The sequence below is a fragment of the Carcharodon carcharias genome, chromosome 3 (assembly GCF_017639515.1).
Source record: "Carcharodon carcharias isolate sCarCar2 chromosome 3, sCarCar2.pri, whole genome shotgun sequence".
NCBI lineage: Eukaryota > Metazoa > Chordata > Chondrichthyes > Lamniformes > Lamnidae > Carcharodon > Carcharodon carcharias.
In genome coordinates, this window is record NC_054469.1 from 233,052,832 (window position 1) to 233,185,468 (window position 132,637).

Genomic DNA, 132,637 nt, shown 5'->3' on the forward strand with positions numbered 1-132,637 from the left:
GTGTATATTTAGTTTCTCTGTGTATTTTTGTTTATATTTAGTTTCTCTGTGTGTATTTTTGTGTATATTTAGTTTCTGTGTGTGTACTTTTGTGTATATTTAGTTTCTGTGTGTATTTTTGTGTATATTTAGTTTCTCTGTGTGTATTTTTGTGTATATTTAGTTTCTGTGTGTATTTTTGTTTATATTTAGTTTCTGTGTGTGTAATTTTGTGTATATTTAGTTTCTGTGTGTATTTTTGTTTATATTTAGTTTCTCTGTGTGTATTTTTGTGTATATTTAGTTTCTCTGTGTGTATTTTTGTGTATATTTAGTTTCTGTGTGTGTATCTTTGTGTATATTTAGTTTCTGTGTGTATTTTTGTTTATATTTAGTTTCTCTGTGTGTATTTTTGTGTATATTTAGTTTCTCTGTGTATTTTTGTGTATATTTAGTTTCTCTGTGTGTTTTTGTGTATATTTAGTTTCTCTGTGTGTATTTTTGTGTATATTTAGTTTCTCTGTGTGTTTTTGTGTATATTTAGTTTCTCTGTGTGTATTTTTGTGTATATTTACTTTCTCTGTGTGTTTTTGTGTATATTTAGTTTCTCTGTGTGTGTTTTTGTGTATATTTAGTTTCTCTGTGTGTGTTTTTGTGTATATTTAGTTTCTCTGTGTGTTTTTGTGCATATTTAGTTTCTCTGTGTGTATTTTTGTGTATATTTAGTTTCTGTGTGTGTATTTTTGTGTATATTTAGTTTCTCTGTGTGTATTATTGTGTATATTTAGTTTCTCTGTGTGTATTTTTGTGTATATTTAGTTTCTGTGTGTATTTCTGTTTATATTTAGTTTCTCTGTGTGTATTTTTGTGTATATTTAGTTTCTCTGTGTGTATTTTTGTGTATATTTAGTTTCTCTGTGTGTATTTTTGTGTATATTTAGTTTCTCTGTGTGTATTTCTGTGTATATTTAGTTTCTCTGTGTGTATTTTTGTGTATATTTAGTTTCTCTGTGTGTATTTTTGTGTATATTTAGTTTCTCTGTGTGTATTTTTGTGTATATTTAGTTTCTCTGTGTGTACTTTTGTGTATATTTAGTTTCTCTGTGTGTATTTTTGTGTATATTTAGTTTCTGTGTGTATTTTTGTGTATATTTAGTTTCTGTGTGTGTACTTTTGTGTATATTTAGTTTCTGTGTGTATTTTTGTGTATATTTAGTTTCTGTGTGTGTATTCTTGTGTATATTTAGTTTCTGTGTGTATTTTTGTTTATATTTAGTTTCTGTGTGTGTAATTTTGTGTATATCTTGTTTCTGTGTGTCTTTTTGTTTATATTTAGTTTCTCTGTGTGTATTTTTGTGTATATTTAGTTTCTCTGTGTGTATTTTTGTGTATATTTAGTTTCTCTGTGTGTATTTTTGTTTATATTTAGTTTCTCTGTGTCTATTTTTGTTTATATTTAGTTTCTCTGTGTGTATTTTTGTGTATATTTAGTTTCTCTGTGTATTTTTGTGTATATTTAGTTTCTCTGTGTATTTTTGTGTATATTTAGTTTCTCTGTGTGTGTTTTTGTGTATATTTAGTTTCTGTGTGTATTTTTGTTTATATTTAGTTTCTCTGTGTGTATTTTTGTGTATATTTAGTTTCTCTGTGTATTTTTGTGTATATTTAGTTTCTCTGTGTATTTTTGTGTATATTTAGTTTCTCTGTGTGTGTTGTTGTGTATATTTAGTTTCTCTGTGTGTTTTTGTGTATATTTAGTTTCTCTGTGTGTATTTTTGTGTATATTTAGTTTCTCTGTGTGTATTTTTGTTTATATTTAGTTTCTCTGTGTGTATTTTTGTTTATATTTAGTTTCTCTGTGTGTATTTTTGTGTATATTTAGTTTCTCTGTGTGTTTTTGTGTATATTTAGTTTCTCTGTGTATTTTTGTTTATATTTAGTTTCTCTGTGTATATTTTTGTGTATATTTAGTTTCTCTGTGTGTATTTTTGTGTATATTTAGTTTCTCTGTGTGTTTTTGTGTATATTTAGTTTCTCTGTGTCTGTTTTTGTGTATATTTAGTTTCTCTGTGTGTATTTTTGTGTATATTTAGTTTCTCTGTGTGTATTTTTGTGTATATTTAGTTTCTCTGTGTGTATTTTTGTGTATATTTAGTTTCTGTGTGTATTTTTGTGTATATTTAGTTTCTCTGTGTGTATTTTTGTGTATATTTAGTTTCTCTGTGTGTATTTTTGTGTATATTTAGTTTCTGTGTGTGTAATTTTGTTTATATTTAGTTTCTCTGTGTGTATTTTTGTGTATATTTAGTTTCTCTGTGTGTATTTTTGTGTATATTTAGTTTCTCTGTGTGTATTTTTGTGTATATTTAGTTTCTCTGTGTGTATTTTTGTGTATATTTAGTTTCTCTGTGTGTATTTCTGTGTATATTTAGTTTCTCTGTGTGTATTTTTGTGTATATTTAGTTTCTGTGTGTATTTTTGTGCATATTTAGTTTCTCTGTGTGTATTTTTGTGTATATTTAGTTTCTCTGTGTGTAGTTTTGTGTATATTTAGTTTCTGTGTGTGTAATTTTGTTTATATTTAGTTTCTCTGTGTGTATTTTTGTGTATATTTAGTTTCTCTGTGTGTATTTTTGTGTATATTTAGTTTCTCTGCGTGTATTTTTGTGTATATTTAGTTTCTCTGTGTGTATTTTTGTGTATATTTAGTTTCTCTGTGTGTATTTTTGTGTATATTTAGTTTCTCTGTGTGTATTTCTGTGTATATTTAGTTTCTGTGTGTGTATTTTTGTGTATATTTAGTTTCTGTGTGTATTTTTGTTTATATTTAGTTTCTCTGTGTGTATTTTTGTGTATATTTAGTTTCTCTGTGTATTTTTGTGTATATTTAGTTTCTCTGTGTGTTTTTGTGTATATTTAGTTTCTCTGTGTGTATTTTTGTGTATATTTAGTTTCTCTGTGTGTATTTTTGTGTATATTTACTTTCTCTGTGTGTTTTTGTGTATATTTAGTTTCTCTGTGTGTTTTTGTGTATATTTAGTTTCTCTGTGTGTATTTTTGTGTATATTTAGTTTCTCTGTGTGTGTTTTTGTGTATATTTAGTTTCTCTGTGTGTATTTTTGTGTATATTTAGTTTCTCTGTGTGTTTTTGTGTATATTTAGTTTCTCTGTGTGTATTTTTGTGTATATTTAGTTTCTCTGTGTGTGTTTTTGTGTATATTTAGTTTCGCTGTGTGTATTTTTGTGTATATTTAGTTTCTCTGTGTGTGTTTTTGTGTATATTTAGTTTCTCTGTGTGTATTTTTGTGTATATTTAGTTTCTCTGTGTGTTTTTGTGTATATTTAGTTTCTCTGTGTGTATTTTCGTGTATATTTAGTTTCTCTGTGTGTATTTTTGTGTATATTTAGTTTCTGTGTGTGTATTTTTGCGTATATTTAGTTTCTCTGTGTATTTTTGTGTATATTTAGTTTCTCTGTGTGTATTTTTGTGTATATTTAGTTTCTCTGTGCGTTTTTGTGTATATTTAGTTTCTCTGTGTGTATTTTTGTGTATATTCAGTTTCTCTGTGTGTATTTTTGTGTATATTTAGTTTCTCTGTGTGTTTTTGTGTATATTTAGTTTCTCTGTGTGTTTTTGTGTATATTTAGTTTCTCTGTGTGTATTTTTGTGTATATTTAGTTTCTCTGTGTGTTTTTGTGTATATTTAGTTTCTCTGTGTGTGTTTTTGTGTATATTTAGTTTCTCTGTGTGTAGTTTTGTGTATATTTAGTTTCTCTGTGTGTATTTTTGTGTATATTTAGTTTCTCTGTGTGTTTTTGTGTATATTTAGTTTCTCTGTGTGTTTTTGTGTATATTTAGTTTCTCTGTGTGTAGTTTTGTGTATATTTAGTTTCTCTGTGTGTGTTTTTGTGTATATTTAGTTTCTCTGTGTGTATTTTTGTGTATATTTAGTTTCTCTGTGTGTTTTTGTGTATATTTAGTTTCTCTGTGTGTATTTGTGTGTATATTTAGTTTCTCTGTGTGTATTTTTGTGTATATTTCGTTTCTTTGTGTGTATTTTTGTGTATATTTAGTTTCTCTGTGTGTATTTTTGTGTATATTTAGTTTCTCTGTGTGTATTTTTGTTTATATTTAGTTTCTCTGTGTGTATGTTTGTGTATATTTAGTTTCTCTGTGTGTATTGTTGTGTATATTTAGTTTCTCTGTGTGTATTTTTGTGTATATTTAGTTTCTCTGTGTGTATTTTTGTGTATATTTAGTTTCTGTGTGTGTATTTTTGTGTATATTTAGTTTCTGTGTGTATTTTTGTTTATATTTAGTTTCTCTGTGTGTATTTTTGTGTATATTTAGTTTCTCTGTGTATTTTTGTGTATATTTAGTTTCTCTGTGTGTTTTTGTGTATATTTAGTTTCTCTGTGTGTATTTTTGTGTATATTTAGTTTCTCTGTGTGTATTTTTGTGTATATTTAGTTTCTCTGTGTCTTTTCGTGTATATTTAGTTTCTCTGTGTGTTTTTGTGAATATTTAGTTTCTCTGTGTGTATTTTTGTGTATATTTACTTTCTCTGTGTGTTTTTGTGTATATTTAGTTTCTCTCTGTGTATTTTTGTGTATATTTAGTTTCTCTGTGTGTATTTTTGTGTATATTTAGTTTCTCTGTGTGTTTTTGTGTATATTTAGTTTCTCTGTGTGTATTTTTGTGTATATTTAGTTTCTCTGTGTGTGTTTTTGTGTATATTTAGTTTCTCTGTGTGTACTTTTGTGTATGTTTAGTTTCTCTGTGTGTTTTTGTGTATATTTAGTTTCTCTGTGTATGTTTTTGTGTATATTTAGTTTCTCTGTGTGTATTTTTGTGTATATTTAGTTTCTCTGTGTGTATTTATGTGTATATTTAGTTTCTCTGTGTGTATTTTTGTGTATATTTAGTTTCTCTGTGTATTTTTGTGTATATTTAGTTTCTCTGTGTGTTTTTGTGTATATTTAGTTTCTCTGTGTGTATTTTTGTGTATATTTAGTTTCTCTGTGTGTATTTTTGTGTATATTTAGTTTCTCTGTGTGTATTTTTGTGTATATTTAGTTTCTCTGTGTGTTTTTGTGTATATTTAGTTTCTCTGTGTGTTTTTGTGTATATTTAGTTTATCTGTGTGTATTTTTGTGTATATTTAGTTTCTCTGTGTGTGTTTTTGTGTATATTTAGTTTCTCTGTGTGTATTTTTGTGTATATTTAGTTTCTCTGTGTGTTTTTGTGTATATTTAGTTTCTCTGTGTGTATTTTTGTGTATATTTAGTTTCTCTGTGTGTGTTTTTGTGTATATTTAGTTTCTCTGTGTGTATTTTTGTGTATATTTAGTTTCTCTGTGTGTTTTTGTGTATATTTAGTTTCTCTGTGTGTATTTTTGTGTATATTTAGTTTCTCTGTGTGTATTTTTGTGTATATTTAGTTTCTGTGTGTGTATTTTTGCATATATTTAGTTTCTCTGTGTATTTTTGCGTATATTTAGTTTCTCTGTGTGTATTTTTGTGTATATTTAGTTTCTCTGTGTGTTTTTGTGTATATTTAGTTTCTCTGTGTGTATTTGTCTGTATATTCAGTTTCTCTGTGTGTATTTTTGTGTATATTTAGTTTCTCTGTGTGTTTTTGTCTATATTTAGTTTCTCTGTGTGTTTTTGTGTATATTTAGTTTCTCTGTGTGTGTTTTTGTGTATATTTAGTTTCTCTGTGTGTTTTTGTGTATATTTAGTTTCTCTGTGTGTGTTTTTGTGTATATTTAGTTTCTCTGTGTGTAGTTTTGTGTATATTTAGTTTCTCTGTGTGTATTTTTGTGTATATTTAGTTTCTCTGTGTGTTTTTGTGTATATTTAGTTTCTCTGTGTGTTTTTGTATATATTTAGTTTCTCTGTGTGTATTTTTGTGTATATTTAGTTTCTCTGTGTGTGTTTTTGTGTGTATTTAGTTTCTCTGTGTGTATTTTTGTGTATATTTAGTTTCTCTGTGTGTTTTTGTGTATATTTAGTTTCTCTGTGTGTATTTGTGTGTATATTTAGTTTCTCTGTGTGTATTTCTGTGTATATTTCATTTCTCTGTGTGTATTTTTGTGTATATTTAGTTTCTCTGTGTGTATTTTTGTGTATATTTAGTTTCTCTGTGTGTATTTTTGTGTATATTTAGTTTCTGTGTTTATTTTTGTGTATATTTAGTTTCTCTGTGTGTATTTTTGTGTATATTTAGTTTCTCTGTGTGTATTTTTGTGTATATTTAGTTTCTGTGTGTATTTTTGTTTATATTTAGTTTCTCTGTGTGTATGTTTGTGTATATTTAGTTTCTCTGTGTGTATTTTTGTGTATATTTAGTTTCTCTGTGTGTATTTTTGTGTATATTTAGTTTCTCTGTGTGTATTTTTGTGTATATTTAGTTTCTGTGTGTGTATTTTTGTGTATATTTAGTTTCTGTGTGTATTTTTGTTTATATTTAGTTTCTCTGTGTGTATTTTTGTGTATATTTAGTTTCTCTGTGTATTTTTGTGTATATTTAGTTTATCTGTGTGTTTTTGTGTATATTTAGTTTCTCTGTGTGTATTTTTGTGTATATTTAGTTTCTCTGTGTGTATTTTTGTGTATATTTAGTTTCTCTGTGTCTTTTTGTGTATATTTAGTTTCTCTGTGTGTTTTTGTGAATATTTAGTTTCTCTGTGTGTATTTTTGTGTATATTTACTTTCTCTGTGTGTTTTTGTGTATATTTAGTTTCTCTGTGTATATTTTTGTGTATATTTAGTTTCTCTGTGTGTATTTTTGTGTATATTTAGTTTCTCTGTGTGTAGTTTTGTGTATATTTAGTTTCTCTGTGTGTGTTTTTGTGTATATTTAGTTTCTCTGTGTGTATTTTTGTGTATATTTAGTTTCTCTGTGTGTTTTTGTGTATATTTAGTTCCTCTGTGTGTATTTGTGTGTATATTTAGTTTCTCTGTGTGTATTTTTGTGTATATTTAGTTTCTCTGTGTGTACTTTTGTGTATATTTAGTTTCTCTGTGTGTTTTTGTGTATATTTAGTTTCTCTGTGTATGTTTTTGTGTATATTTAGTTTCTCTGTGTGTATTTTTGTGTATATTTAGTTTCTCTGTGTGTATTTTTGTGTATATTTAGTTTCTCTGTGTGTATTTATGTGTATATTTAGTTTCTCTGTGTGTATTTTTGTGTATATTTAGTTTCTGTGTGTATTTTTGTGTATATTTAGTTTCTCTGTGTGTATTTTTGTGTATATTTAGTTTCTCTGTGTGTATTTTTGTGTATATTTAGTTTCTCTGTGTGTATTTTTGTGTATATTTAGTTTCTCTGTGTCTTTTTGTGTATATTTAGTTTCTCTGTGTGTTTTTTGTGATATTTAGTTTCTCTGTGTGTATTTTTGTGTATATTTAGTTTCTCTGTGTGTTTTTGTGTATATTTAGTTTCTCTGTGTGTATTTTTGTGTATATTTAGTTTCTCTGTGTGTATTTTTGTGTATATTTAGTTTCTCTGTGTGTTTTTGTGTATATTTAGTTTCTCTGTGTGTATTTTTGTGTATATTTAGTTTCTCTGTGTGTATTTTTGTGTATATTTAGTTTCTCTGTGTGTTTTTTGTGTATATTTAGTTTCTCTGTGTGTATTTTTGTGTATATTTAGTTTCTCTGTGTGTGTTTTTTGTGTATATTTAGTTTCTCTGTGTGTACTTTTGTGTATATTTAGTTTCTCTGTGTGTATTTTTGTGTATATTTAGTTTCTCTGTGTGTTTTTGTGTATATTTAGTTTCTCTGTGTGTGTTTTTGTGTATATTTAGTTTCTCTGTGTGTAGTTTTGTGTATATTTAGTTTCTCTGTGTGTATTTTTGTGTATATTTAGTTTCTCTGTGTGTATTTCTGTGTATATTTAGTTTCTCTGTGTGTATTTTGTGTATATTTAGTTTCTCTGTGTGTATTTTTGTGTATATTTAGTTTCTCTGTGTGTATTTTTGTGTATATTTAGTTTCTCTGTGTGTATTTTTGTGTATATTTAGTTTCTCTGTGTGTTTTTTGTGTATATTTAGTTTCTCTGTGTGTATTTTTGTGTATATTTAGTTTCTCTGTGTGTGTTTTTGTGTATATTTAGTTTCTCTGTGTGTACTTTTGTGTATATTTAGTTTCTCTGTGTGTGTTTTGTGTATATTTAGTTTCTCTGTGTATGTTTTTGTGTATATTTAGTTTCTCTGTGTGTATTTTTGTGTATATTTAGTTTCTCTGTGTGTATTTTTGTGTATATTTAGTTTCTCTGTATGTATTTATGTGTATATTTAGTTTCTCTGTGTGTATTTTTGTGTATATTTAGTTTCTCTGTGTGTATTTATGTGTATATTTAGTTTCTCTGTGTGTATTTTTGTGTATATTTAGTTTCTCTGTGTATTTTTGTGTATATTTAGTTTCTCTGTGTGTTTTTGTGTATATTTAGTTTCTCTGTGTGTATTTTTGTGTATATTTAGTTTCTCTGTGTGTATTTTTGTGTATATTTAGTTTCTCTGTGTGTATTTTTGTGTATATTTAGTTTCTCTGTGTGTATTTTTGTGTATATTTAGTTTCTCTGTGTGTTTTTGTGTATATTTAGTTTATCTGTGTGTATTTTTGTGTATATTTAGTTTCTCTGTGTGTGTTTTTGTGTATATTTAGTTTCTCTGTGTGTATTTTTGTGTATATTTAGTTTCTCTGTGTGTTTTTGTGTATATTTAGTTTCTCTGTGTGTATTTTTGTGTATATTTAGTTTCTCTGTGTGTGTTTTGTGTATATTTAGTTTCTCTGTGTGTATTTTTGTGTATATTTAGTTTCTCTGTGTGTTTTTGTGTATATTTAGTTTCTCTGTGTGTATTTTTGTGTATATTTAGTTTCTCTGTGTGTATTTTTGTGTATATTTAGTTTCTGTGTGTGTATTTTTGCATATATTTAGTTTCTCTGTGTATTTTTGCGTATATTTAGTTTCTCTGTGTGTATTTTTGTGTATATTTAGTTTCTCTGTGTGTTTTTGTGTATATTTAGTTTCTCTGTGTGTATTTGTCTGTATATTCAGTTTCTCTGTGTGTATTTTTGTGTATATTTAGTTTCTCTGTGTGTTTTTGTCTATATTTAGTTTCTCTGTGTGTTTTTGTGTATATTTAGTTTCTCTGTGTGTGTTTTTGTGTATATTTAGTTTCTCTGTGTGTTTTTTGTGTATATTTAGTTTCTCTGTGTGTGTTTTTGTGTATATTTAGTTTCTCTGTGTGTAGTTTTGTGTATATTTAGTTTCTCTGTGTGTATTTTTGTGTATATTTAGTTTCTCTGTGTGTTTTTGTGTATATTTAGTTTCTCTGTGTGTTTTTGTATATATTTAGTTTCTCTGTGTGTATTTTTGTGTATATTTAGTTTCTCTGTGTGTGTTTTTGTGTGTATTTAGTTTCTCTGTGTGTATTTTTGTGTATATTTAGCTTCTCTGTGTGTTTTTGTGTATATTTAGTTTCTCTGTGTGTATTTGTGTGTATATTTAGTTTCTCTGTGTGTATTTTTGTGTATATTTCATTTCTCTGTGTGTATTTTTGTGTATATTTAGTTTCTCTGTGTGTATTTTTGTGTATATTTAGTTTCTCTGTGTGTATTTTTGTGTATATTTAGTTTCTGTGTTTATTTTTGTGTATATTTAGTTTCTCTGTGTGTATTTTTGTGTATATTTAGTTTCTCTGTGTGTATTTTTGTGTATATTTAGTTTCTGTGTGTATTTTTGTTTATATTTAGTTTCTCTGTGTGTATGTTTGTGTATATTTAGTTTCTCTGTGTGTATTTTTGTGTATATTTAGTTTCTCTGTGTGTATTTTTGTGTATATTTAGTTTCTCTGTGTGTATTTTTGTGTATATTTAGTTTCTGTGTGTGTATTTTTGTGTATATTTAGTTTCTGTGTGTAGTTTTTGTTTATATTTAGTTTCTCTGTGTGTATTTTTGTGTATATTTAGTTTCTCTGTGTATTTTTGTGTATATTTAGTTTCTCTGTGTGTTTTTGTGTATATTTAGTTTCTCTGTGTGTATTTTTGTGTATATTTAGTTTCTCTGTGTGTATTTTTGTGTATATTTAGTTTCTCTGTGTTTTTTGTGTATATTTAGTTTCTCTGTGTGTTTTTGTGAATATTTAGTTTCTCTGTGTGTATTTTTTGTGGTATATTTACTTTCTCTGTGGTGTTTTTGTGTATATTTAGTTTCTCTGTGTGTATTTTTGTGTATATTTAGTTTCTCTGTGTGTATTTTTGTGTATATTTAGTTTCTCTGTGTGTAGTTTTGTGTATATTTAGTTTCTCTGTGTGTTTTTTGCGTATATTTAGTTTCTCTGTGTGTATTTTTGTGTATATTTAGTTTCTCTGTGTGTTTTTTGTGTATATTTAGTTTCTCTGTGTGTATTTGTGTGTATATTTAGTTTCTCTGTGTGTATTTTTGTGTATATTTAGTTTCTCTGTGTGTACTTTTGTGTATATTTAGTTTCTCTGTGTGTTTTTTGTGTATATTTAGTTTCTCTGTGTATGTTTTTGTGTATATTTAGTTTCTCTGTGTGTATTTTTGTGTATATTTAGTTTCTCTGTGTGTATTTTGTGTATATTTTAGTTTCTCTGTGTGTATTTTTGTGTATATTTAGTTTCTCTGTGTGTATTTTTGTGTATATTTAGTTTCTCTGTGTGTATTTTTGTGTATATTTAGTTTCTCTGTGTGTATTTTTGTGTATATTTAGTTTCTCTGTGTGTGTTTTTGTGTATATTTAGTTTCTCTGTGTGTATTTTTGTGTATATTTAGTTTCTCTGTGTGTATTTTTGTGTATATTTAGTTTCTCTGTGTGTTTTTGTGTATATTTAGTTTCTCTGTGTGTGTTTTTGTGTATATTTAGTTTCTCTGTGTGTATTTTGTGTATATTTAGTTTCTCTGTGTGTATTTTTGTGTATATTTAGTTTCTCTGTGTGTATTTTTGTGTATATTTAGTTTCTCTGTGTGTTTTTGTGTATATTTAGTTTCTCTGTGTGTTTTTGTGTATATTTAGTTTCTCTGTGTGTAGTTTTGTGTATATTTAGTTTCTCTGTGTGTATTTTTGTGTATATTTAGTTTCTCTGTGTGTTTTTGTGTATATTTAGTTTCTCTGTGTGTATTTTTGTGTATATTTAGTTTCTCTGTGTGTATTTTTGTGTATATTTAGTTTCTCTGTGTGTTTTTTGTGTATATTAGTTTCTCTGTGTGTATTTTGTGTATATTTAGTTTCTCTGTGTGTATTTTTGTGTATATTTAGTTTCTCTGTGTGTATTTTTGTGTATATTTAGTTTCTCTGTGTGTATTTTTGTGTATATTTAGTTTCTCTGTGTGTATTTTTGTGTATATTTAGTTTCTGTGTGTATTTTTGTGTATATTTAGTTTCTCTGTGTGTATTTTTGTGTATATTTAGTTTCTCTGTGTGTATTTTTGTGTATATTTAGTTTCTCTGTGTGTATTTTTGTGTATATTTAGTTTCTCTGTGTGTATTTTTGTGTATATTTAGTTTCTCTGTGTGTATTTTTGTGTATATTTAGGTTCTCTGTGTGTTTTTTGTGTATATTTAGTTTTCTCTGTGTGTATTTTTGTGTATATTTAGTTTCTCTGTGTGAGTTTTTGTGTATATTTTAGTTTCTCTGTGTGGTTTTTGTGTATATTTAGTTTCTCTGTGTGTAGTTTTGTGTATATCTTAGTTTCTCTGTGTGTATTTTTGTGTATATTTAGTTTCTCTGTGTGTCTTTTTGTGTATATTTAGCTTTCTCTGTGTGTATTTTTGTGTATATTTAGTTTCTCTGTGTGTATTTTGTGTATATTTAGCTTTCTCTGTGTGTATTTTGGTGTATATTAGTTTCTCTGTGTGTATTTTTGTGTATATTTAGTTCTCTGTGTGTTTTGTGTATATTTAGTTCTCTGTGTGTATTTGTTGTATATTAGTTTTCTCGTGTGTATTTTTGTGTATATTTAGTTTCTCTGTGTGTATTTTTGTGTAATATTAGTTTCTCTGGTGTGTTTTTGTGTCTATTTAGTTTCCTCTGTGTGTATTTTGTGTATATTTAGTTTCTCTGTGTGTATTTTTGTGTATATTTAGTTTCTCTGTGGTAGTTTTTGTGTATATTTAGTTTCTCTGTGTGTACTTTTGTGTATATTTAGTTTCTCTGTGTGTTTTTGTGTATATTTAGTTTCTCTGTGATGTTTTGTGTATATTTAGTTTCTCTGTGTGTTTTTTTGTGTATATTTAGTTTCTCTGTGTGTTTTTTTGTGTATATTTAGTTTCTCTGTGTGTTTTTGTGTATATTTAGTTTCTCTGTGTGTTTTTGTGTATATTTAGTTTCTCTGTGTGTATTTTTGTGTATATTTAGTTTCTCTGTGTGTTTTTGTGTATATTTAGTTTCTCTGTGTGTGTTTTTGTGTATATTTAGTTTCTCTGTGTGTATTTTTGTGTATATTTAGTTTCTCTGTGTGTATTTTTGTGTATATTTAGTTTCTCTGTGTGTATTTCTGTGTATATTTACTTTCTCTGTGTGTTTTTGTGTATATTTAGTTTCTCTGTGTGTATTTTTGTGTATATTTAGTTTCTCTGTGTGTATTTTTGTGTATATTTAGTTTCTCTGTGTGTATTTTTGTGTATATTTAGTTTCTCTGTGTGTTTTTGTGTATATTTAGTTTCTCTGTGTGTATTTTTGTGTATATTTAGTTTCTCTGTGTGTGTTTTTGTGTATATTTAGTTTCTCTGTGTGTACTTTTGTGTATATTTAGTTTTCTCTGTGTGTTTTTGTGTATATTTAGTTTCTCTGTGTATGTTTTTGTGTATATTTAGTTTCTCTGTGTGTATTTTTGTGTATATTTAGTTTCTCTGTGTGTATTTTTGTGTATATTTAGTTTCTCTGTGTGTATTTATGTGTATATTTAGTTTCTCTGTGTGTATTTTTGTGTATATTTAGTTCTGTGTGTATTTATGTTTATATTTAGTTTCTCTGTGTGTTTTTTGTGTATATTTAGTTTCTCTGTGTGTATTTTTGTGTATATTTAGTTTCTCTGTGTGTCTTTTTGTGTATATTTAGTTTCTCTGTGTTATTTTTGTGTATATTTAGTTTCTCTGTGTGTATTTTTGTGTATATTTAGTTTCTCTGTGTGTTTTTGTGTATATTTAGTTTCTCTGTGTGTATTTTTGTGTATATTTAGTTTTCTCTGTGTGTGTTTTTGTGTATATTTAGTTTCTCTGTGTGTTTTTGTGTATATTTAGTTTCTCTGTGTGTTTTTTGTGTATATTTAGTTTCTCTGTGTGTATTTTTTTGTGTATATTTAGTTTTCTCTGTGTGTTTTTTGTGTATATTTAGTTTCTCTGTGTGTATTTTGTGTATATTTAGTTTCTCTGTGTGTTTTTGTGTATATTTAGTTTCTCTGTGTGTATTTTTGTGTATATTTAGTTTCTCTGTGTGTATTTTTGTGTATATTTAGTTTCTCTGTGTGTATTTTTGTGTATATTTAGTTTCTCTGTGTATTTTTGTGTATATTTAGTTTCTCTGTGTGTATTTTGTGTATATTTAGTTTCTCTGTGTGTTTTTTGTGTATATTTAGTTTCTCTGTGTGTATTTTTGTGTATATTAGTTTCTCTGTGTGTATTTTGTGTATATTTAGTTTCTCTGTGTGTTTTTGTGTATATTTAGTTTCTTCGTGTGTATTTTTGTGTATATTTAGTTTCTCTGTGTGTATTTTTGTGTATATTTAGTTTCTGTGTAGTTTTTGTGTTATTTAGTTTCTCTGGTTGTATTTGTGTATATTTAGTTTCTCTGGTGGTGTTTTTGTGTATATTTAGTTTCTTCTCTGTGTATTTTTGTGTGTATATTTAGTTTTCTCTGTGTGTTTTTTGTGTATATTTAGTTTCTCTGTGTGTTTTTGGTATATTAGTGTCTCTGTGTGTATTTTTGTGTATATTTAGTTTCTCTGTGTGTTTTTGTGTATATTTAGTTTCTCTGTGTGTATTTTTGTGTATATTTAGTTTCTCTGTGTGTGTTTTTGTGTATATTTAGTTTCTCTGTGTGTATTTTTGTGTATATTTAGTTTCTCTGTGTGTAGTTTTGTGTATATTTAGTTTCTCTGTGTGTATTTTGTGTATATTTAGTTTTCTCTGTGTGTATTTTTGTTTATATTTAGTTTCTCTGTGTGTATTTTTTGTGTATATTTAGTTTCTCTGTGTGTATTTTTGTGTATATTTAGTTTCTCTGTGTGTATTTTTGTGTATATTTAGTTTCTCTGTGTGTATTTTTGTGTATATTTTAGTTTCTCTGTGTGTATTTTTTGTGTATATTAGTTTCTCTGTGTGTATTTTTGTGTATATTTAGTTTCTCTGTGTGTATTTTTGTGTATATTTAGTTTCTCTGTGTGTATTTTGTGTATATTTAGTTTCTCTGTGTGTATTTTTGTGTATATTTAGTTTCTCTGTGTGTTGATTCTTTGTGTTTATTTAGTTTCTCTGTGTGTATTTTTGTGTATATTTAGTTTCTCTGTGTGTAGTTTTGTGTATATTTAGTTTCTCTGTGTGTATTTTTGTGTATATTTAGTTTCTCTGTGTGTTTTTTGTGTATATTTTAGTTTCTCTGTGTGGTATTTTTGTGTATATTTAGTTTCTCTGTGTGTATTTTTGTGTATATTTAGTTTCTCTGTGTGTATTTTTGTGTATATTTAGTTTCTCTGTGTGTATTTTGTGTATATTTAGTTTCTCTGTGTGTATTTTTGTGTATATTTAGTTTCTCTGTGTGTATTTTTGTGTATATTTAGTTTCTCTGTGTGTATTTTTGTGTATATTTAGTTTCTCTGTGTGTTTTTGTGTATATTTAGTTTCTCTGTGTATTTTTGTGTATATTTAGTTTCTCTGTGTGTATTTTTGTGTATATTTAGTTTCTCTGTGTGTATTTTTGTGTATATTTAGTTTCTCTGTGTGTTTTTGTGTATATTTAGTTTCTCTGTGTGTATTTTTGTGTATATTTAGTTTCTCTGTGTATTTTTGTGTATATTTAGTTTCTCTGTGTGTTTTTGTGTATATTTAGTTTCTCTGTGTGTATTTTTGTGTATATTTAGTTTCTCTGTGTGTATTTTTGTGTATATTTAGTTTCTCTGTGTGTATTTTTGTGTATATTTAGCTTTCTCTGTGTGTATTTTTGTGTATATTTAAGTTTCTCTGTGTGGTTTTTGTGTATATTTAGTTTCTTCTGTGTGATTTTTGTGTATATTTAGTTTCTCTGTGGTGTTTTGTTGTATATTTTAGTTTCTCTGTGTGTATTTTTGTGTATATTTAGTTTCTCTGTTTTTGTGGATATTAGTTTCTGTGTGTATTTTTGAGTATATTAGTTTTCTCTGTGTGTATTTTTGTGTATATTTAGTTTCTCTGTGTGTATTTTTTGTGTATATTTAGTTTCTCTGTGTGTTTTTGTGTATATTTAGTTTCTCTGTGTGTATTTTGTGTTATATTTAGTTTCTCTCTGTTGTGTATGTTTTGTGTAGGTATTTATTTTCTCTGTGTGTATTTTTGGTATATTAGTTTCTCTGTGGTATTTTTGTGTATATTAGTTTCTCTGTGTGTATTTTGTGTATATTTAGTTTCTGCTGTGTGTTTTTGTGTATATTTAGTTTTTCCTCTGTGTGTAGGTTGTGTGTATATTAGTTTCTCTGTGTGTATTTTGTGTATATTTAGTTTTCTCTGTGTGTTTTTGTGTATATTTAGTTTCTCTGTGTGTTTTTGGTGTATATTTAGTTTCTCTGTGTGTATTTTTGTGTATATTTAGTTTCTCCTGTGTGTATTTTTGTGTATATTTCGTTTCTCTGTGTGTATTTTTGTGTATATTTAGTTTCTCTGTGTGTTTTTGTGTATATTTAGTTTCTCTGTGTGTATTTTTGTGTATATTTAGTTTCTCTGTGTGTGTTTTTGTGTATATTTAGTTTCTCTGTGTATTTTTGTGTATATTTAGTTTCTCTGCTGTGTTTTGTGTATATTTAGTTTCTCTTTGTGTATTTTTTGTGTATATTTAGTTTCTCTGTGTGTATGTTTTGTGTATATTTAGTTTCTCTGTGTGTATTTTGTGTATATTTAGTTTCTCTGCTGGTATTTATGTGTATATTTAGTTTCTCTCGTGTGTATTTTTGTGTATATTAGTTTCTCTGTGTGTATTTTTTGTGTATATTAGTTTCTATGTGTGTATTTTTGTGTATATTTAGTTTCTCTGTGTGTATTTTGTGTATATTTATTTCTCTGTGTGTTTTTGTGTATATTTAGTTTCTCTGTGTGTTTTTTGTGTATATTTAGTTTCTCTGTGTGTATTTTGGTGTATATTAATTTCTCTGTGTGTTTTTGTGTATACTTTAGTTCTCTGTGTGGTTTTTTGTGTATATTTAGTTTCTCTGTGTGTATTTTTTGTGTATATTTAGTTTCTCTGTGGTGTTTTTTGTGTATATTTAGTTTCTCTGTGTGTAGTTTTGTGTATATTTAGTTTCTCTGTGTGTATTTTTGTGTATATTTAGTTTCTCTGTGTGTATTTGTGTGTATATTTAGTTTCTCTGTGTGTATTTTTGTGTATATTTCGTTTCTCTGTGTGTATTTTTGTGTATATTTAGTTTCTCTGTGTATTTTTGTGTATATTTAGTTTCTCTGTGTGTATTTTGTGTATATTTAGTTTCTCTGTGTGTATTTTTGTGTATATTTAGTTTCTCTGTGTGTATTTTTGTGTATATTTAGTTTCTCTGTGTGTATTTTTGTGTATATTTAGTTTCTCTGTGTGTATTTTGTGTATATTTAGTTTCTGTGTGTATTTTTGTGTATATTTAGTTTCTCTGTGTGTATTTTTGTGTATATTTAGTTTCTCTGTGTATTTTGTGTATATTTAGTTTCTCTGTGTGTTTTTGTGTATATTTAGTTTCTCTGTGTGTATTTTTGTGTATATTTAGTTTCTCTGTGTGTATTTTTGTGTATATTTAGTTTCTCTGTGTGTATTTTGTGTATATTTAGTTTCTCTGTGTGTATTTTTGTGTATATTTAGTTTCTCTGTGTGTATTTTTGTGTATATTTACTTTCTCTGTGTGTTTTTGTGTATATTTAGTTTCTCTGTGTGTATTTTTGTGTATATTTAGTTTCTCTGTGTGTATTTCTGTGTATATTTAGTTTCTCTGTGTGTAGTTTTGTGTATATTTAGTTTCTCTGTGTGTGTTTTTGTGTATATTTAGTTTCTCTGTGTGTATTTTTGTGTATATTTAGTTTCTCTGTGTATGTTTTTGTGTATATTTAGTTTCTCTGTGTGTATTTTTGTGTATATTTAGTTTCTCTGTGTGTATTTTTGTGTATATTTAGTTTCTCTGTGTGTATTTTTGTGTATATTTAGTTTCTCTGTGTGTATTTTTGTGTATATTTAGTTTCTCTGTGTGTATTTTTGTGTATATTTAGTTTCTCTGTGTGTATTTTTGTGTATATTTAGTTTCTCTGTGTGTATTTCTGTGTATATTTAGTTTCTCTGTGTGTATTTTTGTGTATATTTAGTTTCTCTGTGTGTATTTTTGTGTATATTTAGTTTCTCTGTGTGTATTTTGTGTATATTTAGTTTCTCTGTGTGTATTTTTGTGTATATTTAGTTTCTCTGTGTGTATTTTTGTGTATATTTAGTTTCTCTGTGTGTATTTTTGTGTATATTTAGTTTCTCTGTGTGTATTTTTGTGTATATTTAGTTTCTCTGTGTGTATTTTGTGTATCATTTAGTTTCTCTGTGTGTATTTTTGTGTATATTTAGTTTCTCTGTGTGTATTTTTGTGTATATTTAGTTTCTCTGTGTGTATTTTTGTGTATATTTAGTTTCTCTGTGTGTATTTTTGTGTTATATTTAGTTTCTCTGTGTGTATTTTGTGTATATTAGTTTCTCTGTGTGTATTTTTGTGTATATTTAGTTTCTCTGTGTGTATTTTTGTGTATATTTAGTTTCTCTGTGTGTATTTTGTGTATATTTAGTTTCTCTGTGTGTATTTTGTGTATATTTAGTTTCTCTGTGTGTATTTTTGTGTATATTTAGTTTCTCTGTGTGTATTTTGTGTATATTTAGTTTCTCTGTGTGTATTTTGTGTATATTTAGTTTCTCTGTGTATTTTGTGTATATTTAGTTTCTCTGTGTGTTTTTGTGTATATTTAGTTTCTCTGTGTGTATTTTGTGTATATTTAGTTTCTCTGTGTGTTTTTGTGTATATTTAGTTTCTCTGTGTGTATTTTGTGTATATTTAGTTTCTCTGTGTGTATTTTTGTGTATATTTAGTTTTCTCTGTGTGATTTTTGTGTATATTTAGTTTCTCTGTGTGTTTTTTGTGTATATTTAGTTTCTCTGTGTGTATTTTTGTGTATATTCAGATTCTCTGTGTGTATTTCTGTGTATATTTAGTTTCTCTGTGTGTTTTTGTGTATATTTAGTTTCTCTGTGTGTTTTTGTGTATATTTAGTTTCTCTGTGTGTTTTTTTGTGTATATTTAGTTTCTCTGTGTGTTTTTTTGTGTATATTTAGTTTCTCTGTGTGTATTTTTGTGTATATTTAGTTTCTCTGTGGTGTTTTTTGTGTATATTTAGTTTCTCTGTGTGTATTTTGTGTATATTAAGTTTCTCTGTGTGTATTTTTGTGTATATTTAGTTTCTCTGTGTGTATTTTTGTGTATATTTAGTTTCTCTGTGTGTATTTTTGTGTATATTAGTTTCTCTGTGTGTATTTTTGTGTATATTAGTTTCTCTGTGTGTATTTTGTGTATATTTAGTTTCTCTGTGTGTATTTTTTGTGTATATTTAGTTTCTCTGTGTGTTTTTGTGTATATTTAGTTTCTCTGTGTGATTTTTGTGTATATTTAGTTTCTCTGTGTGTTTTTGTGTATATTTAGTTTCTCTGTGTGTATTTTTGTGTATATTTAGTTTCTCTGTGTGTATTTTGTGTATATTTAGTTTCTCTGTGTGTATTTTTGTGTATATTTAGTTTCTCTGTGTGTAGTTTTGTGTATATTTAGTTTCTCTGTGTGTGTTTTTTGGTGTATATTTAAGTTTCTCTGTGTGTATTTTTGTGTATATTTAGTTTCTCTCTGTGTGTGTTTTGTGTATATTTAGTTTCTCTGTGTGTATTTTTGTGTATATTAGTTTCTCTGTGTGATTTTTGTGTATATTTAGTTTCTGTGTGTGTATTTTTGTGTATATTTAGTTTCTTCTGTGTGTATTTTTGTGTATATTTAGTTTCTCTGTGTGTATTTTTGTGTATATTTAGTTTTCTTCTGTTGTGTAGTTTTGTGTATATTTAGTTTCTCTGTGTGTATTTTTGTGTATATTTAGTTTCTCTGTGTGTATTTTTGTGTATATTTAGTTTCCTCTGTGTGTATTTTTGTGTATATTTAGTTTCTCTGTGTGTATTTTTGTGTATATTTAGTTTCTCTGTGTGTATTTTTGTGTATAATTTAGTTTCTCTGTGTGTTTTTGTGTATATTTAGTTTCTCTGTGTGTATTTTTGTGTATTATTTAGGTTTCTCTGTGTGTATTTTTGTGTATATTTAGTTTCTCTGATGTGTATTTTTTGTGTATATTTAGTTTCTCTGTGTGTATTTTTGTGTATATTTAGTTTCTCTGTGTGTATTTTTGTGTATATTTAGTTTCTCTGTGTGTTTTTGTGTATATTTAGTTTCTCTGTGTATTTTTTGTGTATATTTAGTTTCTCTCTGTGTGATTTTTTGTGTATATTTAGTTTCTCTGTGTGTATTTTTGTGTATATTTAGTTTCTCTGTGTGTATTTTGTGTATATTTAGTTTCTCTGTGTGTATTTTTGTGTATATTTAGTTTCTCTGTGTGTTTTTTGTGTATATTTAGTTTCTCTGTGTGTATTTTGTGTATATTTAGTTTCTCTGTGTGATTTTTGTGTATATTAGTTTCTCTGTGTGTATTTTTGTGTATATTTAGTTTTCTCTGTGTGTATTTTTGTGTATATTTAGTTTCTGTGTGTATTTTTGTGTATATTTAGTTTCTCTGTGTGTTTTTGTGTATATTTAGTTTCTCTGTGTGTATTTTTGTGTATATTTAGTTTCTCTGTGGTTTTTGTGTATATTTAGTTTCTCTGTGTGTATTTTTGTGTATATTAGTTTCTCTGTGTGTATTTTTGTGTATATTTAGTTTCTCTGTGTGTATTTTGTGTATATTTAGTTTCTCTGTGTGTTTTTTGTGTATATTTAGTTTCTCTGTGTGTATTTTTGTGTATATTAGTTTCTCTGTGTGTATTTTGTGTATATTTAGTTTCTCTGTGTGTATTTTGTGTATATTTAGTTTCTCTGTGTGTATTTTTGTGTATATTTAGTTTCTCTGTGTGTATTTTTGTGTATATTTAGTTTCTCTGTGTGTATTTTTGTGTATATTTAGTTTCTCTGTGTGTTTTTGTGTATATTTAGTTTCTCTGTGTGTATTTTTGTGTATATTTAGTTTCTCTGTGTGTGTTTTTGTGTATATTTAGTTTCTCTGTGTGTATTTTTGTGTATATTTAGTTTCTCTGTGTGTTTTTGTGTATATTTAGTTTCTCTGTGTGTATTTGTGTGTATATTTAGTTTCTCTGTGTGTATTTTTGTGTATATTTCGTTTCTCTGTGTGTATTTTTGTGTATATTTAGTTTCTCTGTGTGTATTTTTGTGTATATTTAGTTTCTCTGTGTGTATTTTTGTGTATATTTAGTTTCTGTGTGTATTTTTGTGTATATTTAGTTTCTCTGTGTGTATTTTTGTGTATATTTAGTTTCTCTGTGTGTATTTTTGTGTATATTTAGTTTCTGTGTGTATTTTTGTTTATATTTAGTTTCTCTGTGTGTATGTTTGTGTATATTTAGTTTCTCTGTGTGTATTTTTGTGTATATTTAGTTTCTCTGTGTGTATTTTTGTGTATATTTAGTTTCTCTGTGTGTATTTTTGTGTATATTTAGTTTCTGTGTGTGTATTTTTGTGTATATTTAGTTTCTGTGTGTATTTTTGTTTATATTTAGTTTCTCTGTGTGTATTTTTGTGTATATTTAGTTTCTCTGTGTATTTTTGTGTATATTTAGTTTCTCTGTGTGTTTTTGTGTATATTTAGTTTCTCTGTGTGTATTTTTGTGTATATTTAGTTTCTCTGTGTGTATTTTTGTGTATATTTAGTTTCTCTGTGTGTATTTTTGTGTATATTTAGTTTTTCTGTGTGTTTTTGTGAATATTTAGTTTCTCTGTGTGTATTTTTGTGTATATTTACTTTCTCTGTGTGTTTTTGTGTATATTTAGTTTCTCTGTGTGTATTTCTGTGTATATTTAGTTTCTCTGTGTGTATTTTTGTGTATATTTAGTTTCTCTGTGTGTAGTTTTGTGTATATTTAGTTTCTCTGTGTGTGTTTTTGTGTATATTTAGTTTCTCTGTGTGTATTTTTGTGTATATTTAGTTTCTCTGTGTGTTTTTGTGTATATTTAGTTTCTCTGTGTGTATTTGTGTGTATATTTAGTTTCTCTGTGTGTATTTTTGTGTATATTTAGTTTCTCTGTGTGTACTTTTGTGTATATTTAGTTTCTCTGTGTGTTTTTGTGTATATTTAGTTTCTCTGTGTATGTTTTTGTGTATATTTAGTTTCTCTGTGTGTATTTTTGTGTATATTTAGTTTCTCTGTGTGTATTTTTGTGTATATTTAGTTTCTCTGTGTGTATTTTTGTGTATATTTAGTTTCTGTGTGTGTATTTTTGTGTATATTTAGTTTCTGTGTGTATTTTTGTGTATATTTAGTTTCTCTGTGTGTATTTTTGTGTATATTTAGTTTCTCTGTGTGTATTTTTGTGTATATTTAGTTTCTGTGTGTATTTTTGTTTATATTTAGTTTCTCTGTGTGTATTTTTGTGTATATTTAGTTTCTCTGTGTGTATTTTTGTGTATATTTAGTTTCTCTGTGTGTATTTTTGTGTATATTTAGTTTCTCTGTGTGTATTTTTGTGTATATTTAGTTTCTCTGTGTGTATTTTTGTGTATATTTAGTTTCTCTGTGTGTATTTTTCTGTATATTTAGTTTCTGTGTGTGTATTTTTGTGTATATTTAGTTTCTGTGTGTATTTTTGTTTATATTTAGTTTCTCTGTGTGTATTTTTGTGTATATTTAGTTTCTCTGTGTATTTTTGTGTATATTTAGTTTCTCTGTGTGTATTTTTGTGTATATTTAGTTTCTCTGTGTGTATTTTTGTGTATATTTAGTTTCTGTGTGTGTATTTTTGTGTATATTTAGTTTCTGTGTGTATTTTTGTGTATATTTAGTTTCTCTGTGTGTATTTTTGTGTATATTTAGTTTCTCTGTGTGTATTTTTGTGTATATTTAGTTTCTGTGTGTGTATTTTTGTGTATATTTAGTTTCTGTGTGTGTATTTTTGTGTATATTTAGTTTCTGTGTGTATTTTTGTTTATATTTAGTTTCTGTGTGTGTATTTTTGTGTATATTTAGTTTCTGTGTGTATTTTTGTTTATATTTAGTTTCTCTGTGTGTATTTTTGTGTATATTTAGTTTCTCTGTGTGTATTTTTGTGTATATTTAGTTTCTCTGTGTGTATTTTTGTGTATATTTAGTTTCTGTGTGTATTTTTGTTTATATTTAGTTTCTCTGTGTGTATTTTTGTGTATACTTACTTTCTCTGTGTGTATTTTTGTGTATATTTAGTTGCTCTGTGTGTATTTTTGTGTATATTTAGTTTCTCTGTGTGTATTTTTGTGTATATTTAGTTTCTCTGTGTGTATTTTTGTGTATATTTAGTTGCTCTGTGTGTACTTTTGTGTATATTTAGTTTCTCTGTCTGTATTTGTGTGTATATTTAGTTTCTCTGTGTGTATTTTCGTGTATATTTAGTTTCTCTGTGTGTATTTTTGTGTATATTTAGTTTCTCTGTGTGTATGTTTGTGTATATTTAGTTTCTCTGTGTGTATTTTTGTGTATATTTAGTTTCTCTGTGTATTTTTGTGTATAATTAGTTTCTCTGTGTGTATTTTTGTGTATATTTAGTTTCTCTGTGTGTATTTTTCTGTATATTTAGTTTCTCTGTGTGTATTTTTGTGTATATTTAGTTTCTCTGTGTGTATTTTTGTGTATATTTAGTTTCTCTGTGTGTATTTTTGTGTATATTTCGTTTCTCTGTGTGTATTTTTGTGTATATTTAGTTTCTCTGTGTGTATTTTTGTGTATATTTAGTTTCTCTGTGTGTATTTTTGTGTATATTTAGTTTCTGTGTGTATTTTTGTGTATATTATTAAATAAAAGTGGGAAATATGGCATCAATGAAACCCCAGGTTCCCCCTTTGACGGGAACCGCATATGCTTATTTGTATGTCCATTACGTTCCCGAAATTGTCCATTATGTTTCTGATTGGCTTCAATGGACTCAAGGTAAAGGAGAGAGCTTCTCACCAGATGGAACTTTTAATGGGGACAGAATTGAGCGCTTTTAATATGTTTTAAGGGAGCTAGATTGTCCGCTACTGAATTTTCTGTAACCTAAAAAAAATGAATTGATCTAAGTTACAAGATCTGTTTGTGCTGAAGAGCGAGAGAGAGAGAGAAAGGGTACCCCTCGGGGGTTAATAAGCAATTGACAAGCAGCAGCAGAGAAAATGTGAGTTTTCGTCAGTTTGAAGGTCCCTATAGGTGGAGCCTTCAAGATCCCTTTATTCTCCCCCTGCTACTCGAAGATTCGTTTAGAGTTAAGTTCAATATTATAGGAGTATCGGTACAGACCTTTATCTATGTGTTTGTTTGTGTGCAATGAAGCATTTGTATGTGAGCTTTAATGTGTTTTCTTCTCTGAATTGTCTTTTGTGTGTAGTTCAGCACTTTAGAGTTGTAAGCCCTGTATTAGATTAAAGGAAAAGCTTATTCAAACATTCCCAAGTTTTGAGTATAAGGTTTGAGTTGAGATTTCTGGCAAAAATCGTAATTTGAAGGTAGTGTAAAGATAAAACAGGGCTTGCCTTTGTTTGGGATGAACCAACCCTTGTACCACCCCCTTGCAGACTACTAGGGAATAACCCTCATCATCAACTTCCAAGCTGATTGGGATTAATACATACGAGTTAGTATTCTAAAATTCTGAGGAAAAAAAATCACTTGAAATTCAGAAAGATTCTAGGTAAACCAGAAGACATAAAGACAAGGTCTAGGTGGTTCCAATGGATAAAAAGGGGTTTCTTATGAAGAGATGAATTAAATATTAAAGGAAATCTGCTTTCCAAAAGCACTGGATTTTGATTTGGGGACAATCTTGAGATGTAAAGTGCAGTGTAATTTAACAGGTTAATTTTGAATCACTAGGATGCTATCTAAGATAAAGAATGTGTCGATAAACATGCGGAAATTATAACTTGGATACAAATTTTGTCAAGGTCTTGAGCTTAGCTTCATATTTTGGGAACAGACTTGCAAACACAAAAGCTTGCAACATTTGAATTAGTGCCAATTGTCATCAAACCTTTTAAAATGAAAATTCCCTTTTGAGAAATTATCAGGAACCAAACCTCAAATTTTTAATTTTGATAGTGTAAATTACAGTTCTTACAAAGTTTAAAAATTTGAGGTTTGGTTCCTGATAATTTCTCAAAAGGGAATTTTCATTTTAAAAGGTTTGATGACAATTGGCACTAATTCAAATGTTGCAAGCTTTTGTGTTTGCAAGTCTGTTCCCAAAATATGAAGCTAAGCTCAAGACCTTGAAAAAGTTTGGCCGAAATCCAATTTTTGGCCGAGTTAATGAATCTGGGATAATTCTTAAAGAAATGGGTCAGACACAATTTAGTGGGATACATTTGAGACAATAAAATGTTTGTGAAGATAAGGAAGGAAAACTTGTCAATACCTGAGATAAAAGCAAAAAACTGCGGATGCTGGAAATCCAAAACAAAAACAGAAACAGAAATACCTGGAAAAACTCAGCAGGTCTGGCAGCATCGGTGTTGAAGGGTCATGAGGACTCGAAACGTCAACTCTTTCCTTCTCCACCAATGCTGCCGGACCTGCTGAGTTTTTCCAGGTATTTCTGTTTCTGTTTTTGTGATGTCAATACCTGATTTCTGTTTTTAAAACGGTTATAAGAATATTTTATTTATTTTAAAGTCTCTCCAGGCAACCTGAACAAGATAAGATGTTAGCTGTTGCATGTGTAAAATGGTATGAGACAGCAGCAGGAGAGAGTAAACTGGAAGGAGTGGGGCTGCCTACCCAGATGGATTCAGATCAGGGAACTCATTTCACAGGGAGAGTCATTAAAGAAGTGTGTAATTTTATGGAGATTAAATCTAAATTCCATACTCCTTACCACCCCAGAGTCCAGGGATGGTGGAAAGGATGAACTGAACTTTAAAAAAAACATCAGTTAGGAGACAGGGAACAGCCCAGTATTCTAATGTGCCGTGGGCTACTCCAAGCAGGACCGCCAGGTTCACCCCATTTGAAATGATAACAGGTAAGGGCCATGCAATTACCTGAAGGCATTATAGTAGGAGGTGTAGGGCCACTGAAAGGAAAATTACGGACTATGTAAGGGAATTAAGTAGGCAATTACATGAGTTAAGAAAGGAAGTTAGAGACTGACGGATGATTAAGGATATGGAACCAGGCAAATCCAAAGAGCAACAACTGACCCCCCCAAGTGGGGAATAAGGTGATGGTCAGGGTGAGCTCGGAGTGAACAGGCATCGACCATACGAGGTAATTATGACAGGTGATACATGCGTACTTGTAGATATGAGAACGGGAGCCGATGTTAATGTCTCCACAGATCTACGATCCTGGTCATGGACGTATCAGTACTGGCAACAAGGTCGGGAATCATCACTGCTCATCCCACATCGCAGGAGGAACTTTGGTACAGCATGGACGGTGCCGAATGTGACACGCAAAGAGGAATGATAAATGTAACAGTAGGAGAACAAGTGCTTTCAAATTGTAGTAAGGGTTTGCTTCAGGGTGGGTGTGGGAGGTCTGCCACTACCCAGCCACCTCCCACCTCTACTTTCACAGTCTGAGTAGAGATAATTGAAGCCCCTCAAACCACACTGACTGATCCATCTTGTCCCACTATGCATCCAGGACTGGTGAATGGTTTGGTACTGGTTAATCAGAAGTTTTGTATGATAATGTACAGCATGAGCTGGTACCCGTAGTCTTGAATGTATCCGGTGTCGTCCTACCCCAGTGGTACTCAACTCATACCCAAGCACTCTATACGGCTCTGACGCGCCAATTGATGACTGAAGCAGTTCAGTTCAATGGCAAGATGCGATCAGGCTTGGGAAGGAACTGCTTTAAGCGCAGCCTGATAAATGATGCTGCTACGATATTCAATGTAGGGATATCATTGGTTATTCCAAAGCCTGGCTACTGTGCTTGAAAGTCATGCGGAGACTATCAATAAATTAATTGAAATAGGGAAAAATATTTCAGACGAAGTGAGCAGAAATGATGTATGGATCTTGGGCACTGGAACAAGCCCGAGAAAATTTAAGACAGATTAATGAGGGCAATAACCCCTTTATGGATAACTAATGAGCATTTATTGAATCTCTCAAGAATCATGGCTTGACTGGTTGCCAGCTCAGAGGTTTAACACCTGTATATAGAATGAATGTTGAATGTATAGTGAATAGTAATATGCTAATAGGCATTGTATTAGTAATACCTGTCATACCTACGTCAATGACATAACCCAGGCAAGATGCCCACACTGACTGCTGGTACGGGACCCCAGCTATGGGGCCCGTTTATACACCTACAAATGGACTTTATACAAATGCCTAAATGTATGGGATATAATTATGTTTTAGTTCTAGTATGTTTGTTCTCGCGATGGGTGGAGGCGTATCCCACCCGACTGAATGATACTATTATTGTTGTAAAATTGTTGTTGCGTGAATACATACCCAGATTTGGGATACCAGAGATTTTATCGAGTGATAATGGACCTCATTTTACCGCTAAAGTGATAAAGGTACTGTTGAGGGCCTGACAATGCAACCCTCACCTTTCCTGCCCATTCCACCCCCAGTCTACTGGGGCGGTGGAAAGACAAAATGGTATTCTGAAAAACAAACTAGCTAAATTATGTGAAGAAACTGGTTTGAAATGGCCTGAAGCTCTACCCTTGGCGCTCATGACTCTGCGCTGTCACCCTAACCATACCACCTCCCTCTCTCCTTATGAAGTTGTAATGGGACATCCAATGCGCTTCCCAATGGCCCCACCTTTGTCTGCTAGGGGAATAGACATCCACACTATGGATGAGAGAGTGATTACATACTGTCTAGCTCTCACTAATTCTCTCAAAAGCTTGCAAATATACGTAGTAGAAGCTCAGAAAAAGCCCACCATTGAGGATTGCCATCAATACGAGCCCGTGGACCTAGTCCTGGAAAAGACCTTCAGAAGAAAGAACTGTTTGGGACCTCGATGGAGGGCCTCTCTGAGTCCTACTCACCACCCATACGGCCGTGAATGTTGAAGGACGTCCCTTGTGGATCCATGCATCGCACGTCAAGCGGACGCTGATCTTGGATGGAAGTGCTTGTGTAGGAACTTTAGCTGAGCTGTCAGAATGCTGACTCTGATTTGGATCCTGTCCTGCAAGGTCCTTGCGGGGGCTTGGACTACCAATTCTGTGGTTCAACAAATGCAGGCCGTAGCCTTGCAAGTTAATCGGACTGAATGTTGGATTTGTTCTCATTTTCCTGTTAACTCCTCCTCAGAGAGATGCATTTCTTGGCTTTTCCCTCAGATTCTACATGGTCCCTAGGTAATACATTCATCGAGCGTCCATTTGGAGAGGGAGCCCACGTTTGTGGTCGTTAATGGGGAGGCCTGGCTATGCGTCAGGAGAAATTATACCAAGGGTAGCCCTCGGGTAGGCGAGCCGCCATTGGGTTCCTGTGCCTACCTTGCTGCTTCAAGCCAGCTATCTATTCCCTCCCTCTCCTCAGGGATCAAGACCCCTCTGAGGATGAAGCCCGGCGGCTAGGATACAGAGAACTTGGCTAAGGGTGGTGGATTGTCCTTGTAGGACAAAAGGGGGGAAGTGTGGTGGCCTAGACAATATAGGGAACCCACTTAGTACTAAAAGGGTTAATGGAGAAATTGAATTAAATGCCTAGGCCTAAGAGAAAAATACTGCAACCTCGAAGAACAATACCATCTTGTCTGACTATTATTGTAGGATGAGCCCTGAGACATTCCATGTTGTTCTTTCTCAGGCCAAATGTAATTAAAGTTGTGATAAGCATTTGCGTAACCACAATGTCTGTTGTGATGGGAATGGAAATTTACTGGAACATGGATTGGTCAGTAAACTTATACAAATAAGCGGATTAAGTTGTGCAAAATTTATTGATTGGCTGTAAAATGCTTTCAAGCAAGTGTTTGTGTATTCTGCTTTGAGACAGTACAATAACTCTCGCTATATTGTTCTCCCTTGAGCACAAGTAATAAATGGGGTTTCTACGTATGAAATGATGCCTTGGTGTGATTAATTTCTGACAACTGTATCAATTGCAAACACTATCGAGGCATCTCCCAGCTGAGCATCATGGGAAAATTGCCCATATTGCCTTTGTCAGACTGCAGATCCTGACTGAGTGCATCTACCCCAGATACTAATGCGGTTTCAGAACTGGAAGATCTACGATTGATATCTTCTCAGCCTGGCAGCTGTAAGAGAAATACTGTAAACAAAGGAGACCACTGTATATTGCCTTCATCAATCTCGCTAAGGCATTCAACCATGTGAGCAGAGGCAGTCTATTTAAACTGCTGGAGAAAATTGGCTGTCCACTGAAGCTACTGAATGTGCTGTCCTCTTTCCATAACAACATGATGGGGAAGGTCAGCTATGGTGGGGCAACATTGGACCCTTTGGGATCCGTAGTGAGGTCAAAAAAGGTTGTATTCAGGCATTGACACTCTGGCATATTCTTTTCTTTGCTGTGTCATATGCCTTCAGACGATGTCTACTTGCACATCAGAACTGACGGAAAGCTGCTTAGCTTTGCTCGCCTGAGATCTAAGACAAAAGTGCACCAAGGCTTCATCGGAGGGTTGCTCCACACTGGCGATGCTGTTCTGGCATTCCATACCAAAGAACACCTTCAGTAGGAAATCGATAGGCTCTTTCACACCTGTAAAGAACTTGGTTTGACCATCAACATCAGGAAGATGAATGTCAGAGTCCAGGAGGTTGCCATACTACCATCTATCAGCATTGACAATGTGACCCTGGAGGTTGTCGAAAACTTCACCTTTCTAGGCTCTAAAATCACCAGCAATCCACATCTGTATTGCACAAACTGTACCTGTTATGGGTAAGAGAGTGTGGAGCTATAGTAACCTGACTGAGAGCACCAAACTGCATCTTCAGCACACACCTCCACCGTGTGAGACCTGTGCATCAGATGCTAGCAGGAGAAGAAGCTGAACAGTGTCTACCTTCGCTGTCTCAGCACCTCTTGGCAGGACAAGGTCACCAACTCAGATGTCCTGGAGCACGTTATTCTATCAGCATACACTCATTGCTAAACTGACAACGCCTGCGCTGGCTTGGCCATGTTCATCAGATGGATGACACCCAAAGACCTTCTGTCCAATAAACTGGCCACTGGGTCATGACCTCCTGGGGTTGTCAATACCTCCACGACAAGGACGCCTGCAAGTGAGATATGAAGATGGCAGACATTGACACTAACAACAGTTGCTGGTGGCCATGACCTCTGAAGGCTGACTATTTGGAAGGGCGCTGGAAGAGGCAAGCAGAAATGAAAAGCTCAGCTGGCTGAGAGAAGGTTCCAGAGAAAACATAGGCCGGTGAGTAGTGCACTTCTCAGCCGACTGTCTTCCTGTGCAGCACAGGCGACAGGGGCTGCCACGTCAGAGTGGGGCTCCTGAACCACACCAGGAAATGCTTAACGCAAAGTTGACCACCACAGCGCAAACCATCATCTTTCAAGACAGAAGGCTGTCACAGACCATGGATTGGTGGCTTCCTAATAACCCTTGAGGTTAACAATTAAAGCAGCATATCTACCATAACATGAATTACTATTGAGGTCAACTGCAAAGCAAAGCACAACCATAGATACCAAGATCCAAGTAGCAGGTGCTTTCAGAGCCCAGCACAATTGCAACAGCTTCAGACAGGAAGCAGCTTCAGGCTCCATAGGCAAGGCAAGGCAAGGCAGGTGACTCCAGGTTGCAGGCTCAGCAATCAATGTGTTTCAGCAAGGTAAAAGCAAAATACTGCGGATGCTGGAAAATTGAAATAAAAACAGAAAATGCTGGAAAAACTCAGCAGGTCTGGCAGCATCTGTGGAGAGAGAAACAGAGTTAACATTTTGAGTCTGTATGACCTTTCTTCAGAGCTGAAGCAGAGTCATATGGGCTCAAAACGTTAACTCTGCTTCTCTCTTCACAGATGCTGTCAGACCTGCTGAGTTTTTTCAGCATTTTCTGTTTTTGTTTTAGGAGGAATGAGTTACAGTTTCCTTTGCAGTTGACTCTCCAGAATCTTGGCACGACAGATATAGTGTGCTTGCAGGGGAGGACAGATAGGCCTTGCAAGTAATCACTCGAGAAGTGCCTTTGTACACAGTTGCCTGTTGTGTACTCTGGCTTTCCATGGTCATGTGACTTCTGGTGTCATTCTTTTGTGAGTAAAAGATTGGGAGAGAAGAGAAGCATTTTACCCATCACATAGAACATTGTCTCAGGAGTGTGTCGCTTTTTGTTAGCTATAAGATGGTTAGCAGCAGAAACAGCAGAGAATAGCTAAAACATCAGTCTGTAACTTTGTACAGGACATTGACCATTGTGGGGATCAGTATGGCTTTGAATATTCCAGTACCAGCTCCTATGGAAGAAAGGCAGATTTGAAAATGGACTGGAATTTCTTTCAGTCTCAATGGCAGAAAAATGAAATTGCCACAGAGTAAGACAAGAAATCTGAATGAATAAGAGCAGCAACTCTATTACCAGTGCTTGGAAAGAGTGCTACAAGCTGTATTACATCCTAGACCTCACTGAAGAGTAGGAAACCAGTCTTGTGAAATTTTGAAGGCACTGAAGACCCACTTTGAACCCCCTACTGATGTTATTTATGAACACTGTGTGTTAAACAACAGAGCTCATGGAAGGTAGGGAGAATATTGATCAGTATGTGGCCGTACTGAAACGTCTAGCTGAATCTTGTGTGTTTGAACAACTGAAGGGTGGTCTGATCTGCAGAGGTATAGCATCAAGTTAATGTGAAGTGTCAGCTCGACACTAGTGCTACATGTAACACCACTGACCTGTGTGAGGTTGCTCAAGAGGGTGACCTGAAAATGAAGCCATCGAAGATAAAGTTGAGGCTATGTGATGGAACGATAAGGACAAACTAAACTGAGAGGACAATGCAATGGGAAGAAAGAATATCTGCTTGTGGTTCCAGGTGGTAGACATGAAGCAAAATCTACTTATCTCAGCTGAAACAAGTCAAAAGCTTGGAGTGATAATTTTCGCTGTACAAGAGGAGATTTGCAACGTTTTGCATGGCACCAAGCCATTGACCGCCGAACAGACCCAGACAAATTACAAAGATGTTTCACAGGTCTTGGATGTCTTCCTGGTGAATATCATCTTGAAGTAAATGAGAGTTTGAGACCAACTTAATATCTTCAAGGAGAGTTCCAGCTGCTCTCAAGTCCAGCCTGAAAAACAACATAGAGGATCTTGAAAAGAAGTGAGTAATCAAGAAAGTGAAAACTCCTACAGACTGGATTAGCAGCATGGTAGCAGTGACACAACCCAGAAAGCTGAGAGTGTGTACAGATTTCAAGGACCTCAGTAAAGCTTTGAAGAAATCTCATGACCCTTTGCCAACCATTGAAGAAATTTTGCCACAACTTGCCAAGGCAAAGATTGTTACTGATCTCAGTGTGAAGAATGGACACTAGCTTGTGAAGTTGGAGGGAAGCAGCAGTTTTCTGACTACATCCTGGATGCCATTTTGGAGGTACAGATCGTTGTGCATGCCTTTTTGAATTTCTATTGCTCTGGAAGAGTATCAAATCAGACAGCATGAGATCTTCCAGGAATGGAAGTGATTGTGGATGATCTTCTAGTGTATGGATGTGAAGATATGATGGAAGAAGCTATCACAGACCATGACCAGAAACCAGTGAGAATGCGAGACAGAGGTCACCAAATGAACCTGAAGCTGAACAAAAGATAGTGTAAATGACGATGACTGACATCAAGTACAGTCCAGCTCACTGCAAAGGATATTCAACGGTATGGGGCATAGAACAAGAAGAAGCGTTCACTTGCATCAAGCAACTAGTGATGCTGAGGTACTATTATGTCATGACAAGAAGGGACAGAGAGTATAGACAGTACAAATCTAAGAGTAAATCAACAGATAAGGCTGGAGGTTACAAAAATAATAAGGACAAAACTCTTTCTGAATGCATTTAGCATTGGAAACAAAACAGAGATAAATTAGTACAATATCCTGCAACTGCTTTTTCTCTTCAGGTGCTTATCCAATTTCCTTCTGGAAGCCCCGACTGTATCTGCTTCCTTGTTTGCCTGGAATTAGGCGTGCCTCGCCACTCATCAATTGTCAAAGTATGTGAACGATAAGAGCAAAGTACTACGGATGCTGGAGATCTGAAATGAAAACAGAAAATGCTGCAAATATTCAACAGGTCAGGCAGCATCTGAGGAGAGAGAAAAAGAATTAATGCTTTAGGTCTTCAGTTCTGATGAAGCATCATCCATCTAAAACTTGGGCTGGATTTTACATTTTTTGGCGAGACGAGGGAGGCAGAACAGAAACTGAGTGGTCCACTCACTCAATCCTGCCCTCACTGTCTCAGTTCATCCAATGAAGCAACGTCACTTGGCCAATTAGTGGCCATCTGGCAGGAGGGAGGCCAATGAGAGGAGCAAATGGGAGGCTCCGGGCCCAATCAGCACTGCAGGCTGGGATGTCATGTGGTAGAAGGTGCAAAAAAGCTCAAAACTGATTTTAAAAACTGTGCCATGTTATTGCTGCAGGAAAACATTCTGAAACCTTTTCACATCTGGCGCCCCAAAAAATGCAGCAATGAACAGTTTCAGATGATTGGTTCATTCGTAAGCTCAGTAGCTTGTTAATTAGTAATTTCAAACTGGCTGGCGAGCTGCTGATTGCTGTGTTCGCTCGCCTTCAATAATTTGGGAGAATGGCTTCATAACATTGTATTGCTGGCCCGATGTAATCATGCCCTTTTTCACCTTCACGTGGTAAGGGGATGGGTGGCATGAATATCAATCAGCGAATATCATTGCTGCAGGAGTTCCTGAGGGTAGTCACCTAGGCCTGAACATCTTCAGCTACTTCATCAATAACCTTCCCTTCATCATAAGGTCAGAAGTGGGGATGTTCGCTGATGATTGCACAATGTTCAACATCATTCGTGATTCCTCAGATACTGAAGCAGTCTATGTCCATATGCAGCAAGACCTGGACAATATCCAAACTTGGGCTGACAAGTGGCAAGGGACATTTGCGCCACACAAGTGCCAGGCAATGACCATCTCCAACAAGAGAGAGCCTAATCATCTCCTCCAGACATTCAATGGCATTACCATCACTGAATCCCCCACTATCAACATCCTGGGCATCACCATTGACCAGAAACTGAACTGGGCCAGCCCTATAAATACTGTGGCTACAAGAGCAGGTCAGAGACTGTAGAATTCTGTAGAGAGTAGCCCACCTCCTGACTCCCCAAAGCCTGTCAATCATCTACAAGGTACAAGTCAGGAGTGTGATGGAATACTCCCCACTTTCCTGGATGCGTGCAGCTCCGACAACACTCAAGAAGTTTAACACCATCCAGGATGATGCAGCCCACTTGATTGGCACCATATCCAGCTCCTTATACATTCATTCCCTCTGTTTTGTGTTCAAAGACAGCAAAGCTTCTTCGTGCCTTTCTCAGTATAAGGCCTTTTTTGAACTGATGTAAAATGTCTGCTTACAGAGAGAGTGCCTCATGGCAGAGGTCACATGACTATGACAAGCCAGATAGGACATGTAGTATTGTTGCATTTCAAAACCCAAACATTCCCTTTTCCACAATGAATAAAATACACAAAAATCCCACCTTTCCCTAGGAACGAAAGACAAATTTGCATGCACAATCATGTGTAACTGTGAGATACTCAAGTTACCCACTGTACACCCACTGTTCTCATGCATTAACGACTGTTTGTTCTACTAGTCAGTGTGCATAAATAGTCTTTAAATTGTGCAAACCTCTTAATGGTATGCACATGCGTTGTCATTGGTTGTTCATCTGGGTGATGTTCCTTTTCCAGACAGTGTCATTCCCATGCCACTTGTTGCCATGGTAACTGTTGTTGTTCCATTGCCGTTGTTGGGACCCCTGGACCTCTGGGATTGATGGTAGTTCTATACTCTGTACAGCTGATGAGATCCCATTTTCCTGACCGGCAGACTGCAGTGAAGGAATAGCTTCTCTTGATGTCCATATATGCCTGCGGTTGCGCCAGTATATTTGATCGTTCACTTCCACTCCTGCATACTGTCGACATTACAACTTCTCAATACATGTCCCAAGTTGCCAAGTGGCCTGACTCCTGTTGAGAGCACTGAAGGTTTGCACCCTGACTGGCTCTCCAATGCTGAGCTCTAGCAAAGGTTTGGTAGTCTTGTCAAAATTAAATTTATCTTTCTGCCGTTTCACCTTGATTTTTTCACTCAAGCCTGTTACTACTTCTGGTTTCAGTAGCTTTTTTGTTATTGGAAGATCAGTTTGTGTGTGGCATGACATTAGTCTTTGGACTGGACTATCTTCCATGCCTTCAGTCAGTGTGTTTCTTTGCTCGAGAATTGCCATGTTTACATTTGTGCGAGATTTGTTCGACTTCCTGATGATTCCTTTGCAATTTTCACTGCTGCATCAGCCTTTCCATTCAACTAGGAAAAATGCTGAAATGATGTATAGTGTTGAATTTCCTAATCCTTTGTGAAGCGGTTGAATTCTTCACTATTGAACTGAGGACCATTGTCACTCATCACAATGTCTGGAATGCCATACTGACTAAAGTGTGCTTTCAGGTGTTCTACTGTTTCTCCTGTCATCGTTGAAGTCAACTGGTCTAACTCCCAGTAGTAAGAATAGTAACATAATCAGTTCCTGCTTTATCCATGGTCTGCCTGAGATGTCATGCATCACCAACATCTCTCTACCTTGATTAGCTTGGTACATGTCACACACATTGCGCTGGCCAACATGGTCTTTAATTTCATTGCTCATGTTTGGCCAATAGGGCACTTGTCTTGAAGTTCTGATGAAGAGTCAAGTGGACTCAAAACATTAACTCTGTCTTCCTCTCCACAGATACTGTCAGACCTGCCGAGTTTTTCCAGCTATTTTTGGTTTTGTTTCAGGCCACTTCTCTTGCCTTTCTCAGACTCGATTCAATTCCTTGATGGCTTGCATGGATGCACTTCAGCATCTCTCCTCTCTTCTCAGAGATAACGACTCTATTTCCTTTGCACAAGATGTCATCTTGGGCTGTCAATTCATCTTGGTGTGCCCAATATGTTCTTGTGAGCACAGGTGTGTCCTTGATTCTCTCAGGCATCCTTTCATCACTACTTCATGTAGCTGTTGGAGAGTTGCATTCTGTTGGGTAGTTCGCTTGGTTTGAGCGAGGCGCTTGTCTGTCAGATTCAATGTCTCTGCTGGAGTGATGACTTCCAGATCATGTTGAGCTGCTGCTTTGCATTGAATCTGGAAGCTTTTACATTCTGTTGTAGCATCCTCAACCTCCTTCATGGGGAGTGCTGCTCTTGACAGCATGTCTGCAATGTACATCTTTTTGCCTTGCTTGTATGTCATGCCCAGATGATATCTTTGTAAACAAAGTAACATTCTTTACAGATGCTTTGGAGCAGATAGTATTGGTTTGAGAAAAATGCTTTGAAGAGGCTTGTGGTCAGACTCCACTGTACCTTTGTCTCTCTCAAGCAAGTATTGATGAAAATGCTCCCAAGTAAAAACAATAGCCAGGCACTCTTTCTCGATCTGAGCATAGCGTCATTCCATTTGCATTAGTGCCCTGGATGCAAATGCAACCGGTTGTCCTGCTGCATTAGAGTTTCTCCCAGACCCATCTCACTGGTGTCACACTGCAAGGTGAGTTCATCATTGATGTCATAATGCTTCAGCACTGGCATTGTCATCACTAGTTGTTTGATTTTAGTGAACGCTACTCCATGTTCTGTGCCCCTGTACCACTGCAACCCTTTGGCAGTGATCTTGCATAATGGTTCACACTCAGATGATAAATTGGGCAAAGATTTTGCTAAATATTTCACAAATCCAATGAATCGTTACACTGCTTTCACATCTGTTGGTCGCTGTGTTGCTGCTACAGTGTTCACCTTGTCAGGATCTGGGCAAAGACCTGTTGCTGTCAATACATGACCTACGTATTTCAGGCATCTTCAATTGCAATTTTTTTCTTGTTCAGCTTCAGGTTCGTTGGGCAAGCTGTCTCCAGCAGTCGTATTAAATTCTCATCATGGTCAGCTATAGCTTCTTCCGTCGTGTCTCCACATCTATAGACTGGTAGGTCATCCACGATGGCTTCCACTCTAGGAGGATCACTGACTATCTCATGCTGTCTGTGTTGATAGTTTTCTGGATCCATGGAAATGCCAAATGGCATGTGCAACCAACTGTATCTCCCAAACAGCATCTAGAATGTAGTTAGAAAGCTGCTGCTTTCATCCAGCCTCACTTACCACTAACCATCCTTCACATCTAGTGTATAAAGAGCTTTGCCTTGGCAAGTTGCGGCAAGGTTCCTTTGATGGTTGGCATGGGGGAGTGAGATCTCTTCAGCACTTTATTTAGATCCTTTGGGTCTAAGCATACCCGCAGCTTTCCAGGTTGTGTCACTGCTGCCTGCTGTTAATCCAGTCTGTAGGAGTTGTCACTTTCTTCATTACTCCCCTCTTTTCCAGCTCTTCTATCTTGTCTTTTAGACTTGACTTGAGGGCAGCTGGAACTCTTCTTGGAAGATGCTGAATTGGTCTTACACTCTCATCGACTTCTAGATGATATTCTCCTGGTGGACATCCCAACCCTGTAAACAAATCTTTGTACTCCTCTTGGATCTTTTCGGCAGTCAATGGTTTTGTGTGCTGTGACACGTTGAAAATTCTGTTGGCATGTTTGTGGTTACCAGTCCCACATTTAGACTTGCTCCAGCTGAGATGAGTCCCAACTATGATCTGGAACACCAGATCTTCCTTCTTCCCATTGCATTGGGCTCTCAGATTAATTTGTCCTCTCAGTATGAATATTGTGCCATCATATATCCTCAATCTTATTTTCGAGGGCTTCATTTTTGGATCACCATGTTAAGCTACTTTGCACAGGTCTGTGAAGGTCATGATGTTGCATGATGCACCAATGTCCATCTGACACTTGTTTGCTTGATACTCTCCTTCTGTGGTCATTATTGCCACAGTTCACAATCCATTTATCATCTATAGACTTGATGGAACCACCCTGTTGTATCGTGTATCCCACTCCTGTGTTCAAAGACAGCAGTGCTTCTTAGTGTCTTTCTCAGTGTGACATCTTTATTGAACAGATGTAAAATGTCTGCTTACAGAGAGAGTGCTTCATGGTAGAGGTCACATGACTATGGCAAGCCAGATAGGACATGTAGCTCTGTTGCATTTCAAAACTCAAACACCCTCCACCACCGACACACACAGGCAGCAGTGTGTGTACCATTTACAAGATGCACTGCAGGAACTCACCAGGGCTCCTTCCACAGCACCTTCCAAACCCGTGACTTCTACTACCTAGAAGGACAAGTGCAGCAGATGCATGGGAACACTATCACCTGCAAGTTCCACTCCAAGACATACACCATCTTGACTTGAAAATATTTCACCATTCCTTTAATGTTGCTGGGTCAAAATCCAGGAACTCCCTTCCTGTCAGCATTGTGGGTGTATCTACACCGCAGGGATTCAAAAGTCAGCTCCACCAAGGGCAACTAGGGATGGGCAATAAATATTGGCCCAGCCATGCAGCAAATCCTTTGAATGAATAAAAAAAACTCTCCTCTAGCACACTGTTTCTCAGTAACTGTGTCTGGCCTCATCTGAAAAAATGCCCAACTACTCTCAATATGGACATGACAGAAGGTTCACAGTTACACTTTAGTTTCCTTTGGCCACTTCTACTTCAATTCTCCTTTAGGTTATTGCAGACTTTTTAAGTCCCCTTGCCTTCAGATTAGGCAGTTTGAAAGATTGGTATTCAATCCATTCCATCCTTTTAATGTTGCTGAATTTGTATATTAGGGCTGTGTTCTGAGATAGTGGACTCTAGAGGTGGTACTTAGTTACCGGACAGAATCTAGTCATACACTGGTATCTGGTTAACTCTTGTTTACTAGTATTACATCTAAACAGGTAACTGAGTAGACACATTTCTCCTGGGCATGGTGTTCCAACTTCTCTCTCAAGAGTCTAACAAATTGAAATGTGCTAATGGTGACATTAAGGGTAGAAAGCAGGACGAGCAAGGTACAGATAGCCCTAGTGGGGGTGGGGTGGTGGTGGTGGGGGGGGTGGGGGGGTGGGGGGTGGGGGGTGGGAAATCGAAATAGGCTAAAGGAGACAAAACAATGGATGGAAATACATTTAAAAATAATGGAAATAAGTGGGAAAAGAAAAATCTATATAAATTATTGGGAAAAGGGGGATCGGAAAGGGGGTGGGGATGGAGGAGAGAGTTCATGATCTAAAATTGTTGAACTCAATATTCAGTCCGGAAGGCTGTAAAGTGCCTAGTCGGAAGATGAGGTGCTGTTCCTCCAGTATGTGTTGAGCTTTACTGGAACAATGCAGCAGGCCAAGGACGGACATGTGGGCAAGAGAGCAGGGTGGAGTGTTGAAATGGCAAGCGACAGGGAGATCTAGGTAATGCTTGTAGACAGACCGAAGGTGTTCCGCAAAGCGGTCACCCGGTCTGTGTTTGGTCTCTCCAATGTAGAGGAAACTGCATTGGGAGCAGTGAATGCAGTAGACTAAATTGAGGGAAGTGCAAGTGAGATGCTGCTTAACTTGAAAGGAGTGTTTGGGCCCTTGGATGGTGAGGAGGGGGGAGGTAAAGGGGCAGGTGTTGCATCTTCTGCGGTTGCATGGGAAGGTGCCGTGGGAGGGGTTGAGGTGTAGGGGATGATGGAGGAGTGGACCAGGGTGTCCCGGAGGGAATGATCCCTGCGAAATGTCGCCAGGATGGTGAAGGGAAGATGTGCTTGGTGGTGGCATCATGCTGGAGTTGGCGGAAATGCTGGAGGATGATCCTTTGAATGCGGAGGCTGGTGGGGTGATAAGTGAGGACAAGGGGGACCCTATCATGTTTCTGGGAGGGAGGAGAAGGTGTGAGGGCGGATGCGCGGGAGATGGGCTGGACACGGTTGATGGCCCTGTCAACCACCGTGGGTGGAAAACATCGGTTAAGGAAGAAGGAGGACATGTCAGAGGAACTGTTTTTGAAGGTAGCATCATCAGAACAGATGCGACGGAGGCGAAGGAACTGAGAGAATGGGATGAAGTCCTTACAGGAAGCGGGGTGTGAGGAGTTGTAGTCGAGGTAGCTGTGGGAGTCGGTAGGTCAATATTCATTACAAGCCTACCGACTCCCACGGCTACCTTGACAACAGCATCCGCAGTATTTTGCTTTTATCTAAGTTCTTCTTGTCGACTGGTTGCTTTGCAATTAATTGGAATTTAAAAATAAATATTTTTGTTCTAACTGGTTTAAAATTATTGTGCCTCATTGAGTTCAGGACAGAATCAACCCAATAATCAATTTAGAAGAAATTTCTTTATCCAGAGAATTGTAAGAATGTGGAACTTTCGAATGCAAAGAATAGTTGAGCTGAATAACACAGATACGTTTAAAGGGAAGCTAGATAAATGAATGAGGGAAAATGGAATTGAAGCATAGGCTGATAAACTTAGATGATGAAGAGTGGGAGGAGGCTGGTGTGGAGCATAAACACAGGCAGAAACCAGTTGAGCTGAATGATCTATTTCTCTGCTGTACATATGTGATTCTTCATACTGGTTATTGGATTTGGCATCATTTTGATACATTTTAAAGCACACGGAGATAATTTTAATTAGACCTAATCCAATGTGGGACAGAGAGGATTGGATTGTCTCCCTGTTTTATATTTGCCCGATTTTACTTTCCATTAACTGTAAACATCTCAAGGTGCTGTGAAAGACTGTGAAGATTCAGAACACAAAAGTGACCATTTTAACCCTATCTATGTGATAGAAACCAGATGAGAGGACAGTTGATGTCAGTCAAGTGATTAACTCACTGATGTCTTGCCTAGGTTCTGCCGTCTTCCATTTTAACCTGATCTTTTCAACAGGCAAAGTCCTTCTTTAACTATACAGATTGAGGTCCAGTTTTAACTCTGGCCTGAATGGGGAAACTTCTGCTTTCTCACCAGGTGAAGGCAGCCAGAAGATGCTCCAGGACAATAAGACGTCATTAACGCTAGGTTTTGTGCAATCCTCTTGAATCCATCCCCTCCCTGTGACACCTTCTTGCTGGTGTACTTTCCTTGAATGACAGTTAACTATGGCCCAGTAAACAAAAACTCTCACTCACTGACCAGCTGCCCATTTCCACCTATTTGTCCAGGTCACCTGCTGCCAAGGTTGGATGTGCTTAGCACTTAGCCCACTTCCTGCCAACCCTGTCATTCCTCGCGCATCACTCCCAGTTAAAATCCCTCTTAAAGAGTTAATAACATTCAGTTGGATGACACCCAGCAACCATTTCTATTTCTATAATATAGAAACTGACATGTAGCTCTAGTGGTTGCAAAAAATCAGAAGTGAATCTATAGGTGATATCTGTATAGAAAGGAGAAAGTTTTCATTTAAATGTTTTTGCAGATCTCCTCAAGAGAAGACAGTCCAAGGGGTTATTCGGAGTGATTTCAATTAATGATTGAAAACCCATTTATTGGACATTTTCCAGATGAGTGCTTTCTGATTACAATCAGAATAAGGTTTGCAAATGTTTGTTCTTGCCTTGCTTAAAATTGCAGGTGTTTGTTGGAATGAGACAGATGACAATTTGACTTTCTTTATTACTGATTGCATCAGTTGCTGAACAGTCTGTAGAGTATAAACTAGTTTCTCAGCATTGACATAAAGTTTTATTGCCCACAGCCCAGGTTAGAAATACAGTAAAAGCTGATCAGATTTGTTGTGATCTCTAAAACTGTTGGCTGAACATCAGTGTTACGGATGGATGCAGATTTGTTGACTGATCAGTTTTGTGCTGCCAAATATTAAGAAAATACATGGCATTTAAAACTTATTTTCCTTGTGGCTGTAACATTTAAATTATGGCAAATGTTTTCACATGTTGTTTGAAGAGTATCAAGTCAGACAGGTTCTGTATTTTCAATGGTATCGTCACTGACTGTTTCTTGTTATTAACTGAGCTATCCAGAAAAAACCTAATTGGTCCATACTTATTGATATATCCCTTTGCAGTAGATGAGTTTGTTGACTGTGGCATAATGGGGAAACTATTTCTCAAATAGAACAATTGTAACCCTATCTACTTGGAAGAAACCGGGTTAAACCAGGATGGATAAATATTGGTATTTTCCCTATTTTGGTAGCTCATTTTCTCCAGCTGACTGAGATCCCATTCCTTGAGCCTGTGGACCATGTGTTGACACAATCAAGATAACTACATGGCTTCTTCTCAGCTCGTTGTCTTGCATTCCCTATTAGGAGTTGCAGGAAAAGCATAACTTCTTCCTGCTCAGGAAAGCTTTGCAGTTCCAGACATTCCAAAGACATTCAATGCCATGGTACAAGAATGGAGCGTGTGCCTGTAACAATGTCTGTACTGTGTTCTGCTCTGCATTTTTTAATTGCTTCTGGCTTGATGTTATTGTTATTTTGAGAGTTGGCCATAGGTGGTAGCTGCTTTCCCAATATGCAAATCGAGCTCTGCATCAAGAGACAGGTTGTCACTGTGGATCTAAGATAGCAGAATTTGCCAACCACTTCCAGCGGGGTGTTATTTAGTGCACCCAGGGGCAGTTATGACACAGCAGAGGGTAAATGCTGAGCTGCTCAAGTCCCAGAGGAAAACTTGAAACAACTGTCACAACTAATTTTCAATTTGTATGTTTCGAGATGCGGGCTTTGAATTGAGTAATAAAACCACTGATCTTAAGAGGTTTTAATAAAACTAAATTAAACCTTTATTAATAAGAGAAATTATTCTAAATACATACATAGATCTCCAAATTACCAATATGATAACTTCCAAATCCCCTAATCAATCTAACTCTCAGTTAAAAACAAAAACAGAATTACTTGGAAAAACTCAGCAGGTCTGGCAGCATCGGCGGAGAAGAAAAGAGTTGATGTTTCGAGTCCTCATGACCCTTTGACAGAACTTGAGTGAATCCAAGAAAGGGGTAAAATATAAGCTGGTTTAAGGTATGTTGGGGGGGTCGGGGGGGGGGGGGGGTTGTTGGGTGGGGGGAGAGAAGTGGAGGGGGTTGGTGTGGTTGTAGGGACAAACAAGCAGTGATAGAAGCAGATCATCAAAAGATGTCACAGACAATAGAACAAAAGAACACATAGGTGTTAAAGTTAAAGTTGGTGATATTATCTAAACGAATGTGCTAATTAAGAATGGATGGTAGGGCACTCTAGGCATAGCTCTAGTGGGGATGGGGGGAGCATAAAAGATTTAAAAATATTTAAAAATAATGGAAATAGGTGGGAAAAGAAAAATCTATATAATTTATTGGAAAAAACAAAAGGAAGGGGGAAACAGAAAGGGGGTGGGGATGGAGGAGGGAGGTCAAGACCTAAAGTTGTTGAATTCAATATTCAGTCCGGAAGGCTGTAAAGTCCCTAGTCGGAAGATGAGGTGTTGTTCCTCCAGTTTGCGTTGGGCTTCACTGGAACAACGCAGCAAGCCAAGGACAGACATGTGGGCAAGAGAGCAGGGTGGAGTGTTAAAATGGCAAATGACAGGGAGGTTTGGGTCATTCTTGCGGACAGACCGCAGGTGTTCTGCAAAGTGGTCGCCCAGTTTACGTTTGGTCTCTCCAATGTAGAGGAGACCACATTGGGAGCAACGAATGCAGTAGACTAAGTTGGGGGAAATGCAAGTGAAATGCTGCTTCACTTGAAAGGAGTGTTTGGGCCCTTGGACGGTGAGGAGAGAGGAAGTGAAGGGGCAGGTGTTGCATCTTTTGCGTGGGCATGGGGTGGTGCCATAGGAGGGGGTTGAGGAGTAGGGGGTGATGGAGGAGTGGACCAGGGTGTCCCGGAGGGAATGATCCCTACGGAATGCCGATAGGGGGGGTGAAGGGAAGATGTGTTTGGTGGTGGCATCATGCTGGAGTTGGCGGAAATGTTGGAGGATGATCCTTTGAATGCGGAGGCTGGAGGGGTGATAAGTGAGGACAAGGGGGACCCTATCATGTTTCTGGGAGGGAGGAGAAGGTGTGAGGGCGGATGCGCGGGAGATGGGCCGGACACGGTTGAGGGCCCTGTCAACGACCGTGGGTGGAAAACCTCGGTTAAGGAAGAAGGAGGACATGTCCTGATGCTACCTTCAAAAACAGTTCCTCTGACATGTCCTCCTTCTTCCTTAACCGAGGTTTTCCACCCACGGTCGTTGACAGGGCCCTCAACCGTGTCCGGCCCATCTCCCGCGCATCCGCCCTCACGCCTTCTCCTCCCTCCCAGAAACATGATAGGGTCCCCCTTGTCCTCACTTATCACCCCTCCAGCCTCCGCATTCAAAGGATCATCCTCCAACATTTCCGCCAACTCCAGCATGATGCCACCACCAAACACATCTTCCCTTCACCCCCCCTATCGGCATTCCGTAGGAATCATTCCCTCCGGGACACTCTGGTCCACTCCTCCATCACCCCCTACTCCTCAACCCCCTCCTATGGCACCACCCCATGCCCACGCAAAAGATGTAACACCTGCCCCTTCACTTCCTCTCTCCTCACCGTCCAAGGGCCCAAACACTCCTTTCAAGTGAAGCAGCATTTCACTTGCATTTCCCCCAACTTAGTCTATTGCATTCGTTGCTCCCAATGTGGTCTCCTCTACATTGGAGAGACCAAACGTAAACTGGGCGACCACTTTGCAGAACACCTGCGGTCTGTCCGCAAGAATGACCCAAACCTCCCTGTCATTTGCCATTTTAACACTCCACCCTGCTCTCTTGCCCACATGTCTGTCCTTGGCCTGCTGCATTGTTCCAGTGAAGCCCAACGCAAACTGGAGGAACAACACCTCATCTTCCGACTAGGCACTTTACAGCCCTCCGGACTGAATATTGAATTCAACAACTTTAGGTCTTGACCTCCCTCCTCCATCCCCACCCCCTTTCTGCTTCCCCCTTCCTTTTGTTTTTTCCAATAAATTATATAGATTTTTCTTTTCCCACCTATTTCCATTATTTTTAAATATTTTTAAATCTTTTATGCTCCCCCCACCCCCACTAGAGCTATACCTAGAGTGCCCTACCATCCATTCTTAATTAGCACATTCGTTTAGATAATATCACCAACTTTAACACCTATGTGTTCTTTTGTTCTGTTGTCTGTACATCTTTTGATGATCTGCTCCTATCACTGCTTGTTTGTCCCTACAACCACACCAACCCCCTCCACTTCTCTCCCCCCACCCAACACCCACCCCCCCCGACTCCCCCCCCGCCCCCCCCCCCCCCCCCCCCCCCCACCACCCCCACACACACATTAAACCAGCTTATATTTTACCCCTTTCTTGGATTCACTCAAGTTCTGTCGAAGGGTCATGAGGACTCGAAACGTCAACTCTTTTCTTCTCCGTCGATGCTGCCAGACCTGCTGAGTTTTTCCAGGTAATTCTGTTTTCATTTTGGATTTCCAGCATCCACAGTTTTTTTGTTTTTAACTCTCAGTTACACCTCCGTTAAGGTAACAGTAAGTCAAATAGATTTCAAAAGACCCAGGCAAAGTAAACGATACCTTAAACAGTCTGATTCAAAGTGAGATCTCTTCATTTCAGTCCCTGGGGGCTGCAGTTCGGTACATACAGGCTGCAGGCTTTTTCACACTTGTTGGATCTTAACCCACCTTTGGATCTTAAACTGCTTCCCTTACAAAGTTTTCTCTCCTTTATACATATTTTCCCCTTTGAATGCAAATTTCCATTGTTTCACTATGTCTTTTGAACTTTATCTCTCTACTAATAAAAAATCTACCATAGTACCAATTTCACCAGTAATCTTTGGGGAAAATAAATAAACACACTATTTCTTACTACTTCTGCTGGCTATGTATACATTACACCCCCTCCTTTGAATTCAAGCCACTGCAGCTTGTTTAAAAATGCAAATGTTCCCTTTACATTTCACATTCTCAAACTTCCCATGTTTACCGAATTAACATTTCAAACCTAAATCTCTCTCATTACATCAAAGCTCCCAGGCTAGCTGCCTCTAATTCAATGAAGTCTCACACGCACAGTCACACACATAGACACATCCCACTTTTACTCCATTTTACAATAAATTTCACTAACATAATGGAAATTATTATATCTTCCTAACAGGGACAGTGATTTGACAGCCTGCTCATAACCAGGGTTTTCTGGATGCTTATAGTAAGGGAAATGTCTAATGTGTCTTCATGTAAATAGCTTATAATATTTGACCATGTGGGATGCCACAGCCCAACTCAGTCACATCGCATCACTCAGGAGTCTCTTTTCTTCCTCTTTACTTAGGGATATTGAAATTAAATGCAACATTTCAGATGCTAACAATTTAGACAGTAGCATTTAGATGGGAGAGAGAGAGAGAGGCCCCAAACTCGCAGTGCTGTTAGATCTGAAGTTTGAGGTTACAGGATGGAAAAATATTGCAGTAGGAAACAAGCAGCTGGGTTCCCCTTCATAAATAATTAATGAAAATTATATCATTTAAGCCTTTTGGGCCAACTTGCAATTTTTCATTTAGACACATTTCTCCTTCCCCTCCTGAAGTACTATCTGTGAATCATTTTCTATTTGTCTAACCAGATACCCACTCAGTGCTGAGTTAATTAATCTTACATGGTAGCATCTGGAGTGCTGCATTTAATATCAGTGTCCTAAGAAAATCAAAATCTTTCTAGCTGGCTTTTCTGAGATGTTTATTCAGCTTTCCAGTTAGTAAATGTCTTTTCTTATTGAGTAGTCTTTTCCACAGTTATCCTTGTTCTTGTTAGTTTGCTGCACCTGCCATCTGCAGATAATATGCTGCCTGAATAATTGAATTCTTGCACCTGTTCTAGTTCACCTCTTTTATGAGTATATGAATATTTCTTGGTAATTTTGAGATATGTATCCTCTTGGTTTTGTTCATGTTCACTTTCATTCCAAAGTTCATGCCTGCTGTTACTCGCCTATCCATTAGTTCTTGTAATCCTTCTCCTGTGCTTGTTACAAGTGCTTTGTCATCTGTAAATGAAACTGATGTTACAGCACCCTACCACCACCACACCCCCCCCGAATATTAACACCAGATCCGTGTCTTTAACCGCTTCTTTGATTGTTACTTCTACATAGACATTGAAGAGGACTGGAGATAAACAACACCCTTGTCAAACTCCTCTTCCAATTACACAGGGCTCCGACTCCCCTTTGGTTACTCTCACTGTTGCTGTTTGACACACCTACAGTTTTCTTATGAGCCGTCTATCTCTCCAGCCTACCTGAATGTCTTTCAGCACTGTCCAGAGATTAATCCAGTCAACTCGATCAAATATATTTCAAAATCAACAAAACAAGTACATAATTTGTGTCAAAATTCTAAACTGCATTCACTTTTTGATCTTATAATGCCAATTGCTTCTCTTGACCTCCTTGCTCCCTGGAATCCAAAGTGGTCATCGTCGATGCAGTTCTATGCCTTCCCACCCACTCTCTTTGTGCTTCCTATCAGGTGCAAGAATTCAGGAAGCATAATATTTGCAGCTTGAAGATACAACAAAGAAGTAAGAACAAGGATAGCAATGTGAAAGGTTGTATTTGGTACGAAGAGATGGTTACTAACTGGAAAGGTGAATAAATAACTCAAGATGTGGCTTATAAAGAGCTTGATTTGGAGTGTTGTTTTGTATGGATGCAGGATGTAGACTTTCTGGAGGGAGGAGATCAACTTGCTAAATAGCTTTGAAATTTGGGTTTGGAGGAGAATAGAAAGGTAACACGTTATGAAGTGCTGAGGAGAGTGAATGAACGAAGAAATTTGTTGAACATAATTTGGAAAAGTCAGAGTGACTGGGCAGGACATGTTTTAAGAGGAAATGGACATGTAGGAGATGTTATGGAGGAAGATTTCAAAGAGGAAAAGGAAGGAAGAGAATATCAATGTTGGATGGCTTGAAAATTGAAGGAAGTTATTGCCAAATGAAAAGAATGGCACACAATGGAGAGGTATGGAAATTCTACTATGAGCCAAGGAACTGTCTTTGGGAAGAGCACTCATGATGACAATGATGATCCCAAGCAAGTAAAAGGGAAGAAAGGAAACTCCTGAGGGATAGACAGGTAGCATAATAGGTTAATAGTTATGGCAATGAGCTAGTGATATCATAACGTAACAGTGACATCAGCAGTTATGTGCTAGAGATTCTGTAGAAAGATGGAATAGTCTGTACATAAGAGAGATGTGCTTACCTAGAAGCTTATCATGTACATAGTGTAAATAAAGTAGTTTTGAAACCTGAGTCGGACCTAATTCACTGAATGAGTAAGAGAGGGAAATCTTCCCAATATAGATTAGGCCACAAGTTAGCTGAAGAGAGGTCCAAATACTATTCTCTGTGGAAACCAAAACACAAAACATGGTGGCAGCGATGCTGATGCCAATCTAACAATGATTTTGTGCCATCGACAGAACACCCTTGGGGAGAAATCAGAAGAAGACTCCTTCAAAGGAAGAATCTGAAGACTTACCTTGATGAGAAGCGCACTGAGAATCAGTAGCAATGTCAGCACCAGTCGGACAGTCACTGGCCCTTCTGCAGCCATTCGAAAACCTTGAAGGGCCACATAGATGCCAGTGTTGGGAGTTGTAGAAAAAACCCTGCCTGAGATATCAAGCAGCATCAGGTTTACATGCCAAAGAGCAGAAGAACCAGGTTAGTTCATTCTTCTATGCAGATGCCTGTTGCCAATGATGTCCTCCTGAGACAGGGGTAGAAGGGATCTCTGCAGATTTCAAAACCATCCTAAAAGCAGTCAATGCATCTTTCAGCCCAAAATGGAGTCTCATAGTTGAGTGGGCACAACCCAATCGCTGATCCCAAAGAGCAGGGGAATCTGCTGAATTGTCTCTTACAGACCTGGATAGGCTAACCACTTGTTGTGGGTATGGTGCTTTGAAAGATGAACTTACGCATGATCGCATTGTTGTTGGAGTCTGTGATGAAAAGCTGTCAGATTTTTTACAAACAAGAGACAACCTAACTCTCAAACGGTTCAAAACACTTGTTATGATCCCTAGCTGAGGTTAATCCTGGACAAGCCTGATCCTAGAGTGAAACGCCAGCTTGATAGATCCTAACTTTTATTTGCTTGTTTTGATACGTGGAGAGGGGCTACTGAACAGAGCCACAGGAGTCAGCTAATGAACTTTTAACAAAAGCATAAAATGTTTATTAAACAAGAAAAGATGAATTATATTACAATACCCCTTCACCTACAGCTATACCTTTACAGATATATACAGATTTGAAAGAATAACCCATAGACTCATAGATGTTTACAGCACAGAAGGAGGCCATTTGGCCCATCATCTCTGCGCCGGTCAACAATGATCTGCCTATATTAGTTCCATTTTCCACCACTTGGCCCATAGCTCTGGAGGCTATGACAACACAAGTGAATATCTAAATACTTTTTAAATGTTACAAGAGTTTCTGATTCAACCCTTTCAAGCAGTGAGTTCCAGAATCCCACCACCCTTTGTGTTAAAAGAATTCTCAACTGTCTTCTTAGCTTAAATCTATGCCCCTGGTTATTGACCTCTCTGCTAATGGAAAAAGTGCCTACCTATCCACCCTATCTATGCCCCTCATAATCTTACTCACCTCTATCAGGTCCGCACTCAACCTTCGCTGCTCCAAGGAAAACAACCCCAGCCTATCCAATCTTTCACAAGCTACATAAGCTATCTTATACTCTAAAGTCCACAGTAAGTACACAGTCCATGTAACCAATAGGCAACCCATGGTCAGACACACCACACTCTGAAACCAAGTGACAGATGCCACCTCAACCAGATGCTATGGATCTCTCCTTAACTCCCCTCAGATGCTTGTCGCACCATGAGCCAACCACTCTCGCTGAATTCTGTCTTTCACACGAGAGTTTCCAATCTCCACTCTCCAAGAACTTACTTTGGAATCTTCTCCCAAACTGATACTTTTTCTCAGACCCTTCCGCAAGGGTTTTGAACTCTCTTTCTGATGTTCCTTTTCCCTGGGTCACCATATATATTCAAACTATCTTCCATGCACTCTCTCTCACTGATTCAGCTGTCAACAGTACATTACTGCTTTACATGCCGATAGCAAAGAGTTACATGCCTTCAGTTGTCCCTTTGGACATTCTTGCCTCTTTCAAACTTTTCTCACCTTAAATCAGCTCTCTGCAGCTTTTGTCTCTTCAAACCTGAAGCTTGGAGCCTTTCACTCTGCACTCACTCTCAACTTTTCTTAACAGTCCCTTTTCCCAGGTTCCTGTCTTTCCTTTGACTAGAAGCTCTATTTGGGACTTTCTCCTGTTCAACTCCCTGGATTTTGGGGTCTTTAGCTTGGGACTTGCTATCTGTCCCCTTTGCTCCAGTCTGTCTCTGCCAGCTACTTGCAATCAGTTTTAGCTTGGGACTTGCTATCTGTCCCCTTTGCTCCAGTCTGTCTCTGCCAGCTACTTGCAATCAGTTTTAGCTTGGGACTTGCTATCTGTCCCTTTTAGGTGGCTTCTGTTTGGCCGCTATCTTCAAACTGAGCACAAAACTGCTGTTTCTTTAATTTTTCTGTGTGTGTCTGGGGGGTAGTGGGGAGGGGGACCTACCTATCCAGACCCCTGTTGCTGGACAACAGCCTAGTTTCTCGACTCTTGTTTGTTTAACTTAGCTTCCAGAGTCATACACCTCTCATTAGAAATACAGGCACCTTTTAAAGTGAGACTAAAGCTCAATTTGGCCTTTTCTTAACACACAGATCAAGAAATACAAATTAAACTTAAACATTAAAGCTAAAACTCGTTCCTAACACTCAAAAAATGCAAATATAACTTACTTAACCAACTCTATTTGCTAACATGCTTGGCCGGCTGAACTTAGGGAGTAAAATCAGGCTATAATCTGACCGAGATTTCGGATTAGCCTGTTAGTTGGGCAGGCCCTAAGGTGGCAGCCATGCCTACTGCAAAGACTGCCAAAACAGATGAAAGAGTGGGAAACCCTCCAGCAGCCATCTTGAGGTGTCTACACTGCGGGGCTAAAAAGCAGCACAGAAGGCAAGATCGCCTAGCTGGGGCTGCAAAGTGTTTCCAATGCAGAAAGACAGGACACTTCAAGTAGTCCTGTAAATCCAAAAAAAATTAAAAGAAGAAAGCAATAGAATGTTTATGATATGCAGATAATTCGGGAAATTGGGAATAAGGAAAGAACTGAGATTACAGATTTCCTAGGAAAAGTAAAGGATCAAGAACAAGGATTTTGGTCAGTTACTTTGGAAGTTAAAGGCTTTAAAAGTGACTTGAAACTTGATACTGGCGCTGGGTGTTACAATACTGGCTCAAAGCAATGGACATCCAGCATTAAATTGCAAGGTCCAGGCAGTACAGATCTTCAAGTAAAGGGCCAGATAACTGGCACCCTTCACCAAAAGGGGTGACATATTACAGAGACCTCTATATCATGCACAATTAAATCTCCAATCTTTCCTGAGTGGAAATGCATGTATACAACTGAGCATTCTGGAAAGAGTAGGCAAAGTCATACAACACGACAGCTGAGTACCATTCATGCAGGAATTTTCAAAGTCAGGTACAGAATCAATGCATTTCAATTCAGCAGCAGCTGATGAGGTCTATTCATTGACAAAGACACCATCCACTGGATCCCAGGAGGACATTGAGAATTTTTTTTATATTTGCTTATGGGATGGGGATGGAGATGTCACTAGTTAGGGCGGCATTTATTGTCTTTGAGAATTGAATGGCTTGCCAGGCCATTTCCGAGTCAACCTACTTTATGGGCCTGGAGTCACATGCAGGCCAGACTAGGTAAGGAAGGCAGATTTCCTTCCCTAAAGGAAATTAGTGAACCAGATGGGTTTTTGCAACAATTGACAATGGTTTCATGGTCATCAGTGGACTTTTAATTCTGTTTTTTAAAATTCAAATGTCACCATCTGCTGACGTGGGATTTGAACCCTGGTACCCCAAAACATTACCCTAGGCCACTGCTCCAGTGACAATACCACTATACCACCAGTCAGAAGGTATGGGAACTGAAGGCACTGCAGCAGATGGTAACCATGTGCAACAGGGCATTCTGGACCTAGAATGGCTCTTTCCTGAAGGAGGTTAGGAGAAAAAAACCATTGCAGCAATGAGTGATCTGTGCAAAAATGAGGCACTAGAGATTGGTGCGCTCTTTGAGTATACCACTGCCGAAGCTTATGAAGCCTCTATGATATTTTTTGAGGAGACAGCTGTGTTTGAGAGCAGGACTCATAAAGCATTCCACTGAACCCACTAATGATTGCATGATCTTAGCGTGCTGTCCAGGAAGAACAAAACATTTGATTCCATGGTGGATTACACTGCCAGAGTGGCTGTGGAGCTTATTATTTTGGGTGAAAGTAAGTTGACTTCCACACTTCAATCTCATCAGAAAGTCATCCTTCTACTAAAGTTGTCCTTGAGCGCAGAAGCAGAGGCCAAAACTACATGATCTTCTACAGTTGAAGAGTCCTATGCAGAAATCTTGTCTAGATTTCATTCTGGAGATTCATTCTATTGTTGAATACCTTCTTACGTTAGCACAGTCATCCCATTACCTACAGTGGAGCTGAAGCAATTGTAGCAATGTTAGCGCAATCTACAGAAAGTGAAAGTTATTTGTAAAGTGTAGCGGGTAAATCATATTTTCTTCATATCCTGCCATACTTGCAGAATTTTTGTCATACTTCTTCTCGTCTTCCAGATTTGCACAATCCTCAAATGTTGAATACCATTTTTGTCCTCAATGCAGCAGTGATTGGTACAGCTGTGCAATTCTTCGTCAAAGTTGAAGATACTTCATCTCCTTAAGCCTTTCTCCGGTGTGCTAAGAGGGAGCAGAGGCTTCCTGAACAAGTGTTAGTTTGTCCTCTTCCTGTTCAAGACAGTGCGATTGTCTGTGTCCTGAAGCCTCCTCTCTTGGATCTGTCTTTCATTGAAAAGGTTTCATGACCCTGACAGTTCAATCATCTTGGAGATCACAGCCCGGTTCCAAGCAGCCTTCGAAAGCTGCTGACCCACTGCACTGATGTTGTGGTCTTCCAGGGAACAGAAGATCAACCACATGCATCTACAATGCCCTCCCGGAGAGCCAAGAACACTGTGAGAGATTGATGCCCTTTCTAACAGTGACTTGGTGGGGGGGAGTGGTGGAGAAGAATTTTTAACAGTAAAGGAGGTGACAGAGATTTGAAAATATAATGTAAATAGTTAAGAATATAGTTTAAGATTGTTATTACAAAGATTATACGTGGGGGGAGATGTAGCACAATGGGTTCTTCATTCTGGTAATGAGATAGTGATGTGCATCATGATGCAACAGTGACATTAGCAGGTCAAGTGCAAGAGGCTCTGCCAAAAGATGGAATAGCCTGAGCACAAGAGAGAGGTACTTATCTAGAAGAGTGCCACATATATAGTGTAAATAAAGTAGTTTTGAAGAAACCTAACTAAGTCAGTCTGAAGTTACTCATGAGTAGAGGGAAGCCTTTCCGGTATTGATTAGACCACAAGTTACCCAACGAGAGATCCAAATACTATTCAATGTGGAAACCAAACCACTAAACAGTACGATTGTGCAGATGTGATTGGGTTGGGCTATGGCATCCTTCATGGTCAAATATCCTAGGCTTGTTACATGAAGTAATGTTATGATATTTCCCTTACTGTAAGCATCAAGGAAACCATGATTATGGGACGGGCTGTCACATCTCTGCCCCTGATCACAGTAAGTAACACCCCATTGGAAGTATTTAGCAAATTCTGCTACCGTGGGTCCACAGTGACAGGCAATCTGTCTTTTGATACAGAACTCAATACACACACAGGAAAAGCAGCTACCACCTTCGGCACCTTATTGTATTTTTGTGAAACATAGACAATTTTCAGCTATCAAGAAAGGAAGTTCAACTACTTTCATCTTCATTGTTTGTCGTGCATTATGGGCATTTCATAGAAGGACAAAAGCAAGAATGTGACAACTTAGCTGGCTTGGGCACAATCACAGGATGGAAAATGGATGGTTACCCAAGGATTTTCTCTATGGAAAGGAAGCTGGAGCCAAAAGACCTGTAAGACATTCAAAGTTCTGCTTGAAGGATGCTTATAAGCATGACATAAAGGCCCTAAATATTGATTTTCACACTTGGGAGACACTAGCCAATGACAGAGGGAAATGGTGACATCACCTGGGGGTAGCCTGCGTCATCATGACAATCAGTGGCTGCAGCGGTTTGACAACAGGTGCCAGCACCATAAACAGCAACTCATAACAACATGTGATAACCACCCCACATGTGGCACTTCTGGTAGAAGCTGCCTCTCACAGATTGGTCTCCATCCATGAGCAAAAATGCTTCATATTCCTTCCCTAGTGGAATTGATTTATTGCATGTCCATCATGTTACGTAGGGGAAAGATGCTGTTAGACATGACGAATAATTGCTTGAGTAAGATTCCAACTGGCTGCTGGTGCCCAGGGAATCAATGCCAATGAAAGTCAAAGAAAGAAAGATTTACATTTATGTCACGCCATTCACAACTTTACAGCCAATGAAGGACTTTAAAGTGTAGTCATCATTGTAATGTGAGAAACGAAGCAACTAATTTGCACACAGCAAACTTCCACAAGCTGCAATGTCATAATGATCCGATCCTTTTTTTGTGATGTTGATTGAGGGATAAATATTAGTCAGGACGCCAAGGATAAATCTCCAACTGTTCTAGTGCCTGGCAATCTTTTATATCCACCTGAGAGGTATGGTTGAATATTCAAAGTAAGCATTTATTTGGCTAGGGTTAAGGAGAAGAATGGAAGTTGTTATTCTGCTGGCTGTACACTATAGACCAGCAAATAATGGGAACAGATGGAGAGGCAAATCTGACAGGGTCTCAGTTTAAGATCTCATCCGAAAGATAGCGCATCTGATAGTGCAGCACTCCCTGAGCACTGCACTGTAGTCTCAGCTTCTACTTTTGTGCTCAAGCTTCTGGATTGGAACTTGACCACACAGCCCTCTGGCACCGAGATGAGCATTGCTGCCCAACTGACCACAGCCAGCGCCTTCATGAGGAAAGGGCAAGCGGCAGGAAAATAGGAGAGTGCCTTTTTGTGGTTCTGTACATGGGGAGCTTCATTGTAGAGACAGATGAAGAGTGCTTTAAGCTTATACTTGTTCCATGACATATCAATTTAGGATTAATCAGCAGCCTGTATTTATGTAGCACCTTTAATGTGGGAAAAATGCCCTTAAATGTTTCACAGACGTATAATTAAAAAGGGGTACTGAGCCAGAGAAGGAGCTATTAGATGGGGTGGGGTGGGGGAGGGGTGACTAAATGCTTGGTCAAAAAGGGGGATTTTAAGGAGGGCCTTAAAGGAGAATAGGGATATGGAAAGATAAAGGGTTTTGGGGGGTGGGAATTCCAAAGAATAGGCCTTTGCAGCTGAAAGAATGACAGCAATGATGATGAAGGAAATGAGGAGCATAGTTAGAGGACTGGGAAGATTGTGAGGGCATTGAAGGAGTTTGGAGCGATAGGGGATGGCAAGGAATTGATGGGTTTTATATTGATGAGAGCTGGCTTAATCAGGGGCAGGAAGAGGAACTTAACATTCCCTGGCTCCAATACATTCAAGAGATATATATTAGGAAGAAAAGAGGGCGAGGAACATCAGTATTGATCAAAAATGGTATTACAGCGCTGGGAAACAATGGTGTACTTGAGGATTCAAAGTAAGCATTTATTTGGCTAGGGTTAAAGAGAAGAATGGGAATTGTTATCCTGCTGGCTATACACCAGCAAATAATGGGAAGAGATAGAAAGGCAAATCTTCAAAGATATCTCAGAAAAATGTAAAAGCAGTAGCATAGTGATAATGGGGGATTTCAATTCTCCCAATATCACCTAGGAAACAAATTAATGTAAATGGAAAGAACGGGGAAGAATTTCTGAAATGTGTATGGCAGAAATTTTTTGATCATTATGTTTACATCCAAATGAGGAAGGAAGCAATACTGGATCTTGTTTGGGAGAATGAATTTGAGCAGGCTTTGAGAGGGGAGCAATATCATTAGACTTAGAGTCATTATGGAAAGAGACGGGAGAGAGACAAGAAACAAAAGATTAAGATACTCAACTGGAAGAGGGTTAATTGCGGTAAGATGAAAAGGGATCTGGCCCAGGTGCATTGGTGTCAAAGTTTTGCATGTAAAACAGTAAATGAGCAACAGGAGGTCTTCAAAGAGGACATTGTTCAGGTTCATGCTGGGCACGTTACCATGAGGAGGAAGGAAGGACATCCAAATCTGGAGCTCGCTGATGACTAAAGAGCTAGAGATTAAAATGAAACAGAAAACAAAGGCTTATGATAAATGACAGGTTTTTAACACAGTTGCGAATCAAGCAGAACATAGAAAGTGCAGAAGGGGTACTGAAAAGGGAATTGAGGCAGAAAGAGAGTGTATTAGAAAAGTTTAGTTATTATAAAAGGGAACACTGAATTACTTTATAAACATATAAATAGTTAAAGGATAGTCAAAGGAAGATTGGCTTAATTAAGGAGCAAAAGAAGATCTTCTTGTTAAGATGAAGGGTATGACTGAGGTATTAAATGAATACTTGACATCCATTTCCTCAAGCGACGAGAATGTTGCCAATGTCACAGTAAAGGAGGAGGTGAAAGAGAAGTTGGATATGATAAAAATAGATAATAAGAAATACTGGCAGTACCCAGTCCAGATGGAATACATTTTTGATTGCTGAAGGAAATAAAAGTGAAAATAACAAAGGCTCTGTCCACAATGACCCCAATGGTTACGGGGAGGCAGTGGTGTGGGGGGAGGGTGCAGTTTTGCAGTCGGAAAACCCAAAACATGTTGCCTTTAGGTTTTGCTCAATTTAACAACAGGACCTGATTACCATTACTGAAAATAGTTTCCCTGACACAGACAGCCAGACTGAGAGGCTTGGCTAGCCATTGGGAGATAGGCCTATGATACCAGGCTGCAACCAGGGAACATAGATGACATAGGAAGAGATTGGAGAAAGAGGGGAGGAGGAGATTGTGGGGAGAGGGGTCCATGGAAGGATATGGTGTGTTGGGAGGATATTTCAGGGCATGGAGGATATCAGGAGGGCATCAGACTGCATTGGAGGCGTTCAGATCACTGCTGCAGATCAACAGTATTGCTTGGGGATCAGTGGGGGTTGGGGGAAGGGGATGCTGGGGAAATGTTCCTTCTGGTCCACAAGCAGTGCTGGAAAAGCACTTACCTGCTCCATGCAGCAGTCTTCAGCTCCCTGTAGCTGCCCGGTGTTTCGTGTTGCTCTGGTATTCCCTGTCGGCCAGTATTGAAGCTGGATATCGAAATAAATCTGAGCCATGCTACATAATTAAAACATTTAAATGAAGGAATCACGCCCTGGCAGTGGGTTGGTCACTGACATTAAAACAATAAGTGATATGGTTTGAGGTGGGCTGGCTTCGAGATAGAAAGCAGGCAAGTAGTGATGAATGGTTGTTTTCCAGCTGGGAAAGTATTAGACAGTGCTGCCCTCTCCCCCCAACCCCAGGAGCTATATATATATGATATATATATGTGCTTTATTAAACACACACATACACAACACACACACATATATATATATATATATATATAAATATATAAATATATATGGCATAATTTCACAGTTTGCAGATGACCAGAAACTCAGAAATGCATTAAACAGTGAGGAGGATAAAAGTAGATCTCAGATGAAACAGACTGATGAAATGGACATAAACATCAAATACAGAGACGTGTGAAGTGATACATTTTAGAAGGAAGAATGAGGAGAAGCAACATAAACTAAATGATACAATCGTAAGAGGGGTTCAGGAGTAGAGAAACCTTTGGGGGGGGTGGGCAGGTGGGTGGTGGTGGTGGAATTAGCTACACAAATCTGTGATTGTGGCACAACAAGTCAGTCACGTTGTTAAAAAAAGCTTTATAAACTGAGTCACAGGGTACCAAAGCAAGGATATGTTACATTTCATAAATCATAGGTCAGTCCTCAGCTGGAGTTTCATTCTGGTCCCTGTACTTTAGGAAGGTTTTCAAGGTTTTGGGGAGGGTGTGGGCTTCCGTTCTATAGAGAGACTGAAGAAGCTGGGCTTATTCTCCTTGGAGTGGAGAAATTCAAGAGGCAATTTGATAGACATTCAACTCAATAAAGAAAAAGATATTCTCACAGAGTTCCCTGGAGGTGATGTTGACACATATAAGGACAAAGTAGGCAATAATATCTTTCGATACCTTGTTCAACATCCTGTTTGTGACTCTGTGACTCTGTTTATAAAGCTTTTTTTAATAACCTGACTGACTTGTTCTGCCACTTTGGATAGTAGATATGGAGAAACTATTTCCACTTGCAACAGGCTTGGTAACCAGGGGATACTAGGTAATTGTCAAGACAAACAAGAGTGGATGAAGAGAATTCTTTTCTATGCAATATTGTTATGATCTTTTTCACTCTGCCTGAAAGGATGGTAGAATCAAATTCAATGGAAACTTTCAAAAGGGAAATGCATCAATACTTGAAAGGGAAATAATTGTATCGCTATGAGGAAAGAGCAGGGAAGTGGAACTAATTGGATATTTCTTACTCAGAGGAGGCATAGGAATGAAGGACTGAATGGCCCCTTCTGAGGTGTATGATTGTATAAATCATTGCATGGATAGAGCAAGAACACAGTGAGAAGAGAGTGGCAGAAAGTGGACCTGGAGAAGGAGTGGCTGTGGTGGCCAATATCTCAGGATTCCCACAGTGTTCCCTAGAGATGACATATAAGGGCTAGGAGGGCAAGAACATCTTCTGATACCTTGGTAGCATTCAATTTTGATTTAATTCCTTGCCTTTTTTTACATACATTCATATTCTTTGCAAAGGAATTGGTCACTCACAGTAAGTACCTAGGTGGAAGGAGGGCAACCATCAAATCCTTAAATGGGAATTTTGGAAGTATTGCCATCGCTTTTGGGCAGATATGCCAGGTGGTAGATGCAGGAGAGCTGTCAGGTTCAGATCGGCAATGAGGTGGCTCACCTGTAATTCTGTGAGTGCTTACTGTGAGTATTTTGAGCACATGAAAGGCTCGTTAACTTTTTCTGAATCACAAGTGAGAGTGCATCTTTCTGAAATGAAAGACCTCTGTGTCCCTCATAAACACTGGACACAAAGGAAAACTTAACAAGCAGACTGGCAGTTTTGTACAGCACTAATTCCTGCCTCTGACACTCTGACTCCATGTTAGCAATTTACTTAATTCAAGTATCAGCCTAGATGCATCCATTTGCGCGAATATAACTGGTGTGGCATAGGGTATGACACAGTTTGATGTACAAAGCACCAGTGAGATGAAAGGGCTGGGGAGTGACAATGAGAAGCGAGGGTGCAAGCCATGGCTTAACTGAAGAGATTCTGATCTTCGGCCATAATCTTCAATGACAGCACAATGGATTGGCTCAAAGATGAGTTGCAGCTGGCAAAGGGGTCCTTTGTGTAACCTAATCATCTTGCTACACTTGCACATCTTCCTCTTACTTTGCTCTTCCTGATTCACATAGTGGAAAAGTTGTGTAGTTTGTAGCAAGCTACCACAGTCCTTGGACACCCTGGCTTGGACTACACTGCAGGTTAACCCCAGCTCTATCAGGACACTTGAAGTATGCTTTCAGAAGGCTTGTCAGCTGCTCCATAAATGGTTTTGGTGGTTCCATGAACATCATTATATCAGTACTGAACTGGAATCTTAGAAGAATGAAACAAGGTCAACAGCCACAGCTCCAGAGAATATCTTGGGTTTCCAAAAAGCCACACAGACAGTGGTGGGTGCATGAAGCAGCTTTCTGGATATCAAGTATTCATATGCATTGATAGGTATCTCTGGTCACTATAGCAACATGAATATCCATCGGATGAAACCCTTCCCTGTTACAGTGTCCCACACTAAATGGTTGACTCATATTGAGCAACTAGTGTTCAGCAATAAATGTAAATTTGCCAGTTTGGCAAAGGTTGCCATGCTCCCTTGTCCATATACGAAATTTAATTTGATTTTTAGCCAATTGGCAGGCTAGTATGTTTACTTTCTTGTCAGCCAGTGTCCTGTCTGTTTGGGGGATGACGAAATTTCTGAATGAGGAGTTCCTACCTCTTGACATTGCCTTTTCTCCATTAGCTGGCCTTGTTTCTGGTAATGAAAATCTTCATACTTAATCAAGGCAGATAAAGGAAATTGTTCAGAGAGGTTGGCACCTGGTATAGACGGACCCTGGCTTGATTTGCAGTCTCTTCTCCGCTGTGCTGTGCTGGGAGGGCAACAGATTATGACCCTGCAATTATTTAATGTTCTGTCATACAATGGATGGACCACAGACAGAAATCTGATGCTTGACATCATGACAGCATTTAAATTCAATTAACAGACAGCCGCCAGTATTTTGGTAACAGCTTCCATTTGTAGGATTGGAGCAGCGGGATTGTTAATTACCACCCAATCTCCCTCTTGCAACTGCTCTGAGACCACCTAAAATTATATGGGAAAACAGAGGAAATAAAGTACATCAGCTCAATGTGAAATAATTATGTTCAGATCTGCACTAGATAGGTGTAGATAATTTATTCTAATGGTCATATTCCCTTTAGTTACATGGCTAATTAATATGTTTGAATCCTTTCCCTACAGATTTTATGTTTCCCTCCATCTAATTAAAAGGATTCCACTGTGCTTAGGTATGTAAACCATTATTTTAAAACCATATTTTGTGTTTTGTTGAACAGTTAAGTAATTTTGGATAAATGTTAAATGTTTATGTCATCAATACAATTGGATAAATTCTGAAGCAAAGGAGAGCACTGATGTCACATAGCTGCACTCCTGCTGCAGAACTTCAGGTGACGAGACTGTGGATCGAAGAAATGCCACAAAGCTCACCTAATTCATACTGCTCCTTCTTTCCCAGTGATCAGAATCCCAAATGGCCACATCCTCTGTTAAATTCTGCAAAAAGAAAAACTTCCCCGATGTTGCTGTTGTAAGTACAGTTACACCTGCAGCACATTCTGAGAGATGGTTCAAAGTGCCTGCACATAAGTTCTGTTGCTCATTAAAATCCTCCCCTTTGGTGTGTGATCCATGAAATCTGAAATCCTAGCTCTGCAGTCAAGAGTAACTGGCTTTGCAGCTTTTGTTGAAGTACCATCAAGCCCTCCCCCGCTCTCCACTCCTGTCAATCCCTCTTCCTCATCTCAAGTATCACCCCATCCCGGTCGAACTCTTTAAGCTGGTGTGTGGGAAAGGATTAGAAGGTTTGAAAGAACCTTGAGGACAGAGGCCAGTCTCCTCATCATTCTCCTTTCTCTTTTCCTCACTATCTGCCTGCTTGACTGTGAATAATCTTCAGAAGAAAAGTTAGTGAGCTCAGAATGGAAGTGCCAGATCTAGAGAGAGTGACAAGATAAAGTGACAAGATGCTCTGAACCTGGTGGCAACTGTGTTCACGAAGGTACTATTGTAGTTGGATGCACTAATTTGTACATACTCAGCTACACATAGTACAGGACCAGTGACCTCTCCATCACTAATAGCTAAAGCAGAACTAATACCTAGTCCTCCTACTGAATCTGCTGCCTTATGTCCAGGATTTTGCAGCTGGTAGCCTGCCTTTGCCGGGCCTTCTGTGCTAGTTTTTCCTCAAACAAAATTAACAGTATTAGGTAAGGAGTATAAAAACAAGTTCTGTCGAAGGGTCATGAGGACTCGAAATGTCAACTCTTTTCTTCTCCGCCGATGCTGCCAGACCTGCTGAGTTTTTCCAGGTAATTCTGTTTTTGTTTTGGATTTCCAGCATCCGCAGTTTTTTTGTTTTTATCTCTGTGTTTAATTGACTGCCACTGCTCTTCAAGAAATGCCTACCTCCTTGAAGAAGTTCTGTTCGTCTCTGCGACAAGATTACCGTATCTCTCTTTTGCCTTGCTCACCTTCATTGCTTTCCATTTCCCTCCTGGTGTTTGACAAGGTGTTTACTAAAACCCGCTTTCACAGCCATATCTCCTTTCTCAGTGACTGTCTCCGTCTCCGACTTACCCCACATGGATTTCAACTGAAATTCCACCCCTCATGTTTCGAACCCACCCAGGATTACAGGTATCTCCGGGACATAAAACGTTTCTCGGACTGCTGTTCCCGTCGCATCCTGAGATCCACACTCAGTGCCATGCACCGCCATATGAACACACTCGACCTCTCCCTCCAGCAGCACCGCCGTACCCTTTTTCAAAGCTGCGCGTGCCCCCAGTTTCATTTTATCCTTCGGCTCATCCGACGCCTCAACAAGAAACTTTTTCTCTTTCTCTCAAGTGCTAAGGAACGCAAGCTGCAACAACTCATCGACACCAACACCCATCTAGGACCCTCCACCCCTGCCTGTCCCTCCGTCCCCACCCCATCTTCCAATCCCAGCCCCAGCCGTTTATTCACTATACCCCCTGACCTTCCCCTCTCCGATGCTGAACGTTCAGTGCTCAGCAAAGGACTTAGTTTCATACCCCTACGCCCTCAAATCAATGAATTTCGGGCTCGGCATGATGCTGAACTCTTCTTCCGCCGTCTTCGTCTCCGGGCTCACTTCTTTGGGCAGGAGTCCTCTCCCAGTTCAACGGATCCTTTTACCCATCTTCAATATTCTCCCTCCACCTGGACCCCTCCCTCTGGATTCTTACCTTCTCTTGATCTTTTCATTGAGAACTGTCGGCGCGACATTAGTCGTCTCAATTTCTCTGCTCCTCTCACCCATTCTAACCTGTCTTTCTCTGAACTTACTGCACTCCATTCTCTCAGGTCCAATCCTGACATTGTCAACAAACCCGCTGACAAGGGTGGTGCTGTTGTTGTCTGGCGCACTGACCTCTACCTCGTGGAGGCTGAGCGTCAACTCGCAGACACTTTCTCCTACCTCTCCCTGGACCATGACACCACCACTGAACATCAAGCCATTGTTTCCAGGACTGTCACTGACCTCATCTCCTCTGGGGATCTTCCTCTCACAGCTGCCAACCTCGGATAGTTGTCCAACCTCGGACGGTCCGCTTCTAGCTCCTACCCAAAAAAATTTTGTGTTCTGTCGAAGGGTCATGAGGACTCGAAACGTCAACTCTTTTCTTTTCCGCCGATGCTGCCAGACCTGCTCAGTTTTTCCAGGTAATTCTGTTTTTGTTTAGGTAAGGAGTGTTGAATGTTAATGAAAAGTTGCCTTTGAATGTTATTTTCCAGCTGCCAGCAGACAGTTGATGCTCCAGATCCAGGGCCAATTCTAGAAGGATTCTACAACATAAAAGATCGGAGTTGTAAGGAGATGCAAATTTCTGTAACGCCCACCGCTGCCACCATGTTGTATGGTGTTGGTCACAATTCGGTAGGTCTTGAAGAAGTCCTCATAGTCATATGCAGGTTAAATGTAAGCCTTTATTGACTGTTAGAACTATTTACATATATATAGTAAAGGGTACAAGCTAGGAGCTGTCTCCATGCTTGCTGGTCTCCGTGCCTCTGTCCAACACTAGACTGTCCCCTAGGTGCAGGTCATGTGCTCTCTTACATCACTGTGTGGACAGTACTGTACTCAGTGCCGCATTAACCCGATAGGTGCCTGACCCTTATACTGCACAGACAAGGTTCTAACTAGAGTTAATGACCATTGAGCCATTGTATGTTGTGTATAATGACTTGTAATTTACTTTAAGAAATTAGGATGTGTCTTGGCTCTCCTCCCGTTCTTTTATCCTGTGTCTCCGCTGCTCTCCTCGTGCTCTTTTATCCTGTGTCTCCACTCTCCTTGTGCTTTTTTTCCTGTCTCTCCGCCGCTCTCCTCGTGCTCTTTTATCCTGTGTCTCCGCCGCTCTCCTCGCGCTCTTTTAGCCTGTGTCTCCACTCTCCTCGTGCTCTTTTATCCTGTGTCTCCACTCTCCTCATGCTCTTTTCTGCTGTGTCTCCATTCTCCTCGCGTTATCTTATCCTGTGTCTCCGTTCTCCTGGCACTCTTTTATCCTACGTCTCCATCGCTCTCCTCGAGCTCTTTTATCGTGTGTCTCCACAACTCTCCTCATGCTTTTTATTTCTGTGTCTCCACCACTCTCCTCGCACTTTTTTTTCCTGTGTCTCCACTCTCCTCGTGCTCTTTTATTCTGTGTCTCTGCTCTCCTTGCGCTCTTTTACCCTCTGTCTCCGCTCTCCTCGCGCTCTTTTATCCTGTGTCTCCACTCTCCTCATGCTCTTTTATCCCGTGTCTCCACTCTCCTCGTGCTCTTTTATCCTGTGCTCCACCGCTCTCCTCGCACTCTTTTATCCTGTGTCTCCGCTCTCCTCATGCTCTTTTATCCCGTGTCTCCACTCTCCTCGTGCTCTTTTATCCTGTGTCTCTGGTCTCCTCGCGGTCTATTATCTTGGGTCTCCACTCTCCTCGTGCTCTTTTATCCTGTGGCTCTGTTCTCCACGCGCTCTTTTACCCTATGTCTCTGCTCTCATCGTGCTCTTTTACCCTGTTTCTCCACTCTCCTCATGGTCTTTTATCCTGTGTTTCCATTCACCTCGCCCTCTTTTATCCCGTGTCTCCACTCTTCTCGCGCTCTTTTATCCTGTGTCTCTGCCGCTCTCCTCGTGCTCTTTTATTCTGTGTCTCCACCACTCTCCTCGGGCTCTTTTATCCTGTGTCTCCACTATCCTCACGCTCTTTTATCCTGTGTATCTGCCACTCTCCTCGCGCTCTTTTATCCTGTGTCTCCGCGCTCCTCACGCTCTTTTATCCTGTTTATCTGCCGCTCTCCTCGCGCTGTTTTATCCTGTGTCTCCGCTTTCCTCACGCTCTTTTATCCCGTGTCTCCACTCTCCTTGTGCTCTTTTATCCTGTGTCTCCGCTCTCCTCACGCTCTTTTATCCCGTGTCTCCGCACTCCTCATGCTCTTTTATCGTGTGTCCCCCTCTCCTCGCGCTCTTTTATCCTGTGTCTCGGCTCTCCTCGTGCTCTTTTATCCTGTGTCTGCACTGCTCTCCTCCTGTTCTTTTGTCCTGTGTCTCTGGCGCTCTCCTCATACTCTTTTACCCTGTGTCTCCACTCTCCTCCTGCTTTTTTATCCTGTGTCTCTGCTCTCCTCGTGCTCTTTTATCCTGTGTCACCGCTCTCCTCGCGCTCTTTTATCCTGTGTCTCCATTCTCCTCACATTCTTTTATCCTGTGTCTCCGTTCTCCTCGCGATCTTTTATCCTGTGTCTCCGCACTACTCGTGCTCTTTTATCCTGTGTCTCCACCACTCTCCTCGCACTCTTTTATTTTGTGTCTCCACTCTCATCATGCTCTTTGTTCCTGTGTCCCCACCGCTCTTCTTGCCCTCTTTTATCCTGTGTCTCCACTCTCCTCGCGCTCTTTTATTCTGTGTCTCCACTCTCCTCATGCTCTTTTATGCTGTGTCACCACACTCCTCGCGCTCTTTTATCCTGTGTCTCCACTCTCCTCATGCTCTTTTATCCTGTGTCTCCACCACTCTCCTCGCACTCTTTTATCCTGTGTCCTCACTCTCGTCATGCTCTTTTATGCTGTGTCTCCACACTCCTCGCGCTCTTTTATCCTGTGTCTCCACTCTCCTCATGCTCTTTTATCCTGTGTCTCCGCCACTCTCCTCATGCTATTTTTTCCTGTGTCTCCAAAACTCTCCTCGCACTCTTTTATCCTGTTTCTCCGCTCTCCTCGTGCACTTCTTTCCTGTGTCTCCGCCACTCTCCTCGTGCTCTTTTATTTTGTGTCTCCGCTCTCCTCGCAATCTTTTATCCCGTGTCTCCACTCTTCTCACGCTCTTTTATCCTGTGTCTCCGCCGCTCTCCTCGTGCTCTTTTATTCTGTGTCTCCACCACTCTCCTCGTGCTCTTTTATCCTGTGTCTCCACTATCCTCACACTCTTTTATCCTCTGTATCTGCCGCTCACCTCGCGCTCTTTTATTCTGTGTCTCCGCTCTCCTCACGCTCTTTTATCCCGTGTCTCCATTCTCCTTGTGCTCTTTTATCCTGTATGTCCGCTCTCCTCACGCCCTTTTTTCCTGTGCCTCCACCGCTCTCCTTGCACTCTTTTATCATGTGTCTCCGCTCTCCTCACGCTCTTTTTTCCTGTGTCTCCACCCCTCTGCTTGTGCTCTTTCATCCTGTGTCTCGGCTCTCCTCGCGCTCTTTTATCTTGTGTCTCCACTGCTCTCCTTGTGCTCTTTTATCCTGTGTCTCCGCCGCTCTCCTCGTGCTCTTTTATCCTGTGTCTCCGCCGCTCTCCTTTGCACTCTTTTATCCTGTGTGTCCACTCTCCTCGTGCTCTTTTATCCTGTGTCTTGGCTCTCCTCGCGCTCTATTATCCTGTGTTTCCACTCTCCTCGGGCTCTTTTTTCCTGTGCGTCCACCGCTCTCCTCGCGCTCTTGTCTCCGGTGTCTCCACTGCTGTCCTCGTGCTCTTTTTTCCTGTGACTCCGCCGATCTCCTCGTGCTCTTTTATCGTGTGTCTCTGCTCTCCTCATGTTCTTTTTTCTGTGTCTCCACCACTCTCCTCGTGCTCTTTTATCCTGTGTCTCCGCTCTCCTCATGTTCTTTTTTCTGTGTCTCCACCACTCTCCTCGTGCTCTTTTATCCTGTGTCTCCGCTCTCCTCGCGCTCTTTTATCCTGTGTCTCCGCTCTCCTCGCGCTCTTTTATCCTGTGTGTCCACCACTCTCCTCGTGCTCTTTTATCCTGTGTCTCTGCTCTCCTCGCGCTCTTTTATCCTGTGTGTCCACCACTCTCTTCGTGCTCTTTTATCCTGTGTCGCCACTCTCCTCATGTTTTTTTTTCCTGTGTCTCCACCACTCTCCTCGTGCTCTTTTATCCTGTGTCTCCACTCTCCTCGCGCTCTTTTATCCTGTGTCTCCACCACTCTCCTCACGTTTGTTTTTCCTGTGTCTCCACCACTCTCCTCGTACTCTTTTATCCTGTTTCTCCGCTCTCCTCGCGCACTTTATTCCTGTGTCTCCACCACTCTTCTCGCACTCTTTTATCCTGTGTCTCCACTCTCTTCACTCTCCTTTATCCTGTGTCCCTGCCACTCTCTTCGTGCTCTTTTATTCTGTGTCTCCGTTCTCCTAGCACTCCTTAATCCTGTGTCTCCGCGGCTCGCCTCGAGCTCTTTTATCCTGTGTCTCTGCTCTCCTCAAGCTCTTTTTTTCTGTGTCTCCACCGCTATCCTTGCGCACTTTTATTCTGTGTGTCCACCGCTCTCCTCACTCTCTTTTATTCTGCGCCTCCACCACTCGCCTCGTGCTCTTTTATCCTGTGTCTCCACTCTCCTTGTGCTCTTTTATCCTGTGTCTCGGCTCTCCACTTGCACCTTTATGCTGTGTCTCCAATCTCCTTGTGCTCTCTTATCCTGTGTCTCCGCTGCTCTCCTCCTGCTCTTTATTCATGTGTCTCCGCCACTCTCCTCATGCTCTTTTATCCCGTGTCTCCGCTCTCCTCACGTTCTTTTATCCTGTGTCTCCATTCTCCTCGCGATCTTTTATTCTGTGTCACCGCACTGCTCGCGTTATTTTATCCTGTGTCTCCACCACTCTCATCGTGCTCTTTTATCCAGTGTCTCCGCCGCTCTCTTCGTGCTCTTTTATCCTGTGTCTCCGCACTACTCCTGCTCTTTTATCCTGTGTCTCCAAGACTCTCCTCATGCTCTTTTTCCCTCTGTCTTCACCACTCTCTTTGCACTCTTTAATCCTGTGTCGCAAGTCTCCTCACGTTCTTTTATCCTGTGTCTCCGCTGCTCTCCTCGTGCTCTTTTATTTTGTGTCTCCGCTCTCCTCACACTCTTTTATCCTGTGTCTCCACTCTTCTCGTGCTCTTTTTTCCTGTATCTCTACAACTCTCCTTGGGCTCTTTTATCCTGTGTCTCCACTCTCCCCCGCTCTTTTATCCTGTGTCACCACCATTCTCCTCGCGCTCTTTTATCCTGTGTCTCTAGTCTCCTCGCCCTCTTTTATCATGTGTCTCCACTCTCCTCACGCTCTTTTTTCCTGTGTCTCCTCTCTCCTTGCGCTCTTTTATCCTGTGTCTCCATTCTCCTCATGTTCTTTTATCCTGTGTCTCCGTTCTCCTCGCGCACTTTTATCCTGTGTCTGCACCACTCTCCTCATGCTCTTTTTTCCTTTGTCTCCACCACTCTCCTCGCACTCTTTTATCCTGTGTCTCAACTCTCCTCACGCTCTTTTATCCTGTGTCTCCGCTGCTCTCCTCATGCTCTTTTATTCTGTGTCTCCGCTCTCCTCATGCTCTTTTATTCTGTGTCTCCGCTCTCCTCATGCTCTTTTATCCCTTGTCGCCACTCTCCTTGCGCTCTTTTATCCTGTGTCTCCAGCACTCTCCTCATGCTCTTTTCTGCTGTGTCTCCACTCTCCTCGTGCTCTCTTTTCCTGTGTCTCTGCTGCTGTCCTCCTGCTCCTTTTCCCTCTGTCACCGCGACTCTCCTCATGCTCTTTTATCCTGTGTCTCCACTCTCCTCATGCTCTTTTATCCTGTGTCTCCACTATGCTCGTGCTCTCTTATCCTGTGTTTCCACCGCTCTCCTTGTGCTCTTTTATCCTGTGTCTCCGCACTCCTCGTGCTCTTTTATCCTGTGTCTCTGCGCTCCTCATGCTCTTTTATCCTGTCTCCACTCTCCTCATGCTCTTTTATCCTGTGTCTCCGCCGCTCTCCTCATGCTCTTTTATCCTGTGTCTCCGCACTACTCGCGCTCTTTTATCCTGTGTCTCCACTCTCCTCACGCTCTTTTATTCTGTATCTCCGCCACTATCCTCGCACTCTTTTATCCTGTGTCTCTGCTCTCCTCACCCTCTTTTATCCTGTGTCTCTGCTCTCCTTGCGCTCTTTTATCCTGTGTCTCCGCACTCCTCTTGCTCTTTTATCCTTGTCTTTGCTGTCCCCGTGCCCTTCTATCCTGTGTCTCCGCTCGCCTCGCGCTCTTTTATCCTGTGTCTCTGTTCTCCTCACCACCTTTTATGCTATGTCTCTGCTCTCATTGTGCTCTTTTTTCCTGTGTATCCACCACTCTCCTCGGGCTCTTTTATCCTGTGTCTCCACACTCCTCATGCTCTTTTCTCCTGTGTATCCACCACTCTCCTCGCACTCTTTTATCCTGTGTCTCCACTCTCCTCGTGCTCTTTTATCCTGTGTCTCCCTTCTCCTCACGTTCTTTTATCCTGTGTCTCTGTTCTCCCCGCGATCTTGTATCCTGTGTCACCACACTCCTCGCACTCTTTTATCCTGTGTCTCCACCACTCTCATCGTGCTCTTTTATCCTGTGTCTACCGCCGCTCTCCTCCACTCTTTTATCCTGTGTCTTCAACCCTCTCCTTTTACTCTTTTTTCCTCTGTCTCCACCACTCTCCTCGCACTCTTTTATACTGTGTCACCACCATTCTCCTTGCCCTCTTTTGTCATGTGTCTCCACTCTCCTCACGCTCTTTTTTCCTGTGTCTCCTCTCTCCTCGCGCTCTTTTATCCTGTGTCTCCGTTCTCCTCACGATCTTTTATCCTGTGTCACCGCACTCCTCGCGCTCTTTTATCCTGTGTCACCACCACTCTCATCGTGCTCTTTTATCCTGTGTCTCCGCTCTCCTCACCCTCTTTTATTCTGTGTCTCCGCTCTCCTCATGCTCTTTTATCCCCTGTCTCCACTCTCCTTGCGCTCTTTTATCCTGTGTCTCCGCCGCTCTCCTCGTACTCTTTTATCCTGTGTCTCCGCTCTCCTCGCGCTCTTTTATCCTGTGTCTCCGTTCTCCTCGCGCTCTTTTATCCTGTGTCTCCTCTCTGCTCATGCTCTTTTATCCTGTGTGTCCATTCTCCTCGCGTTCTTTTATCCTGTGTCACTTCACTCCTCGCACTCTTTTATCCTTTTTCTCCACCGCTCTCCTCGTGCTCTTTTTTCCTGTGTGTCCACCACTCTCCTCGTGCTCTTTTATCCTGTGTCGCCACTCTCCTCATGTTTTTTTTTCCTGTGTCTCCACCACTCTCCTCGTGCTCTTTTATCCTGTTTCTCCGCTCTCCTCGCGCACTTTATTCCTGTGTCTCCACCACTCTTCTCGCACTCCTTCATCCTGTGTCCCTGCCACTCTCTTGGTGCTCTTTTATTCTGTGTCTCCATTCTCCTAGCACTCCTTAATCCTGTGTCTCCGCGGCTCTCCTCATGCTCTTTTATCCTGTGTCTCCGTTCACCTCCCCATCTTTTATATTGTGTCTCGGCTCTCCTCGAGCTCTTTTATCCTGTGTCTCCGCTCTCCTTGCGCTCTTTTATCCTGTTTCTCCGCACTCCTCGTGCTCTTTTATCCTGTGTCTCTGCCCTCCTCATGCTCTTTTATCCTGTGTCTCCACTCTCCTCGTGCTCTTTTATCCTGTGTCTCCGCTGCTGTCCTCATGCTCTTTTATCCTGTGTCTCCGCACTACTCGCGCTCTTTTATCCTGTGTCTCCACTCTCCTCACGCTCTTTTATTCTGTATCTCCGCAACTATCCTCGCACTCTTTTATCCTGTGTCTCTGCTCTCCTCACCCTCTTTTATCCTTGTCTCTGCTGTCCCCGTGCTCTTCTATCCTGTGTCTCCGCTCGCCTCGCGCTCTTTTATCCTGTGTCTCTGTTCTCCTCACCACCTTTTATCCTATGTTTCCGCTCTCATCGTGCTCTTTTTTCCTGTGTATCCACCACTCTCCTCGGGCTCTTTTATCCTGTGTCTCCTCACTCCTCACGCTCTTTTCTCCTGTGTATCCACCACTCTCCTCGCACTCTTTTATCCTGTGTCTCCACTCTCCTCGTGCTCTTTTATCCTGTGTCTCCCTTCTCCTCACGTTCTTTTATCCTGAGTCTCTGTTCTCCTCGCACTCTTTTATCCTGTGTGACCGCACTCCTCGCGCTCTTTTATCCTGTGTCTCCACCACTCTCCTCGCACTCTTTTATACTGTGTCTCCACTCTCCTCACGCTCTTTTATCCTGTGTCTCCACCACTTTCCTCATGTTTTTTTTTCCTGTGTCTCCACCACTCTCCTCGTACTCTTTTATCCTGTTTCTCCGCTCTCCTCGCACACTTTATTCCTGTGTCTCCACCACTCTTCTCGCACTCCTTTATCCTGTGTCCCTGCCACTCTCTTGGTGCTCTTTTATTCTGTGTCTCCGTTCTCCTAGCACTCCTTAATCCTGTGTCTCCGCGGCACTCCTCATGCTCTTTTATCCTGTGTCTCCGTTCACCTCCCCATCTTTTATATTGTGTCTCGGCTCTCCTCGAGCTCTTTTATCCTGTGTCTCTGCTCTCCTCACGCTCTTTTTTCCTGTGTCTCCTCTCTCCTCGTGCTCTTTTATCCTGTGTCTCCATTCTCCTCACGTTCTTTTATCCTGTGTCTCCGTTCTCCTCACGCTCTTTTTTCCTGTGTCTCCTCTCTCCTTGCGTTCTTTTATCCTGTGTCTCCATTCTCCTCACGTTCTTTTATCCTGTGTCTCCGTTCTCCTCGCGCTCTTTTATCCTGTGTCTCCACCACTCTCCTCATGCTCTTTTTTCCTCTGTCTCCACCACTCTCCTCGCACTCTTTTATCCTGTGTCTCTGCTGCTCTCCTCATGCTCTTTTATTCTGTGTCTCCGCTCTCCTCACGCTCTTTTATTCTGTGTCAACGCTCTCCTCATGCTCTTTTATCCCTTGTCGCCACTCTCCTTGCGCTCTTTTATCCTGTGTCTCCGCACTACTCGTGCTCCTTTATCCTGTGTCTCCAGCACACTCCTCATGCTCTTTTCTGCTGTGTCTCCACTCTCCTCGTGCTCTCTTTTCCTGTGTCTCCGCTGCTGTCCTCCTGCTCTTTTTCTCTCTGTCTCCGCGACTCTCCTCATGCTCCTTTATCCTGTGTCTCCACTCTCCTCGTGCTCTTTTATCCTGTGTCTCCACTCTGCTCGTGCTCTCTTATCCTGTGTTTCCGCCGCTCTCCTTGTGCTCTTTTATCCTGTGTCTCCGCTCTCCTTGCGCTCTTTTATCCTGTTTCTCCGCACTCCTCGTGCTCTTTTATCCTGTGTCTCTGCCCTCCTCATGCTCTTTTATCCTGTGTCTCCACTCTCCTCGTGCTCTTTTATCCTGTGTCTCCGCTGCTGTCCTCATGCTCTTTTATCCTGTGTCTCCGCACTACTCGCGCTCTTTTATCCTGTGTCTCCACTCTCCTCACGCTCTTTTATTCTGTATCTCCGCCACTATCCTCGCACTCTTTTATCCTGTGTCTCTGCTCTCCTCACCCTCTTTTATCCTTGTCTCTGCTGTCCCCGTGCTCTTCTATCCTGTGTCTCCGCTCGCCTCGCGCTCTTTTATCCTGTGTCTCTGTTCTCCTCACCACCTTTTATCCTATGTTTCCGCTCTCATCGTGCTCTTTTTTCCTGTGTATCCACCACTCTCCTCGGGCTCTTTTATCCTGTGTCTCCTCACTCCTCACGCTCTTTTCTCCTGTGTATCCACCACTCTCCTCGCACTCTTTTATCCTGTGTCTCCACTCTCCTCGTGCTCTTTTATCCTGTGTCTCCCTTCTCCTCACGTTCTTTTATCCTGAGTCTCTGTTCTCCTCGCGATCTTTTATCCTGTGTGACCGCACTCCTCGCGCTCTTTTATCCTGTGTCTCCACCACTCTCATCGTGCTCTTTTATCCTGTGTCTACCGCCGCTCTCCTCCACTCTTTTATCCTGTGTCTTCAACCCTCTCCTCATAATCTTTTTTCCTCTGTCTCCACCACTCTCCTCGCACACTTTTATACTGTGCCTCAACTCTCCTCACGCTCTTTTATCCTGTGTCACCACCATTCTCCTTGCCCTCTTTTGTCATGTGTCTCCACTCTCCTCACGCTCTTTTTTCCTGTGTCTCCTTTCTCCTCGTGCTCTTTTATCCTGTGTCTCCATTCTCCTCACGTTCTTTTATCCTGTGTCTCCGTTCTCCACACGATCTTTTATCCTGTGTCACCGCACTCCTCGCGCTCTTTTATCCTGTGTCTCCACCACTCTCCTCATGCTCTTTTATCCTGTGTCTCAACTCTCCTCACGCTCATTTATCCTGTGTCTCCGCTGCTCTCCTCATGTTCTTTTATTCTGTGTCTCCGCTCTCCTCACGCTCTTTTATTCTGTGTCTCCGCTCTCCTCATGCTCTTTTATCCCCTGTCTCCACTCTCCTTGCGCTCTTTTATCCTGTGTCTCCGCACTACTCGCGCTCCTTTATCCTGTGTCTCCAGCACTCTCCTCGTGCTTTGTTCAGCTGTGTCTCCACTCTCCTCGTGCTCTCTTTTCCTGTGTCTCCGCTGCTGTCCTCCTGCTCTTTTTCCCTCTGTCTCCGCCACTCTCCTCATGCTCTTTTATCCTGTGTCTCCACTCTGCTCGTGCTCTCTTATCCTGTGTTTCCGCCGCTCTCCTCGTGCTCTTTTATCCTGTGTCTCCACTCTCCTCACGCTCTTTTATTCTGTATCTCCGCCACTATCCTCGCACTCTTTTATCCTGTGTCTCTGCTCTCCTCACCCTCTTTTATCCTGTGTCTCCGCACTCCTCTTGCTCTTTTATCCTTGTCTCTGCTGTCCCCGTGCTCTTCTATCCTGTGTCTCCGCTTGCCTCGCGCTCCTTTATCCTGTGTCTCTGTTCTCCTCACCACCTTTTATGCTATGTCTCCGCTCTCATCGTGCTCTTTTTTCCTGTGTATCCACCACTCTCCTCGGGCTCTTTTATCCTGTGTCTCCACTCTCCTCGTGCTCTTTTATCCTGTGTCTCCCTTCTCCTCACGTTCTTTTATCCTGTGTCTCTGTTCTCCTCGTGATCTTGTATCCTGTGTCACCACACTCCTCATGCTCTCTTATCCTGTGTTTCCGCCACTCTCCTCGTGCTCTTTTATCCTGTGTCTCCGACACTATCCTCGCACTCTTTTATCCTGTGTCTTTGCTCTCCTCACCCTCTTTTATCCTGTGCCTCCGCTCTCCTCACGCTCATTTATCTCGTGTCTCCACTCTCCTCATGCTCTTTTATCCTGTGTCTCTGCTCTCCTCGCCCTCTTTTATCAAATGTCTCCGCTCTCCTCACGTTCTTTTGTCCTGTGTCTCCATTCTTCGCGCGATCTTTTATCCTTTGTCACCGCACTCCTCGCGCTCTTTTATCCTGTGTCTCCACCACTCTCATCGTGCTCTTTTATCCTGTGTCTCCGCCGCTCTCCTCGCGCTCTTTTATCCTGTGTCTCCACCACTCTCCTCGCGCTCTTTTATCCTGTGTCTCCACTCTTCTCGTGCTCTGTTTTCCTGTGTCTCCACCACTCTCCTCGTGCTCTTTTATTCTGTGTCTCCACTCTCCACACGCTCTTTTATCCTGTGTCTCCACTCTTCTCGTGCTCTTTTTTCCTGTGTCTCCACCACTCTCTTCAGACTCTTTTATCCTGTGTCTCAACTCTCCTCACGCTCTTTTTTCCTGTGTCTCCTTTCTCCTCGTGCTCTTTTATCCTGTGTCTCCATTCTCCTCACGTTCTTTTATCCTGTGTCTCCGTTCTCCACACGATCTTTTATCATGTGTCTCCGCTCTCCTCACGCTCTTTTTTCCTGTGTCTCCACCCCTCTGCTCGTGCTCTTTCATCCTGTGTCTCGGCTCTCCTCGCGCTCTTTTATCTTGTGTCTCCACCGCTCTCCTCGTGCTCTTTTATTTTGTGTCTCCGCTCTCCTCACACTCTTTTATCCTGTGTCTCCACTCTTCTCGTGCTCTTTTTTCCTGTATCTCTACAACTCTCCTTGGGCTCTTTTATCCTGTGTCTGCACTCTCCCCCGCTCTTTTATCCTGTGTCACCACCATTCTCCTCGCGCTCTTTTATCCTGTGTCTCTAGTCTCCTCGCCCTCTTTTATCATGTGTCTCCACTCTCCTCACGCTCTTTTTTCCTGTGTCTCCTCTCTCCTTGCGCTCTTTTATCCTGTGTCTCCATTCTCCTCACGTTCTTTTATCCTGTGTCTCCGTTATCCTCGCGCTCTTTTATCCAGTGTCTCCACCACTCTCCTCATGCTCTTTTTTCCTTTGTCTCCACCACTCTCCTCGCACTCTTTTATCCTGTGTCTCAACTCTCCTCACGCTCTTTTGTCCTGTGTCTCTGCTGCTCTCCTCACGCTCTTTTATTCTGTGTCTCCGCTCTCCTCATGCTCTTTTATCCCTTGTCGCCACTCTCCTTGCGCTCTTTTATCCTGTGTCTCCGCACTACTCGTGCTCCTTTATCCTGTGTCTCCAGCACTCTCCTTGTGCTCTTTTCTGCTGTGTCTCCACTCTCCTCGTGCTCTCTTTTCCTGTGTCTCTGCTGCTGTCCTCCTGCTCTTTTTCCCTCTGTCTCCGCCACTCTCCTCATGCTCTTTTATCCTGTGTCTCCACTCTCCTCATGCTCTTTTATCCTGTGTCTCCACTATGCTCGTGCTCTCTTATCCTGTGTTTCCACCGCTCTCCTTGTGCTCTTTTATCCTGTGTCTCCGCTCTCCTTGCGCTCTTTTATCCTGTGTCTCCGCACTCCTCGTGCTCTTTTATCCTGTGTCTCTGCCCTCCTCATGCTCTTTTATCCTGTGTCTCCACTCTCCTCGTGCTCTTTTATCCTGTGTCTCCGCCGCTCTCCTCATGCTCTTTTATCCTGTGTCTCCGCACTACTCGCGCTCTTTTATCCTGTGTCTCCACTCTCCTCACGCTCTTTTATTCTGTATCTCCGCCACTATCCTCACACTCTTTTATCCTGTGTCTCTGCTCTCCTCACCCTCTTTTATCCTGTGTCTCTGCTCTCCTTGCGCTCTTTTATCCTGTGTCTCCGCACTCCTCTTGCTCTTCTATCCTGTGTCTCTGCTCGCCTCGCGCTCTTTTATCCTGTGTCTGTGTTCTCCTCACCACCTTTTATCCTATGTCTCCGCTCTCATCGTGCTCTTTTTTCCTGTGTATCCACCACTCTCCTCGGGCTCTTTTATCCTGTGTCTCCACACTCCTCATGCTCTTTTCTCCTGTGTATCCACCACTCTCCTCGCACTCTTTTATCCTGTGTCTCCACTCTCCTCGTGCTCTTTTATCCTGTGTCTCCCTTCTCCTCACGTTCTTTTACCCTGTGTCTCTGTTCTCCTCGCGATCTTGTATCCTGTGTCACCACACTCCTCGCACTCTTTTATCCTGTGTCTCCACCACTCTCATCGTGCTCTTTTATCCTGTGTCTACCGCCGCTCTCCTCCACTCTTTTATCCTGTGTCTTCAACCCTCTCCTCATAATCTTTTTTCCTCTGTCTCCACCACTCTCCTCGCACTCTTTTATCCTGTGTCTCCACTCTCCTCGTGCTCTTTTATCCTGTGTCTCCCTTCTCCTCACGTTCTTTTACCCTGTGTCTCTGTTCTCCTCGCGATCTTGTATCCTGTGTCACCACACTCCTCGCACTCTTTTATCCTGTGTCTCCACCACTCTCATCGTGCTCTTTTATCCTGTGTCTACCGCCGCTCTCCTCCACTCTTTTATCCTGTGTCTTCAACCCTCTCCTCATAATCTTTTTTCCTCTGTCTCCACCACTCTTCTCGCACTCTTTTATACTGTGCCTCAACTCTCCTCACGCTCTTTTATCCTGTGTCACCACCATTCTCCTTGCCCTCTTTTAACATGTGTCTCCACTCTCCTCACGCTCTTTTTTCCTGTGTCTCCTCTTTCCTTGCGCTCTTTTATCCTGTGTCTCCATTCTCCTCACGTTCTTTTATCCTGTGTCTCCGTTATCCTCGCGCTCTTTTATCCAGTGTCTCCACCACTCTCCTCATGCTCTTTTTTCCTTTGTCTCCACCACTCTCCTTGCACTCTTTTATCCTGTGTCTCAACTCTCCTCACGCTCTTTTATCCTGTGTCTCTGCTGCTCTCCTCACGCTCTTTTATTCTGTGTCTCCGCTCTCCTCATGCTCTTTTATCCCTTGTCGCCACTCTCCTTGCGCTCTTTTATCCTGTGTCTCCGCACTACTCGTGCTCCTTTATCCTGTGTCTCCAGCACTCTCCTCTTGCTCTTTTCTGCTGTGTCTCCACTCTCCTCGTGCTCTCTTTTCCTGTGTCTCTGCTGCTGTCCTCCTGCTCTTTTTCCCTCTGTCTCCGCCACTCTCCTCATGCTCTTTTATCCTGTGTCTCCACTCTCCTCATGCTCTTTTATCCTGTGTCTCCACTATGCTCGTGCTCTCTTATCCTGTGTTTCCACCGCTCTCCTTGTGCTCTTTTATCCTGTGTCTCCGCTCTCCTTGCGCTCTTTTATCCTGTGTCTCCGCACTCCTCGTGCTCTTTTATCCTGTGTCTCTGCCCTCCTCATGCTCTTTTATCCTGTGTCTCCACTCTCCTCGTGCTCTTTTATCCTGTGTCTCCGCCGCTCTCCTCATGCTCTTTTATCCTGTGTCTCCGCACTACTCGCGCTCTTTTATCCTGTGTCTCCACTCTCCTCACGCTCTTTTATTCTGTATCTCCGCCACTATCCTCGCACTCTTTTATCCTGTGTCTCTGCTCTCCTCACCCTCTTTTATCCTGTGTCTCTGCTCTCCTTGCGCTCTTTTATCCTGTGTCTCCGCACTCCTCTTGCTCTTCTATCCTGTGTCTCTGCTCGCCTCGCGCTCTTTTATCCTGTGTCTGTGTTCTCCTCACCACCTTTTATCCTATGTCTCCGCTCTCATCGTGCTCTTTTTTCCTGTGTATCCACCACTCTCCTCGGGCTCTTTTATCCTGTGTCTCCACACTCCTCATGCTCTTTTCTCCTGTGTATCCACCACTCTCCTCGCACTCTTTTATCCTGTGTCTCCACTCTCCTCGTGCTCTTTTATCCTGTGTCTCCCTTCTCCTCACGTTCTTTTACCCTGTGTCTCTGTTCTCCTCGCGATCTTGTATCCTGTGTCACCACACTCCTCGCACTCTTTTATCCTGTGTCACCACCATTCTCCTTGCCCTCTTTTAACATGTGTCTCCACTCTCCTCACGCTCTTTTTTCCTGTGTCTCCTCTCTCCTTGCGCTCTTTTATCCTGTGTCTCCATTCTCCTCACGTTCTTTTATCCTGTGTCTCCGTTATCCTCGCGCTCTTTTATCCAGTGTCTCCACCACTCTCCTCATGCTCTTTTTTCCTTTGTCTCCACCACTCTCCTTGCACTCTTTTATCCTGTGTCTCAACTCTCCTCACGCTCTTTTATCCTGTGTCTCTGCTGCTCTCCTCACGCTCTTTTATTCTGTGTCTCCGCTCTCCTCATGCTCTTTTATCCCTTGTCGCCACTCTCCTTGCGCTCTTTTATCCTGTGTCTCCGCACTACTCGTGCTCCTTTATCCTGTGTCTCCAGCACTCTCCTCTTGCTCTTTTCTGCTGTGTCTCCACTCTCCTCGTGCTCTCTTTTCCTGTGTCTCTGCTGCTGTCCTCCTGCTCTTTTTCCCTCTGTCTCCGCCACTCTCCTCATGCTCTTTTATCCTGTGTCTCCACTCTCCTCATGCTCTTTTATCCTGTGTCTCCACTATGCTCGTGCTCTCTTATCCTGTGTTTCCACCGCTCTCCTTGTGCTCTTTTATCCTGTGTCTCCGCTCTCCTTGCGCTCTTTTATCCTGTGTCTCCGCACTCCTCGTGCTCTTTTATCCTGTGTCTCTGCCCTCCTCATGCTCTTTTATCCTGTGTCTCCACTCTCCTCGTGCTCTTTTATCCTGTGTCTCCGCCGCTCTCCTCATGCTCTTTTATCCTGTGTCTCCGCACTACTCGCGCTCTTTTATCCTGTGTCTCCACTCTCCTCACGCTCTTTTATTCTGTATCTCCGCCACTATCCTCGCACTCTTTTATCCTGTGTCTCTGCTCTCCTCACCCTCTTTTATCCTGTGTCTCTGCTCTCCTTGCGCTCTTTTATCCTGTGTCTCCGCACTCCTCTTGCTCTTCTATCCTGTGTCTCTGCTCGCCTCGTGCTCTTTTATCCTGTGTCTGTGTTCTCCTCACCACCTTTTATCCTATGTCTCCGCTCTCATCGTGCTCTTTTTTCCTGTGTATCCACCACTCTCCTCGGGCTCTTTTATCCTGTGTCTCCACACTCCTCATGCTCTTTTCTCCTGTGTATCCACCACTCTCCTCGCACTCTTTTATCCTGTGTCTCCACTCTCCTCGTGCTCTTTTATCCTGTGTCTCCCTTCTCCTCACGTTCTTTTACCCTGTGTCTCTGTTCTCCTCGCGATCTTGTATCCTGTGTCACCACACTCCTCGCACTCTTTTATCCTGTGTCTCCACCACTCTCATCGTGCTCTTTTATCCTGTGTCTACCGCCGCTCTCCTCCACTCTTTTATCCTGTGTCTTCAACCCTCTCCTCATAATCTTTTTTCCTCTGTCTCCACCACTCTCCTCGCACACTTTTATACTGTGCCTCAACTCTCCTCACGCTCTTTTATCCTGTGTCACCACCATTCTCCTTGCCCTCTTTTAACATGTGTCTTCACTCTCCTCACGCTCTTTTTTCCTGTGTCTCCTCTCTCCTCGTGCTCTTTTATCCTGTGTCTCTATTCTCCTCACGTTCTTTTATCCTGTGTCTCCGTTCTCCTCACGATCTTTTATCCTGTGTCACCGCACTCCTCGCGCTCTTTTATCCTGTGTCTCCACCACTCTCATCGTGCTCTTTTATCCTGTGTCTCAACTCTCCTCACGCTCTTTTATCCTGTGTCTCCGCTCTCCTCACGCTCTTTTATTCTGTGTCTCCGCTCTCCTCATGCTCTTTTATCCTGTGTCTCCACTCTCCTTGCGCTCTTTTATCCTGTGTCTCCGCCGCTCTCCTCGTGCTCTTTTATCCTGTGTCTCGGCTCTCCTCACGCTCTATTATCCTGTGTTTCCACTCTCCTCGGGCTCTTTTTTCCTGTGTCTCCACCGCTCTCCTCGCGCTCTTGTCTCCGGGGTCTCCACTGCTGTCCTCGTGCTCTTTTATCCTGTGACTCCGCCGATCTCCTCGTGCTCTTTTATCCTGTGTCTCTGCTCTCCTCATGTTCTTTTTTCTGTGTCTCCACCACTCTCCTCGTGCTCTTTTATCCTGTGTCTCCGCTCTCCTCGCGCTCTTTTATCCTGTGTCTCCGTTCTCCTCGCGCTCTTTTATCCTGTGTCTCCTCTCTGCTCATGCTCTTTTATCCTGTGTGTCCATTCTCCTCGCGTTCTTTTATCTTGTGTCACTTCACTCCTCGCACTCTTTTATCCTTTGTCTCCACCGCTCTCCTCGTGCTCTTTTTTCCTGTGTGTCCACCACTCTCCTCGTGCTCTTTTATCCTGTGTCGCCACTCTCCTCATGTTTTTTTTTCCTGTGTCTCCACCACTCTCCTCATGTTTTTTTTTCCTGTGTCTCCACCACTCTCCTCGTACTCTTTTATCCTGTTTCTCCGCTCTCCTCGCGCACTTTATTCCTGTGTCTCCACCACTATTCTCGCACTCTTTTATCCTGTGTCTCCACTCTCTTCACTCTCCTTTATCCTGTGTCCCTGCCACTCTCTTCGTGCTCTTTTATTCTGTGTCTCCGTTCTCCTAGCACTCCTTAATCCTGTGTCTCCGCGGCTCTCCTCATGCTCTTTTATCCTGTGTCTCTGCTCACCTCCCCATCTTTTATATTGTGTCTCGGCTCTCCTCGAGCTCTTTTATCCTGTGTCTCTGCTCTCCTCACGCTCTTTTTTTCTGTGTCTCCACCGCTATCCTTGCGCTCTTTTATTCTGTGTGTCCACCGCTCTCCTCACTCTCTTTTATTCTGCGCCTCCACCACTCGCCGCGCTCTTTTATCCTGTGTCTCAACTCTCCTCACGCTCTTTTATTCCGTGTCTCTGCTCTCCTCACGCTCTTTCATCCCGTGTCGCCACTCTCCTCACGCTCTTTTATCCTGTGTCTCCACCACTCTCATCATGCTCTTTTTCCTCTGTTTCCACCACTCTCCTCGCACTCTTTTATCCTGTGTCTCAACTTTCCTCACGTTCTTTTATCCTGTGTCTCCGCTGCTCTCCTCATGCTCTTTTATTCTATATCTCCGCTCTCCTCACGCTCTTTTATTCCGTGTCTCCGCTCTCCTCATGCTCTTTGATCCCGTGTCGTCACTCTCCTTGCGCTCTTTTATCCTGTGTCTCCACTCTCCTCGTGCTCTCTTATCCTGCGTCTCCGCTGCTATCCTCCTGCACTTTTTTCCTGTGTTTCCGCCATTCTCCTCATGTTCTTTTATTCTGTGTCTCCGCCACTATCCTCGCACTCTTTTATCTTGTGTCTCTGCTCTCCTCACCCTCTTTTATCCTGTGTCTCCACTCTCCTTGCGCTCTTTTATCCTTTGTCTCCGCACACCTCACGCTCTTTTAACCTGTGTCTCTGCCCTCCTCATGCTCTTTTATCCTGTGTCTCCACTCTGCTCGTGCTCTCTTATCCTGTGTTTCCGCCGCTCTCCTTGTGCTCTTTAATCCTGTGTCTCTGCCACTATCCTCGCACTCTTTTATCCTGTGTCTCTGCTCTCATCGCGCTCTTTTATCCTGTGTCTCCGCTCTCCTTGCGCTTTTTTATCCTGTGTCTCCGCACTCCTCGCGCTCTTTTATCCTGTGTCTCTGCTCTCCTCATGCTCTTTTATCCTGTGTCTCCACCGCTCTCCTCGCACTCTTTTATCCTGTGTCTCCGCTCTCCTCGCGCTCTTTTATCCTGTGTCTCGGCTCTCCTCACATTCTTTTTATCTGTGTCTCCACCGCTCTCCTCGCGCACTTTTATCCTCTGTCTCCACCACTCTCCTCACGCTCTTTTATCCTGTGTCTCCAATCTCCTCGTGCTCGTTTATCCTGTGTCTCAGCTCTCCTCATGCTCTTTTATCCTGTGTCTCGGCTCTCCTCGCGCTCTTTTATCCTGTGACTCCACTCTCCTCCTGCTTTTTTATCCTGTGTCTCGGCTCTCCTCACGCTCTTTTATCCTGTGTCTGCACCGCTCTCCTCCTGCTCTTTTGTCCTGTGTCTCTGCCGCTCTCCTCAGGCTCTTTTACCCTGTGTCTCCGCTCTCCTTGTGCTCTTTTATCCTGTGTCTCCAGTCTCCTCATGTTCTTTTTTTCTGTGTCTCCACCGCTCTCCTCGCGCACTTTTATCCTCTGTCTCCACCACTCTACTCGCGCTCTTTTATCCTGTGTCTCCAATCTCCTCATGCTCTTTTATCCTGTGCCTCTGGCGCTCTCCTCATGCTCTTTTACCCTGTGTCCCCACTCTCCTCGCGCTCTTTTATCCTGTGTCTCTGCTCTCCTCGTGCTCTTTTATCCTGTGTCACCGCTCTCCTCGTGCTCTTTTATCCTGTGTCTCCGATCTCCTCATGTTCTTTTTTTCTGTGTCTCCACCGCTCTCCTCGTGCACTTTTATCCTCTGTCTTCACCACTCTCCTCGCGCTCTTTTATCCTGTGTCTCCAATCTCCTCGTGCTCTTTTATCCTGTGACTCCACTCTCCTCCTGCTTTTTTATCCTGTGTCTCGGCTCTCCTCGCGCTCTTTTATCCTGTGTCTGCACCGCTCTCCTCCTGCTCTTTTGTCCTGTGTCTCTGCCGCTCTCCTCAGGCTCTTTTATCCTGTGTGTCCGCTCTCCTCATGTTCTTTTTTTCTGTGTCTCCACCGCTCTCCTCGCGCTCTTTTATCCTGTGTCTCCAATCTCCTCGCGCTCTTTTATCCTGTGTCTCAGCTCTCCTCATGCTCTTTTATCCTGTCTCTGGCGCTCTCCTCATGTTCTTTTTTTCTGTGTCTCCACCGCTCTCCTCGTGCACTTTTATCCTCTGTCTCCACCACTCTCCTCACGCTCTTTTATCCTGTGTCTCCAATCTCCTCGTGCTCTTTTATCCTGTGTTTCAGCTCTCCTCATGCTCTTTTATCCTGTGCCTCTGGCGCTCTCCTCATGCTCTTTTACCCTGTGTCCCCACTCTCCTTGCGCTCTTTTATCCTGTGTCTCTGCTCTCCTCGTGCTCTTTTATCCTGTGTCTCCGATCTCCTCATGTTCTTTTTTTCTGTGTCTCCACCGCTCTCCTCGTGCACTTTTATCCTCTGTCTCCACCACTCTCCTCGCGCTCTTTTATCCTGTGTCTCCAATCTCCTCGTGCTCTTTTATCCTGTGTCTCAGCTCTCCTCGTGCTCTTTTATCCTGTGTCTCGGCTCTCCTCGCGCTCTTTTATCCTGTGTCTGCACTGCTCTCCTCCTGTTCTTTTGTCCTGTGTCTCTGCCGCTCTCCTCAGGCTCTTTTATCCTGTGTGTCCGCTCTCCTCATGTTCTTTTTTTCTGTGTCTCCACCGCTCTCCTCGTGCTCTTTTATCCTGTGTCTCCAATCTCCTCGCACTCTTTTGTCCTGTTTCTCCGCTCTCCTTGTGCACTTTTTTCCTGTGTCTCCGCCACTCTCCTCATGCTCTTTTATACTCTATCCCCATTCTCCTCCCACTCTTTTATCCTGTGTCTCCGCACTCCTCGTGCTCTTTTATCCTGTGTCTCTGCGCTCCTCATGCTCTTTTATCCTGTCTCCACTCTCCTCGTGCTCTTTTATCCTGTGTCTCCGCCGCTCTCCTCATGCTCTTTTATCCTGTGTCTCGGCTCTCCTCGCGCTCTTTTATCCTGTGTCTGCACTGCTCTCCTCCTGTTCTTTTGTCCTGTGTCTCTGGCGCTCTCCTCATACTCTTTTACCCTGTGTCTCCACTCTCCTCGTGCTTTTTTATCCTGTGTCTCTGCTCTCCTCATGCTCTTTTATCCTGTGTCACCGCTCTCCTCGCACTCTTTTGTCCTGTTTCTCCGCTCTCCTTGTGCACTTTTTTCCTGTGTCTCCGCCACTCTCCTCATGCTCTTTTATACTCTATCCCCATTCTCCTCCCACTCTTTTATCCTGTGTCTCCGCCGCTCTCCTCGTGCTCTTTTATTCTGTGTCTCCACCACTCTCCTCGTGCTCTTTTATCCTGTGTCTCTGCTCTCCTCACGCTCTTTTATCCCCTGTCTCCATTCTCCTCGTGCTCTTTTATCTTGTATCTCCATTCTCCTCGTGCTCTTTAATCCTGTATCTCCGCTCTCCTCACCCCCTTTTTTCCCTTGTCTCCACCCCTCTGCTCATGCTCTTTTATCCTGTGTCTCATCTCTCCTCATGCTCTTTTATCCTGTGTCTCCGCCGCTCTCCTCGTGCTCTTTTATCCTGTGTCTCCGCCGCTCTCCTTTGCACTCTTTTATCCTGTGTCTCCACTCTCTCGTGCCCTTTTATCCTGTGTCTCGGCTCTCCTCGCGTTCTTTTATCCTGGGTCTGCACCGCTCTCCTCCTGTTCTTTTTTTCTTGTGTCTCTGCCGCTCTCCTCATGCTCTTTTACCCTTGTCTCCATTCTCCTCGTGCTCTTTAATCCTGTATCTCCGCTCTCCTCACGCCCTTTTTTCCTGTGTCTCCATCGCTCTCCTCGCGCTCTTTTAACATGAGTCTCCGCTCTCCTCACGCTCTTTTTTCCTGTGTCTCCACCCCTCTGCTTGTGCTCTTTTATCCTGTGTTTCGGCTCTCCTCGCGCTCTTTTATCCTGTGTCTCTGCCGCTCTCCTTGTGCTCTTTTATCCTGTGTCTCCGCCACTCTCCTTTGCACTCTTTTATCCTGTGTCTCCGCTCTCCTTGTGCTCTTTTATCCCATGTCTCCAGTTTCCTCGCGTCCTTTTAGCCTGTGTCTTCACCGCTCTCCTCGCACTCTTTTATCCTGTGTCTCCAATCTCCTCATGCTCTTTTATCCTGTGTCTCCACCGCTCCCCTCATGCTCTTTTATTCTGTGTCTCCACTCTCCTCGCACTCTTTTATCCTGTGTCTCTGCTCTCCTCGTGCTCTTTTATCCTTTGTATCTGCTCTCCTCATGCTCTTTTATCCTGTGTCTCTGCTCTCCTAATGCTCTTTTATCCTGTGTCTCCACTCTCCACGTGCTCTTTAATCCTGTGTCTCCGCCGCTCTCCTCACCCTCTTTTATCCTGTGTCTCCGCCGCTCTACTCATGCTCTTTTATCCTGTGTCTTTGCTCTCCTCGTGCTCTTTTATTCTGTGTCTCCGCTCTCCTCATGCTTTTTTATCCTGTGTCTCTGCTCTCCTATCTCTCTTTTATCCTGTGTCTCCGCCACTCTTGGCTCTCCTCCCGCTCTTTTTTCCTGTGTCTTCACCGCTCTCCTCGCACTCATTTATCCTGTGTCTCCAATCTCCTCATGCTCTTTTATCCTGTGTCTCTGCCGCTCTCCTCGTGCTCTTTTATTCTGTGTCTCTGCTCTCCTCGCACTGTTTTATCCTGTGTCTCTGCTCTCCTCGTCCTCTTTCATCCTGTGTCTCCACTCTCCTCACGCTATTTTATCCTGTGTCTCCGCCGCTCTCCTTGCGCTCTTTTATCCTCTGTCTCCGCTCTCCTCATGCTCTTTTATCCCATGTCTCCACTTTCCTCGCGCTCTTTTAGGCTGTGTCTTCATCGCTCTCCTCGCACTCTTTTTTCCTGTGTCTCCACCACTCTCCTCATGCTCTTTTATCCTGTGTCTCCACCACTCTCTTCATGCTCTTTTATCCTGTGCCTCCACTCTCCTCATGCTCTTTTATTCTGTGTCTCCGCTCTCCTCGCTCTCTTTTATCCTGTGTCTCTGCTCTCCTCACGCACTTTTTTCCTGTGTCTCCTCCACTCTCCTCGTGCTCTTTTATCCTGTGTCTCCACTTTCCTCGCGCTCTTTTATCCTGTGTCTCCAATCTCCTCATGCTCTTTTATTCTGTGTCTCTGCTCTCCTCGCACTGTTTTATCCTGTGTTTCTGCCCTCCTCACCCTCTTTTATCCAGTGTCTCCGCTCTCCTCACGCTCTTTTTTCCTGTGACTCCACCGCTCTCCTCGTGCTCTTGTATCCTTTGTCTCCACTCTCCACGCACTCTTTTATCCTGTGTCTCTCCCGCTCTCCTCACGCTCTTTTTTCCTGTGTCTCCACCACTCTCCTCGCACGCTTTTATCCTGTCTCTTAGCTCTCGTCACGCTCTTTTTTCCTGTGTCTGCACCACTCTCCTCATGCTCTTTTATCCTGTGTCCCTGCTCTCCTTGCATACTTTTATCCTGTGTCACCGCCGCTCTCCTCGCGCTCTTGTATCCTGTGTCTCAGCTCTCCTCACGCTCTATTTTCCTGTGTCTCCACCACTACCCTCGTGCTCTTGTATCCTGTGTCTCCACTCTCTGCACACTCTTTTATCCTGTGCCTCTCCCGCTCTCCTCACGCTCTTTTTTCCTCTGTCTCTCCCGCTCTCCTCACGCTCTTTTATCCTCTGTCTCTGCTTTCCTCGTGCTCTTTTATCCCATGTCTCCACTTTCCTTGCACTCTTTTATTCTGTGTCTCCAATATCCTCACGCTGTTTTATCCTGCGTCTCTGCCGCTCTCCTCGTGCTCTTTTATTCTGTGTCTCTGCTCTCCTCGCACTGTTTTATCCTGTGTCTCTGCTCTCCTCACCCTCTTTCATCCTGTGTCTCCGCTCTCTTCACGCTCTTTTTTCCTGTGTCTCCACCACAGTCCTCGTGCTCTTGTATCCTGTGTCTCCACTCTCTGCACACTCTTTTATCCTGTGTCTCTCCCGCTCTCCTCACGCTCTTTTTTCCTGTGTCTCCACCGCAGTCCTCGTGCTCTTGTATCTTGTGTCTCCGCTCTCCTCACGCTCTTTTTTCCTGTGTCTGCACCGCTCTCCTCGTGCTCTTTTATCCTGTGTCTCTGCTCTCCTCGCATTCTTTTATCCTGTGTTTCCGCCGCTCTCCTCACGCTCTTGTATCCTGTGTCTTGGCTCTCCTCGCACTCTTTCATCTCGTGTCTCCACTCTCCTCATGGTCTTTTTTCTTGTGTCTCCAACACTATCCTCGTGCTCTTTTATCCTGTGTCTCCACTCTCCTCATGCTCTTTTATTCTTTGTCTCCGCTCTCCTCGCCCTCTTTTATCCTGTGTCTCCGCTCTCCTCACGCTCTATTTTCCTATGTCTCCTCCATTCTCCTCGCGCTCTTCTATCCTGTGTCTCCACTCTCCTCGCCCTCTTTTTCCTGTGTCTCTACTCTCCTCATGCTCTTTTTTCCTGTCTCTGCCATTCTCCTCCAGCTCTTTTATCCTGTGTCTCCACTCTCCTCGTGCTCTTGTATCCTGTGTCTCCACTCTCCACGCACTCATTTATCCTGTGTCTCTCCCGCTCTCCTAATGCTCTTTTTTCCTGTGTCTCCACCACTCTCCTCGCGTTCTTTTATTCTGTGTCTCCACTCTCCTCACGCTCTTTTTTCCTGTGTCTCCACCGCTCTCCTCGCGCTCTTGTAACCTGTGTCTCCACCACTCTCCTCGCACTCTTTTATCCTGTGTCTCCACTCTCCTCATGCTCTTTTATACTGTGTCTCCACCGCTCTCCTCGTGCTCTTTTATCCTGTTTCTCCACCACTCTCCTCGCGCTCTTTTATCCTGTGCCTCTCCCGCTCTCCTCACGCTCTTTTTTCCTCTGTCTCTCCCGCTCTCCTCACGCTCTTTTATCCTCTGTCTCTGCTTTCCTCGTGCTCTTTTATCCCATGTCTCCACTTTCCTTGCACTCTTTTATTCTGTGTCTCCAATATCCTCACGCTGTTTTATCCTGCGTCTCTGCCGCTCTCCTCGTGCTCTTTTATTCTGTGTCTCTGCTCTCCTCGCACTGTTTTATCCTGTGTCTCTGCTCTCCTCACCCTCTTTCATCCTGTGTCTCCGCTCTCTTCACGCTCTTTTTTCCTGTGTCTCCACCACAGTCCTCGTGCTCTTGTATCCTGTGTCTCCACTCTCTGCACACTCTTTTATCCTGTGTCTCTCCCGCTCTCCTCACGCTCTTTTTTCCTGTGTCTCCACCGCAGTCCTCGTGCTCTTGTATCTTGTGTCTCCGCTCTCCTCACGCTCTTTTTTCCTGTGTCTGCACCGCTCTCCTCGTGCTCTTTTATCCTGTGTCTCTGCTCTCCTCGCATTCTTTTATCCTGTGTTTCCGCCGCTCTCCTCACGCTCTTGTATCCTGTGTCTTGGCTCTCCTCGCACTCTTTCATCTCGTGTCTCCACTCTCCTCATGGTCTTTTTTCTTGTGTCTCCAACACTATCCTCGTGCTCTTTTATCCTGTGTCTCCACTCTCCTCATGCTCTTTTATTCTTTGTCTCCGCTCTCCTCGCCCTCTTTTATCCTGTGTCTCCGCTCTCCTCACGCTCTATTTTCCTATGTCTCCTCCATTCTCCTCGCGCTCTTCTATCCTGTGTCTCCACTCTCCTCGCCCTCTTTTTCCTGTGTCTCTACTCTCCTCATGCTCTTTTTTCCTGTCTCTGCCATTCTCCTCCAGCTCTTTTATCCTGTGTCTCCACTCTCCTCGTGCTCTTGTATCCTGTGTCTCCACTCTCCACGCACTCATTTATCCTGTGTCTCTCCCGCTCTCCTAATGCTCTTTTTTCCTGTGTCTCCACCACTCTCCTCGCGTTCTTTTATTCTGTGTCTCCACTCTCCTCACGCTCTTTTTTCCTGTGTCTCCACCGCTCTCCTCGCGCTCTTGTAACCTGTGTCTCCACCACTCTCCTCGCACTCTTTTATCCTGTGTCTCCACTCTCCTCATGCTCTTTTATACTGTGTCTCCACCGCTCTCCTCGTGCTCTTTTATCCTGTTTCTCCACCACTCTCCTCGCGCTCTTTTATCCTGTGTCTCCACTCTCCTTATGCTCTTTTTTCTGGTGTATGCACCGCTCTCCTAGCGCTCTTGTATCCTGTGTCTCGGCTCTCCTCGCACTCTTTTATCCCGTGTCTCCACTCTCCTTATACTCTTTTTTCCTGTGTCTCCACCACTCTCCTCATGCTCTTTTATTCTGTGTCTCCGCTCTCCTCGCTCTCTTTTATCCTGTGTCTCTGCTCTCCTCGCGCACTTTTTTCCTGTGTCTCCTCCACTCTCCTCGCGCTCTTTTATCCTGTGTCTCCACTTTCCTCGCGCTCTTTTATCCTGTGTCTCCAATCTCCTCATGTTCTTTTATTCTGTGTCTCCGCCGCTCCCCTCGTGCTCTTTTATTCTGTGTCTCCACTCTCCTCGCACTCTTTTATCCTGTGTCTCTGCTCTCCTCGTGCTCTTTTATCCTTTGTATCTGCTCTCCTCGCGCTCTTTTATCCTGTGTCTCTGCTCTCCTAATGCTCTTTTATCCTGTGTCTCCACTCTCCTCGTGCTCTTTAATCCTGTGTCTCCGCCGCTCTCCTCACCCTCTTTTATCCTGTGTCTCCGCCGCTCTACTCATGCTCTTTTATCCTGTGTCTTTGCTCTCCTCGTGCTCTTTTATTCTGTGTCTCCGCTCTCCTCATGCTTTTTTATCCTGTGTCTCTGCTCTCCTATCTCTCTTTTATCTTGTGTCTCCGCCACTCTCCTCGCGCTCTTTTATCTTGTGTCTCTGCTCTCCTCGCCCTCTTTTATCCTGTGTCTCGGCTCTCCTCCCGCTCTTTTTTCCTGTGTCTACACAGCTCTCCTCCTGCACTTTTATCCTGTGTCTCCGCTCTCCTCGTGCTCTTTTATCCTGTGTCTCTGCTCTCCTCACAATCTTTTAACCTGTGTCTCTATCCTCCTTGCACTCTATTATCCGGTGTCTCTGCTATCCTCACAATCTTTTATCCTGTGTCTCCACTCTCCTCGCGCTCTTTTATCCTGTGTCGCCACTCTCCTCGCGCTCTTTTATCTTGTGTCTGCCACTCTCCTCGCGCTCTTTTATTTGGTGTTTCTGCTCTCCTCACAATCTTTTATTCTGTGCCTCCACTCTCCTCAAAATCTTTTATCCTGTGTCTCCGTTCTCCTCACAATCTTTTATCCTGTGTCTCCATTCTCCTCGCGCTATTTTATCCTGTGTCTCCGCAATCCTCGCACTCTTTTATCCTATGTCTCCGCTCTCCTCATGCTCTTTTATCCTGTGTCTCTGTTCTCCTCACGCTCTTTTATCCTTTGTACCGCCGGTCTCCTCGTGCTCTTTTATTCTGTGTCTCCTCTCTCCTCTCATTCTTGTATCCTGTATTTCCGCTCTCCTTGTGCTCTTTTATTCTCTGTCTCCACTCTCCTTGTGCTCTTTTATCCTGTGTCTCCACTCTCCTCGTGCTCTTTTTTCCTGTGTCTCCGCTCTCCTTGTGCTCTTTTATCCTGTGTCTCTGCTCTCCTCGTGGTCTTTTAACTTTATTATCAGCATTGCAATGGCTTACTGAGATCCTGTCTCCATGTGTCTCATTGTGGTAGTATTATAGAATTGATTTTCCCGGCAACTTTTCTTGGTGGAAACATTGAACTTTATTTACAAGATAGCAGCAGCAGCTACATGTTGCATCGAACTCTATAACTAAAGGAGAACCCTTTCCTAGAGATTCCCCACACTGCTAACTCATTGGTTTACACAGGTCATGTGATCTTACAATGCACGATTATTCTTTTAGCTACAGTCCTACGCCTATCCAAACTATAATTACTGTAGGTAGGGAGAGAGACAGGGTTAACACTTCAGGTCTGTGACCTTTCACCAAAATTGGGTTTAAAAAAAAAGTCATGTGATGACTGACACCTTAAGCTGAGTTCAACTGAGTCGTGGTGACATGATTTATTTAACTAACATGTGCTTGGTGCGGGTGGATAAATTCCAGGGAGGGATTTCCGAAGAAAAAATGACTATATAAGGGGCTGGCTGGATACTAGTAGCCACGGAAGCTCTCGTTTAAATAAAGTTTGTTTTGTTTGACTAAGAAGCTTCCCAGAGCATGTTTCTGTGGGTTGCTTGAAGTTTTAAATATGGGGCTAGAGATTGTGCTAGAACTTTTCAGATCACTGGTTCAGTCTCAGTTGGAGCATTGCGGACAATTCTGAATAACACAATGCAAGAGAAATGTAAAGGCCTTAGAGAGGGTACAGAGAAGGTTTGCCAGGAGGTCACCAGGGATGAGGGACTTCTGTTATGAGGAGAAATTGAAAAACTCCTCCTTGAGACCGGAGAAGGTTAAGAGGTGAGGTAATAGATGTTTTCAAAATGAGGAGAGGTTTCGACAGTATAGAGAGAAAATAATTATTCCCTCTGGTGAATGGTTCAATAAAAGGTTAAAATCATTGGCAAAAGAGGGGAGATGAGGGAGTTGGCTTGACTGAGAACAATCTACCTGAAAAGGTGGTGGAATTTTAAAAAGAAGCTGATCAGGTACCAAGAATGAGGAATTTTCAGGGTTACGGACAAAAAAACAAGGATGTTGTCTTTCAAAGCCAGCACGTGCATGAATGGCTTCCATCCGTGCTGATAAAAACAAAAAACTGCGGATGCTGGAAATCGAAAACAAAAACAGAATTATCTGGAAAAACTCAGCAGGTCTGGCAGCATCGGCGGAGAAGAAAAGAGTTGACGTTTCGAGTCCTCATGACCCTTCGACAGAACTGGGTGAATCCAAGGAGAGGGGTGAAATTTAAGCTGTTTTAAGGTTTTAAGAAGGTGGGTGGTGGGTGGGGGGAGAGAAGTGGAGGGGGGGGGTGTGGTTGTAGGGACAAGCAAACAGTGATAGGAGCAGATAATCAAAAGATGTCACAGACAAAAGAACAAAAGAACACAGAGGTGTTGAAGTTGGTGATATTATCTAAATGAATGTGCTAATTAAGAATGGATGGTAGGGCATTCAATGTACAGCTCTAGTGGGGGTGGGGGGCATAAAAGATTAAAAATAATGGAAATAGATGGGAAAAGAAAAATCTATATAAATTATTGGAAAAAAACAAAAGGAAGGGGGAAGAAACAGAAAGGGGGTAGGGATGGAGGAGAGAGCTCAAGACCTAAAGTTGTTGAATTCAATATTCAGTCCGGAGGGCTGTAAAGTGCCTAGTCGGAAGATGAGGTGTTGTTCCTCCAGTTTGCGTTGGGCTTCACTGGAACAATACAGCAAGCCAAGGACAGACATGTGGGCAAGAGAGCAGGGTGGAGTGTTAAAATGGCAAGCGACAGGGAGTTTGGGTCATTCTTGCGGACAGACCGCAGGTGTTCTGCAAAGTGGTCGCCCAGTTTACGTTTGGTCTCTCCAATGTAGAGGAGACCACATTGGGAGCAACGAATGCAGTAGACTAAGTTGGGGGAAATGCAAGTGAAATGCTGCTTCACTTGAAAGGAGTGTTTGGGCCCTTGGACGGTGAGGAGAGAGGAAGTGAAGGGGCAGGTGTTACATCTTTTCCCTGGGCATGGGGAGGTGCCCCAGGTGGGGATTGAGGTGTAGGGGGTGATGGAGGAGTGGACCAGGGTGTCCCGGAGGGAACAATCCCTATGGTATGCTGTCGGGGGGGGTGAAGGGAAGATGTGTTTGGTGGTGGCATCATGCTGGAGTTGGCAGAAATGGCGGAGGATGATCCTTTGAATGCGGAGGCTGGTGGGGTGATAAGTGAGGACAAGGGGGACCCTATCGTGTTTCTGGGAGGGAGGAGAAGGTGTGAGGGCGGATGCGTGGGAGATGGGCCGGACACGGTTGAGGGCCCTGTCAATGACCGTGGGTGGAAAACCTCGGTTAAGGAAGAAGGAGGACATGTCAGAGGAACTACATCATCAGAACAGATGCGACGGAGGCGAAGGAACTGAGAGAATGGGATGGAGTCCTTACATGAAGCCGGGTGTAAGGAGCTGTAGTCGAGGTAGCTTTGAGAGTCAGTAGGCTTTTAATGGATATGGGTGGACAGTCTATCACCAGAGATTGAGACAGAGAGGTCAAGGAAGGGAAGGGAAGTGTCAGAGATGGACCACGTGAAAATGATGGAGGGGTGGAGATTGGAAGCAAAATTAATAAATTTTTCCAAGTCCCGATGAGAGCATGAAGCGGCACCGAAGTAATCATCGATGTACCGGAGAAAGAGTTGTGGAAGGGGGCCGGAGTAGGACTGCAACAAGGAATGTTCCACATACCCCATAAAGAGACAGGCATAGCTGGGGCCCATGCGGGTACCCATAGCCACACCTTTTATTTGGAGGAAGTGAGAGGAGTTGAAGGAGAAATTGTTCAGCGTGAGAACAAGTTCAGCCAGACGGAGGAGAGTAGTGGTGGATGGGGATTGTTCGGGCCTCTGTTCGAGGAAGAAGCTAAGGGCCCTCAGACCATCCTGGTGGGGGATGGAGGTGTAGAGGGATTGGACGTCCATGGTGAAGAGGAAACGGCTGGGGCCAGGGAACTGGAAATTGTTGATCCATCCATCTGTGCTGTATGTTTCTATATTTCTATTCTATTTGCATGTTGCCTCTTGGCATCATCCAAAACAGGTTTGATTCCACATGTATACTGATGACACACAGCTCCATATCATCATTATCTCTTTCGATTCCTCCACTGCCTCTGGTTTGTCATGTAGCTTGTCCAACACCCAATACTGATTGAGAAGAAATTTCCTCTAATTAAATATTGGGAAGACCAAAATCTGTTGTCTTCAGTCCTGCCCCAAATTTGGTTCTCCAGCCATGGATTCCATCCCTCCCCTGGGTAACTTTGGGAGGCTGAACCAGACTGTTTGCAACCTCAGCCTTTCTATTTGAACCTGAATTTTGTTTCCGTCCACATACCATGTTGTTTACATTGCACCTCATAATTTCACTTCTAAAATGCATCATTTCATAATGTTCAGTTGTAAATTTTTATCCATCATGTGTCTGCCCATCTCACCAGTCTGACTATCCCCACCTGAAGTTTGTTATGGTACTCCTCACTGATTACAACATTCCCAAGCTTGGTGTTGTCTGTAAACTTTGAAATTTCACCCACGTACCCAAGTGATATATTAAACAGAGCAGTGGTCCTAAAACTGCCCCCTGGGGGACACAAGACTGAAAAACAACTGCTTTCTATACTGTAGCCAATTTTGTATCCAGGCTCTGCCACTGTCCATTTAATCACATGGACTTCAATTTTGCTATCAAGTCTACAATGTGGCACTTTTTCAAAGACCTTTGATAGCCCATATGCACACAAAATCAGCTGCATTACTTCCAGCAACCCTCTTTATTATTTAATTGAAGAACCTTAATCAGGTTAGTCAGACATTAAGGAATCCATGTTGGCTGTCATTTATGCAGTTCCAAGTAATAATTCATTTTAGATCAGTTTGGTCCCTGGAAGATATAGGCTGTGAATTCCGAGTTCCAGGGCAGTGTAATTGTGGGGGTACCTCAAGGATGTGCTGGGGAAGGCCACTCCATCGGGGGGGGATAAGACATAGGAGCAGAAATTAGGCCATTCGGCCCATCGAGTCTGCTCCGCCATTCAATCATGGCTGATAAGTTTCTCAACCCCATTCTCCCGTCTTCTCCCCGTAACCTTTGATCCCCTTACCAATCAAGAACCTATCTATCTCGGTCTTAAATACACTCAATGACCTGGCCTCCACGGCCTTCTGTGGCAATGAATTCCATAGATTAACCACTCTCTGGCTAAAGAAGTTTCCCCTCATCTCTGTTCTAAAAGATCTTCCCTTTACTCTGAGGCTGTGCCCTCAGGTCCTAGTCTCTCCTACTAATGGAAACATCTTCCCCACGTCCACTCTACCCAGGCCATTCAGTATTCTGTAGGTTTCAATCAGATCCCCCCTCATCCTTCTAAACTCCATCGAGTATAGACCCAGAGTCTTCAAACATTCCTCATATGTTAAGCCTTTCATTCCTGGGATCATTCTCGTGAACCTCCTCTGGACCCTCTCCAGGGCCAGCACATCCTTCCTGAGATACGGGGCCCAGAATTGCTCACAATATTCTAAATGTGGTCTGACCAGAGCCTTATAAAGCCTCAGCAGCACATCCCTGCTTTTATATTTTAGTCCCCTTGAAATAAATGCCAACATTGCATTTGCCTTCCTAACTACTGACTCAAACTTCAAGTTAACCTCAAGAGAATCCTGGACTAGGACTCCCAAATCCCCTTGCACTCCAGATTTCTGAATTCTCTCTCCATTTAGAAAATAGTCTATGCCTCTATTCTTCCTACCAAAGTGCATAACCTCACACTTCCCCATGTTGTATTCCATCTGCCACTTCTTTGCCCATTCTCCTAACCTCTCCAAATCCTTCTGCAGCCTCCCCGCCTCCTCAAATACTACCTGTCCCTCCACCTATCTTTGTATCATCTGCAAACTTAGCCAGGATGCCCTCAGTTCCTTCATCTAGATCATTAATGTATAAAGTGAAAAGTTGTGGTCCCAACACTGACCCCTGTGGAACTCCACTAGTCACCGGCCGCCATCCTGAGAAGGACCCCCTTATCCCCACTCTCTGCCTCCTGCCAGACAGCCAATGTTCTATCCATGCTAGTACCTTGCATCTAACACCATGGGCTCTTATCTTACTGAGCAGCCTCCTGTGCGGCACCTTGTCAAAGGCCTTCTGGAAGTCCAAGTAGATAACATCCATTGGCTCTCCTTTGTCTTACCTACTCGTTACCTCCTCAAAGAATTCTAACAGATTTGTCAGGCATGACCTCCCCTTGATGAAACCGTGCTGACTTTGCCCTATTTTACCATGCACTTCCAAGTATTCTGAAATCTCATCCTTAATAATGGACTCTGAAATCTTACCAACGACCGAGGTCAAGCTAATCGGCCTGTAATTTCCCGTCTTTTGCCTCACTCCCTTCTTAAACAGGGGGTTACATTAGTGATTTTCCAGTCCTCTGAGACCCTCCCTGATTCCAGTGATTCCTGAAAGATCACTGCTAACGCCTCCACTATCTCTTCAGCTATCTCCTTCAGAACTCTGGGGCGTAATCCATCTGGTCCACCTTCAGACCTTTCAGTTTTCCTAGCACCTTCTCCTTGGTAATGGCCACCATACTCACCTCTGCCCCCCGACTCTCTTGAACTTTGGGGATGTTACTCATGTCTTCACCGTGAAGACTGACGCAAAGTACCTATTCAGTTCCTCCGCCATTTCTTTGCTCCTCACTACTACTTCTCCAGCATAATTTTCCAGTGGCCCAAAGTCCACTTTTGCCTCTCTCTAACCCTTTATATATCTAAAAACTCTTGCAATCTTCTTTTATATTACTGGCTAGTTTACCCTCATAGTTAATCTTCTCCCTCCTTATATCTTTTTTAGTTGTCCTCTGTTGGTCTTTGTAGGCTTCCCAATCCCCTGGTTCCCCACTGCTCTTCGCCGCATTGTATGCTTTCTCTTTAGCTTTTATGCTGTCTCTGACTTCCCTTGTCAGCCATGGTTGCCTCGTCCTCCCTTTAGTATGCTTCTTCTTCCTAGGGATGAATTTTTGCTGTGTCTCCCAAATTACTCCCAGAAACTCCTGCCATTGCTGTTCCACTGTCTTTCCTGCTAGGCTCATCTCCCAGTCAATTCTGGCCAGCTCCTCCCTCATGCCTTTGTAACTCTTTTAGAGATTAGGTAAAGTAACTCTTTCGAGTACAAACCTGTTTCCATCTGTTTCAGATGAAGTTATATTGTTTCATAGTTTGCCATTGTGAGATTTGAACTCTTGATCTTGGGGTTACAAACCCAGTACCATAACAACTTGGCTATTTTGCCTTTATTTAACTGTAATACTGTTACATCTGATTCCAGCTTTTTCCTCTCAAATTGCAGGGTAAATTCTATCATATTATGGTCACTTCCTCCTAAGGGTTCCTTCACCTTAACTCCCTTATCAAATCTGCCTCATTACACGTCACTAAATCTAGAATTGCCTGTTCCCTAGTGGGGTCCACCACAAGCTACTCCAAAAAGCCATCTCGTAGACATTCCACAAATTCCCTTTCTTGGGATCCACTGCCAACCTGATTTTCCCAGTCTACCTGCATATTGAAATCCCCCATGATCACTGTAACCTTGCCTTTCTTACACGCCTTTTCTATCTCCTGGTGTATCTTGTACCCCACATCCTGACTACTGTTCAGAGGCCTGTACATAACTCCCATTATAGTTTTTTTACCTTTGTGGTTCCTCAACTCTACCCACACAGATTCTACATCATCTGAACCTACGTCATTTCTTGATATCAATTTAATTTAATTTCTTACTAACAAAACTACCCCACTCCCTCTGCCAACCTGCCTATCTTTTCGATAGGATATATATCCTTGGATGTTTAGCTCCCAGTCCTGATCCCCTTGCAGCCATGTCTCCGTGATGCCCACCACATCATACCTGCCAATTTCAATCTGCGCCACAAGCTCATTTACCTTATTTCATATACTGCGTGCATTCAGATACAACACCTTCAGTCCTGTATTTCCTGTCCCCTTTCTCATTGTCGTCCCTTTGTCTGATGTGCTTGAAGTTGGATTCCTAGCCCTTTCCAAACACTCTGTCCTATTTTGTGTTCTGGAGACTTTAATAGCCTCTCCTGGGCTCTCCTTTCTTTTCAGTTTTTTAATAATTTTCCATGAAGTTGAATCCACCCCCCACATGCTAACCTGCTGCTTTGTTTCCCATTAGTCATACTTCTTGGAGTTTTACCCTTCCCTTCCCCTCCACTTTCTAGTTTAAAGTCCTGTTGACCACCCTATTTACCCTTTTCGCTAGAACATTGGTCCCAGATCAGTTCAGGTGGAGACTGTCCCAATGGTACAGATCCCTCCTGTTCCAATACTGATGCCAGTGCCCCACGAAATGGAACCCCTCTTTCCCGCACCACTGCTTTAGCCACATGTTTGGTTTTAATTCTTCTAACTGTTCCTGGGCAACTATAGCTGTATGACAGTCAGAACCATCTGAGTTCTGTGATTTAAACGCATTTTCAGATGTCGGAAGTAGTGAATTCCCAGTGGTTGCACCTTGAGATGTGGAAGGCAACTGAGATTCCTCTGAGGTCACTTCAAATGGCCGTGATGGTTGACCAAGAGCAGCTGTGGGCTCTGAGGGCTTGGCTGCAGCAGCCTGGCCGAGCTGGCACTAACAACAGCACTGGCACAGTAAGTGGTGTAAGAGCAGGCATGATGTTGTCCAGAGAGAGAAGAGCTGCTGCCTCTCCCACCGAACTCAGGCATCATTTCAGAGCTGCTGAAAAGCAATACATGTGCAAGTCATGAAAATAATATTCTTTTTGTGAAAACAGGTCTCTACTGAGTTGCCAATAATGGAGAGCACAACAGAGATGCCAACTGCTGATTATGAATACCTGTGTGAGAAAGGAAAGATCAATGCATTTGGAGGAACACTGATGCCCAGCTTCTATGCAATAGTTTTAATGCTCAGTCTCACTGGAAATGGGTTAGTTTTGCTTGTACTTGTGAAATATGAATATCTAAGAAGCATAACAAATATATTCATTCTTAACCTTGCCATTTCTGATTTACTTTCTACTATTTGTCTTCCTTTCTGGGCAATCCATCACTTACATGGTTGGATCTTTGGAGTTGCCATGTGCAAATTAATGAGTGGTATGTTTTACATAGGCTTTTACAGTGGTATAATGTTCCTGACACTGATGACCATTGACCGGTACCTTGCAGTTGTTCATGCTGTATCTGCTGCAAGATCTAGAAAAATTCGCTATGCAACAGTAACAAGTGTGATTGTTTGGCTGACCAGTACCTTAGCAACCATCCCTGACTTTATCTTTGCTGAATTAGAAAACGATTATGAGAGAGTTACTTGCGAAAATATTTACCCAATTGAAAAAGCAGTTCCATGGAAACTATTAAGATATTACCAACAAAATATACTGTTCTTCATCCTTCCATTTGTTATCATTGTGTACTGCTATTTTAGGATAATTCAGACGTTGGTAAAGTGTAGAACAGTGCAGAAGCACAGGACGCTGAGAGTTATTTTCACCATTGTAGTGGTGTTCTTTTTATGTTGGGCACCTTACAATGTTGTGATTTTCTTGAGATCTTTGGAGGAGTTTGAGCTGCTGGAGTTTGACAACTGTGAGTCAGAGATGCACCTGGATTATGCACACACAATCTCTTACACTGTGGCTTATTTCCACTGTTGTCTCAATCCCATTTTTTATGCCTTTGTGGGTGAAAAATTTAGAAGACACCTAATTCATTTCTGTGACCACTGTTTGCCCTGTAGTATGTGTCACCAGCGGAAATACGTCACCAAGAATACCCATTTGGAATATTCTGATGGTTCAATTGGCAATGATACAACAAATAACTGGTAGTCTGGTCTTTCTTTTAAAGAAATGCATGGTTGAAGAAATTTTTAATTTGTGGTGCTTTTGCTAACTAAATGTTTTTTTTTGATGTAATGTGAACAAAGTGGATTTGTTGTAATAAGAGTAATACAGCAAAAAATACTGTTTGACCTTTCATTGACAGTCAAACCAGTGGGATGAAATAAATTGGCTTTGTCTAGTCTTTTCTCTAAGTCTGCTTTGCATCTGCTAAGCTTTGTGCTACATTGTGCATAATTTACCTCTTAACAATATTGTTTCTCAACATTAATGTAAGATTTTCTTGTCTACGTATTCCATGGTTAGTTATTTGTTGCAACTGATTATTGCTAAGTTTGCTTTTGTTTAAAATTATACTTTCGGGAAATGACAACTAAATAAAAACCATAACGTGGCCATTACCCAACTTGCACCTGATCAGTTTTGTGTTTCAAACTAATTTAGCTGCTAAGGAATTCACATTAAACAATTATTCAAAAGCAAATAGTGATGGGTGCCTTGCAAAAGTAGCATTGATTGCTGAAGCTGACGATGATCCCAAACTCCAGACGTATTTCAAGAATAATTAGGCACTCACCCCCCCCAACACACCCCCATCCCCACACACTCAGCCCCACCTAGTCTGGGCTGGCTAGCTGACTGGCACCAGCAAGGGTTCTGGTGGTGGCTGGTGGAGCTGTTGGCATGTGATGATCTTAAGAGAGGACAGTGAATGCTTATGGAGTCCAGGTCACTCTCCCATGGCAGCACCTCAATAGCCCCAAGATTTTGTTGGAGAACAGAGCACCGGACTGCTGGATTGACGTGTCACCCTGGAAACCTCTTTCAGCAGTGGTGCCAAAACCAAGATGGCAGCCGCATGCGCTTCCATGCCAGCCGGTTGTGTTGCCATGGAGCCTCCAGAATTGCCACTGAGTCCCAAGAGTTGTCATAAGACACTGGAACATATGATTTAAAGTAATTGGTAGAAGGATTAGATGGGTGATGAGGAAACATTTTTTCACTGAGGGGGTGGTAGGGACCTGGAGCTCACTACCTGAAAGGGAGGTGGAGGCAGGAACTCTCACCACACTTAAAAAGCACTTTGCTGTCTGCTTGAAGACTTGTCAGCTATGGGCCTAGTGCAGGAAAGAGGTGCTGGTTACTTTTGAGAATATTGGCGCCCCCACTACCCCCTGAGTTGCGCTGGTTGCAAAAGGTACATTAGTAAAATGCCAACACAAACAACCCACCCCTCACACACTTTGTACTGCACCGCCTCATCCATCCACCCAGTTTTCTTTAATATGTTATACGCGTGCATTGCTGGCAAGGCCAGCAATTATTGTTCATCCAACTGAATGGTTTGTTATTCCACAGAGCTTTTAAGTAGCAGCCGAGCATGCGGGTGGAGCGTGGAGTGTAGGCTAGACCAGTAAGGACAGCAGGTTCCCTCCCAACGTGGGGTTTTTGCAACAATCCAATAGTTTCATAATTATTACTAGCATTTTATTCTATCAATTGAATTTAAATTCCGTGGTATTTGAACACATGGGCAGAATTTTGCCCTTGGCAGAGGTGGGCAGGAGCCATCTGCGATTGGCAACACACCATGATTTCATGCTGGCGGGCCCAGTTAAGGCCCGCCCAGTGTGAAAGGCGAGCTGTAGTGCTGAGCGCTATCTGTAGGGGGACTTGGGGTGGGTTGGGTGGGGGGGTGGAGGTTGAGCGAGCCGAGCGCGATCTTTGCGCATGCGTGTGAGTGAGCGCAGAGGCACAGAGCTGCACGGGGACTTCAATGTCCATCACCAAGAGTGGCTCGGTGGCACCACCACTGACCGAGCTGGCCGAGTCCAAAATGACATAGCTGCTAGACTGGGTCTATGGCAGGTGGTGAGGGAACCAACAAGAGGGAAAAACATATTTGACCTCATCCTCATCAATCAGCCTACCACAGATGTAGCTGTCCATGACAGTAGAGGTAGGAGTGACCACCGCACAGTCACTGTGGAAACGAAGTCCCTCCTTCGCATTGAAGATACCCTCCATCGTGTTGTGTGGCACTACCACCGTGCTAAATGGGATAGATTTCAAACAGATCTAGCAACTCAAAACTGGGCATCCATGAGGAATCGTGGGCAATGGCAGCAGCAGAATTGTACTCAGCCACAACCTGTAACCTCATGGCCTGGCATATCCCTCACTCTACCATTACCATCAAGCCAAGGGTTCAACCCTGTTTCAATGAAGAGTGTAGGAGGGCATGATAGGAGCAGCACCAGGCATTCTTAAAAATGAGATGCCAAACAGCATAAGCAGCAAGTGGTAGACAGAGCTATGCGATCCCACAACCAACAGATCAGATCTAAGTTCTGCAGTCCTACCACATCCAGTCATGAATGGTGGTGGACACAACTCACTGGAGTGTGAGGCTTCACAAATATCCCCATCCTCAATGATGGGGGAGCCCAGCACATCAGTGTAAAAAACAAGGCTGAAGCATTTGCTACAATCTTCAGCCCTTCAGCCAGAAGTGCCAAGTGAATGATCCTCCGAAGATCCTTAGTATCACAGATGCCAGTTTTCAGCCAATTCAGTTCACTCCATGTGATATCAATAAGCGGCTAAAGGTACAGGATAATGCAAAGCTGTGGGCCCTGACAATATTCCAACAATAGTACTGAAAACTTGTGCTTCAGAACTCGCTGCTCCCCTAGCCAAGCTGTTCCAGTACAGCTACAACACTGGCTATGTTCTGTACTCAAAAAACAGGACAAAATCCAACTCAGCCAATTACCCCCAGCTCCCCTGCCCCACCCCACCCTATCAGTCTGCTCTCAATCATCAGTAAAGTAATGGAAGGGGGTCATCAACAGTGCTATCAAGTGACACTTGCTTAGCAATAACCTGCTCACTGATGCTAACCCAAACTGGGTTACACAAGGTCCCTCAGCACCCTTGGTTCAAACATGGACAAAAGAGCTGAACTCACGAGATGAGGTGAGAGTGACTGCCCTTGACATTAAAGCTACATTTGACTGAGCATGGTGTCAAGGGGCCCTGGGAAAACAAGTCGATGGGAATTGGGGAAAACTCTATTGTTTTGAGTCATACCTAGCACAAAGGAAGCTGGTTGTGGTTGTTGGAGGCCAGCCATCTCAGCTCCAGGACATCACTGCAGGACTTCCTCAGGGTAGTGTCCTTAGTCCAACCTTCTTCAGCTGCATCAATGACCTTCCTTCCACCATAATGTCAGAAGTAAGGATGTTTGCTGACGATTGCAACACCATTCATGACTCCTCAGATACTGAAGCAGTCCATGTCCAAATGCAACAAGACCTGGACAATATCCAGGCTTTGATTGACATGTGGCAAGTAACATTCACGCCACACAAGTGCCAGGCAATGACCACCCCCAACAAGAGAGAATCCAACCATCGCCCCTTGATGTTCAATGGCATTACCATCACTGAATCCCCCACTATCAAAATTGTGGGCGTTACCATTGACCAGAAACTGAACTGGACTAGCCATATAAATACTGTGACTACACGAGCAGGTCAGATACTAGGAATCGTGTGACAAGTAACACACCCCCTGACTCCCCAGAGCCTGTCCACCGTCCACAAGGTACAAGTCAGGAGTGTGACAGAATACTCCCCACTTGCCTGGATGAGTGCAGCTCCCACAACACTCAAGAAGCTTGACACCATCCAGGACAAAGCAGCCCACTTGATTGGCACCACACTCAGAAATATTCACTCACTCCACCACCAACAAACAGTAGCAGCAGTGTGTACATCTGCAAAATGCAATGCGGGAATTCGCCAAAGCTCCTGAGACAGCACCTTCCAAACTGATGACCACTACCATCTAGAAGGACAAGGGCAGCAGATAGATGGGAACACCACCACCTGGAAGCTCCCCTCCACATCCCCTCCAGAGGACGCCTGTCAAGGTCAACACAGCCAACAGGGCACAGCAGTCAGTAGACTGCATCCGCCTCTGCTGTGGATGTCTGGGGTATAGTGCTAGGGTTAGGAAAGTTAAAGAGATTTGGGACCTTAGCGGTTGCATGGGTGTTCACAACATAGATATAACTTACACAAGTGTGTAAGTTTCACACCTCCCCTTCTGTTTGCCTCCTTTTTATGGATGAGCTGTGCTGCTGTTAATCAGATGTGATACCATGGCCCCTCCCCCCACTTATCACTCATGTCGCTATCATGGGCCTCCTGTCTATGTAGTGTGCTTCCATATCACTACAGTGTGTGTCCCCTTTGCCCAATAGCCTACACCTGCTCCTTTCTCGTACGTTCGTGTGTTCAACATCAGTGATGTCTCAACCTTAATGCTAAGTTTGCTTGTGAAACGAAACTCATTCACACACTTTGCAAGTGATGTCATGTTTATCCTCGGCTGTTTAAGATTGAGACAGAGGTGTTCTCCTATCTTGTTTGCATTCTTGAAAGTGAAGGTGTAGTGTATATTGTGGAAATCCATGTGCTCTCTGCCTCTCGGCTGGGCTTCATGCCATGAGCCCATGCTCAGAGCTCGTGCACACTGCTGTCAGCAAACTGTGCTTTTGACTTTGAGTGTACATCTGCTAAGCTGACCAGTAGGTGGGAGTACCTTGCCACCGCAAGGTGATGAAGCTTGGCCCCTCTCAGCCACATTATAGTTCTGAAGCTTAAATGTCCAATCTTGAGCATCTCTCACCGTGCGGTTGTGTGTCTTATGGGGACAAGGCTCTCATCTCAAGCTTGGGATGCAGTGCTGTGCATCCCCCTCACCTCAGCACTCGCCTAGGTCAATGATGCTAATTGCAAATGGTCATTTCTGGCAGGCAATAGAGGCTTTGTGCAGGCTCTGGAAGAACTCATGGCTGCTTTGGACAATGTTAGGGGGGCAATAGAATAACAGCAAGGATGTATTCAAGCTGAAGTGTGCTCCTTATTAACAATGGTGCATGCCCTTGAGGGCGTCATGGCATTGTGGACTTGGCAAGGACCAGGGCTGGCCATGAGGGGACAATGTCAGCATTAAAGAGGAAGTATTTTAATATCTGGCAGGAAAGTGTTTGACATTGCCATGCTCAAATGTTCTGCATCTATATCAAGCTGAGGATAAAAGCCGCCCAGGATCCCTAACGGAGAGTGCTGGGTGTCGGTGTGGTTTGGAAGAATGTACCACAGATGATTGAGTCATCTCTAAATGGATTCACAGCAGCAGAAGGTTATCAGCTGCCTTGCCCAAGTGTGAATTATCTGATTCACCATCGATGTTACACAGGGTGCGCAGTTCCATTGCTTCAGATGGACCTGCTTGAGGAGACTTTCACATTGAAGGCTTACAGCCACGAGACCACTGAGTATTGACTGACAGCTTTTGGCTCTTGTAGGTGTTGTTGCGACTGGGATACTGGAGAGACACTTGAAGAGGCAGCACCTTCTGACATCTGATACCAGGACACCCTCCTCCAGTTAGCACCTCAGCTCAGCAAAGACACATGCTGCTGAGGGTACATCATCCTTCAAAGAATCAGGACAATGTAAACCTAATGTGTAATTATTCACTCTCATTAAAGTGACTGGGTGAAATGAGAGGAATAGCAATGCTGGTGCTCATGCTGGTCCATGATGGAGGGCTCTTGTCCAATAGGGCTTTCACTACAACTTATCTCCTCCTGGTGGAATCTGTTGGCTATCAGGGCCTTTGGCCTGTGCTATGGCCTCTTCTCCTGCAGCCTCAGCTTCTTTGAATTCATCACCTTCCGTCCCTTTGAGGTCCTTCTCATCGAAGGAGACGTGCAGCTCCTCCATCTTGTCATCTGGCAAGTCTTCCCACCTTTGCAGTGCCAGGTTGTGCAGTGTGCAGCAGACCATGATGATCTGGGGAGTGTACTGGAGTGCTCCATCAGGAGTGTCCAGGCATTGGAATCGCATCTTTAGAATGCCTATGGTTTACTTCACCGTTTCCCGGCTACTGCCATGAGCTTCATTGTACCTTCTCTCTGCAAGAGTCTGGAACTGCCACAAGAGTACCATCGGCCACGTTCTTTGTGGGTACCTTCTGTCACTAAGAAGCCAGCCCTGGATCCTGTTTGGTCTTTCAAAGATGCCTGAGATTTGCGATCTACTCGAGATGCACGAGTCATGGACGCTTCCTGGGATCTGGCACAAACCTGCATAAGTTTCTTATGGTCGCAGACCAGCTTCACATTGAACCGAGTGATAGCCTTTCAGGTTTATGTGTTGCAGTGCCTGTTGCCAGGGAGCTTTTATAGCCACATGAGTGCAGTTGATGGCTCCCTGCACCTGTGGAAATCCGCAAATCTCAGCAAAGCCCAATGGTCTGTGGCCCAGGCTTGCTTGACCTCTGTTGAAATTGACGTAATTGTGGGCCTGGGCACAAAGGGTGTCTGTGACCTCATGAATGCATTTTTGCATGGACACTTGAGAGATCCCACAGAGGTCCCCAGTGCAGCCCTGGGAGGAACCACTGGTGTAGAAATTCAGACCAGCCATTACTTTCAGTGCCACCGGCAATGGATGCCCTCCCAGTCCCTGTGGCGCCAATTCTTGGAGAATGCGGCATATGTGAGTCACCAGATCCATAGACATGCGAAGCCGTCGGTGACACCGGTCCTCGCTCGTCTGCAGATAAGACAAGCAAGTTCTGTGGACTCTGGGTTTTGCGAGCTGTCTACACACAACATCTCTGTGAGCCTCATCCACTGAGTCTGGAGGAGGCCCAGCTGGCCTTGGTCTTGAGGGTCTTGCTCATCCCTTTGGCAATCCAGGCGTGCTTCCATTGCGATCTTCTCCTTCTCTCCTGCTTGCAAGCAATAATGCAGAAAGCAATAAATCCAGCCTCCATCTTCCTGATGGTCTCCTCTCTGCAGCATCAATGAAAAACAGACAAGTATCAGCATTAGTCTCGAAATGTCTTTTGTATGTTAACGACTCGTCAGTGAATGTGGGTTCAAGGGCTTTGTTCCCGTGTCGAAGATTACTCCCCCATGAAATGATGCTCAGTGTGGGGTGCTTTTCAAGGTAAATCCCCTGCCCCCAACATGGCCAACTGCTATGAGATTGCTTTGGCCAGGCGCTTGGATGTGCTGCTTTCAGCCTGGGTGCTAAAAGCCTCCCTCATTCGCTGCGCTTTAATACTACACCTTTGGGAATAAACATGAGGGTAAATGTTTAGATAGGAGATGAGCTTATTTGAGGCGGTGGGGGGGGGCGGTGGGGGGGGGGGGGGGGTGGGGGGGTGTGGGGTGGGGGGGGGGGGGTGGGGTGCGTTGGTCCTGACGGTCCTACGGTGCATCTTCAGTGAACCGCCCAGTACCAAATTTCTAACAGGCTTCTGGAGTTTGTCCAGTCGTCCAATTGCTCTGAACTTTGATCCTACTCTGCAGAATTATTAGTCTCACATGAATGGGCATCATTGTTTCACTTTCCTGATTCTCTGCACTGTCATTGAAAGGTTCCTAAAATGCCTCAGCTGTGCCTTGATCCTCATTTGGGAATGCACAGTTCAGCTGGGTGCCTCTTTAATCTCACCTCCAGCACCCCCCAGTGCATGCAGCTGCCCTCCAATCTGTCCACAGGGCTCTCAACAGCAGATCTTCCCCTCATTATAATTTTGTACTGTACCATTGCTGCAGGTTGGAAGATGGTGGTACAGAATCCCACTGCCAGACCAGCTTGGACCCTCCCTGTGTGAGCATGGAAGCCTCTCCCATCATCCCCGAGGAGTTTATTGTTCAAGTTTCCCTCTCTCACAGGCCTCTATATCCTCCCCCTGTATTCCTTGATCCCATCGTGTTTGTGGTGTATGTCCATTTGTTAGCCCCTGTGCATTTTGAAGTAGTTGTGTCCATGCCCATGTGGACATCACCCCTCCCAATGTTGAGGTTACTTACACAGTTAAACATATACCCCCCACCCTCCCTCCCACCCATATCCTTGGATACCCCTACAATGCCTATTCCTCATATGGAGGTTGCTTCCCTGACTGAGTATGCCACCTGCAGCCCAGTATGATTGCAGAAGCGCCACAGACCAATGCATGTAATGTTATGCCAATGCCCTGCCCACTACATGCTGGGCACAACTGAGACTGGCCTGATATGCCCTCCCCCTTCCTGGACTAGGACAAGCTCAACAACATAAACTGAAGCGCTTCCTCATTCAGTGATCCCCCCATTCTGTCCCCAAGTGGCTTGTGTCAATCGATGACATGCTCTCTCTCCATTCTGGTTCTGAAGATGCTAACACCTGTCCCTGTGCCCTCCCCCAAGTCATGTGTCTGAGTGCAACCTTCTCCACTTGTAATGTCCAGTACAGCCCTAGACTTCCAGCCCCTTCTACTGCCTGAGGCCAGTTGCCCCCCCATGACCAGCACAGCCCTAGCACTACAGCCACATCTCTTGCCTGAGGTTAGTTGCCTGCCGTACGGCGCTAACCTAAACATAGACAAGCAGACCCAAACAAAAACTTGGCAGAGGCTAACAGAGCCAAGCAGAGCCTGGCAGAGCCAAACAGAGGCAAACAGAGCCAATCAGTGCCAAACAGAACCAAACAGAACCACACAGAGACAGGCAGGGCCAAACAGGTCCAATTGGGACCAAAAAGAGGCTGGCAGAGCCATACATAGCCAAAAGGAGCGAAAAGGAGCTTAGCAAAGCCACAATCAGCCTGGCAGAGCCAAACAGAGCCAAAGAGAGCCAAAGGGAGCCATACAGAGCCAATCAGAGCCCGGCAGATCTAAACAGAGCCAAACAGCACCTGGCAGAGCCAAACAGAGCTAAACAGAGACAACCAGAGCCTGGCAGAGCCTAACAAAGCCAAACATAGCCAAGGTATGCCTGGCAGAGCCATACAGAGCCTGGCAGAGCTAAACAGTGCCAACAGAGCCTAGCAGCACCAAACAGAGTCAAAGAGAGCCACAGAGAGCCAAAGAGAGCCAAAGGGGGCCACACAGAGTCACTCAGAACCTGGTAGAGCCAAACAGATCCAAACAGAGCCTGGCGGAGCTATACCGAGCCAAACATAGCCAAACAGACACTGGCAGGCCAAACAGAGTCGAACAGATCCAAAAAGAGCCTGGGAGAGCCAAAAAGAGCCACAAATAGCCAAAGAGAGCTGATCAGATCCTAGCAGATGCAAACATAGCCAAATAGAGCCTGGCAAAGCCAAACAGAGCCAAACAGAGCCCGGCAGAGCCAAACAGATCCTGGCAGGGCTTAACAGAGCCATAGAAGGGAAACAGAGCCAGACAGAGCATGGCAAAGCCAAACAGAGCCAAACAGGGCCTGGTATAGCTAAAAGGAGACTGACAGGGCCAAATAGAGCCTGGTAGAGCCAGAAATAGCCAAACAGAGCCAATCAGACCCTGGCAGATCCAAACCAAGCCAACCAGAGACTGGCAGAGCTGAACAGAGACTAGGATAGCCAAACAGAGCCAATCACACCCTGGCAGATCCAAACCAAGCCAAACAGAGACTGGCAGAGCCGAATAGAGCCTAAGTTAGCCAAACAAAGGAAAACAGAGCCAAACAGAGTCTAACAGAGCCAAACAAAGTGTAACATAGCCAAACAGAGCACAACAGAGCCAAACAGAGCAAAGCAGAGCCTGACAGGGCCGAACAGAGCCATAGGTAGCAGAACAGAGCTAAACAGAGTAAAACAAAGGCAAGCAGATCCAAACAGAGCAGAACAGAGCCAAACAGAGCAAAACAGAGGCGAGCAGACCCAAACAGAGCGGAACAGAGCCAAACAGAGCAAAACAGAGCCAAACAGAGGACAACAGAGCCAGGCAGAGCACAACAGAGGCAACGAGAGCAGAACATAGCCAAACAGAGCCAAACAGTGCCATATAGACTCAAACAGTGCCAAGCAGAGCCACACAGAGCCAAACAGAGCAAAACAGAGCCTTGCAGAGCCAAACAGTGACAAACAGAGCCATCAAGTGCAGAACAGAGCCAAACAGAGCCATTGAGAGTAGATCAGAGCTACACAAAGCGAGACAGATCCTCATAGAGCCAAATGGAACCCAACCGATCCAAACAGAGCCAAACAGAGCAAAGCAAAGCCAAACGGAGCAAAATAGATCCAAAGAGATCCAAACAAAGCCAAACAGAGCAACACAGAGCAAAACAGAGCAGAAGAGAGCCTGGCAGTGTCATACTGAGCAAAACAGAGCAAAATAGAACAAAACAGAGCCAAACAGAGCCAAAAAGAGCAAAACAGAGCCAAGCAAAGCAAAGCAGAGCCAAACAGAGACTGGCAGAGCCGGACAGAACCAAACAGATCAAAACAAAGCCAAAGAAAGCAAAACAGAGCAAAAAAGAGCAAAACATGGCCTAACAGAGCCAGACAGAGCCAAACAGAGCTCAACAGAGCCAAACAGAGCAAAACAGAGATTGGCTGAGCCAAAGAGAGCTATAGAGAGCAGAACAAATCCAAACAGAGCAAAACAGAGGCGAGCAGATCCAAACAGAGCAGAACAGAGCCAAACAGAGCAAAACAGAACAAAACAGAGCCAAACAGAACCAAACAGAACCACACAGAGCCAGGCATGCCCAATAGGGCCAATTGGGAGCAAACATAGGCTGGCAGAGCCATACTTAGCCAAAAGGAGCGAAAAGAAGCTTAACAAAGCCACAATGGACCTGGCAGAGCCAAACAGAGCCAAAGAGAGCCAAAGGGAGCCAAACAGAGACAACCAGAGCCCGGCAGAGCTAACAAAGCCAAACATAGCCAAGGTATGCCTGGTGGAGCCATACAGAGCCTGGCAGAGCTAAACAGTGCCAAAAAGAGCCTGGCAGAGCTAAACTGTGCCAAACAGAGCCTAGCAGCACCAAACAGAGTCAAAGAGAGCCACAGAGAGCCAAAGAGAGCCAAAGGGGGCCACACAGAGTCAATCAGAGCCTGGCAGAGCCAACCAGATCCAGACAGAGCCTGGCGGAGCTGTACAGAGCCAAACATAGCCAAACAGACACCGGCAGGCCAAACAGAGTCGAACAGATCCAAGAAGAGCATGGGAGAGCCAAAAAGAGCCACAAATAGCCAAAGAGAGCTGAACAGATCCTAGCAGATGCAAACATAGCCAAATAAAGCCTGGCAAAGCCAAACAGAGCCAAACAGAGCCCGGCAGAGCCAAACAGATCCTGGCAGGGCTTAACAGAGCCATAGAAGGGAAACAGAGTCAGACAGAGCATTGCAAAGCCAAACAGAGCCAAACAGGGCCTGGCATAGCCAAAATGAGCCTGACAGGGCCAAATAGAGCCTGGTAGAGCCAGAAATAGCCAAACAGAGCCAACCAGACCCTGGCAGATCCAAACCAAGCCAAACAGAGGCTGGCAGAGCCAAACAGAGCCTAGGATAGCCAAACAGATACTGGCAGGCCAAACAGAGCGAAACAGATCCAAACAGAGCCAAATAGAGACTGGGAGAGCCAAACGAAGACAAACATAGCCAAAGAAAGCCAAACAGATCCTGGCAGGTTAAAACAGAGCCAAACAGGGCCTGGCAGAGACAAACAGAGCCAAAAAGAGCCAGATAGAGTCTGGTAGAGCCAGACAGAGCCTGAGAGAGCCAGACATAGCCAAACAGAGCCAAACAGATCCAAACAGAGGCAAATAGAGACTGGGAGAGCCAAACGGAGATAAACATAGCAAAAGGGAGACAAACGGATCCTGGCAGATTAAAACAGAGTCAAGTGAGCCAGGAAAAGACAAACAGAGACGAACAGAGACCGGCAGAGCCAAACAGAGCCAAACAGGGCCTGACAGAGCCAAACAGAGCCTGACAGAGACAAACAGAGGCAAGTGGAGCCAAACAGAGCAAAACAGAGCCAAACAGAGCAAAACAGAGCAAAACAGAGCAAAACAGAGCCAAGCAGAGCCAAACAGAGCCAAACAGAGCAAAACAGAAGAAGACAGAGCCAAACAGAGCAGAACATAGCAAAGCAGAGCCAAACAGAGCCATAGGGAGCAGAACAGAGCCAAACAGAGCAAAGCAAAGGCAAGCAGATCCAAAAAGAGCAGAACAGACCAAATAGAGCAAAGCAGAGCAAAACAGAACCAAACAGAGCCAAACAGAGCAAAATAGAGCCAGGCAGATCCAAACAGAGTCAAATGGAGCCAAACAGAGCCAAACAAAGCAAAACAGAGCAAAAGAGAATCAAAGAGAGCCAAACAGAGCCAAAACGAGCCAAACAGAGCAGAACAGAGCCAAACAGAGACAAACAGAACAAAACATAGCCTAACAGAGCCAAACAGAGCCAAACAGAGCAAAATATAGCCTAACAGAGCCAGACAGAGCACAACAGAGCCAAACAGTGCCAAACAGAGCCAAACAGAGCATAATAATGATTGGCAGGGCCAAACAGTGCTATAGAGAGCAGAACAAAGCCAAACAGATCAAAACAGAGGCAAGCAGATCCAAACAGAGCTGAACAGAGCCGAACAGAGCAAAACAGAGCCAAGCAGATCCAAACAGAGGCAAAACGAGCACAACAGAGCAAAACAGAGCCATACAGAGACAAAAAGAACAGAACATAGTCTAAGAGAGCCAAACAGAGCAAAACAGAGCCAAACAGAGCACAACAGAGCCAAACAGTACCAAACAGAGCCAAACAGAGCATAACAATGTTTGGCAGTGCCAAACAGAGCTATAGAGAGCAGAACAAAGCCAAACAGATCGAAACAGAGCTGAACAGAGCCAAACATAGCAAAACAGAGCCACACAGAGTCAGACAGAGCCAAGCAAAGCAATACAGAGCCAAACAGAGCAGAACAGAGCCCAACAGAGTCAAACAGAGCAAAACAGAGTCAAACAGAGCAAAACAGTGCCTCGCAGAGACAAGGAGTGCCAAACAGAGCCATAGAGAGCAGAACAGAGCCAAACAGAGCCATAGAGAGCAGATCAGAGACACACAGCGCAAGACAGATCCCCATGGAGCCAAACAGAACCCAACCGATCCAAACAGATCCAAACAGAGCAAAACAAAGCCAAACAGAGCAACACAGAGCCACAAAGATCCAATCAAAGCCAAACAGAGCAATACAGAACAAAACAGAGCCAACAGAGCAAGAAAGAGCCTGGCAGAGACATACAGAGCAAAACAGAACAAAACAGAGTCAAACAGAGCCGAGAAGAGAAAATCAGAGCCAAACAAAGCAACACAGAGCCAACAAGAGCCACACAGATCCATAGAGAACAGATCAGATCCAAGCAGAACAAAAGGAGAACAAAACAGAACCAAACAGAGCCAAACAGAGCCAAACAGCTCAAAACAGAGCCAAACAGAGCAACACAGAGCAAAACAGAGCCAAACAGAGCAAAAGAGAGACCGGCAGAACCATAAAGAGCAAAAGAGAGCAAAATAGAACAAAACAGAGCCAAACAGAGCAGAAAAAAGCAAAGCAGAGCCATACAAAGAAAATCAGAGCCAAACAGAGGCACACAGAGCCATAGAGAGCAGATCAGATCCAAGCAGAGCAAAACAGAGCAAAACAGAACCAAACAGAGCCAAAGAGAGCCAAACAGATCAAAAAAGAGCCAAACAGAGCAACACAGAGCAAAACAGAGCCAAAGAGAGCAAAACAGAGCAGAAGAGAACAAAGCAGAGTACAACAGAGCCAAACAGTGCCAACCAGAGCCAAACAGAGCAAAACAATGATTGGCAGGGCCAAACAGAGCTATAGAGAGCAGAGCAAAGCCAAACAGATCAAAACAGAGGTGAGCAGATCCAAACAGAGCAAAACAGAGCCAAGCAGATCCAGACAGAGCCAAGGAGAGCACAACAGAGCCAGGCAGAGCAAACCAGAGGCAAAGAGAGCCAAACAGATCTGAACAGAGCCAAACATAGCGGAACAGAGCCAAACAGAGTCAAACAGAGCCAAACAGAGCAAAGCAGAGGCAAACAGAGCAACACAGAGCAAAACAGAGCCAGAGAGAGCAAAACAGAGCAGAAGAGAACAAAGCAGAGCAGAACAGAGCCAAACAGTGCCAAACAGAGCCCAACAGAGCAAAACAATGATTGGCAGGGTCAAACAGAGCTATAGAGAGCAGAACAAAGCCAATTGGATCAAAACAGAGGCGAGCAGATCCAAACAGAGCAGAACAGAGCCAAACAGAGCAAAACAGAGCAAAACAGAGCCAAGCAAATCCAGACAGAGCCAAAGAGAGCACAACAGAGCCAGACAGAGCAAACCAGAGGCAAAGAGAGCCGAACAGAGCTGAACAGAGCCAAACATAGCAGAACTGAGGCAAGCAGAGTCAAACAGAGCCAAACAGAGCAAAACAGAGTCAGACAGATCCAAACAGAGCAAAACAGAGCCAAGCAGATCCAGCCAGAGACAAAGAAAGCACAACAGAGCCAGGCAGAGCAAACCAGAGGCAAAGAGAGCCAAACATAGCAGGACTGAGGCAAGCAGAGTCAAACAGAGCCAAACAGAGCAAAACAGAGCCAAACAGAGTCAAACAGAGCCAAGCAGAGCAAAACAGAGCCAGGCAGATCCAAACAGAACCAAACAGAGCAAAACAGAGCCAACAGAGCAAAATAGAGCAGACCATAGCAAAACAGAGCCAAACAGAGCCATAGGGAGCAGAACAGAGCCAAACAGAGGAATGCAAAGGCAAGCTGATCCAAACAGAGCAGAACAGACCAAACAGAGCAAAGCAGAGCAAAACAGAACCAAACAGAGCCAAACATTGCCAGACAGAGCAAAACAGAGGAAAACAAAGCCAAAAGAGCCGAACAGAGCCAAACAAAGCAAAACCGAGCAAAACAGAACCAAACATAGTCTAACAGAGCCAAACAGAGCAAAACAGAGCCAAACCGATCAAAACAGAGGCGAGCAGAGCCAAACAGAGCAGAACAGAGCCGAACAGAGCAAAATAGATCCTAGCAGATCCAGACAGTGCCAAAGAGAGCACAACAGAGCCAGTCAGAGCAAAACAGAGGCAAAGAGAGCCAAACAGAGCTGAACAGATCCAGACACAGCAGAACATAGTCAATCAGAGTCAAACAGAGACAACCAGAACAAAACATAGTCTAACAGAGCCAGACAGAGCACAACAGAGCCACGCAGTGCCAACCAGAGCCAAACAGAGCAAATAAATGATTGGCAGGGGCAAACAGAGCTGTAGAGAGCAAAACAAAGCCAATTGGATCAAAACAGAGGCGAGCAGATCCAAACAGAGCAGAACCTAGCCCAACAGAGCAAAACAGAGCCAAACAGAAACAAACTGTGCCAAGCAGAGCCACACAGAGTCAAACAGAGCAAAACAGAGCCAGACAGAGCAAAACAGAGCCTCGCAGAGACAAGCAGTGCCAAACAGAGCCATAGAGAGCATAACAGAGCCAAACAGAGCCATAGAGAGCAGATCAGAGACACACAGCGCAAGACAGATCCCCATGGAGCCAAACACAACCCAACCGATCCAAACAGATCCAAACAGAGCAAAACAAAGCCAAACAGAGCAACACAGAGCCACACAGATCCAAACAAAGGCAAACAGAGCAACACAGAGCCACACAGATCCAAACAAAGCCAAACAGAGCAACACAGAACAAAACAGATTAAGAAAGAGCCTGGCAGAGACATACAGAGCAAAACAGAACAAAACAGAGCCAAACAGAGCCAAGAAGAGAAAAACAGACCCGAACAAAGCAACACAGAGCCAACCAGAGCCACACAGACCCATAGAGAGCAGAACAAATCCAAGCAGAAAAAAAGAGAACAAAACAGACCAAACAGAGCCAAACAGCTCAAAACAGAGCCAAAGAAAGCAACACAGAGCGAAACAGAGCCAAATAGAGCAAAACAGAGCAGAAAAGAACAAAGCAGAGCCAGACAGAGCCAAGCAGTGCCAAACAGAGCTATAGAGAGCAGAACAAAGCCAAACAGATCAAAACAGAGGCGAGCAGATACAAACAGAGCAGAACAGAGCCAAACAGAGCAAAACAGATCCAAGCAGATCCAGACAGAGCCAAAGAGAGCTCAGCAGATCTGAACAGAGCCAAACATAGCAGAACAGAGGCAAGCAGAGTCAAACAGAGTCAAGCAGAGCAAAACAGAGCCAAGCAGAGCCACACAGAGCCAAACAGAGCAAAACAGAGCCAAACAGAGCAAAACAAAGCCTTGCAGAGACAAGCAGTGTCAAACAGAGTCCTAGAGAGCAGAACAGAGCCAAACAGAGCCATAGAGAGCAGATCAGTGACACACAGCGCAAGACAGATCCCCATGGAGCCAAACACAACCCAACCGATCCAAACAGATCCAAACAGAGCAAAACAAAGCCAAACAGAGCAAAACAGAGCCACACAGATCCAAACAAAGCCAAACAGAGCCAAACAGAGCAAAACAATGATTGGCAGGGCCAAACAGAGCTGTAGAGAGCAGAACAAAGCCAAACAGATCAAAACAGAGGCGAGCAGATCCAAACAGAGCAGAACAGAGCCGAACGGAGCAAAACAGATCCAAGCAGATCCAGAAAGAGCCAAAGAGAGCACAACAGATCTGAACAGAGCCAAACATAGCAGAACAGAGGCAAGCAGAGTCAAACAGAGCCAAGCAGAGCAAAACAGAGCCAAACAGAGTCAAACAGAGTGAAACAGAGCAAAACAGAGCCAAACAGAGCCACACAGAGCCATAGAGAGCACATCAGATCCAAGCAGAGCAAAACAGTACAAAACAGAACCAAACAGAGCCAAAGAGAGCCAAACAGATCAAAACAGAGTCAAACAGAGCAACACAGAGCAAAACAGAGCCAAAGAGAGCAAAGCAGAGCAGAAGAGAACAAGCAGAGCAGAACAGAGCCAAACAGAGCAAAACAGAGCAAAACAGAGCCAAGCAAATCCAGACAGAGCCAAAGAGAGCACAACAGAGCCAGACAGAGCAAACCAGAGGCAAAGAGAGCCGAAGAGACCTGAACAGAGCCAAACATAGCAGAACAGAGGCAAGCAGAGTCAAACAGAGCCAAGCAGAGCAAAACAGAGCCAGGCAGATGCAAACAGAGCCAAACAGAGCAAAACAGAGCCAACAGAGCAAAACAGAGCAGAACATAGCAAAACAGAGCCAAACAGAGCCATAGGGAGCAGAACAGAGCCAAATAGAGGAAAGCAAAGGCAAGCTGATCCAGACAGAGCAGAACAGACCAAACAGAGCAAAGCAGAGCAAAACAGAACCAAACAGAGCCAAATATTGCCAGACAGAGCAAAACAGAGGAAACCAAAGCCAAAAGAGCCGAACAGAGCCAAACAAAGCAAAACCGAGCAAAACAGAACCAAACGTAGTCTAACGGAGCCAAACTGAGCAAAACAGAGCCAAACAGAGTCAAACAGAGAAACACAGAACCAAAGAGAGCCAAACAGGTCAAAACAGAGTCAAACAGAGCAACACAGAGCAAAACAGAGCCAAACAGAGCAAAACAGAGCAAAACAGAGCCAAGCAAATCCAGACAGAGCCAAAGAGAGCACAACAGAGCCAGACAGAGCAAACCAGAGGCAAAGAGAGCCGAACAGAGCTGAACAGAGCCAAACATAGCAGAACAGAGACAAGCAGAATCAAACAGAGCCAAGCAGAGCAAAAGAGAGCCAGGCAGATCCAAACAGAGCCAAACAGAGCAAAACAGAGCCAACAGAGCAAAACAGAGCAGAACATAGCGAAACAGAGCCAAACAGAGCCATAGGGAATAGAACAGAGCCAAACAGAGGAATGCAAAGGCAAACTGATCCAAACAGTGCAGAACAGACCAAACAGAGCAAAACAGAACCAAACAGAGCCAAACAGTGCCAAACAGAGCAAAACAGAGCCAGGCAGATCCAAACAGAGCCAAACGGCGCACAACATGCCAGACAGAGCAAAACAGAGGAAAACAGAGCCAAACAGAGCCAAACAAAGCCAAACCGAGCAAAACAGAACCAAACATAGTCTAACAGAGCCAAACAGAGAAAAACAGAGCCAAACAGAGCAAAACATAGCCTAACACAGCCAGATAGAGCACAACAGAGCCAAACAGTGCCAAACAGAGCCAAACAGAGCAAAACAATGATTGGCAGGGCCAAACAGAGCTATAGAGAGCAGAACAAAGCCAAACAGGTCAAAACAGAGGTGATTAGATCCAAACAGAGCAAAACAGATCCAAGCAGATCCAGACAGAGCCAAAGAGAGCACAACAGAGTGAGACAGAGCAAAACAGAGGCAAAGAGAGCCAAACAGATCTGAACAGTTCCAGAAACAGCAGAACATAGTCAAGCAGAGTCAAACAGAGACAAATAGAACAAAACATAGTCTAACAGAGCCAGACAGAGCACAACAGAGCCAGGCAGATCCAAACAGAGCCAAACGGCGCACAACATGCCAGACAGAGCAAAACAGAGGAAAACAGAGCCAAACAGAGCCAAAAAAAGCCAAACCGAGCAAAACAGAACCAAACATAGTCTAACAGAGCCAAACAGAGAAAAGCAGAGCCAAACAGAGCAAAACATAGCCTAACACAGCCAGATAGAGCACAACAGAGCCAAACAGTGCCAAACAGAGCCAAACAGAGCAAAACAATGATTGGCAGGGCCAAACAGAGCTGTAGAGAGCAGAACAAAGCCAAATATATCAAAACAGAGGTGAGCAGATCCAAACAGAACAGAACAGAGCTGAACAGAGCAAAACAGATCCAAGCAGATCCAGACAGAGCCAAAGAGAGCACAACAGAGCTGAACAGAGCCAAACATAGCAGAACAGAGGCAAGCAGAGTCAAACAATGTCAAGCAGAGCAAAACAGAGCCAAGCAGAGACACACAGAGTCAAACAGAGCCAAACAGAGCAAAACAGAGCCAAACAGAGCAAAACAAAGCCTTGCAGAGACAAGCAGTGTCAAACAGAGCCCTAGAGAGCAGAACAGAGCCAAACAGAGCCATAGAGAGCAGATCAGAGACACATAGCGCAAGACAGATCCCCATGGATCCAAACACAACCAAACTGATCCAAACGGATCCAAACAGAGCAAAACAAAGCCAAACAGAGCAACACAGTGCCACACAGATCCAAACAAAGCCAAACAGAGCAACACAGAACAAAACAGATTAAGAAAGAGCCTGGCAGAGACATACAGAGCAGAACAGACCAAACAGAGCAAAGCAGAGCAAAACAGAACCAAACAGACCCAAATAGAGCCAACCAGAGCAAAACAAAGCCAAACAGAGCAAAACAGCGCCACACAGATCCAAACAAAGCCAAACAGAGCACCACAGAGCAAAACAGAGCACCACAGAGCAAGAACGAAACAGAACAGAACAGAGCCTAACAAAGCAACGCAGAGCCAACCAGAGCCACAGAGAGCCATAGAGAGCAGATCAGATCGAAGCAGAAAAATAGGTCCCAACAGAGCTACAGAGAGCAGAACAAAGCCAAACAGATCAAAACAGAGGCGAGCAGATCCAAACAGAGCAGAACAGAGCCACACAGAGCAAAACAGAGCACAACAGAGCCAAGCTGATCCAGACAGAGACAAAGAGAGCACAACAGAGCCAGACAGAGCAAAACAGAGGCAAAGAGAGCCGAACAGAGCTGAACAGAGCCAAACATAGCAGAACTGAGGCAAGCAGAGTCAAACAGAGTCAAGCAGAGCAAAACAGAGCCAAACAGAGTCAAACAGAGCCAAGCAGAGCAAAACAGAGCCAAACAGAGTCAAACAGTGCCAAGCAGAGACACACAGAGCAAAACAGAGCCAAACAGAGCAAAACAGAGCCTTGCAGAGACAAGCAGTGCCAAACAGAGCCATAGAGAGCAGAACAGAGCCAAACAGAGCCATAGAGAGCAGATCAGAGACACACAGCACAAGACAGATCCCCATGGAGCCAAACACAACCCAACCGATCCAAACAGATCCAAACAGAGCAAACAAAGCCAAACAGAGCAAAACAGAGCCACACAGATCCACACAAAGCCAAACAGAGCAACACAGAGCCACACAGATCCAAACAAAGCCAAACAGAGCACCACAGAGCAAAACAGAGCTAAACAGAGCAAGAAAGAGCCTGGCAGAGCCATACAAAACAAAACAGAATGAAACAGAACAGAACAGAGCCTAACAAAGCGACACAGAGCCAACCAGCACCACACAGAGCCACAGAGAGCAGATCAGATCCAAGCAGAAAAATAGAGAACAAAACAGAACCAAACAGAGCCAAACAGAGCAACAGAGAGCCTGGCAGATCCATAAAGAGCAAAACAGCACAAAATAGAACAAAACAGAGCAGAACAGAGCCGGAAAGAGCAAAACAGAGCCAAACAAAGCAAATCAGAGGCACACAGAGCCATAGAGAGCAGATGAGATCCAAGCAGAGCAGAACAGAACAAAACAGAACCAAACAGAGCCAAAGAGAGCCGAACAGATCAAAACAGAGCCAAACAGAGCAACACAGACCAAAACAGAGCCAAAGAGAGCAAAATAGAGCAGAAGAGAACACAGCAGAGCACAGCAGAGTCAAACAGTGCCAAACAGAGCCATACAGAGCAAAACAATGATTGGCAGGGCCCAACAGAGCTACAGAGAGCAGAACAAAGCCAAACAGATCAAAACAGAGGCGAGCAGATCCAAACAGAGCAGAACAGAGCCACACAGAGCAAAACAGAGCACAACAGAGCCAAGCAGATCCAGACAGAGCCAAAGAGAGCACAACAGAACCAGACAGAGCAAAACAGAGGCAAAGAAGGCCAAGCAGAGCAAAACAGTGCCAGACAGTGCAAAACAGAGCTTGGCAGTGACAAACAGATCCAAAATGAGCCATAGAGAGCAGAACAAAGCCAAACAGAGCAGAACAGAGACAGACAGATCCAGACAGAGACAAAGAGAGCACAACAGAGCCAGACAGAGCAAAACAGAGGCAAAGAGAGCCGAACAGAGCCAGACAGAGCCAAACATAGCAGAACAGAGGCAAGCAGAGTCAAACAGAGCCAAACAGAGCAAAACAGAGCCAAACAGAGTCAAACAGAGCCAAGCAGAGAAAAACAGAGCCATACAGAGGCAAGCAGAGCGGAACAGAGCCCAACAGAGCCAAAGAGAGTCAAACAGAGCCAAACAGAGCAAAACAGAGCCAAACAGAGGCACACAGAGCCATAGAGAGCAGATCAGATCCAAGCAGAGCAAAACAGAACAAAACAGAACCAAACAGAGCCAAAGAGAGCCAAACAGATCAAAACAGAGCCAAACAGAGCAACACAGAGCAAAACAGAGCGAAAGAGAGCAAAACAGAGCAGAAGAGAACAAATCAGAGAAGAACAGAGCCACACAATGCCAAACAGAGCCAAACAGAGCAAAACAATGATTGGCAGGGTCAAACAGAGCTATAGAGAGAAGAACAAAGCCAATCAGTTCAAAACAGAGGTGAGCATATCCAAACAGAGCAGAACTGAGCCAAACAGAGCAAAACAGAGCCAAGCAAATCCAGACAGAGCCAAAGAGAACACAACAGAACCAGACAGAGCAAACCAGAGGCAAAGAGAGCCGAACAGAGCTGAACAGAGCCAAACATAGCAGAACTGAGGCAAGCAGAGTCAAACAGAGCCAAGCAGAGCAAAACAGAGCCCAACAGAGTCATAGCGAGCAGATCAGATCCAAACAGATCAAAACAGAGCCAAACAGAGCAACACAGAGCAAAACAGAGCTATATAGAGGCAAACAGAGCAGAACAGAGCCCAACAGAGCAAAACAGAGCCAAACAGAGTCAAACAGTGCCAAGCAGAGCCACACAGAGCCAAACAGAGCAAAACAGAGCCAAACAGAGCAAACCAGAGGCAAAGAGAGCCAAACATAGCAGGACTGAGGCAAGCAGAGTCAAATAGAGCCAAGCAGAGCAAAACAGAGCCAAACAGAGTCAAACAGATCCAAGCAGAGCAAAACAGAGCCAGGCAGATCCAAACAGAACCAAACAGAGCAAAACAGAGCCAACAGAGCAGAACATAGCAAAGCAGAGCCAAACAGAGCCATAGGGAGCAGAACAGAGCTAAACAGAGGAATGCAAAGGCAAGCTGATCCAAACAGAGCAGAACAGACCAAACAGAGCAAAGCAGAGCAAAACAGAACCAAACAGAGCCAAACAGAGCCAAACAGAGCAAAACAGAGCCAGGCAGATCCAAACAGAGCCAAACGGAGCACAACAGTGCCAGTCAGAGCAAAACAGAGGAAAACTGAGCCAAACAGAGCCAAACAGAGCCTAACAAAGCAAAACCGAGCAAAACAGACCAAACATAGTCTAACAGAGTGAAACAGAGCAAAACAGAACCAAACAGAACAAAACATAGCCTAACAGAGCCAGACAGAGCACAACAGAGCCAAACAGTGCCAAACAGAGCCAAACAGAGCAAAACAATGACTGATTGGGCCAAACAGAGCTATAGAGAGCAGAACAAAGCCAAACAGATCAAAACAGAGGCAGGCAGATCCAAACAGAGCCAAACAGAGGACAACAGTGCCAGACAGAGCAAAACCGAGGAAAACTGAGCCAAACAGAGCCAAACAGAGCCAAACAAAGCAAAACCGAGCAAAACAGACCAAACATAGTCTAACAGAGCGAAACAGAGCAAAACAGAGCCAAACAGAACAAAACATAGTCTAACAGAGCGAGACAGAGAACAACAGAGCCAAACAGAGCAAAACAATGATTGGCAGGGCCAAACAGAGCTATAGAGAGCAGAACAAAGCCAAACAGATCAAAACAGAGGCGAGCAGATCCAAACAGAGTCAAACAGAACAAAACAAAGTCTAACAGAGCCAGACAGAGCACAACAGAGCCACACAGTGCCAAACAGAGCCAAACAGAGCAAAACAATGATTGGCAGGGGCAAACAGAGCTGTAGAGAGCAGAACAAAGCCAAACAGATCAAAACAGAGGCGAGCAGATCCAAACAGAGCAGAACAGAGCTGAACAGAGCAAAACAGATCCAAGCAGATCCAGACAGAGCCAAAGAGAGCACAACAGAGCCAGACAGAGCAAAACCGAGGAAAACTGAGCCAAACAGAGCCAAACAGAGCCAAACAAAGCAAAACCGAGCAAAACAGACCAAACATAGTCTAACAGAGCGAAACAGAGCAAAACAGAGCCAAACAGAACAAAACATAGTCTAACAGAGCGAGACAGAGAACAACAGAGCCAAACAGAGCAAAACAATGATTGGCAGGGCCAAACAGAGCTATAGAGAGCAGAACAAAGCCAAACAGATCAAAACAGAGGCGAGCAGATCCAAACAGAGTCAAACAGAACAAAACAAAGTCTAACAGAGCCAGACAGAGCACAACAGAGCCACACAGTGCCAAACAGAGCCAAACAGAGCAAAACAATGATTGGCAGGGGCAAACAGAGCTGTAGAGAGCAGAACAAAGCCAAACAGATCAAAACAGAGGCGAGCAGATCCAAACAGAGCAGAACAGAGCTGAACAGAGCAAAACAGATCCAAGCAGATCCAGACAGAGCCAAAGAGAGCACAACAGAGCCAGACAGAGCAAAACCGAGGAAAACTGAGCCAAACAGAGCCAAACAGAGCCAAACAAAGCAAAACCGAGCAAAACAGACCAAACATAGTCTAACAGAGCGAAACAGAGCCATACAGAGGCAAACAGAGCAGAACAGAGCCCAGCAGAGCCAAAGAGAGTCAAACAGAGCCAAACAGAGCAAAACAGAGCCAAACAGAGGCACACAGAGCCATAGAGAGCAGATCAGATCCAAGCAGAGCAAAACAGAACAAAACAGAACCAAACAGAGCCAAAGAGAGCCAAACAGATCAAAACAGAGCCAAACAGAGCAACACAGAGCAAAACAGAGCGAAAGAGAGCAAAACAGAGCAGAAGAGAACAAATCAGAGAAGAACAGAGCCAAACAATGCCAAACAGAGCCAAACAGAGCAAAACAATGATTGGCAGGGTCAAACAGAGCTATAGAGAGAAGAACAAAGCCAGTCAGTTCAAAACAGAGGTGAGCATATCCAAACAGAGCAGAACTGAGCCAAGCAGAGCAAAACAGAGCCAAGCAAATCGAGGCAGAGCCAAAGAGAACACAACAGAGCCAGACAGAGCAAACCAGAGGCAAAGAGAGGCGAACAGAGCTGAACAGAGCCAAACATAGCAGAACTGAGGCAAGCAGAGTCGAACAGAGCCAAGCAGAGCAATAGTGAGCAGATCAGATCCAAACAGATCAAAACAGAGCCAAACAGAGTAACACAGAGCAAAACAGAGCTATACAGAGGCAAACAGAGCAGAACAGAACCCAACAGAGCAAAACAGAGTCAAACAGAGTCAAACAGTGCCAAGCAGAGCCACACAGAGCCAAACAGAGCAAAACAGAGCCAAACAGAGCAAAAAAGAGCCTCGCAGAGAGAAGCAGTTCCAAACAGAGCCATAGAGAGCAGAACAGAGCCAAACAGAGCCATAGAGAGCAGATCAGAGACACACAGCGCAAGACAGATCCCCATGGAGCCAAACACAACTCAATCGATCCAAACAGATCCAAACAGAGCAAAACAAAGCCAAACAGAGCAAAACAGAGCCACACAGATCCAAACAAAGCCATACAGAGCAACACAGAGCCACACAGATCCAAACAAAGCCAAACAGAGCAACACAGAACAAAATAGAGTAAGAAAGAGCCTGGCAGAGACATACAGAGCAAAAGAGAACAAAATAGAGCCAATCAGAGCTGAGAAGAGAAAAACAGAGCCGAACAAAGCAACACAGAGCCAACCAGAGCCACACAGACCCATAGAGAGCAGAACAGATCCAAGCAGAATAAAAGAGAAAAAAGCAGAACAACTCTGTGTAACTCAGTTCGCCTCTGTTTAACTCTGTTCAAATCTGTTTGCCTCTGTTTAACTCTGTTTAACTCTGTTTAACTCTGTTTGCCTCTGTTTAACTCTGTTTGCCTTTGTTTAAATCTGTTCAACTCTGTTTAACACTGTTTACCTCTGTTTGCCTCTGTGTAACTCTGTTTGCCTCTGATTGCCTCTGTTTTACTCTGTTCAACTCTGTTTGCCTCTGATTAACTCTGTTAGCCTCTGTTTGCCTCTATTTAACTCTGTGTACCTCTGTTTGCCCCGGTTTAACTCTGTTTGCCTCTGATTAACTCTGTTTGCCTCTGTTTTCCTCTGTTCAAATCTGTTTACCTCTGTTTGCCAAAGTTTTAATCTGTTTGACTCTGTTTAACTCTGTTTGCCTCTGTTTGCCTCTTTTCAACTCTGTTTAACTCTGTTTGCCTGTGTTCAACTCTGTTTGCATCTGTTCAACTCTGTTTGCCTCTGTTTGCCTCTGTCCAACTCTGTTTTCCTCTCTTTAACTCTGTTTAACTCTGTTTGCCTCTGTTTAAATCTGTTTGCCTCTGTTTAACTCTGTTCAACTCTGTTTAACTCTGTTTACCTCTGTTTGCCTCTGTTTAAATCTGTTTGCCTCTGTTTGCCTCTGTTTTACTCTGTTCAACTCTGTTTGCCTCTCTTTAGCTCTGTTTGCCTCTGTTTAACTCTGTTCAACTCGGTTTGCCTCTGTTTAACTCTGTTTAACTCTGTTTGCCTCTGTTTAATTCTGGTTGCCCCTGTTTCACTCTGTTTGCCTCTGTTTAACTCTTTTCAACTCTTTTTGGCTCTGTTTAACTCTGTTTAACTCTCTTTAACTCTGTCTGCCTCTGTTTAACTCTGTTTAATTCTGTTTGCCTCTGTTTTACTCTGTTCAACTCTGTTTGACTCTGTTTAACTATGTTTAACTCTGTCTAACTCTGTTTAACTCTGTTTCCCTCTGTTTAAATCTGTTTGCCTCTGTTTCACTCTGTTCAACTCTGTTTGCCACTTTGTAACTCTGTTTGCCTCTGTTTGCCTCTGTATAACTTTGTTTGCCCCTGTTTGCCTCTGTTTTACTGTGTTCAACTCTGATTGCCTCTGTTGAACTCTGTTTAACTCTGTTTGCCTCTGTTCAACTCTGTTTGCCTTTGTTTAAATCTGTTCAACTCTGTTTAACACTGTTTACATCTGTTTGCCTCTGTTTAACTCTGTTTGCCTCCGATTGCCTCTGTTTTACTCTGTTCAACTCGGTTTGCATCTGATTAACCTTGTTAGCCTCTGTTTGCCTCTGCTTCCCTCTGTTTAACTCTGTTTGCCTCTGTTTAAGTCTGTTTAAACTGTTTGCCTCTGTTTGCATCTGTTTAACTCTGTTTGCCTCCCTTTAACTCCGTGCAACTCTGTTTGCCTCTGTTTAACTCTGTTTAAATCTGTTTGCTTCTGTTTAACTCTGTTTGCTTCTGTTTAACTCTGTTTAACTCTGTTTAACCCTGTTTGACTCTGTTTAACACTGGTTAAATCTGATTGCCTCTGTTTAACTCTGTTTGCCTCTGTTTAGCTCTGTATCACTCTGTTTGCTTCTGTTTAACTCTGTTTGCCTCTGTTTGCCTCTGTTTTACTCTGTTCAACTCTGTTTGCCTCTATTTAACTCTGTTTGCCTCTGTTTAACTCTGTTCAACTCGGTTTGCTTCTGTTTAACTCTGTTTAACTCTGTTTAAATGTGTTTGCCTCTGTTAAACTCTGTTTTCCTCTGATTAACTCTGTTTGCCTCTGTTTGCGTCTGTTCAACTGTGTTTAATTCTGTTTGCCTGTGATTAACTCTGTTTAACTCTCTTTGCATCTGTTTGCCTCTGTTCAACTCTGTTTGCCTCTGTTTAACTCTGTTTGCCTCTGTTTTAATCTGTCTGCCTCTGTTTAAATCTGTTTAACTCTGTTTGCCTCTGTTTGACTCTGTTTAACTGTGTTTAATTCTGTTTGCCTCTGTTTAACTCTGTTTAACTCTGTTTGACTCTCTTTAACTCTGTTTAATTCTGTTTGCCTCTGTTTAACTCTGTTTGGCTCAGTCTAACTCTGTTCAACTTTGTTTAACTCTCTTTACCTCTGTTTAACTCTGTTTAACTCTGTGTGAATCTGTTTGCCTCTGTTTAACTCTGTTCAACTCTGTTTAACTCTGTTCAACTCTGTTTGCCTCTGTTTAACTCTGTTTGCCTCTGTTTGCCCTCTGTTTTACTCTGTTCAACTCTGTTTGCCTCTATTTAACTCTGTTTGCCTCTGTTTAACTCTGTTCAACTCGGTTTGCCTCTGTTTAACTCTGTTTAACTCTGTTTGCCTCTGTTTAACTCTGTTTAACTCTGTTTGCCTCTGCTTCACTCTGTTGCCTCTGTTTGCCTCTGTTTAACTCTGTTTAACTCTGTTTAACTCTGTCTGCCTCTGTTAATTCTGTTTAATTCTGTTTGCCTCTGTTTTACTGTGTTCAACTCTGATTGCCTTTGTTTAACTCTGTTCAACTCGGTTTGCCTCTGTTTAACTCTGTTTAACTCTGTTTGCCTCTGTTTAACTCTGTTATCTCTGTTTGCCTCTGTTTAACTCTGTTTAACTCTGTTTGCCTCTGTTTCACTCTGTTTGCCTCTGTTTGCCTCTGTTCAACTCTTTTTTGCCTGTTTAACTCTGTTTAACTCTCTTTAACTCTGTCTGCCTCTGTTTAACTCTGTTTAATTCTGTTTGCCTCTGTTTTACTCTGTTCAACTCTGTTTGACTCTGTTTAACTTTGTTTAATTCTGTCTAACTCTGTTTCCCTCTGTTTAAAACTGTTTGCCTCTGTTTCACTCTGTTCAACTCTGTTTGCCTCTTTGTAACTCTGTTTGCCTCTCTTTGCCTCTGTATAACACTGTTTGCCCCTGTTTGCCTATGTTTTACTCTGTTCAACTCTGTTTGCCTCTGTTTAACTCTGTTTGCCTCTGTTTAACTCTGTTTGCCTGTGTTTAACTCTGTTCAAATCTGTTTTAACTTTGTTTGCCTCTGATTAAATCTGTTTGCCTCTGTTTGCCTCTGTTTTACTCTTTTCAACTCTGTTTTCGCCTTTTAACTCTTTTTAAAACTGTTTGCCTCTTTTTAACTCTAATTAACTCTGTTTGCCGCTGTTTAACACGGTTTGCCTCTGTTTAACTCTGTTCAACTCTGTTTAACTCTGTTTACCTCAGTTTCCCTCTGTTTAAGTCTGTTTGCCTCTGTTTGCGTCTGTTTAACTCTGTTCAACTCTGCTTGCCTCTGTTTAACACTGTTCAACTCTGTTTGCCACTTTGTAACTCTGTTTGCCTCTGTTTGCCTCTGTATAACTTTGATTTCCCCTGTTTGCCTCTGTATAACTTTGTTTGCCCCTGTTTGGCTCTGTTTTACTGTGTTCAACTCTGATTGCCTCTGTTTAACTCTGTTTAATTCTGTTTGCCTCTGTTTAACTCTGTTTGCCTTTGTTTAAATCTGTCTAACTCTGTTCAACACTGTTTACTTCTGTTTAAATCTGTTTGCCTCTGTTTAGCTCTGTTTCACTCTGTTTGCCTCTGTATAACTCTGTTTGCCTCTGTTTGCCTCTGTTTTACTCTGTTCAACTCTGTTTACCTCTATTTAACTCTGTTTGCCTCTGTTTAACTCTGTTCAACTCGGTTTGCTTCTGTTTAACTCTGTTTAACTCTGTTTAAATGTGTTTGCCTCTGTTAAACTCTGTTTTCCTCTGATTAACTCTGTTTGCCTCTGTTTGCGTCTGTTCAACTGTGTTTAATTCTGTTTGCCTGTGATTAACTCTGTTTAACTCTCTTTGCATCTGTTTGCCTCTGTTCAACTCTGTTTGCCTCTGTTTAACTCTGTTTGCCTCTGTTTAACTCTGTTTGCCTCTGTTTAAATCTGTTTAACTCTGTTTGCCTCTGTTTGCCACTGTTTAACTGTGTTTAATTCTGTTTGCCTCTGTTTAACTCTGTTTAACTCTGTTTGCCTCTCTTTAATTCTGTTTAATTCTGTTTGCCTTTGTTTAACTCTGTTTGGCTCAGTCTAACTCTGTTCAACTCTGTTTAACTCTCTTTACCTCTGTTTAACTCTGTTTAACTCTGTTTAACTCTGTTTGCCTCTGTTTAACTCTGTTCAACTCTGTTTAACTCTGCTTGCCCCTGTTTGCCTCTGTTTAATTCTTTTGCCTCTGTTTAAATCTGTTTGCCTCTGTTTAACTCTGTTCAACTCTGTTTGCCTCTGTTTAACTCTGTTTAATTTGTTTGCCTCTGTTTTACTCTGTTCAACTCTGTTTGACTCTGTTTAACTCTGTTTAACTCTGTCTAACTCTGTTTAACTCTGTTTCCCTCTGTTTAAATCTGTTTGCCTCTGTTTCACTCTGTTCAACTCTGTTTGCCACTTTGTAACTCTGTTTGCCTCTGTTTGCCTCTGTATAACTTTGTTTGCCCCTGTTTGCCTCTGTTTTACTGTGTTCAACTCTGATTGCCTCTGTTTAACTCTGTTTAACTCTGTTTGCCTCTGTTCAACTCTGTTTGCCTTTGTTTAAATCTGTTCAACTCTGTTTAACACTGTTTACATCTGTTTGCCTCTGTTTAACTCTGTTTGCCTCTGATTGCCTCTGTTTTACTCTGTTCAACTCGGTTTGCATCTGATTAACCTTGTTAGCCTCTGTTTGCCTCTGCTTTCCCTCTGTTTAACTCTGTTTGCCTCTGTTTAAGTCTGTTTAAACTGTTTGCCTCTGTTTGCATCTGTTTAACTCTGTTTGCCTCCCTTTAACTCCGTGCAACTCTGTTTGCCTCTGTTTAACTCTGTTTAAATCTGTTTGCTTCTGTTTAACTCTGTTTGCTTCTGTTTAACTCTGTTTAACTCTGTTTAACCCTGTTTGACTCTGTTTAACACTGGTTAAATCTGATTGCCTCTGTTTAACTCTGTTTGCCTCTGTTTCACTCTGTATCACTCTGTTTGCCTCAGTTTAACTCTGTTTGCCTCTGTTTGCCTCTGTTTTACTCTGTTCAACTCTGTTTGCCTCTGTTTAACTCTGTTTGCCTCTGTTTAACTCTGTTCAACTCTGTTTGCTTCTGTTTAACTCTGTTTAAATCTGTTTAAATCTGTTTGCCTCTGTTAAACTCTGTTTTCCTCTGATTAACTCTGTTTGCCTCTGTTTGCGTCTGTTCAACTGTGTTTAATTCTGTTTGCCTGTGATTAACTCTGTTTAACTCTCTTTGCATCTGTTTGCCTCTGTTCAACTCTGTTTGCCTCTGTTTAACTCTGTTTGCCTCTGTTTTAATCTGTCTGCCTCTGTTTAAATCTGTTTAACTCTGTTTGCCTCTGTTTGCCACTGTTTAACTGTGTTTAATTCTGTTTGCCTCTGTTTAACTCTGTTTAACTCTGTTTGACTCTCTTTAATTCTGTTTAATACTGTTTGCCTTTGTTTAACTCTGTTTGGCTCAGTCTAACTCTGTTCAACTTTGTTTAACTCTCTTTACCTCTGTTTAACTCTGTTTAACTCTGTATAACTCTGTTTGCCTATGTTTAACTCTGTTCAACTCTGTTTAACTCTGTTTACCTCTGTTTGCCTCTGTTTAACTCTGTTTGCCTCTGTTTGCCTCTGTTTTACTCTGTTCAACTCTGTTTACCTCTATTTAACTCTGTTTGCCTCTGTTTAACTCTGTTCAACTCGGTTTGCCTCTGTTTAACTCTGTTTAACTCTGTTTGCCTCTGTTTAACTCTGTTTAACTCTGTTTGCCTCTGCTTCACTCTGTTGCCTCTGTTTGCCTCTGTTTAACTCTGTTTAACTCTCTTTAACTCTGTCTGCCTCTGTTTAATTCTGTTTAATTCTGTTTGCCTCTGTTTTACTGTGTTCAACTCTGATTGCCTTTGTTTAACTCTGTTCAACTCGGTTTGCCTCTGTTTAACTCTGTTTAACTCTGTTTGCCTCTGTTTAACTCTGTTCATCTCTGTTTGCCTCTGTTTAACTCTGTTTAACTCTGTTTGCCTCTGTTTCACTCTGTTTGCCTCTGTTTGCCTCTGTTCAACTCTTTTTTGCCTGTTTAACTCTGTTTAACTCTCTTTAACTCTGTCTGCCTCTGTTTAACTCTGTTTAATTCTGTTTGCCTCTGTTTTACTCTGTTCAACTCTGTTTGACTCTGTTTAACTTTGTTTAATTCTGTCTAACTCTGTTTCCCTCTGTTTAAAACTGTTTGCCTCTGTTTCACTCTGTTCAACTCTGTTTGCCTCTGTTTAACTCTGTTTGCCTCTTCTTGCCTCTGTATAACACTGTTTGCCTCTGTTTGCCTCTGTTTTACTCTGTTCAACTCTGTTTGCCTCTGTTTAACTCTGTTTGCCTCTGTTTAACTCTGTTTGCCTGTGTTTAACTCTGTTCAATCTGTTTAACTTTGTTTGCCTCTGATTAAATCTGTTTGCCTCTGTTTGCCTCTGTTTTACTCTTTTCAACTCTGTTTTCGCCTTTTAACTCTTTTTAAAACTGTTTGCCTCTTTTTAACTCTAATTAACTCTGTTTGCCGCTGTTTAACACTGTTTGCCTCTGTTTAACTCTGTTCAACTCTGTTTAACTCTGTTTACCTCAGTTTCCCTCTGTTTAAGTCTGTTTGCCTCTGTTTGCGTCTGTTTAACTCTGTTTAACTCTGCTTGCCTCTGTTTAACTCTGTTCGGCTCTGTTTCCCTCTGTTTAACTCTGTTTGCCTCTGTTTGCCTCTGTATAACTTTGATTGCCCCTGTTTGCCTCTGTATAACTTTGTTTGCCCCTGTTTGCCTCTGTTTTACTGTGTTCAACTCTGATTGCCTCTGTTTAACTCTGTTTAATTCTGTTTGCCTCTGTTTAACTCTGTTTGCCTTTGTTTAAATCTGTCTAACTCTGTTTAACACTGTTTAACTCTGTTTAAATCTGTTTGCCTCTGTTTAGCTCTGTATCACTCTGTTTGCCTCTGTTTAACTCTGTTTGCCTCTGTTTGCCTCTGTTTTACTCTGTTCAACTCTGTTTGCCTCTATTTAACTCTGTTTGCCTCTGTTTAACTCTGTTCAACTCGGTTTGCTTCTGTTTAACTCTGTTTAACTCTGTTTAAATGTGTTTGCCTCTGTTAAACTCTGTTTTCCTCTGATTAACTCTGTTTGCCTCTGTTTGCGTCTGTTCAACTGTGTTTAATTCTGTTTGCCTGTGATTAACTCTGTTTAACTCTCTTTGCATCTGTTTGCCTCTGTTCAACTCTGTTTGCCTCTGTTTAACTCTGTTTGCCTCTGTTTTAATCTGTCTGCCTCTGTTTAAATCTGTTTAACTCTGTTTGCCTCTGTTTGCCACTGTTTAACTGTGTTTAATTCTGTTTGCCTCTGTTTAACTCTGTTTAACTCTGTTTGACTCTCTTTAATTCTGTTTAATACTGTTTGCCTTTGTTTAACTCTGTTTGGCTCAGTCTAACTCTGTTCAACTTTGTTTAACTCTCTTTACCTCTGTTTAACTCTGTTTAACTCTGTATAACTCTGTTTGCCTCTGTTTAACTCTGTTCAACTCTGTTTAACTCTGTTTACCTCTGTTTGCCTCTGTTTAATTCTGGTTGCCCCTGTTTCACTCTGTTTGCCTCTGTTTAACTCTGTTCAACTCGGTTTGCTTCTGTTTAACTCTGTTTAAATCTGTTTAAATGTGTTTGCCTCTGTTAAACTCTGTTTTCCTCTGATTAACTCTGTTTGCCTCTGTTTGCGTCTGTTCAACTGTGTTTAATTCTGTTTGCCTGTGATTAACTCTGTTTAACTCTCTTTGCATCTGTTTGCCTCTGTTCAACTCTGTTTGCCTCTGTTTAACTCTGTTTGCCTCTGTTTTAATCTGTCTGCCTCTGTTTAAATCTTTGTAACTCTGTTTGCCTCTGTTTGCCACTGTTTAAACTGTGTTTAACTCTCTTTGCCTCTGTTTGCCTCTGTTTAACTCTGTTTGCCTCTCTTTAATTCTGTTTAGTTCTGTTTGCCTCTGTTTAACTCTGTTTGGCTCAGTCTAACTCTGTTCAACTTTGTTTAACTCTCTTTACCTCTGTTTAACTCTGTTTAACTCTGTATAACTCTGTTTGCCTCTGTTTAACTCTGTTCAACTCTGTTTAACTCTGTTTACCTCTGTTTGCCTCTGTTTAACTCTGTTTGCCTCTGTTTGCCTCTGTTTTACTCTGTTCAAACTCTGTTTACCTCTATTTAACTCTGTTTGCCTCTGTTTAACTCTGTTCAACTCGGTTTGCCTCTGTTTAACTCTGTTTAACTCTGTTTGCCTCTGTTTAACTCTGTTTAACTCTGTTTGCCTCTGCTTCACTCTGTTTGCCTCTGTTTGCCTCTGTTTAACTCTGTTTAACTCTCTTTAACTCTGTCTGCCTCTGTTTAATTCTGTTTAATTCTGTTTGCCTCTGTTTTACTGTGTTCAACTCTGATTGCCTCTGTTTAACTCTGTTCAACTCGGTTTGCCTCTGTTTAACTCTGTTTAACTCTGTTTGCCTCTGTTTAACTCTGTTATCTCTGTTTGCCTCTGTTTAACTCTGTTTAACTCTGTTTGCCTCTGTTTCACTCTGTTTGCCTCTGTTTACCTCTGTTCAACTCTTTTTGCCTCTGTTTAACTCTGTTTAACTCTCTTTAACTCTGTCTGCCTCTGTTTAACTCTGTTTAATTCTGTTTGCCTCTGTTTTACTCTGTTCAACTCTGTTTGACTCTGTTTAACTTTGTTTAATTCTGTCTAACTCTGTTTCCCTCTGTTTAAATCTGTTTGCCTCTGTTTCACTCTGTTCAACTCTGTTTGCCTCTTTGTAACTCTGTTTGCCTCTCTTTGCCTCTGTATAACACTGTTTGCCCCTGTTTGCCTCTGTTTTACTGTGTTCAACTCTGATTGCCTCTGTTTAACTCTGTTTGCCTCTGTTTAACTCTGTTTGCCTGTGTTTAACTCTGTTCAAATCTGTTTAACTTTGTT

General features: G+C 42.3%; 1 protein-coding gene across 2 annotated transcripts; it reads left to right on the forward strand.

Moving 5' to 3' along the window:
* The first annotated feature begins 41,025 nt into the window (after positions 1-41,025).
* Positions 41,026-99,283, forward strand: LOC121275709 (C-C chemokine receptor type 3-like). 2 transcript variants are annotated; one of them, XM_041183290.1, is made up of 5 exons: positions 41,049-41,181; positions 48,105-48,348; positions 60,453-60,499; positions 63,039-63,180; positions 97,812-99,283. In XM_041183290.1, exons 4-5 carry the CDS (start codon positions 63,121-63,123, stop codon positions 98,868-98,870), a joined length of 1,119 nt encoding a protein of 372 aa, XP_041039224.1. In that variant the 5' UTR covers positions 41,049-41,181; positions 48,105-48,348; positions 60,453-60,499; positions 63,039-63,120; the 3' UTR covers positions 98,871-99,283. The 2 variants fall into 2 exon arrangements, with proteins under 2 accessions (XP_041039225.1, XP_041039224.1); XM_041183291.1 differs by lacking the exon at positions 48,105-48,348 and having other exon boundaries at positions 41,026-41,181.
* Positions 99,284-132,637: the final 33,354 nt, after the last annotated feature.

Bases quoted from the DNA above. Each gene is read 5' to 3' on its own strand.
- LOC121275709 (XM_041183291.1), top strand. From the start codon at position 63,121: ATGCAAATTTCTGTAACGCCCACCGCTGCCACCATGTTGTATGGTGTT. The intron at 63,181-97,811 runs GTAGGTCTTGAA...TTGTGAAAACAG, and splicing joins ATGGTGTTGGTCACAATTCG to GTCTCTACTGAGTTGCCAAT.